The sequence below is a fragment of the Cyprinus carpio genome, chromosome B8, assembly GCF_018340385.1.
Source record: "Cyprinus carpio isolate SPL01 chromosome B8, ASM1834038v1, whole genome shotgun sequence".
In the NCBI taxonomy this organism is placed as follows: domain Eukaryota; kingdom Metazoa; phylum Chordata; class Actinopteri; order Cypriniformes; family Cyprinidae; genus Cyprinus; species Cyprinus carpio.
The window spans coordinates 22,927,413-23,071,591 of NC_056604.1; the positions used below are offsets into that span (position 1 = coordinate 22,927,413).

The following is a 144,179-nucleotide window of genomic DNA, read 5'->3' on the forward strand; positions in this document are numbered from 1 at the left end:
ATATAAAACAGCCTGCATTACCAATAAATAATAATAATAAAATAATAATAAAAGCCAGTTGTGCAAATGAAATGTAGTTTTCCATTGACAACTTTTTGGGGCCAAATGGACATAGTTTGCTAATTAAATTTTATTAGCTGCACTTTCATTGTTTGAATATGTTCAATCATTTGACTTCCACAAAATGATATTGACACAACACTTTTTTTATATATATGTAAAATATTTGGATTTGTGGCGGTTTCATGCATCTTTTTATGTATTTTGTGTTTATGTACTGTATGTTGTGTGATTGCAGTGATCAGTTAAGATCCTCTCAAATGTACTTGCTATTACATCTGCTCATGACATCTGAAAATCTGAAAAAGAAAAAAAAGTTTTATACTCTGTGCTATTCTATATAAAAACACAGCACAGCATTTTAAGGTAAATTGTTGGTGATAAAAATATTTCATTTCTATACCACCTACTTTTAGTGTAAATCAGTTTAAATAACATAACTTAAGCTTTTTTTGCTGAAAAATATAAGTAACTGTAAGCGTCACATAAAAATGTATAAAATTTTAAAAACAGATATTAGGTTTTAGCTTTTGTATAGCTTGCCCTCTCTCTCATATTTGTGTGTGTTGCTCTGCGAGAGGCAGAGATTTTTTTCCAATACAGTGTTATGAGGTCAAAATCTGCTCGTCTTAATAGCTGTGATTTGATTTTTAAGAAAATAAGTCTTGATTTAGGGTAGCGGGTCTGAGCTCATTACCTGTCTGTGCCTCTTCTACATTTGACGTGCATTATTTGTGTTGTTATGGAGGTTGACTGGGTCAAAGACATCAAATCATTTGAAATGGACTCGTCATATGTGTTTGTACAGGAATTCACACTCAAACCGGCATCAGGGTCCACAATTAACTTTGGCAAGAATCAAATGTAAATGAAAATTATCTTTGGTGGATAAGTAAACTGTTTTACAGGCCAGTTAACCTAACTTGTTTAAACAGTGACCCTCGCTGATTATAAGTGAATCAAATCAAAGAGATATTATACAAATAGTCTACAAAAGAAAAAAAATCTGAATCTTCTAACAATTTTAATGTCATTCAAAAATTTAGCTAAGACAAATTAAGCTAGGAGGCCATGTGGCATAACATTTCTGCTGTTTAGCCAGCAAAACAGAAATATGAGAAACAAAGTCATAGAGTCCATTTAAAAGAGTCGACTCTAGTGAAATAATTTATTCTTTTTTGTAAAAACATCGATTCCATGAACTCCTATGGCTGTAATTTCATTTATTTGATCAGAAATACAGTAAAAACAGTAATACTGTGAAATTGTATCACAATTTAAATTTTCCATTTGAATATGTTTTAAAATGTAATTTATTCCTGTGATCAAAGCTGAATTTTCAGTATCCTTACTTATTCACGTGATCCTTCAGAAATCATTCTAATATTATGATTCGCTGTTCAAACATTTAATATTATTATTATTATTAATGTTGAAAACAGTTGTGCTGCTTCTTTTTTTTTTTTTTTTAGAAACCAATATATCTTTAGGATTCTTTGATGTATATAAAGTTCAAAAGAACAGTGTTTATATGAAACAGAAATCTTCTGTAATATAATAAATGTCTTTACTGTTACTTTTTCATCAATTTAATGCACCCTTACTTAATAAAAGTATTGATTTCTTTCCAGAAAAAAAGGACTGTATATAGAGAAAAAGGGGTCTTATTAATAGTCACAGGAACACCAAAACAAAGAAAAACCTGTAAAATAAATTAAAATAAAATCTTTTATGTCCAGAAAATTCCCTCACCATTGAAATGTAGGACAAGAAGTTAATTTTGGACCCTGACTGACACTCTTTTTTAAGTTTATGACAACAGGCAGATGAAATGAATGAAGATATTGAAAAAGCATACATATCCATCATTGTTGAAATGTATGATGTTCCAATGCATTTCTACCAAAGCTGTGCATGTCATACAGCTTTAATGAACCATTTAAAGGCCCATGCTGCTGTCCGCTGTCTAACGCTATGGCTAAAACACTAGACAAATACAGCGAAAGTGCCAGGAAACTGCCTCCATTACTGCTACGAGAACGTATCGGCGTGATCTGCAAAAGATGTGAATGAATAAATCATGTAATGTAGGAGAGCAAACCTGTCCTGTCCTGTCCATTATATCCCCGCCCCCCATTCCCTGTATTTCCTGCTGAGCCTCAGTCGCCCCAGAGCTGCTCCGTCATGAGTTCCAGTTTGCAGAGGAACCAGCGGCGCAGGGGGCAGTAGTACTCGTAGTGGAACTGCTCGAACTCGGGCGTCTGTCGGATGTCATGCAAGAACGAGACGTCCAGGTCCGACTCCAGCAGCACGAGCAGGAGGGGAAGAAGAATCATGAGGAGACCCGTGGCCATCACCACCAGACGGGCGGCACTGCGCAGACACGCCTGCATCTGCTGCCGTCCACTCGACGGGATGCACAGCGACTGACCCAGCGCCTCTCTGGCCACTTCCCTCTCCCTCTCGGCCTGGAGCTCCAGCTGCATCTCTGGGTCGGCGTGCAGCTCCTTCAGCAGGCGGGCGGGACTCTGGAACAGCAGGTCTAGGTCGCCCTGGCTCTCCTCCACCGGCGTGGGCACCATGCTGGCACATGGGCTGTACGCTGTGTCAGATATGGTGAGAGCCGCGCACATTTCATCTTCTTGGTCTACATGTATCTCTCTCCTTTCCTCATCCGCTCTCGTCCTGTTAGCTGCCTCGTCTTCGCCTCTGTCCAGAACGTGGTTTTCCCCCTCCTCCATCTCCTCCTCTTCAGGAGTGACCGAAGGTTTCAGTGGGGACAGATGAACCGATTCTTTCAAAGCTGAGAGTCCTGCGGAGTAAACAACTGGTTGTGTTAATCACTTAAAGTTCACCCTTAAAGGGACAGTTCACCCAAATATGAAAATTCTGTCATCATTTGATCAGAAGATATTTATTCAGTTGCTGGTCCACACAGACTTCCATAGAATGGAAACATACTATGGAAGTCAGTGGGGACCATCAAGTGTTTGGTCACCCACATTCTTTAAAATTCCTTCTGAGTACATGATGACCGGTTTTTTGTTTCTTTTCTTTTTTTTTTTTTTTTGGGGGGGGGGGACTATTCCTTTAAGATTCATTTTTAAGATATTTCAACATTTCCTTGAGCCATTTCTGAAATTAAATCCCAAAACATTTTGAATATAACGGCTTTGGCACAAAACATTTTAGTAGTTTTAGTAGTTTTTATTACTTTTTGGAATTCGTTTTTTTTATTTTTTTTTTTTGTTTTTTTTTTTTTTTTTTTTTTTTTATTTGTTTGTGTTTTTTTGTTTTTTTTATTTTTTTTTTTTTTTTAAATATGCCTATATAGGTTTGTTTCAGTTCATTTTTATTTCTGTTAGTAAAGCAAATAGCTGAAATAAAATAATTCATTTCCAGTTCATTTTAGTTAACTTTTATTTCAAGTTATGAAATGTTTATATATATATATATATATATAGAGAGAGAGAGAGAGAGAGAGAGAGAGAGAGAGAGAGAGAGAAAACAATAAAATACTTTAAAGAACTTATCTAAAGATTTCACATCTATTGCTCTTCTCGTGTATATGTTGTATGTGTGTTTATCCAGCAGTTGAGAGGCACAGCTGTAGCCTGTTCTTTGGACAAGTCCAGTCTAAACATAGACCCAGCTGCCTGACTAGTGTGGATTAAGACGAGTCTCCCGGCTAAGTTGTCAGTGACGTCGATGCTTCTCCATGCAACTATTCTCTAACACACACAGAGCTCTGCAATGTCCTCTGACCTAACCATCCTCTCATTTCACTGTGACATTTAACATACTGTCAAAAAATAATGCACATCTCTTCAGATAAAAACTGGATTGTTGGATGAAAAGCATTAATTAATTGATCCCTCATTGACAGGATGTACCAGATTTCAAGGCATCAGCACTGACAGCCGCTTAACAGTTCCTGAAATGTAATATTAGTCAAACTAATTGGATAATCATGAGTTATCTATTGAACAGCTTCCACAGAAACACACTTAAGTCAGTAGATGCAGACATATGGGCAAATAGAAGATGTCACCATAGCGACACAGAAAGAGCCATTTAACCCAGGAGGAGGAAACAGTCGTCACTAGCAACAGGTCATTATGGCTACCAAGGCAACAGTTAGATGCAACAAAAACTAAATCTGAGGGAGATTCTCCCAAAGAATGTGAAAGACATAAAAGAAAAAGAAAAGAGAAAAATGTCATCTGACACAAAAGTTATCAAAGCAAAGTACAAAGAACTAGATTTTTTTTCTTTTTTTTTTTAGTTGCTGAAAATAGCATTTTAGTTGATTAAAATGTGCAAAAAGATTGCAAATATTAAAACATTTATAAATTAATATGTATCATCATTTAACAAAAATGTAAATCTGTCCTTGTTGTGAAAACCTGACCTCCTGAAATAATAATATATTGACTACAATATTTTACTACAATGTTGAGGTTTAGTAATTAATTAGTAATTAATTTTGTTTCAGTGTTATGGAAAAAACATACTGTAAATGGCTACCGTCAACTGTTATATTCTTCAAAATATCTTCTTTTTTTTCAACAGAAGAGAGAAATTAATATGGGTTTGGAACGACATGAGGGTGAGTAAATGACAGAATTATCATTTTTGAAAATGTATTCTCTTAATGTGTTTATGTAGTGTTTAATTTTGTCAGTCATTTCAATATTGTTACGCTACACCCAGTGGAGTCAAGAGTTTTCTGCTGCCTTATAAGTATAGTTCAACCAAAAATGATACGCCTGTCATCATTTACTCATCCTCATGTCATGACCTACTTATTTCTGCAGCACATAAAAAACATATTTTGAAGAATGTTGGTACAAAAATATAAAAATGCACATAAGACCTTTTTCAAAACATCTCTTTTTTTCCCAACTTTGGAATGATATGAGGTAAGTAAAGGATGACAAAATGTTCATTTTGGGATGCGTTTTCAGATTGACGTAAAATTGCTATTCAATGAAGAAATGAAGTGGAAATTATCCCGCATCTAGTCCGTCTGTACAATCACAATTATCAGATGCAAGCATTGGTAAATCATGATTTCCGCAGGATTTGGGAAGCTTCCGTACCGTTTCCTGAGATGTGGTCTCCGTGGCCGAGCAGCCGCACATAGACGTCTCGTGCCGTGTAGTTGGCCATGCGGAGCTGCAGGTTGTGACATGTGGTGATCTTCACCTGACAGCGCATGGCATCTCCTCGCTCCCCCAAACATTCATCAAGAACCTCGTCTACATCCTCCTCCCGCAGACCTTCCTCAGCAACCTTTTCACAATCCACCACATGCTCCCCCTGCTCTCTGAGAACCTCCATATCAACACCTCCTTCTCAATCCACCTCAAACTCACGGCTCCTGCTGGCTTCAATGATATCAAACACTGTCCCTGGCTCTTCTGGGTGGGTTAAGGCTCATAGGATGGGGTCCTGCTGGCCCTTTTACTTCACCGAAGAGTGGACATGTGAACAAAGTCGGGGCATTAGGGGCCGGATCAGCCCAAATGCAGGATGAGCTATTTATACCGCATCAGTCATAGCACAAGGCTTTGCTAATCACAGCGGCTGATTATGAAGAAAAGATCCAGTCCGGAGTACAGTACAGCCAGCAGACATCACACGTGTCCAGCTTTGAGGCGTCCTGCTGTACACCCAGAACAACTTCTGAGTCCTTTTATTAATACTTCATGATCAGATATTAAAGGGATAACAGAACCGAATAATACTCCCCTCTTCTGGAGCTCAAATCTCATTTTGCCTTCATGTTCAGTTAAAGGAATACTCTGGGTTTAATACAAGTTATGCTCAGTTGATAGTATTTTAGGCAAAATGTTCATTACCCCAAACATTTTTAACTCATCCCTTCTTTTCTTTAAAAAACAAAGTCAAAACTGTGTTTATAATGAGGCACTTCCATGTGAAAAAGAAGTGCAGTTTAGTACTTGTTACAGAAATAATGTACTTCAAAATAATATACTTTAGTGAGAACTCAGTTTAAATGGAAATGTATTATAGTTTATTAAATGCAAGTAGTTGAACTCAGCAGTGTTTTTTTTATACACTTAAGTATGACTTAAGTACATCTTTATAGGTAATTTCATATAATTACTATTATTTTTTAAAAACTATTTACAGTGTAGTGCTGAATGTACTGTCAGGCCTTCATTGTAAACTAAAATATACTTTAATGTCATTGCTATTGAAACTTGTATCATTTATTTACATATGCAATTAGATATTTGTAATGAGGCTGCAATTTAGTACATTTTAAATATATTAACTTTAATTGTAATATTTGAATAACACACTACAATTAAAGTTGTAATTAAGTACTTTACATGTACTTTATTATGTCAGTCAACAAATATAAAAAGTATTCATACTTAAAGCGCAACAGTAGTTTATTAAAACAACACTTTAAAGTGTACTTCTAAAGAAAAACTTTAAATTTGACAATTCAAAGTGCACATTTTTAAGTGTACTTAAGTGTGTAAAGAAACATTCATTAAAGTGTCTCTGTTCAAATACACAGATACAACATTATATTATCTTCAAGTTAAGTTTTTTTTTTTTTTTTTTTTTTTATTTATAATTTTTTTTTTTTTAATTGTTATATTTGAAGCACACCACAAGTGCACATTCCATCCAGTTAAGCACACTTCTTTTTCACCATTGGCTCTCACTAGTGTTAATTTCACGAAAACTATGATGAAAAATTTTCGTCAACAAGGTTTTTTCCCTGACGAAAACGAGACGATGACAAGACGTTAATAAGGTCATTAAACGATAACTGAAACTAAATGAACATGCAATATTGTTGAAGAAAAAATATGAGACTAAAATGCAGTTAAAAGAACAAAAACTTTACCAAAACATTTTTATTTTTGTTGAAAAAAGTGAAGCTGTGAGTGCTGTACAAGACTCTATTATGCGAGCGTTCATGTTTGCGGTTACCAGATATCCAGAGATCAAACCCCCAATCAGGGCGGAAAGAGCAACTTCTGATGAAATGCAAAAATAAATGTCCCAAATGACAACAATGATTGCAATTAAAATTGAGCAAAATAATCTTTTTTTCATCACTTTAACCTTTATACAGTAAGACAAAAATATGACAAAAATGTGTAAGTTCCACTGATTAAACTAGACTAAAATTCTCAGACATTTAGTTGACTAAAACTTGACCAAAACTAAAACAGGACAAGTTGACTAAATATGATTAAAAAAAAAAAGTCAAATGTACATTTGTCACAGGACTAAGACTAAGACTACATTAAAAATAGCTGACAAAATTAACACTAGCTCTCACAAGTAAATGGAAAGTTTATATGGCCACCAATGAGATTTGAGAACTCATGTCTTAAATTTTGTCTGTTCCTCACCCAAAGCTTATTGCATGGATTTATATAATTTATGCATTTATACAATTATTATTTTTATTTATTTATTTATTTGTTTGTTTGTTTGGCAGTATACAAACCCGATTCCAAAAAAGTTGGGACACTGTACAAATTGTGAGTAAAAAAGTGGAATAATTTACAAATCTCATAAACTTATATTTTATTCACAATAGAATATAGATAACATATCAAATGTTGAAAGTGAGACATTTTGAAATGTCATGCCAAATATTTGGCTCATTTTGGATTTCATGAGAGCTACACATTCCAAAAAAGTTGGGACAGGTAGCAATAAGAGCCCAGAAAAGTTAAATGTACATATAAGGAACAGCTGAAGGACCAATTTGCAACTTATTAGGTCAATTGGCAACATGATTGGTTATAAAAAGAGCCTCTCAGAGTGGTAGTGTCTCTCAGAAGTCAAGATGGGCAGAGGATCATCAATTCCCCCAATGCTGCAGTGAAAAATAGTGGAGCAATATCAGAAAGGAGTTTCTCAGAGAAAAATTGCAAAGAGTTTGAAGTTATCATCATCTACAGTGCATAATATCATCCAAAGATTCAGAGAATCTGGAACAATCTCTGTGCGTAAGGGTCAAGGCCGGAAAACCATACCGGATGCCCGTGATCTTCGGGCCCTTAGACATCACTGCATCACATACAAGAATGCTACTGTAATGGAAATCACAACTTGGGCTCAGGAATACTTCCAGAAAACACTGTCGGTGAACACAATCCACCGTGCCATTCGCCGTTGCGGTCTAAAACTCTATAGGTCAAAAAAGAAGCCATGATCCAGAAGCGCAGGCATTTTCTCTGGGCCAAGGCTCATTTAAAATGGACTGTGGCAAAGTGGAAAACTGTTCTGTGGTCAGACAAATCAAAATTTGAAGTTCTTTTTGGAAAACTGGGACGCCTTGTCATCTGGATTAAAGAGGACAAGGACAACCCAAGTTGTTATCAGCGCTCAGTTCAGAAGCCTGCATCTCTGATGGTATGGGGTTGCATGAGTGCGTGTGGCATGGGTAGCTTACACATCTGGAAAGGCACCATCAATGCTGAAAGGTATATCCAAGTTCTAGAACAACATATGCTCCCATCCAGACGTTGTCTCTTTCAGGGAAGACCTTGCATTTTCCAGCATGACAATGCCAGACCACATACTGCATCAATTACAACATCATGGCTGCGTGGAAGAAGGATCTGGGTACTGAAATGGCCAGCCTGCAGTCCAGATCTTTCACCCATAGAAAACATTTGGCGCATCATAAAGAGGAAGATGCGAAAAAGAAGACCTAAGGCAGTTGAGCAACTAGAAGCCTGTATTAGACAAGAATGGGACAACATTCCTATTCCTAAAACTTGAGCAACTTGTCTCCTCAGTCCCCAGACGTTTGCGGACTGTTATAAAAAGAAGAGGGGATGCCACACAGTGGTAAACATGGCCTTGTTCCAACTTTTTTGAGATGTGTTGATGCCATGAAATTTTAACTTATTTTTCCCTTAAAATGATACATTTTCTCAGTTTAAACATTTGATATGTCATCTATGTTGTATTCTGAATAAAATATTGAAATTTGAAACTGTCACATCATTGCATTCTGTTTTTATTCACAATTTGTACAGTGTCCCAACTTTTTTGGAATCGGGTTTGTAAATCACCATTCACTTTCAAGGTATGGAAAACAGTAGCTTGCACATTCTGCTAAACTTCTCTTTTAGTGTTTTTCAGAAGAAAGAAAGCAATATCAGTATGGAAACTAAGCGCACTATTGTGGTGCAAAAAAAACAAAAAAAAAAAAAACAACATGGTGTGAGACTCATAATCAAGTTAAATATTTCTCATGCAAAGCAGATCAGCATTAAAGGGATAGTTCACCCAAAAATGAAAATTTTATGTTTATCTGTTTACCCCCAGGGCATCCAAGATGTAGGTGACTTTGTTTCTTCAGTAGAACACAAATTATGATTTTTAACTTCAGCCGTTGCAGTCTCTCAGTCTACAATGCATGGCAATGGTAACAGAATCTATGAAAGTAAAAAAAAAAGAAACATGCACAGACAAATCCAAATTAAACCCTGCAGCTCGTGTCAATACATTCATGTGTAAAGACACAAAACGATCGGTCTGTGGAAGAAACTGAACAGTATTTATATAATTTTTTTTTACCTCTGATTCACGCAATGTCCGAACTGTTAGAATTCTTGTGAACGCGCTTCACAGCAGCAGGAACCTGAGGCATCATCTTCTTCTTCTTGATTTATCTGTGCATGTTTTTTTTTTACTCTCATGGATTCTGTTACCATTGCCATGCATCGTAGACTGAGAGACTGCAACGGCTGAAGTTAAAAATCATAATTTGTGTTCTACTGAAGAAACAAAGTCGCCTACATCTTGAATGCCCTGGGGGTAAGCAGATAAACATCAAATTTTAATTTTTGGGTGAACTATCCCTTTAAAGCTGTCTAATCTAACAAATCAACTCCCTACAGCAGTTAAGGCATGTCTTCAAAGATCGGAACGAGATGAAGCGATCTAACAGTGTTATTTGGAATGCCACTGTAATATCTAAGAGGGGAGCCAACAAATGGTTCATTTTAATCAAAAGCCATGTTGATATCACCAGCTGGAGTTGTAAATTTCAACTCTAAAAAGCCAGAAGGTTCTTTAGCATTATGCTGAAAGATTTATTGCAGCAAAGACAAGCCTTTAAAGATTTTCAAGTATGAGTCACTGTTCTCCAGGGTGGAAACCGAAACAGAGTTTGACCCTACAGTACAGCTCAATCCCAGCGTTTCGGTGCTTCACAAAAACACCAAAAAGTTTACCAAAACAATGAAATAGAAAGATAAATCAAATTTACATGACAAAGTGCATTTCTCGACTTTTAGCAAGTTTAAAGTTAGCAAAATAAACTAATTGATCAATTATCAATAGTGTACTGTAAACATGATTATATTTTAATGGTAAAATACTAAAAATGTAAAAATGCTACTGTTTTAAGGACCAATTCTCACTATTAACTAGTTGCATATTAGCATGCATATTAATAGCATATTAACTGTTTATTAGTACTTATAAAGCACATAGTAATACCTTATTCTGCGTGACCATATTTTAGATCACTTAATCTCTACCTCATACCTAAATTTAACAACTACAGTACCTTACTAATTATTATTAAGCAGAAAATTAGGAGTTTGTTAATGTTTAATAGTGAATATGTGTTCCCAATTCTAAAAACCTGTTAATGGTTAACAGCAAGTTTCCTTAACATTAAAGTTATTATATATATATATCTATATATATATATATATAGATATATATATATATATATATATATATAAAATGTAAATGTAATTTAGTAAAATACTCAAATTTCTAGAGTTTGGAAATTAACAATAACAAGACATCTTATAATTCATAGAATTTTTTTTTTTTTTCCCAAGGATTCCCTGTTTAAAATTTAATGATTTTTCATTGAAATAACTGTTTCTTCTTAATGTTTATTGTATTAGTTTACTGTCATATGTGCTACCTTAATTGTTTTGTATTTGCTTGAATTACTGTACATGGTGTACATTCTATATATTAGTATTGTGGAGAAGCTACTTGTGATAAACATTTTATTCATCATGTGAGCTTGTCTTTACCAACTGTTTTTAGGTGGTAGTCAGTACAAAGTTAAAAACTGATTGTAGTACTTCAGTAGGTTGGTAGATTACTATTAGATAAGTTAATCAAATATGCATTTTTACTGTAAATTTAAGTCCAGTCTGCCAAACTTAAAATGTTGCTAGCTTATTTTTATGGTAAAGTTCTAGCCTCCACAGCTGCTGGATTTTAACTGTAAATTAAAAAAAAAAAATTATAGTGTAGTAGTGATGTCTGTTTTCAAATAGGATGAACAGGGAACTTCTGAGAAGGGCCAGTGTGACATTCAGTCCTAAAAAGCCTGTCCTGTCCGCTGGTAACTGGATCTGTGGAGGGCTTAGCATTGATGAACCAGCCTCAGATCTCCTCACACGGACACCACGGCTTCATCACATGACTAGACCCCTTCATGAAACGCTCAAATCCACTACACCTGAATGATTCCGGATTAAACAGCTAACTGACTCAGTTTACAGACTTCATTAAACCAGCATCTTCCATCTTCATAATCATGTGTATTGTGTGTGATTGCTTTAACGCACACCTCTGAAAGCTCAAGCCTGGGCAGGCCTTGTATTAATCACTGCTAACATGCCGTCTGCTGGGAGATTCACAAGTATTTTTAAAGCTCTGATTTGAGTCTCCACAGATACCAGCATCTCATCGGCTCAATCCTAACAGATCCCCGGAGAACTGAGGGTGTTATACAGTACCTGGCGAAACTGTCTGTTTTAAAGGTGCACCAGGTCATTTTTTCATGCAAAATATACAAGCGACACAAAGGTGATACTTACAGGGATCACGTTAGAGCAAATGTATTTAGATACTGATACCGTTGTCGAAATATACTAATCACAGGCATATTTGTCACCCAGGAACAATTTAGGCTACGTCCACACGAAGCCAGAGCTTTCCCTATCTGATGCTTTTTTTTCTTAGTCTCAAGAAATATCTGTGTCCACATGAAACCACAAAACCGACACAAAATAATGTAGTATACATGCCAGAGCAGTATGTGGCACTGTAATTCTGCCACAGAGATACACTAAAAACAGAGAAGAAGACTTGGACTATGCGCATAAACCTTGTGCGCGGTATACATACGAACATGGAACAATACATTTATTAATCTGTGTTGATGTTTGTTAATAAAAAGACAATCATTCAGTGTTTGTTTATGTTTTTGTTGCTGTTACGTGACGTGGTGTCTGACTAGGGGCGAGACATGGGCTTATTAGTTTATCGTTTAATATAATATTTAGATTTCGATGTGTAGCATTTTCAGATTTATCCACTCTGGGACCTGATTGCAAAAAAATATCGGTTTCACTCTCCCAAAACGCCGGATCCGTGTGGACGAAATGCCTATACGATACAAAGTTTATGCGTATACAGCTAAATGCGTCTCCGTGTGGACGGGGCCTTATTCTTTCTCATTCTGATGCTCGGTTTGAACTTCAGCAGATCATCCTCACCATGTCTACATGTCTAAATGCATTGAGTTGCTGCTGTGATTGGCTGATTACACATTTGCCTTAACGAGCAGTTGAACGGGTGTACCTAATAAAGTGGCCAGGGAGTGCATAAACAAAATGTATGACAAAAAAAAACTACATTTATCTAGTGAAAATGTTGGACATCATGAGGCATTTCACCTTCTTGTAGTATAAAAACAGTTTGCTAGAAAAAATAATGTGACTAGAGTCTCAAGAGAATGGATCATGATCATATTTGTTAGTATTTTTAGAAGTATTTTTTTATTTGTTTAGGGGTTAAAGATCTTTACAGTGGAGAAAGGTGCACTGTTCAGGTGTGTATGTATGCAGGCATGTTACCGTTGTCTGCAGAGGAGTCTCTGTTTTCTCTGCTGGAGCTCAGTGCTGGTAGAAGAGGCTCCATGTTTATTATCAGCTGTTTATGACTGAGCGAAGTAAAGCTTCTGCTTTGACCAAACTGAGACCTGAAACAGCCGTAGAAACATACAAAAATGTTAAAACATGAACTTCTGAAGTGAAAGTGAAATAATTTGGGGAAAAGAGTAGTTTTTCACAAAAACAATTTGATTGATGTATATTTTTAATGTAGACCATGTAGACATAATATCATGTTCACAATACAAGACTTTAAGGTCCAATTCTCACTATTAACTATTAACAATGACTTTTGTCTCAACAAACTCGTAATTTGCTGGTTATTAATAGTTAGTAAGGTAGTTGTTAAGTTTTGGTATGTGGTCAGATTAAGGGATCTAATACATAGTCATATAGAATAACGCATTAATATTTGCTTTATAAGTACTAATAAACAGCCCGACGCAGTTCTCATTTTCCCGTCCTGCGCCGCGTTGTAATAGCAAATGCATTTGTGCGCCCATGGGCATGCTGGTCTAAAAAAGAGGTGTGTTCAGGCGGATTGTTGGCGCATTGCTATTTTGAGGAACTGAAAATAGACTGCGCCATAGACCAACTCAAACCTGGTCTAAAGTCTGGCGCAATATTTTTTCTTTGTTATTTAAAGAGTGAGTTAGTAATATGCGCCTATAGGAAGGTGCACAACACGCGTACACTTTGCTTACTACACACAGGGATGCGCAGCAGCACACAAATATTTTTAAAAATGGAAAATTACATTCCGCCATGTAAATAGTGAACCCACCATGGTGCGAGCGCAACTGGCTTTTAAAAGGGGATGGGAGATGAGACTCTGATTGGTTTATTGCACGTTACGCCCAAAAAACACCCCTTTTCTCATTAAGAGACAACCCGTTTACACCGTCGTTAAACTAGCAAAAGTGGATTCGGACACGCCTTGAGTGCACCTGCGCCATACGCTTTAGAACATGCACTTAGATCACTAAAATAGGCCCCAAAGTGTTACTGTCTTTGTTTATATTTTTAAAAGTTTATTTTACTTGCAGTCTGTTAGCCCTGATGAAAGTCTGTGTGCTGAAACACGCTGGCAAAATTTAAAAAAGTATTATGCTTGTCAGTTCCACTTTCTGATCATTTTGACTTCTCCATTCCATAAGTTTCGCTGGTATCACTTCGAAATACCTTTATTATTTATTGTTGTCATTGCATACATACATAAGCTTCAAAAACAGAGTCAAAATTAGTTTAATTGCACCGGTGGGAAACAGCCACAAAAAAAAAAAAAAAAAAAAAAAAAAAAAAAAATTTTCCAAAAACATAATTAAAAAAATTACTAAATATATATTGTGGCCTTTTTAAACCATATGAATATCCTTCCACAGACTGAAGTGAGTGAAGTGTGGATTAGACACAGTAGGATATATATAAATGGAGGCTGACCTGTGTACAACAGGAGGGTCTCTCTGAATCTTTGAACTGGCTTCAATCACTTCTTTAGAGACCCGACCACTGAAATCAAACCAGAAGCACTAATATTAAATATCAGCATGTCTGATTTATGGTTTACTTCCACCAGATCACTGCACAACCTCACCTGTAGCGAAATCTGCTTCCCTTGAAAAATATACTGCTACTGGACACAGTCTTGATCTGACTGGACTTTGCACATCTAAATCAGAAAAAAGCAGTTAACCAAACAGTAACCAACAGTTTGCCTCTACTACGTTCATATTCAAACTGGTTGCACTTGCTTTTATTCTGCATCCAAAAAAAGAAAAAAAAGAAAGATGTTCTCATTTCTCACATCTCACATCTACAGTGTGGCCTGACCAATAAAAGCAGCTTGAGATTGACTGACTGATGTGTGTGTGTGAATATGAAGAGAGTGTTGTTGTTTGAAAGAGGCAGGCCTGCTGTCTGGCTGGCATTTAGGCTCTTAATTAAAGGGCTTTCAACAGTAACATGACACCCCTCACACAGAGAAAGACATCGAGGCACTTATATCAGGATCATTCTCAGCAAACCGTGCCATCTGTGTGCTGCGTTTGTCCCCATGACCTCATACTGATATAATTACCGGGATCCACAACGTAGTCACATTATTAGAAAGATGTAAAGATCTAACTGCTAGTGTGGAATGCAAAATCTTTTTTAATAATGTATATTTAAAGCTTTCATGGATATATCTATGATATAATCAGAAATTTTACTTTAACAATAATTATATACCAATACTTCAACTCTGTTAAGTTGAGATCTCCTCTTTTTATGATGAATAACATCACAAAACATTCAAACAAAGGTTTGAGTTACATTCTATATTTTATTATGTTTTAGACTTATATTGGCCTCATTGCTGCAGTAGTCCATCAAATTACAGTTTTAATGGAAAATATGACTGTAAAAATACTGCCTGAAAATAATATGGTGGTGTACTATATTTGCTGTTATTAGACATTTTTGCACTGATCTTAAACACCAAAAACTTTTGTATTTAACAAGGTTTTAAAAAAGTCATTTCGTTTTTGAGGCACAGAAAAATGAACTGATGTCATCAGAAATTCCACACATTTAAACAGATATATTTGAAAATAAATAAATAAGCAAACATAGTCTTAGTACAATTTTCTAATAATGACCTATACACACTAGCATTCAAAAGTTTGGGGTTGGAAAGTTTTTTTTTTTTTTTTTTTTTTTTTTTTCTGAACGAAGTCTCTTCTGTTCACCAAGGCAGCATTTATTTGACTGTAAAATCTGTATTATTTTGATATATTATTACATTTTACAATGATTGTTTTAAATTTAAATATATTTACAAATGTCATTTATTTCTGTGATCAAAGCTGAATTTTCAGCATCATTACTCCAGTTTTTAGTGTCACATGATCCTTCAGAAATCATTCTTATATGCTGATTTGCTCAAGAAACATTTCTAATTATGATATTTTTGTCGAAACCATGATTTTCAGGATACTTTATTGAATAGAAAGTTCAAAAGCAGAGCATTTAATTTCTAAAAAATCGTACTGACCCCAAACTTTTGAAAGGCACTGTATAAAAAGACCAAAAATGCTACTTAGATTTACATTATGAAGAAGAGAGAGAGAGAGAGAGAGAGAGGGAGGGATGAAAGGACGACTCTCACTTGTAAAAAGCCTGGTTTTCCACGGCAACTTTCCACAGGTGCTTGCAGGCTGCTGGTGTGGAGGTGTGGAACGTCAGAACCAGTTTCTTCTGCAGAGAGATGAAAAGAAAGAATGAATAATTGATGTGTGGAACAGCAAAGGTAGATACAATCAACTTAAGTGAACGGGGAGGTCAAAGCGAGTAAGGACATAAAAAATCTATAAATTACACGGAGATGGAATCTGAGCACAATGTCATAAATAATGAGAGACTCAAATCTGTGTGCATGTTAGTGAGAGTGATGTGTGTGCGGGCAGCAGGGCGGCTTTACCGGGAACAGAGCAGGGAATATGAGAGTACGGATCAATATAATGTCATAACGGCACAGTCAGTCAACCGGTTAGAGCCGCTTTGACTGGAACGAACACTACTGTATGTACACCACACTTATTAACCATCATTTACACTATAAATAGCAGTGGGTTTTACAAGGACACACATTAGTGTAATAAATGAGTTAACCATGAGAAGCTGTGAATCCCTGTGATTTGACAAAGATTGTGGAACGTTGTGTCACTCACAACATCCTACTGTATGATGAAAATCTCAAAAGGCCAATAAAAGTTACATTTATTATGATTAACATTCACAATAAACAATTCTCCTGAGTAATGTAGTTATTAGCCAGTTAATTGAAAGTTTAGATCAGTTTAATGGTTCGTAAAAACTCTGCTATCGGTTTTATATTTTATCACTAAGATAACAGATGGTGTTATGCTGGGAATACAACTAGAGGATGTTGTTAAGACCTTTGGATGTGACTATATTCACACACTTTCCAAAAAAAAAAAAAAAAAAAAAGGTACAAAATCTGTCAGTGTGGCAGTACATTTTCAAAAGATACTAATATCTACCATTTAGGTACTAATATGTACATTTAAAGTGGCAATATGAAACTTTAAGGTAATAATAAGCAATCATTAGGGGTAAATAAGGTATAGAAGTGAACCTTTCATCACAGCTTTTGTACCTTTTTTCTGTGAGTGATATAACACAGTTTTATGTGCCTTATTGATTCTGTAAAACAGTTGCTAATATTAAGGATAAAACATTTTCTTCCAAAAGGGTTTCTTCATTTCCAGACAATTTTAAGTTCCAGGGCTTTTATTCAGAGTTTTATTCAAACAAATACATTTCAGCATTTTTAATTGGAACCTTAAAATCCATCACAAATGAATTATTCTATGTTTACATTTTCCATAATCTAATCGAGTGAAATAACTGATTTAAGGGATTTTACCTCCTAAATAAGCTGTTATTGATAAAATGCATTAAATTATTTTTATTTCTTTAATCAGGATATAGTCCTGACCTTTGCTGACATAATATAAACTAAGATGCAGTGATATACAGTAATGTCTGGGTTGCAAAGATATTTTATATTTATATTTTAATATTGTGAAATATTTTTACATTATTACATTTTACCATTTTCTATTGTATTATACTGTTTTTTTTTTCTGTTTTTTTTTTTTTTCTGTGATGCAAAGCTAAACAACTCCGTCATTACTCCAGTATTCAGTGTGACATGATCCTACATGATTTACATTTATTATTATTGCTTTATATTTATTTTTATTGAAGAACGTGAACCTTTTTTTTTAGGATTGTTTGATGAACAGAAAATAAAAAAGAACACAGTTCATATATATAAATAGTTCTGACAAATGATTAATCGCAAATAATCCAAAATAAAAGTTTTTGTTTATATAATTTATGTATGTGTGCTGTGTATATTTATTATGTATATATAAATACACACACATGCATGTATATATTTCTGAATATGATATGTTTATATATATATATATATATATATATATATATATATATATATATATATATATATATATATATATATTATATAATAAATTTATATCATATAAATATAGACATGCAAATACATGCAAATATTTTCAAAATATATACTGTATGTGTGTGTATTTATATATACATCATAAATATACGCAGAACACACACATATGTTATGCAAACAAAAACGTTTATTTTGGATGTGATTAATCATTTCACAGCACTAATATATAACAGTTTAAAGATCTTTATCACTCTTGATTAATTTAATTCACCCTTGCTAAATAAACGTAGGAATTTCTTTCTAACAATAGTGCACGGAGAATCAAACGAAGAAGTGTTTCCACGTTATAAATGTTTGTATATCATGTATTTTATCACCACTCAGGAGAACATGAACTGGTTTATAATGAGTCACATGTTTGATTAATAACCATGCATGAGAGGACAAAAGCTACGTCAGCACTGTAATGAAAATGTATAGTGGGTATTGGTTTTCTGCTGGGTCGATATGCACTGGATTCCCGTTGACGCGTCTGAGATTACAGTGGGGTGAATGTGCTAAACTACCAACCAAACTATGTGACAGCCTGAGCCCAGCAAATATATGTGCTGGATCAAACGTCCCAGGCTGAAGCAGAGGTGAATATGTAAGTGTTAGGCTGATGTGACAGAGATATATATGAGGCCTGATAAAGTGCTGTGAAAAACAGAAGTGTCAGGAGAATAATTCCATTAACCCCATGCATCGTGTAATCTAAGACAGGGATCGATAGATGGAGTACTAAACAGAACAGTGAATCCAGAAAGAAATCAATATAAACCACTTCCAGACCGTTTAGCATCAAAACGGCTGCCCCTGCAATATACTGCTGAACGCTCACACTGAGATTACCGTCACATCATTAAAACAAAGCTAAATGTCAGAGCGCTCACCCAACCTATGACAAGAGATGGTCCACTAATCATCTGGGTTTAGGACGGGTATTTCAAACTAAACTAACTGGGATTACAAACTGTGGTACACAGAGGGACATCAGGTAGTATGTATAGCCCAACCCTAAAAACTTAACCCTGTTAACCAGTGCTGGGTAGTAACTGATTACATGTAATCTTGATTACATAATCAGATTCCAAAAATTTAGTACAAATAACTGGATTATATTACTGTACATTTTATTACTATACAGTTACTTATTATGGATTACATGATTACATATTATTCACACAATGGCTGTAAATTATTCATAATTAATTGATTTGTTAATTCTCCCTTTTCTTTTAAGGTTTCCTTTTATAAAAATCTGTAGATTCTAGAAAAACAAAAATAGGGAAGCCCTAGTGTAATGTAATGTCTAATGCATTTCAAGATGTTAAACAAATAATGTAATATACAGTGTAATATTTTCTTTCTCTTTGCTTTTTATATCAACATGGTACATATTCAATGGTAAGTTTAAAACAAGTTAGGTAAAAAATAATCTAAAACGTAGTCAGAATACATTACCTTAACGCGTTAGTTCAGCCAAAAATGAAAATTATGTCATTAATGACTCACCCTCATGTCGTTCCAAACCCGTAAGACCTCTGTTCATCTTCGGAACACAGTTTAAGATATTTTACATTTAGTCAGCGGCGTCACTGGAGTGTTGTGAACGCGCTCACAACAGACCCGGAAGAAAAGAAAAAGCGGAATAAAGTCATAATTTTTGTTATTTTTGGAGCAAAATGTATTTTCGATGCTTCAATAAATTCCAACGAACCCTCTGATGTCACATAGACTACTTTGATGATGTTTTTATTACCTTTCTGGACGTGGACAGTATACCATACATACATTTTCAATGGAGGGACAGAAAGCTCTCGGACTAAATCTAAAATATCTTAAACTGTGTTCTGAAGTTGAACTGAGGTCTTACAGGTTTGGAAAGACATGAGGGTGAGTCATTAATGACATAATTTTCATTTTTGGCTGAACTAACCCTTTAATTGAGTAACTTAGATTTCATTACTAACTAAAAATGTTATCATGTAATCAGTAATGGAGTGAAATTTGTAAGTAATCTGCCCAGCACTGCTGTTAACTGGTTCAATGCCAAGTTCGGTCATGAAACTCTAGATGGCACAGGCTGATGGGTCATTAACGCAAATTGATGATTGGTTCATTGATGATTGGTTCATGTTGCTTACGCAGCCAATGATCTTACTACTTTACATTTAAATGGCCGATTAGTATATTCACTGAGCATTTTGCAGCACACTTTCAACCCTTCACCCTCCCCAGCTCCACCTCTATAGATCTGCTATGGGTTATTTTAGATGCTATTTGTGCAGCAGCAGTGTGTCTTAAATACTCACAGCACTGTATCGCCGTATGCATTGGCAGCAGCAAGTTCCTGTCCTTGCTTTGCAGCAGCAGCAATAATCTACAACAACAGCTGCAGTAGCGTAGATGATCTATTCGGCCATGATCAAATGCATTAACACTGTCACGTCCATCCCATGATAAAATCTTCCATGAGCTGTCATGATAGAACGTCTCGGTTACATATGGTAACCCTCTTTTCCCTGATGGAGGGAACGGAGACGTTGTGTAGAGTGTACGACACTAGGGGTCGCTCTTGGGAGCCCAAACACCTATGACATCTTTGAGAAAAGGCCAATGAAACTGGATGTGCAGAATTTGCATCTGCTCACTTGTTCTGTTCTGAGGAGTCGAGAAGCGTCTCAACCCACTCAGAGGCAATTCGTAGTTGTGGCATGAAGGACACAACGTCTCCTTTCCCTCCATAAGGAAACGAGGGTTACCATAGGTAACCGAGACGTTCAATTTCTGTGATTCACTTCAACGTTGTGTCGAGTGTACAACACTTGGGGTCCCTATACTAAATGCCACAACTGCCCAACTGCGTCACGAGTCCATGGGAGCACTGATGTTGACAAGCCAGCATGTCACAACCAAATGCACCTCTCCTCTTCATAACCTTCCAACGTCCAAGACTTAAAACCTCATTCTTCAACAGTTGCCAAAGAGGCTGAGGTCCCCTCAGCCAGAGCCTTTTCCCATAATAAAACTCAGCATAATAAAGAGCTGAAAATCTTGGTAGTAAATGTTGGAACAGTGGCTATACCCCCCAGGGGAAAAAGGCACTACGGAGATCACATCCTACCTGATGAGGAGGTAACATGTGAAGATCCACCTATGGACTTACAGAGGAAGTACCATATAGGAAAGGTACTGAGTTGGACTCTGCATAAGGGGAGATCTACCAAAACCCAGAACCTATCGAAAGAATGTCTGTCTAGGGGAACACTGAGCCTCAAGGGCAATACAGTGGAGAATACACACATGGGGCCTCAAGAGAAGCCACTACATGTGGAGCACTAACCCAATACAAGAGTTCACTCAAGGGAACCTACTTCATAATGAGTTCTAATAGCAAGTTCCTCCATCGAACTTCGCTAAGTAAAGTGCTTATGTGATGGAAGGGTAGTCCAGAGTTCATGAAAGGAACCTGAGCTGGACTGAATAAGTGCATAACCACCTTAGGGGGAGCGGCGCTGGTAGCAAGCTCTACACCTTGCCAGTCTCCTGAGTCGAAGAACTAACGTTCAGGACTGTAGAAGAAACTGGTTCCATTCACAGATTATAAAATCTAGCAAATGTATTAAGCGTATTCCAACCTGCAGCTCTACAGATATCTGCTAGAGAGGCCCTATTCGCCAGGGCTGCTGATGCAGCCATGCCCCTGGTAGGGTGAAACCTCCCTCCCAGTGGGCAAGGTAGGCCTCTGGCCTGATAGGCTGTTTGGATCGCATCCACAAGCCAGTGGGAGATCCTCTGTCTGGAGACAGCATTCCCCTTCTGCTGTCCTCTGAAGCAGATAAAAAGCTGTTAAGATTGCCTGAAACTCTCAGTGCGATCTAGGTATGTGCAAATGGCTCGTAATGGGCAAAACAGAGACAGGTCGGGGTCCCCTCTTCTTGGAAGGGGATAGTTCCAATGTTACCACCTGGTCCCTGAATGGAGTGGTGGGAACCTTGGGCACATATCCAGGCCGGGATCTCATGAAAACGTGAGAGTCTGCCAGCCTGAACTCCAGGCATGATTCTTTAACGGAGAGGGCTTGGAGATCCCCCACCCTCTTGACGGAAGTGAGCACAGTCAAGAGGTCCGTCTTCATGGAGAGGGCACTGAACTCAACTGACTGAAAGGCTCAAATAGATCTCTCTGTAAGGCCTGACAACATGAGTTCACCAGCATGCCTCATGTTGGCTGAGTGATAGACCCTTTGCATCTGAACATGAGAAGACAGAGTGTCTGTGTCCAAACAGGTTCTGATGCATGGTTTCAGCATCAGGCGGTGACAAATGAAAGGGCCAAAAAGTCTGTGTGTGTGACCCAGAGAAGAAGGAAATTGTTCTTTTATTGACCAGGTGGTGGCTATCTGCCAGATCAGCTGGAAAAATTCTTCCATGGTGTCGCAAAAGAGACCAACCTGTGAAATGGGAGTGTCAAGAAAGAGTACTTTCTCGGCTTTCAGCATCTCAGCCAGGTAGAGGCACAGGTGGCATTCCTGGACCACTAAAGTGGACATTGCCCTCCCCAGAGCCTGCGCTGTGACCTTTGTAGCATGGAGGGCATAGTCAATCGCTGAAGCAATTCCTTCAGTACCTCTAGGTTGGGACCTCCCTCGTGCAGTTCTTTCAATGCCTTGGTCTGGTAGACCTAGCAGGATGTCCATGGTATGCAGGGCAGATGCAGCTTGTCCAAAAGCCAAATAAGCCTTCGCCACCAGGGACAAAGAGAACTTACAGCATTGGACGAGAGTCTCGGGTGGCCTTGCCAGGTAGCAGCGTTTCGCAGATAAAGATGTACCGCAATCGCTCTCTCCACCTGGGCCTAGTGTGTCTTGGTGTCGCGCTCAGCACCCAGAAACCAATCGTGCAGCTGCGAGTGCTCGGAACAGGGTGTGGTGGGGGGGGGTACTCCAGCTTGATGCTCTTGGCTGCCCGGGCAAGCATGGCTGCCATCTCAGCGTCAGCTTCAGACTGCTTGCTCAGCCGAGTCATCTACTTCCGATGGCTCAAGCATGCCCTCCTATGCTGCGATCGTAGCTTGTCCTGCTCGCGAGCCCCGAATGAGAGATTGAGCCCACCCAGGGACGAGCTTTCAAACTCGTCCGGAAACTCGACCAGTAAACACGAAGCAAGGGAAGAACGGGAAGCTCACGGGGATTGCTCCGGCAAAACTGATCCCGCTTCCCCATGCTCTTCCGTGGTGCACGGGCTCGTACCCGGAGGTAGAAGGACCAGAGTGGCAAGCAGCCGCAGTGACTCTGGGTCTTTTGTAAGCGGGGCACAAACCATCCACAAGCGCTCCCTCAGCGTGAGCACGGCCCAAACACTGAATACAACACTCATGCCGGTCGTCTTTCAAGACGTGCCAACTGCAACCAGAAAAACACGGACAGAAATGCATGATGTAACACACAATTCTATCTGTGTAGCTCTCAGAGAAATTGTACTCTTTAAGAGGAAATTTGCTCTTGTAGAGATCGCCGTTGAAGCACCCAGGGGTACTCTCACAACACTTATATGAGTAGAGAGAGACTGCTGACCGTGCCTTAGATCCAACGACAAGGAATCGAATGGTGAATGATCGCAACTTCTCAATGTGAGGCGCTGCATTCAGCTCTGAAAAACTGAACAAGTGAACAGATACTATGCTCGCCTATTTATACCCCGATGTCTGGGGCATGGCCAGGCATGCAATACTGTCAAATTTGTGGTTTTCATGTAAAATTTATAAATTTCCCTGTTGGTGTTCAAATGGTGTGTGTAAAGTTGGTAATACATCACATAAAATAAATTTTTATATAAATTATTTATTTATTTATTTATTTGTATTTATTTATTTTGTCATCAGTAATGCATATTTTGATTTTCTGTGTTACATTTAATGCTATTTAGATCTGTTTATAGCACTATTTTATTCTCATGTGAGTTAATTAACAATAATGACTTAACTATGAAAATATTTTGTAAAAATACATTTTTAATAAATAAAAGCAATGCCTCATTATTGACACACTGGCATTTTTATTATATTTAATTTTCTAAAATATATTTTATTGCTAAATATACAAATTATGATCATGGAGGGGGGAGAGGGGGGAAGTAAGCAAATTGTTTTTTTTTTTGTCCAGATGCAAAAAAAAAATCCTCAATAAGCCACACAATTTGAGGTATAATTCATGTCAGGAGTGCAAATAGTGCTGGAGTTATGTAAGAAGTCTCTAAGGTCTGTTCAAATGCCTGACTCTAAGTATATGAATAATAATTCAGAAATCATTCTGTGAGATTCGAGTAGGAGAACAGGTCAGCCGTTGCTAAACCTCCGGGGATAGTGAAAAGTCTGCACTTCAACACTTCTGGGCAGAATAGTGTGTATCACAGACAGACATGTGCACTTGTGTGTGAAATACAGTCACATGTCCGGTATAAGTAAACGCACACACATCATTTTCAAGTGTGTGTAAACATGCAGAGAAAGACACTTAAGTGAGAACAGCACACAATGATTCTCCCTGTTCACACATACAGTATCAACCCAGAGACTCTCAGGCTTGCATGGGTGGCGACCCAGACAGGCGATGATATAGTGTACAGAAAGAACCAATCACACACACACAGATCTAGACATACACTTTAGTTTCATACCCATCATATACTATGCATAACTTCACAAGCAACCTAAGAAATATTTCATAGCTTTAAACCAGAGGTTCTCAATCTTTTTGACTCCAAGTCATTTGTGATTTACTGAATAAGGATAAAGTGTACGTAAAGTATAATATTTTAGTTCACACTATTGTAGAAACTGGAATAATTAGAAATATATTGATTTTTTTAAAGCTTGTTTTAATGCTTGTTTTGTCTTATTTTAAATCATTTAAGTCATGTCAATACCCCCTGGTTGAGAACCACTGTTTTAAACAATTTAAATAATTGTATAAGTTTATTATATCTACATAAAGTTTGGCTGCACAATGTCAAGTTGTATATAAATTGAGTTTTCTATTATAACAATGTCAGAAATATAGCAGTGTATATAGATTCATTCCCAAAAAGAAGGCTTTAGGATTTATTTCAATAATTTATTTAAAAATATTTATTCCATATTTTTCAACAATAATTATTTAAATTACTTATAAAATATTTACTAAAACACTCAAAAGCAGAGTAATAAAAAAGTCATGAAGATTACCTTCTATTGTTTAAGTGTATACAGGATAATATGGAAAAAAAAAAAGTTATTCCAATCTAAATCAAAATGAATAATTTTTCATTAGAATATCCAGTAAAATACTGGATATTTTTCATAATTGTGCAGTCCTAACAGACAGTGTTGCCTGTGAAATTCTCATGAATACTCTATGTTGGGCACTACAACTAAAGACTGATTAAAATCAGGACAGATATGTGGGTGAGGAAATGTACTAAGGCTATATAGTCATAATTCATGAGTTCATCAATGGCCATGATGTATATGTTTACTCACCAGAAATGGAAAAGTGCACACAGAGAAAAAAAGACAGAAGCACATGTAAAACTAGATTTAAAGCATGACGCACAAACAAAATGCGGGACGCTGAATAAAGACCTGTTCACACCAAGAACCAACAATAACAATAACTATATGTGACCCTGGACCACAAATCCAGTCTTAAGTGTCAAATTTTCAAAATTGAGATTTATACAACATCTGAAATCTGAATAAATAAGCTTTCCATTGATGTATGGTTTATTAGGATCGGACAATATTTGGACGAGATACAACTATTTGAAAGTCTGGAATCTGAGGGTCCAAAAAAATCTAAATACTGAGAAAATCACCTTTACAATTGTCCAGATGAAGTTCTTAGCAATGCATATTACTAATCAAAAATTAAGTTTTTATAAATTTACAGTAGGAAATTTACAAAATATCTTCACGAAACATGATATTTACTTAATATCCAAATGATTTTTGGCATAAAAGAAAAATCAATAATTTTGACCCATACCAGTGTATTTTTGGCTACTGCTACAAATATAACCCAGTGACTTAAGACTGTTTTTGTGGTCCTGGTTTACATAGTAGTGCCCACACCAATGGACATTTTGTCTATTATAATATGAAGTTTTGTCATCTGCAGCTTTAAATGCTTGAGCTTTTCAAAGTCAGGTGGATTCTCACTGTCAGTAATTGTATCATTCAACAGCTGGGGAAAAAATCATTCTGACAGTGATTCCAACGATATTGTTCCTTGTTATCATTATAGTTGTCATGTGGACGTCTCTATTTTCATAAAATTAGAACAATTATATAAATTTTATACTTGTAGTTATCATTAAAATTATTGCCCTTAGTGTAAACAGGACTTATATCTGTACTGGCAAAACAAAATAATTTCGATATCTGCATTAGAACGGTGTGGTTTAAGTGGCAGTGGATGTAGGGTGACCATATGTGGCTTTCTAAATTGCCTAAAATGTCCGGGTTTCAGCTTTGTTTTTCTGTTGTTTTTCATACTTACTGAGGATTATGACTGAAAAGTAGTTTGACCAATAGTGTGCAGTAGGGCTGTCAAGATTTCTCAATTCAATTAGAGTACTTGATTAAAAAATAAATAAATAAAAAATCCTCAAATGTATTTTGCCTGTGTTGAGTAACCATAAAGTGGTACATTCCATGGATGAGAAACCATTAAACACATTATTAAAACCGTTGTCCAAGGCTGTATGATATATTAAACCCATTTAAAAATGATAATAAAGCATAATGCTATTGTGAATTTACAAATGCTATGATTCAATTAAATAAATATATGCAATGCAGGTTTAATATATGCACTTTAATTATTTACACATGTCTAGGTTCTGTAACGTTACGTGCGTCTCAGAGGGACTCCATCCTCGGTAAATGCTGCTCCACACGAACTGTTATCGTTTTTATGAAGGGAGCGTAACATACTCCATCTCTGCATATGCTGTGTGTTTGAGTTTATTATAACGTTCATCTGGGAACGCAGCGTGCACCATTTTATCAGATTTGTAAATCATTTACTAACCTACGCAAACAATGGAGAATACATCAATATCAAGCGGCAACCTCCCGCTCTCTCTTGTGAAGCCAACAAGGAAGTGACTAAAACTGCAATTCATCAACTGGCCGCTAGAGGCTGGCTCCAAAAGGGATTCAATCCCATAGACTCCCCATGTTAAAATGCCCAACTTTACAGCAGAAAAAAAAACATGTTTACAGCCTGGTACAAAATATTATTTTGGCCTATATTGTTAATTTTGCCCTTCATGAGAGCTGTGAGGGGGTGAATTTTTTTATAACTCATCCGTTTAAATTCTATTAAGCCTTAAAGTTCTGCATAATTAAGTGCATGGCCACTTGAGTGACAGATGGCTTGCCGCTGCTGTCACCACCGTCAAGCTAGGTGGGCGTAGTTTCACCAACCAGCTCCCGCCTTTTTGTCCATTTTCGATGATCGGTGATGCGCTGCCAAGATGGTGACGATCCGCTCCACCCACTTTGAGCTTCAAAAATGCTCTTCAGAAAACTACGGGTGACGTCACAGACACTACGTCCATGTTTTTATACAGTTTATGATCAATATATTTCCCATTATGCAATTCATTGCAACTTCAAAATAAAAGCTCAAACCCTCACTCTCAGGGTTCTCGTTTTGATATCTACATATTCAAGAAATTACAGTAGCTGTAGCATTTCTGCCGTAAAGAAATGGCCAAATATTAAAGATAAAGTGATTACTCGATTACTGAAATAATTGTAAGTGACAGCCCTAGTGTGCAGGCATTATACATAATCAAACAATCGGACAAAGCCAAACCCAGGACATTTAATTTTTAGAAATCCTGGCTAGGACATATGTGGGGAAAAAGAGGATGTATGGTCACCCTGTTTAATATACTTTATTCTTTAAGAATCATTAAAATGAATTTTCAGCAGCTAGTTATAATTATAAGATGAAGAATGGGGCATGGGAATGTTAATAACTATACAGGAAAATGCCAGTGAGTTTACCAAAGCTCTCAAATGAATGTAAGATAACATAAAATTGAGTTTATAATGTCCTCATGATGTAATGTAAAGCATAATGATCATCTAAATGGTTTTAGGTCAGGTTTCATTGGTATTGTATGGTGGATAAATGCATTATGAACCATATGACTAATATGAATAAGAGTTTTAAAAAGATCATGTTTCTTACCTCTCTTTGCACTCCAATCACATAAAACGTTTTCCCTTCAAACTTAAATTTGCTGACATCTGCCCTGCAAGAGTGAGGGATGCAAATGAAAGTTACAAGTGTGAGACGTTCAGTGTAAAAGGTTCATGTCAACAGACACTCTAACGCTATGAGAGGGAAACTCTTCAGAAGCACTCATCTGCTTGTTGACTGTAAGCTGGTGTTAACAACCATACAAAACCTCATATATCATATAGATCAGGAGCACCCACAGACCGCTCACCCATTCGCTGATCGACTGGCCTTACATAATGTCTGTGAGTCACAGAGCACAGGCTTTCAACTGTCTGTAGGAAAACAGTTTTATTTACAAGCTCTCAAGCTGATTTTGAGGAAGAACTGATCCATGTTGCAACTCCATTTGCAAGGTTATTGCATCAGATCTTTAAAAGATATTCAAGACTTTCATTGGAGATGCATAATGGCAAGACATCATATATATATTAAGCTTTGTTCTCAGAGTCTGATTTCAGGTTTAAGGCCTGTTTACATCAAGGAGGATAACTATAATGATAATGATAACTAACATTTTCATTCCACAAGAATAGGGAATTCACACCAGAGCTAACAGTAACAACACAGAAGAACAATGTCGTTGGAATCACTATCAAACCTTTTTTTTTTTCAGCTTATGAACAATTAAAAACACTTGTAGCCAATCAGAATCAACCCAAATTTAAAAGAGCTCTAGCATTTAAAACAGCAGTTGACCAAACTGCACAATGGACTTATCACAAACAGAGCATTATCATCCATTGGTGTGGACACTAACATGGCTATAGTTATTTTTATAGTTATTGGTGTGAAAGGGCCTTTACATACTCCTACACCAAAAATGGCAACTATCAGAATAACTATACACCAATGGAGAGGTAACTTCTGTTAATTATTATTGTCGCTTATAATGCTCCAGCTTGTTTAAAGTTGGGTGGATTCTGATCAGCTGGAAATAATAATTATTTTCTTTGTTTTCTGTGTTGTTGTTGATATTATCACTCACAAAATTAGAACAATTATTATAATTTTACAGTTATAGTTATCATTATAGCTATCATCCATGGTGACAATAAGGACTTAAAGCGATAGTTCACCAAAAAAATTTAAATTCTGTCATTAATTACTCACCCTCATGTCTTCTAAACCCATAAGACAGGGGAAACAAGGCTTGGTCCTGGAGGGCCAGTGTCCTGCAGAGTTTAGCTCCAACCCTAATTAAACACACCTGAAGTACTAATCAAGGTCTTACCAGGTATACTTGAGGCAAGTTGGAGCTAAACTCTGCAAGACACCAGCCCTCCAGGATCAAGTTTGGTGACACCTGACGTAAGACCTTCGTTCATCTTCAGAAAACAAATGAAGACATTTTTGATGAAATCCAGAAAGGTAGTAAGGACATCATTAGAATAGTCCATGTAACATCAATTTTTCAACCGTGATATTATGTAGTGACAAGAATACTTTTGTGCTCAAAGAAAACTGAACTGTTTTACCAATGTCCTTACTACTATTCTGGGTCTGGGAACATTTCAGTTGTATTTCTGTGTATCTATGGGAGAGTCAGAAAGCTCATGGATTTCATCAAAAATATTTTAATTTGTGTTCTAAAGATGAACAAAGGTCTTACGGGTTTGGAACGACATGGGGGTGAGTAATTAATGAGAGAATTTTCATTTTTGGGTAAACTAGCATTTTTTTCCTCAGAATAAGCTACACTAAGCTGGACACTAGACTTATGGTGAGGTCACTTTTACTGTTGTTCACCAAACTTTTGCATACCAAATCCAGTTATTTCAATAAGAATCCATGAAGCCAACAAAATTTTGTGCCAGGTGAAAATATTTCCCTATGGTGATTTCACAGCATGTTCAAGGATTTTACGGATTCATTGCATTGACCAACATAAAGCTGATTGGTTTAAAAGTGACTTTGTTTGAGCTGTGCTTGCTACACTAATGACAACAGACAGTCAGCCTTTTTTTGTCTTTTTTGTCTGTGAAAGTAAGGTAAGGTAGTGATGGCAAGTGAATCTGAGAAAAAGTGAAGATATATAAAAGCAAAAAGATGATTACCATTTTAAAAGGTGGATCCGCTTGTTTCCCTGGAAAACCACAAACCCTCTTGCAGTGAATCCCAGGAAGGCTGTGGATCCTGTGAAATCCTGAAAAGATTTAGATTAATCTTCAGATTCATAATGTTTCAGCTACAACCAAAATTTGTTTTTGCATGACGTCTTTTTCTTTTTCAGCAAATGATGTTCAGCTGCTTTGACAGATATTTTTTTGGTCGAGTCAGTACCTTGCAGGGATGTGGGTCGACTCCATATGTGTCCAGTGTGTGAGCCCTCTGAAGAAGATTTAACTCGGCGAGGGCAGGACACTGTCCCCTACAGAAACAAACAGCTCAATCTTACAATACAATCTACAACTAGGCCACACCAAATCGTTTATACTATATATTCTAAATTATGTGTAGGTTACACATTCAATACTGTTCAAAAGTAAAAAATAATAATATTCAGCAAAGATGTGTTAAACTGATCAAAAGTGACAGTTAAAGGGATAGTTCACCCAAAAATTTTAATTTGATGTTTATCTGTTTACCCCCAGGGCATCCAAGATGTAGGTGATTTTGTTTCTTCAGTAGAACACAAACTGAGATTTTTAACTCAAACCGTTGCAGTCTGTCAGTCATATAATGGAAGTGAATGGGAATCACGGCTTTGAGAGTCATAAAACATACACAAACAACTACTGTGTTCTACTGTGTTCTACTGAAGAAACAAAGTCACCTACATCTTGGATGCCCTGGGGGTAAGCAGATAAACATCAAATTTTAATTTTTGGGTGAACTATCCCTTTAAGACTTAACGGTGCTGTATTTAAGATTTTGACTCTATTAAGGCATAAAAATACCATAATATGTTTGCAGATATTTTGCTAAGTTAACATGTTTATCTGAAAAACAATGCTACAGTTAGTTATTCTCCTTTAAAAAAATGTTAATCTTAGACTTTGTTTTGGTTTGTGAAACCCGCCCACTGCCAGTTTACCCAATTGTATTTCAGCGCCCCGGGTTGCCAGTTGGCAGAAAACACAGCATATTTCATTTCATTCATCGTCAAGTGCGCTTGTTCCTGTTTGTGCCGTCAACTTGCGTGTGTGTCAAGTCTGAGGAGGAGGGGCCGGGTAAAAAAAAACCCCTTTCCAATATTTTGAATTTGGACTGCAATACCTAGTTCAACCACTCGGTGTCAATCCTACATACAGCACCTTTCAATTGATAGAACAAAATATTAAGCACAACTGTTGTCAACATTGATTATATGGCTTACATTTGGTGTTTTGGTTTTTTTTTTTTTGCTCTCACCTCAGCTCATTCTGGTGGATCTCCATGATCTTGCGCTCTAGTTTGAGGGACTGTTTGGGGAAGAGCTTGAAGTCACTGATGTAGTCTGCAGGATGTTCCTCAGGATCGTAGTCCCCAAGTTCAGCTAAAACAAGACAAACAAAAACTCATCAATGACCAGATGTAAAGCTGAAGAGCCAACAAGAGACTTTCATAATTTCTTTCTTCTGGTTCTTGGAGTGAAGAATGACCCGGCCATGTTCTTGACAGGTTTCATGAGACTGCTTACTTTAACATATCAGCCGTTCTGGCTTCAGCTGCAAAGTAAACATGCTCTTTCCAAATGAAACTGGAGTCTGATGTCAAATAGTACTCAAGCTTTGATAACATCAGAAAACGTAATGAAAAGTTTGATTGATTGTAAAAGTCATCTAAAGATGAGATTGTGTTCTTACCCTGAACTATACAGGCTCCAAGATATGCAGCATCAGTGAAAGGACACAACAGCCTACCGTGGTACACGTCTCTCTTCAGCTGCAAGTACAGAAGATACCTGACAACAGAAACAACAGTAGAGGAGATATTTCCAAAGAGTGTTAGTGTTTTTTTTGACATGAAACATTCACCATGGATTCTCTTGCTTTGGCTACATTCACAGTACAAGCCAAAGTGTCAAATTTAAAAAAATCTTCTTTTTTTTTTTTTTTATCCAACCTCAGATTTTGGGTTCAGGCTGTTCACATAACCCTTTAAATATGGCCTACATCAGAGACTCTGAATAAGCACTGAATAAGTTAAATATGCATCTATCCCAACGTGTTTATAATAATATCATATTATCTTCAACAAATACATTTTAAAATAATATAATATTTTGATTATTCCTTATTATTATTTTTAATTTACTTTTAATTTGTTAACCACTTTTGAATTACTTAAGACTAAAAAAAAAAAAAAAAAAAAAACACATTTTTATTTTATAATTGAAATATAGTTAAAGTGCACTTACCAAACATAAGCATTCATAGTATGCTAAAACATTTATATATAATTACATCTCTATAATCTCTAGATGTCATATTGAATAACACAAAACAGTTAGAATTATAGCTGTTTAGTTCTTACAAAAGATTATTAAAACATCATTTAAAATGTAGTTTAAAGGAAAATGTTTAATTTGACATTACAAAGCGCACTTTTAAAAGTGTATTAAATGTGTTAAGAAACAGTCATGAAAGTGTCTCTCTTTAAGTACATTTACAGTAAGTGGCATTTTATTTAATTTATTTTGTTATTATCTAAAAAGTACAGTTAAAATGTTTTAAAGTGCATCCGAGGTTACCTACTAGTGCACATTTAATACTATTAAGTACACTACTTTTTCATAAAAGTCATGTGACATACTTCCAAGTAAAATAGAAAAATCTATTAGGATGGTTTGTGGGACATTTCAAGCCATTTCAGAGGTGAAGCAAGTTATCACATTTGATGAAAAGAGCTAATGTGCACTCCCAAATAGTTCACAATAAGATTAATTGAATTATTTGATTTCATCTTGACTTATGGGGTTTGCACAACAGGATTGCAATGCATTGGCCAAACATTTTTTGTGCACTTGCGCATTTTCTCCATTCTCGCTCTTTCTAACCCACTGCACTCAAATCTAATCTTTATATTAAATATTAAACAGAGAAAGAGCGGTAGGAAAAAAACTATGCAGTAGCTGTTTTCTATGTCAAACTGAGCTTTAACAGAAAAATAAATAAATAAAAACTGGTGCGGAGGAGAAAATAGCTTGACCGTTCACATTAATGCATCTCTTGTCCATCTCAATCCCTTCCTTCCTGTTTCACATGATGTTCCCATTTAACTCAAATAACCCGGGCTCCCCAATACACTCTCACACACATACGCCTTTGCACTATTTCAAGCTTCTGTCTGGCCACAGGAACATCCTGGTTTTGCAGCGCACAGAGAAAGAGTGGAAGATCCAGAAAGAAAATACATTTATCTTCACAGTTCAGATGGTGCACATGCACTGAGCATCATGTTGTGAGAGCAGCACTAATGAGTTAGTCACACTAACAATCTGTGAGTGTGTATGTGTGTGTTTGTGCATCTATGCAGATGTCTGTGCTTGTGTGTGTGTGTTTGAGATGGAATCAAAGCTCGTTTTTGGATCGTTGCTCTCTGATAATGTTAGAGGAATATGTGACACACACTGACACCGACAGTCTATTCAGAATATTTTTGCTTCCTTTTAAAGAAAAAAAAAGGAAAAAAATCCTATTAACATAAAACTGAGGAGTAAACATGTTTCATATTCATTTTTGAAAAAATAAGGATGTCCAAAATTATGAAAAGAAAAATCTAGTTAAAAACAGAAAAGTTTATGCCTAATTAATTATTATTATTATTATTATTATTATTTTTTAATTTTTGTAATCAGGTTGGAATGATAGTATTTTTTAAGTATTATTAATTATGTATACAAACAATATTATGAAATCACACTAACCTTCTCATTGTCAAATTAACTGATATTTTTGTGTGGTTTACAGTTTGGCCTCTGTGTAATATATTTATAGTTTAATTATTTTAAAACTATATATTAAAACATAATATATATAGTTTTTTGTTGTTGTTGTTGTTTTGTTTGTTTGTTTTTTAGCATTTTTGCTTTTATTAAAGAAATGGACCACAAGGCTGTTGGCTCTAACATAATACATTTTCAAGAATTAAAAATAATGATGCCAAATATGGAAACCTCTTTTTTTTTTTTTTTTTTTTTTCAAGGTTATCTTCATTACAAAATGTTCATCTAGACATTTTCCCCACAAAATATTAAATAGATATCTCTGCACTGGAAATTCCGATTTATTCTAATGAATCGTTTCATCCTAAAACACCGCGCTCTCTCTCATATGAAGCACTGGAAAGATTGATTCATTGTAATCAATCATCCGATTCATTCTAATAAATAGTTTCATCCTAAATGCTGCTGTTTCTCAAATGAAAGTTTGATTCAGTGTAATAAATCAATTCATCCTAAACAGACTTTCTTATACGAAGCTTTGGAAAGCCTGATTTATTGCGGCAAATTGATTCGTTCTGTCAGTTCATTGTAAATAAACAGATTCCAGAAAGATTCAGCAATTCGAGTCCCTAAAGCATGCCTTTTTTATTATCTTCAGCTAAAGTGAGTGTGTTTTTTTTATTTTGAGTATAAATACATCCTCTCAAATTGAATGTTGTTTTCCTAACTGGGATTGTTCATTCAAAAACCCACATTGATATATTTATATATATATATATATATATATATATATATATATATATATATATATATATATATATATATATATATATATATATATATATATATATATATATACAGAATAATGATCCACCTATCTCACAAAGATCCACCCACCTAGAGATTTCAGGCCTCATCACTGAATAGAGCGAGGCGAACACAATGAGATTTTGGAAAATGTGCTTAATTATTCTGAAAATATTGTACAAAAAGGTACAAAAATGAGTTTCTCTTTTATTTTGCACTATATATATATATATATATATATATATATATATATATATATATATATATATATATATATATATATATATATATATATATATATATATACATATTTTTTATTTCTTTCTTCTGGTTTTTGGAGTGAAGTATGACCTGGCCATGTTCTTGACAGGTTTCATGAGACTATAATGAGATCACACTGCTTACTTTAACATGAAAGCAGCCGCAGATCAGCCGTTCTGGCTTCAGCTGTGAAGTAAACATGCTCTTTCCAAATGAAACTGGAACAATCTGCCCAGGAGGCGTTTTTTGAAATGCAAATCTCTTCCAGAGGATCCTCCGTCTTGTATACTAGACTTGAGAGATTCAGAGCTGTGTATGCTGTGACTGGCCCGGGTTGTTTTAATGTTATTCTAATGCCATTTGAACATTAGATCACAGTCCTGTTACCTTGTCAGCTCTTCCTTGATCTTGATTGGCTCCTGAGGGTAGAACTTCACCCTGAAGCACATAGTGTACGGCTGCTGACCTAAAAACAATCAGACGAGGGCAGAGAGAGACTCACTTGAGGGTAAGCCAGTAAATGTGAGAGAGATTATGCAGAGAACTGTAACCGAGGGCATGAGGGGAGCTAAAATGATTATATTAATCCATGAGATGAGGGAAACCCCTCTGGTGAAGAATGAAATGAAGTCTTCAAAGATAAACGTAATGAGTCTGAGAAGTTTAGAGCTTGGAGGGAAAGATTGATTTCATTGACGTCACCACGTCACTTTAGAGAATGTCTGTTTCGAAGAGTCATTTCACACTTTGTCTGCGATCTGTCTCTGTTACTTTTCTGATTATGAGTGACGTTTAACCTGAGGAGGGTTGTTGATGTTAGAAATATTTCTGTGACATTTCATAACGTTTTTTCTTAGAATAATTATAGTCATACTTAATTATTACTTATATTGACATATAAAAATTTTTTGTCCAAATTGTGCAGCCATACAAACGAGCACAACAAACTTGCTGTTCATTTTTTGGCCGTTTTGCTAAAAACATTTCTTGATAAGAGTTGGATTTTGTGTGTCCTGCAGAATATGAATGTCTTTTGTCAGTCACATACATGGCCATTTAAGTGATGAACTGCACAAATTGTGGTTGTTTTCAGAGATGGTAACATATGTTTTATTATTTTGTTACAATGTTCTACAAAACTTTCAACCTCTGTAGCACCAGTGCTATGTCCAAAAAGAGCTAACATACAGCCCTGTTAGGGCTACTAAAGTGGTTCAGTCAAAAGCAGTGATCGTTTTCTCTGTTTGTGTGTGTGTGTGTGTGTGTGTGTGTGTGTGTGTGTGTGTTTGTGTGTGTGTGTGTGTGTGTTGTTTAATTAACATTAAGAGCATTTGCAGTAGCAGATATATTAGGCTGTTGTGACAAGATCTAATGCATGGATCCAATACACTGATACACATCTGAAATTCTTCCAACTTTTAGTGTTTAATGTTGTTTCGTTTACTTAAGACATAACCAAGTGTGTTTACGTGAAAACTCAACAAAACACAATTTTGACTTAATTTTGTGTTTATCTGTCCATTCAAGTGCAATAAGAAGTGAAAGAGAAATCCATTCAGTAAGTGTACACTGTCTGAGAGGTGGCTTTCTGTGTGTGTGCTTCATCACCATACTTTTTCAAATTTCTCCTCTCAGATGCTGACATTTTTGAAAAAAAATAATTTGATTTTAGCAGCAAGTGCATGCTAACTTACATCCAGTGGTGTAGCATACAGGCACGCACGCACTGAGAAGATGGGGTGCGTTGAAAGACAATGATCATGTATCGACAATTAAAAGCATTAATTACTGTCATTATTAAGTTGCCATTTCCAGTTAATGAATACCTGTTACATTCTGGCTATTATTATTAGGTTACTTTATTATTAAATTAATATTACAATTAATTTGCTCCACAATAATTTCATATAGCGCAGCACCGCATAACTGACGATAATAAAAGATTATGGCTACTCCTCATTGAAAATGTTTTAAAAATGGATTTTTAAAACAGGTCTATTATGGCCTACAATGAGTTATAGGCCTATAGCCTAAATAAAACTGTTAACAATTCAGTCATCAATGAAACTTAAGTGCAGCTTTATTTTAAGCACCGACATTCAAAAACAACCTGTTCAACACGAAATATGTTTCTTCTCATTATTTTCACTATGTTCAGGCCACAAGAGAAACATTAAGCAAATAAATTAAAGTAGTAATATACCGCATATTAAGTAGGAGATTCATCTCTCATCGTCTCTGAGAGAATATGCGCCATTAACACGAGCGTCGTCAGATGCAGAAAGCATCGTGAGTTTTTACTTTCACTTTCATGGTGAAAGACGTTCACTGGCATAAGTCTTGCACAAAGTTTACACGTTGCTTGTAAGATATACACTGGCTCGCCTTCACTGTTTAAAACTGAAATATTTCTAATATTACGACGCACCCCCACTACCCCCCATTGTACATTGTACGCAATTGTGCGCATCTAACCTTCCTAGCACACAGGATTTTAGTTTTGATTTGATCTCTTCACAAATCGTCCCTCCCATTTTTATCTTGTTTTTATTTGTTGACAAAAACATCAATATTGCCATTATAATTTTTGCTTTATTTAGCTTAGCTCATCACCAAAATTAACACTGTTGAAATTACTGAATTTTGCCTGCAAAAATTTGCCTGAACAACCCCGTATCAGATCTACAGGTGGAGCTGGGGAAGGTGAAGGGTTTCTGATGCACCGTGTAGAGTTTCATGACAGAACTTTGTATTTTTGTTTCTAGATATGACTCTCTCCTTTACTGTAAGACTATGCTATTAGCTGTGGTGTAGTGGTTAGATCATGATCTTCTAAACTTTTGAGCTGTGGTGCAACATTTCCAGTTCCCATTGCATATTCTCTACCATATCTGTGAGCTTCATGGAGCAAAAGCCAAAAACTTAAAGTACGAAATGTCTGAATTTGTGCTACAGTGCAAGTCTCACTATGTTCACAATGTCTACTGATACAGCTGAATCTGCCACACTGAGGGCAAAAACCAAATAAATAACTTACATTTCATCTGTTTCACGACTGGTTTGCTTGGATCCAACCAATGCTGTAAAACAATGACAAGAGACAGAAATAATTGACTGCTGTGCACTGACAGCTAAAGATGGTGACAAATCAACATTTTTATGGTAAGCACTTTGGACAATCATCCTGCTCGGGAAATGATCGTAAACAACATTCCCACTCACTTTTTTCTATAACGGACATTAATATTACAACATAAATGACTGTAAATAATTCACTGCAGTGCTGCTGGGAGGTTTTCTGCTCGACTGAAGAAACATTGTCGTACATACAGTAGGGCAAAACCCCTTGGCCGGTTGTCATGGTAACTTTGTTCTGAATTTAAACCCAGTGTGATACTTAAGGATGAAATATCTACCCTGGTGACAGTGTAGAAACAAGCATGTTTAAGATTTGAGATTTTGTGCTGTAGTTTACATTAAGGTTCAAACGTTTGGGTTCTATTTCCAATAAATTCTGTAATTTTAATTTTCTATTCATCAACAAAATCCTGAAATCTCAGTTTCTATAAGCAGAAGAACTGTTTTCAACATTGATAATAATCAGAAATGTTTACTCAGGAGCAAATCAACATATTCAAATGATTTTTGAAGGATCATGAGACACTGAAGACTGGCGTAATGATGCTGAAAATTCAGCTTTGAATAAATCACAGGAATAAATTACATTTTTAAAATATATTCAAACAGAAAACAGCTGTTTTAAATTGCAACAATATTTCACAATATTACTGTTTTTACTGTGTACCCCACACTTTGCACAGTAGTGTACTTGCTACTCAAGAGACAGGATTTTAAATTATTTACAAATGATGTTTTTACAGTAAGTTTAATTGTGCAGTTGTTATTAATTAGTGTAAAAATTTCTGCAGGAGTTTATTTTCAGCTGTTGATGTGATATTGTCTTACCTAATGCAATTATATTAATTTTAAATAAGGTTTAAAAGCTTAAACAGTGTATCTGTTGAAGTTACCTAAACTTATATGTCAGTATTTGCTTACTGAATATTGAAGCCAAAGAATTGTGAATGTGCAATTACCCTTTGTTTCTCTGGGTCCACATATCTGATGCCAAAGTAATCCTTCTCCAGCAGGCTGTAGTGATTACAGACATGATCCAAGAGAAACTGTCCTTTAGTGTCTCTCTGGAGAGGAAAGAAAAATCAAATGAATACAAATCAAAGCCATAATCAAATCTGAATCAGTTTCAGACAGGTCATTACATCAGAGATTTGGGATAAAATTAAATAGTGAGCCAGTTCTTATAAACATATCATCATATTCACTGTTGCCTATATAATTTCATCAATTTACAACAAGGACGAAATGCAATAACATAAGGGTCAAAATATGACAAAAGTCAATATCTTTTTAATATTGGCTAATTTATTTACTTTTTATTGTGCTGTATTCACTCACGTCACTCAAAACAACCATAAAATGTAACCAGTGTAATCTGATAGATGAAGAAATGTCTTAGGTTATTTTATTGAACAGCACAAAATGACTTACAGACTCACAAGTTATCAATTTGAATCAGTCTGACAAATCATTCACTGAATGAACTCAATTAATACATCTGAGCTGTTACCGAATCAACATCTGGCTCGCTCACTGAACCACAAGTCTTTTGACTCAAAATGAAGTAAGAATGTTTTGTGTTCTTATCAGTGTGTTCTGTCTATATAAGCTGCGAATGCGCCGCATGCCCAGGACGTCTGAGAAAATGAGTTCACAGGCTAATTAATATAAAAATGATTAAATGTTGATCCCTTGACATTTGAGATGTGACTTAAAGCTTAATAAAGTGTTGGGAATAAGTATGTAAAATTATTTATTTGAAAACAACAATCATTTTCTGTTAATTAACGTCAGTGACAGAAGCTTCTGGGTAAGCGGGTTCTCCACAGCTTTGGCACCCCCGCTCTATTACTATGACTCGTCAGGATTGTAGCGCATTCTCAGCGTTTTGTTGGAATGTGTGTGATTTTATGCTTATATTGTGTTTGATGCAAAACTAACTCGATTAAACCATATATATACCATATATGTATATATTTTCATGCTTTCTCAAGCAAAGCAAATTTTGAAAATCCACTAAAAACATATCTGGTCATAGATGTTGAAGACGTTATTGTCAACATGCCTAAGTGGTAAATTAAAAAAAAAAAAAGGTTTATAAAAATGTATATAAAATTTAAAATAACAAACATCAGGAAAAAATAAGAAACGATACCTTTGTTTTCCATATACTTGTGTCGCTTACAATAAAAGTTACTTGGCAATATTTTAAAGATAGTGTCACCCGGGTGGGAGTTTTAACTAAAATAAATGAAAGAAAAAAAAAATTAATTCAGTCAATGCAGAGACATATAGAGCAGGGGAATCCCCCATCTACCCACCCTCTGAATATTACGTATCATAACATTACTACGTGTAAACGTTATTTGGCAGTTTTTACTGGGAAAACCAGCTGTTTTCTAGCATTCAAATAACTATGGATAAACTTGAAACAATATAAGAAGGTTTGGAGATGAATTTCATTTACAAATAAGGTAGGAATGTGCATACTTTTAAATCGACACCTTTGAGTGTGTCCTAAAAGCGAAGAGGAGAGGAGAGGAGAGGAGAGGAGAGGAGAGGAGAGGAGAGGAGAGGAGAGGAGAGGAGAGGAGAGGAGAGGAGAGGAGGGGGATCTTAATCTTTGCACCCAGCATACCCGGTTGGGGAGGGGAGGAATCCAAAGCACATCAACTGGTCACTGGGGTTCCTCAGGGTTCAGTTCTTGGACCCCTACTCTTCTTTATATACACTACATCACTGGGTCCCACCATACAGGCACATGGCTTCTCCTATCATTTCTATGCTGATGACACACAGCTCTATCTCTCATTTCAACCAGATGATCCAACAGTAGCTGCACGGATCTCAGGCTGCCTGGCGGACATCTCTTCATGGATGAAAGAACATCACCGAAAGCTCAACCTGGCAAAACTGAGCTTCTTGTCTTCCCTGCCACTCCAACTCTACAGCATGATTTCACCATCCAGCTAGGTTCTTCTACAATTACCCCATCAACTTAGGTCAGAAATCTTGATGTACTTTTTGATGACCAGCTGACTTTCAAAGACTACAGTCGTGGCCAAAAGTTTTGAGAATTACATAAATATTGGAAATTGGAAAAGTTGCTGCTTAAGTTTTTATAATAGCAATTTGCATATACTCCAGAATGTTATGAAGAGTGATCAGATGAATTGCATAGTCCTTCTTTGCCATGAAAATTAACGTTATCCCAAAAAAACCTTTCCACTGCATTTCATTGCTGTCATTAAAGGACCTGCTGAGATCATTTCCGTAATCATCTTGTTAACTCAGGTGAGAATGTTGACGAGCACAAGGCTGGAGATCATTATGTCAGGCTGATTGGGTTACAATGGCAGACTTGACATGTTAAAAGGAGGGTGATGCTTGAAATCATTGTTCTTCCATTGTTAACCATGGTGACCTGCAAAGAAACGCGTGCAGCCATCATTGCGTTGCATAAAAATGGCTTCACAGGCAAGGATATTGTGGCTACTAAGATTGCACCTAAATCAACAATTTATAGGTTCATCAAGAACTTCAAGGAAAGAGGTTCAATTCTTGTAAAGTAGGCTTCGGGGCGTCCAAGAAAGTCCAGCAAGCGCCAGGATCGTCTCCTAAAGAGGATTCAGCTGTGGGATCGGAGTGCCACCAGTGCAGAGTTGCTCAGGAATGGCAGCAGGCAGGTGTGAGCGCATCTGCACGCACAGTGAGGCGAAGACTTTTGGAGGATGGCCTGGTGTCAAGAAGGGCAGGAAAGAAGCCACTTCTCTCCAAAAAAAAACATCAGGGACAGATTGATCTTCTGCAGAAAGTATAGTGAATGGACTGCTGAGGACTGGGGCAAAGTCATATTCTGAGATGAAGCCCCTTTCCGATTGTTTGGGGCATCTGGAAAAAGGCTTGTCCGGAGAAGAAAAAGTGAACGCTACCATCAGTCCTGTGTCATGCCAACAGTAAAGCATCCTGACACCATTCATGTGTGGGGTTGCTTCTCTTCCAAGGGAGTGGGCTCACTCACAATTCTGCCCAAAAACACAGCCATGAATAAAGAATGGTACCAAAACACCCTCTAACAGCAACTTCTTCCAACAACCGAACGACAGTTTGGTGAAGAACAATGCATTTTCCAGCACGATGGAGCACCGTGCAATAAGGCAAAAGTGATAACTAAGTGGCTCAGGGACCAGAATGTTGAAATTTTGGGTCCATGGCCTGGAAACTCCCCAGATCTTAAACCCATTGAGAACTTGTGGTCAATCCTCAAGAGGCGGGTGGACAAACAAAAACCCACTAATTCTGACAAACTCCAAGAAGTTATTATGAAAGAATGGGTTGCTATCAGTCAGGATTTGGCCCAGAAGTTGATTGAGAGCATGCCCAGTCGAATTGCAGAGGTCCTGAAAAAGAAGGGCCAACACTGCAAATACTGACTCTTTGCATAAATGTCATGTAATTGTCGATAAAAGGCTTTGAAACGTATGAAGTGCTTGTAATTATATTTCAGTATATCACAGAAACAACTGAAACAAAGATCTAAAAGCAGTTTAGCAGCAAACTTTTTGAAAACTAATATTTATGTAATTCTCAAAACTTTTGGCCACGACTGTACATCGCAAAGACTGCTTGATCTTGCAGGTTTGCATTGCACAACATCAGAAAGATCAGGTCCTTTCTAACGGAGCATGAAAGTCAAATTGTCATTAAACCCTTGTCATTTCTAGGCTCGACTAAAAAAAAAAAGTGAAAGTGACGTGATGTGACATACAGCCAAGTATGGTGACCCATACTCACAATACGTGCTCTGCATTTAACCCATCCAAAGTGCACACACACAGCAGTGATCACACACACAGTGAACACAGCCATTTATGCTGCTGCGCCTGGGGAGCAGTTGGGGGTTTGGTGCCTTGCTCAAGGGCACCTCAGTCGTGGTATTGCCGGCCTGAGACTCGAACCCACAGCCTTAGGGTTAGGAGTTAAACTCTCTAACCACTAGGCCACGACTTCCCGAGTATGTCAGGTCACTTTTAACTGCAAAGCTCTTCCGGCTGGACTTCCATTAAGCACAATCAAACCTCTAAAAATGATTCAGAATGCAGCGGCACGACTGGTCTTCAACGAGCCCAAAAGAGCCCATGTTACACCTCTCTTTATTGCCTTGTACTGGCTACCAGTTGCGGCTCGCATCAATTTCAAGACATTGATGCTTGCATATAGAACAGCCACAGGCTCAGCACCCGCACTTACTTCCACTCACTACTACGAATCTACATCCCCTCCAGAAGTCTGAGATCCGCTAGTGAGCTACGTCTCATGGTACCATCACAGAGAGGCTCAAAATCACTTTCCAGAACATTCTTGTTCACCATTCCTGGCTGGTGGAATGATCTTCCCACCCCTATCCGGAATGCTAAATCCCTGACAATTTTCAAGCAACAGCTGAAAACTCATCTCTTTCGACGCAACTTTACTTTGAAATTTTTCTCTTTATTTATTCCTTCCCACTCTAGCTTGTACTTATTTGAACACTGCCTGTAACTTGGTATTACGAGCACTTCCTCTTTCTGTTTGTCTCTTTAAGAAGAATCACTTTATGTATCCCCCAATTGTAAATCGCTTTGGATAAAAACATCTGCAAAATGACTAAATGCAAAAAAAAAAAAAAATCAAATGTTAAAATACAGAAAATTACATCAGTTTTAATGTATGTTAAGGTCATGCAAGGGTGGACAGCCATGATGCTGCACCCTGGTGTTCAGTGAGTGATGATGGCTTTATGGTCTGATACAGGACAGTGTCTCTGCTCCACTGAGTAGCTCCAATGACCATCAGCGTTTTGACCTTGCTGTTATTACATGTGACGCAGGGTGTTATAGCACTCTCCTGATGTGTGAAACACATCTCACTGAGAGTGAGGTTTCAATACCACTACAGAGAGGCTGGGCTAGGTGTTCTGCTCTTACAGTATAAGAAAGAAGAAAGAAAAATATCTACATCATCTTTCTTAAAACTGCAGTTAATGAATACAAAACAAGTTTGTCTCTTTCTGCACATGTGGAATATAGATCAAGCTCTACAGTGGACAGAATTAAGAAGAGATTTCTCATATCTTTGCTTGTCTTTTCTCTTAGCATGACAGAAAAAAAAAATAGAAAGAACTACATTATTCAACTGTATTAGTTATTAGTTTGTTGCCACAATTCTAGGGTGTTATATCTAACAATCTAAATGCCTTAGCAATCACATAGCACTACTCAGAACACCTTAGTGTAATAAACACCTTAGCAACCAATAACAACACCCTAGAAACAACAGATAACACCCTATAATTGTAACAATACACCAACATCCACTCAGAATACCGTAACAACCAAATATCAACATCACAGAAACCACATATAAAACCCAACAATAGTAACCTGTGAGTGTTTGTGTGGTGCTATATGATTGTTGAGGTGTGATTGTTAATTTGTTGCCACTATTGTAGGGTGTTGTTTGTGGTTTCTAGGTTGTTGCTATATGATTGTCAAGGTATTCTGAGCTGTTACTTTGTTGCCACTATTTTACAATGTGGGTCATAGTTTCTAGGGTGTTCCTATGCAATTGCTAAGGTGTACTGAGTGATTGTTGTTTTGTTGCCACTATTGTAGCGTGTTGTTTGTGGTTTCTAGGATGTTGCTATGTGGTTGCTAAGGTGTTGTGAGTGATTGTTGGTGTGTTGTTTGAAGTTTCTAGGGTGTTGCAATGCGGTTGCTAAGGTGTATTGAGTGATTTTTGGTGTGTTGCCACTATTGTAGGGCATTATTTGTGGTTTCTAGGGTGTTGGTACATGATAATTATGATGCTTAGGTTGGTTGTTACGGTGTTGCTAAAATACTAAGGTATTCTGAGCTGTTACTTTGTTGTCACTATTTTACGGTGTTATTTATAGTTTCTAGGGTGTTCCTATGCGGTTGATAAGGTGTTCTGAGTGATTGTTGGTGTGTTTTCACTAATGTAGGGTGTTGTTTGAGGTTTCAAGGGTGTTGCTATGCTGTTGCTAAGGTGTTGTGTGTGATTGTTGGTGTGTTGCCACTAGGGGTGTCACAATATACTGGTATTGATAATAATTGTGATATTCAAAGCATGAAATATTAATTTAGGGTGTGTTGATATACTGTTATTGGCGATAACCACAATATTTCAAATGAACAGTGTTTACAATGTGTTATCTTATGATAACACATTGTAAATACTCCAGCACCAGTACCTTGTTGACCTCCCAGGTGGCAGTACTGCACCTAACACTGACACCTGTCAAACAAGAAGAAGATGCAGTGCAGTAAGTTGTGATTGTTTTACTAGTCGTGGAATGGGAAATGTTTTTTAACCTGTTAACAGCGGTTTTCGGTGTTCATATATTTAAATAGAGGGTGATTCTTTTAATAAGTAATGCGTTTTCTTTGTACCTAATTTTTTTTGTATTTGTATTTGCAATCAAGTCATGGTCAATACGGCCTGTGTGTAGCACTTTATTTCTTTGTTCAAATCTATTACACAATTAAAACTTATCTAGATAAACTGAGGGACCACATTGCTACATTAAACTCTGTAAAAACTTGGTCGCAGTGCCATGCACTTATTCATCTGCAGCCATTCTAAGCACACATAAAACTGAATTAGCAGCGCACTTACTGCATGACTTCATTGGCGCTGGCACAACGATCTAAAGATCTTAAAATATGGGTATGCAAGTTAACAGGTTAAAGTATCAGTTTTGATGTTAATATTTATTCATCATACTGCTGAACTTGACAGTATTTTCTCTCTTGTTATTTCATAAGAAGCTTCAAAGAAGAACAGAGAAAGCCTGAGTCTTGTGCCCTGTGTTTATTATATCCTTATGTCTATTGGGTAAAAAAGAAATCAAAATAAACAATGTAAAAATTTATTTGACTGATAACTTTTTTTACCCAAATGTTTCTATAGATATCGCGAAATATCGTTACCGTGTATTCTTTTGGCCACAATATAACCATGGCGTGAAAAATTTAATATTGTGACAGCCCTAGTTGACACTATTGAGGGTGTTATTTAGTTTCTAGGGTGTTGCTATGAGGTTGCTCTGAGTGGTTGTTAATTTGTTGCCACTAATGTAGGATGTTGTTAGTGGTTTCTAGGGTGTTGTTCATTAGTCAAGACTTTCGCAAAACCTTAGTAACTTTGTCGCACATCTGTTCAATCCACATTGGTTCAACAATATTGAACTGTTGTTATTAGTGTCACGCAGTTGGCGGAATAATAACTTCTGCTTATTAATCCATTTATAGGGTTTTGTTTGGTTTTAGTGTAATTAGTGTCAATTTATTAATGAACATTTTAAGGGAAGACTATGTCACAGTTTTGTTCTCTTTTGTTTTGTTTTATTTACAGAGGCCAATCTTCAGAAACTGTATGTTCTCTTGACAAACTAAAAGAAGTAAAATGAAATCTGTATGAAACTCCAACTGTCACACTAATAAAAAACTCTGCTTCTTACCACAGGTTGACCAAACTTTTTTTGGAACTATGCTTTAGGGAAACACTGAATTGTTACATTTGTTTAGAAATATTAAATGTTATGGTTTGTTTGAATGCTAATTCTATACACCAAATGAGCACTAGTAATGGTGATGCTTGCTTTAACAAACACCTCTAATGAATGAGCGAGCATGCATGCATGATGAAGAGAGAGCCAAGATGGGGAGAGATGATTAATTATTAAGGAGTCTAACAAGATAGCATGGAAGACAAGTTGAAACACAAAGCAACCACACAGCATTGCTGCTCTTTCTTTAACTCTCCACCTTCCAAAATCCCTCCAAGATTCACTTAGCATTAGCAATGCCTCTGTCAGCAGATGAACAGCCTGAACAAACAGAGTTTAGGACCGTGAAAGCTTTGCCCTAGATAAAATGTTCAGTAATTAATACCCATGCCATATCAATTATAAGTGTGTCTCCCTTAGAACTGAACGTCTAATGTTTTCTAATCCAGAGGTCGCAAGGATCTGCTCATATCATTAAGAAGAGGACATGGAACATGAGCAAAGAAGGGAAGAGTGTAAATGAATAAATCAAAGTAACTAAAAAAGAAAATGAAAATAGAAGATAATGGAAAAGACAGATGTTAGCATTTTGCAGCATGCATACTTGTTTTATTTGAGCACCTGACCATGTGTGAAAGACAAACCCTCTATCGATTCCCATTAACCCCTTATTTTCTCAGAATGGTTTAGTCTGTCCTTGGCCCAAATACATAGGAAGGAATGGTCAATGTTAAAGGCTTGGGGGTATGGTGACGCATATACATATCTTACAATCTTACGGGACCTGCCTAATTCAGGATTCATAAAATTTCTGCATTGCAACAAGAATCTCTACATATTTTGCTGGATGCTGTTCAAAAGTCCACACATGGAATAAAGTCTCATAATGTCACATTTTTAAAAATAAAAATGATGTCTGTCTGCCAACGTATCTATAAAGTTAGTGTGTTTAACTTGAAAGAAGAAAAGAAAAAAAAAGAAAATCAATGCAGTTAAATGGATAGCTCGTCCAATAATGAAAATTCTGTCTTTGCTTACCTTTATACTCTCATGAGTATGATCACAAAAGAAGACAGTAGAAGATGCTTTGAGGAATGTTCATGCTGTTTTTATTAATTCAATGAAATGCAATGGGGTCCAAAAGACTCTATAACTCCAAAAATAAAATGGACATAAAAGAAGCGTAAAATTAATCCATGTAACTCCAGTGGTTTAATCCAAGCCCTGGATCACATTGACGAATCATTGGTGATTTTTTTTAAGGTCTATTGTCAATAGTGAAGTATGAAGTGTAGCTCACACAGAAGTCACTTTCACAGCAAGCAGCTTTCATTTGGTCAATAAAGTGAATTAGGCTAGACCAACCCACTGCAAAATGACCTCAGGAAATCATTCACACTCCTGATCACAAAAATTCCTGATCACATTCATATTGCAATGACTGGATTTCATCCAGATTTATCGCAGATTTACTGTAAATGTGATAACACCTTTCTTTAAAGCTCTTTGTATAGGATACATTATAAACAGTTTTGGCTCATTGTCCGCTATTGAGGGGCTCAGAGAGGATATTCTATCTGAGCTCCAATTTATTCCCCGGTCTGCTACACAGGTAATATACAAGGAGGAGAAGGGAAGGAGGAGATACGCCGAAACTACTGACAATGGAAAACAGTAGGAGGCTGCTTTTATATCCTGGTATTAATTAGAAGATTAGATGGACATACTCCTCCCAAAATTCATTCAATCACCAAATATGTAGGCCAAACATCAAACCTCATTGGTTTTTGCATGCCACATGATTTAAAAACTCGTCTTTTTTAGAGCTTGAAACTTCTGGACCCCATTGACTTTTATGGCATGGACAGAAACGGTTGAAAAGTTTGGTAAATATCTTTTTTTATTATTTTATTTTTTTGGATGAACAATTAATTTAATCATGCCCAATAACCCATAAATTCTTTAATAAGGAATTCTCCTACCATCTGAGATATTAAAGTTTGAACTACCACCATGAGCTACTTCTTAATGGACATACTGTCTTTAAAAAATGAGGTGCTCATTGCATGAGATGCTGACGTCAATATCACAGACATTTCACACTGCAGATTCTAAATCCATTTAACAGTCCTCCTGTATTGTTGTGGATCTCACCCTGATGACCTGTGCAACATTTATGGCTATAATGGGAGCAATCTTGAAACTATAGAAGCATTTCTCTGTTCGCCCTCTAATCCCTGAGCACAGGAAAGTGGATTATGCTGACAACAGGTCTGAAGTGAAACAGACCTGGTGCGGTTTGTCCAAGTCTTTCTTCTGTTACTGTCTATATCTCATGCTCCGTTCACAATTAAAAACCTAAACATATTCTAAATATCACATCTTCATTTCATCATCAGCTGCGACACCTGTCTTGTGTTTTGAAGGGCAAAGTGGACTAATGTATTTGATTTTTTTTTTCTCTTTTTTTTCATGATTTATAACTAGATGTACTGTGCAGCATAACACTCTATGTGCAATGATTTACATTACATTCAATTGCCATTTTTGATTATGCATGCAGACCTGCAGTCTGAATATGTCATTGGCTGTATGAATAATTTGTGAGGTGACATTTGCCCCATTTCGCTTGCAACGCATAAAGCAATTCCTGCATCAGAAAAGAGCACAATTATTAGTGCATGCAAATAAGGACAGCATGTGACTGTTTCAAAGGTGTTGTGGTGTCACAACTTCACTAAAAACACCGTCATTAAGGATGTTAATAGTTAAAAATGTCAAGTTGAATACAGAAAATAATTTGTAAAAGAACATTTAGGAGGAAGTACGGATGCCAAAGTGAGTGACTCACTATTTCTAACTGATCCACTGTGATGACGGGATCATTCAAGACAATCTAGTCACATCATGCTAGAAACATAGCCAAAGGATGTTCTATTTTCTGAGAAATGTCATTGGTTATTGATTAAACCTTGCATTTAAGAGCGATTGATCATTAATATTGCTTGTGAAGACAACAGGATGCTGAAGATGGCATATGTGGTACTTTTGTTCTCAAAATGAATGAATCTGTAACAATCACAATGGTTTGTGGCTGCATCATAAAACATTTAATCATTTTACACTGTCTGACAGCTTGAGTGAATTTTCATGTTGTTTTCTGGGTTCCCTCGTGAAAAAGAAGTACACTTTAGCATATACATTTAAAAAGAGGACTTATTATGGAAAATATCATACTTTAAAAAATATATACTTTATAGCCTACTTTTCCGACACATAATTGAATGTTAATGTATAGTTTAAATTTATATGAAATGCAATTAGTTGAACTTTTTGACCCACATCTTTATATTTAATTTAAAAAAACACTTCTATTGTCTATGAAATACAGTTAAAGTACTTATCTGCACTGGAACAATCAAACAACCTTTAAAGTACTGATCTGACAATCATTTATGGTAAACTAATATGTATACATTTAAATCTACGTATATACATTTAAATATATTTGCTATAAATGTAATATCGAATAACACTACAGTTAATAGTTAATTATTAATTACAGTTAATTATACCTGTTAAAATTAAAATTATATATTAAATTGTACAAGAACTTTGTGTACTTTAGTATGCTATTTAACAAATTCAAACATTTCATTTGACATTTTTACAAAGTGCACTACCAATTATTGTTTAAACTTTGATTTTAATGTGAATATTATTTCAATGGCTTTGCAATTTAAGAATCAAAGTTTGTTATACAATAATATAATACTATACACATTCAGGCTAAGAGTGCAAGGATGCAAGAGTGTTCTGTTTGAACAGGAAAAAATTATATTTGATATTATGTGTTTTAGGCATCAGTATATCTGACTGATATATAATCTAATTATAATCTAATCTGTAATCTAAAAGATTCCATTTTGTGTATATATATATATATATATATATATATATATATATATATATATATATATATATATATATATATATATATATATATATATATATATATGAAGAGTTCATTTGCAAAAACAGATAACTCCGTTTTTATTAATTTTCATAAATCATGTTTTTATTGTTATTATGTTTATTGGGTTTTATTGTGTTAGTTAATAATTGTGTACATATTTTTAGGATAATATATATATGATTTTTGAACATTTTTAAAATGAAGTTATCTGCTTTTGCAAATTAACTCTTCATATATAACTTTTTATTCATCAAAAAAAAAGGTATCACAGGTTCCAAAAAAAAAAATATATATATTAAGCAGAAGAATAATAAATCAGCATATCAGAGTGATTTCTGAAGGATCATGTGACACTGAAGACTGCAATAATGATGCTGAAAATTCAGCTTTGCATCGCAGGAATAAATTACATTTTAATGTATATTAAAAAAAAAAAATTATTTTACATCATAATAATATTTCACAATATAATTTTTTTCCCCTGTATATTTGATAAAGTAAATGCAGCCTTGATGAGCAGAAGATACTCCTGTAAAAAACATTAAAAATCGTTCTGATCCCAAACTTTTGAACGGTAGTGTGTGTTTATATATATATATACCAAACTTAAAGCTTGAAATGCAGAACATCAGTTGAATGGGCTGTTCTAGGGAACGTAATATGCTTTCATTCCAGCAGAAGTGCTGTGAGTGACAGATACGAGTGTGTATCAGTGTGTGTTTGTGTGTTTAACGGGTCATATATCCCCAATGGCCAAACATGCTGTTGTCTCTTAAAATATCTATCATCACACACCACACACTGTCACGGCACTGCCTCAGGCTACCAATGTACAAATAGAGCGGGAGGACACTTCAACACACACACACACACGCTTACTATCTAAATAAGGACATATTATAGACATTTTTTTAAATTACTATTTTAAATAAATAAATAAAATTACTATTGACTAAACCTATTTCTACCCCTATTTTTTTTTTTTTACCATATTTTAGAATTAAAAAGTTATACATTTTATGTATTAATCACTTTTTCAATATCCACAAAATAACATATTTGCCAAAAGAAATGTGTCTGAGCAAAAGAACAAGAACAGCTTTACAGAGCACTAAAAAATAAAACACTGTTGCGCTCTAGACACAGACACAGACTGTCTCTGAAGCACAGAGCTTAGTACATATTCACTGCACATCACTGACACATCGTTCACCAGCAGAGCAATGACGTCATTCATTTACACCCCTCTCCTCCTGCTTTATGATCCCTTTTTGCTTCAGTCATTCTTGCAAAAAAATCTTCAAAGGACAAGGAGGAGGAGGATAAGAATAGCATGAGCACTATTTATAGTCTCCACCACAACACAACCTTCTCTCCTTCTTGCTCTCCGGACATTTATTGATGGAATGAGAGAGGATGAGAGATACATTTCTGCAGATGGGGCAATTTGCATTTGGTCTAATACCAAAATAGCAATGTTTAATCAATGATGACACGGCTGCATTTTTAAGAATAGCACGAACAGAATCGTAATAACCCTTAGAAAAAATACTGCGGTGGTACCATGGTACAGGGATGCTATCAGATGGTAAAGCCATGGTACTTTGATATATATAATGAATACTGAATGATTTCTATTTTCATACTCCAAAATCATGATATTTACATAAGACAACATAATACCATGGTACTTTCTTCTTAGTGTATATATTTGGTCTCCTTTTTTTATGGTTTTAATTCTTGTTTGTTTTAAATATGAAAATTTTTAATTTGATTTATATTCTAAGAAATCCTTTCTTTAAACTTTTCTAATGAAGGCTCAAGTACCCAAAATACGCCAGTTGAAGTAAAGTTTAAGTTTTCTAATCAACAAGTGTTTCTGGTTTATACATACAGTATTAAACATGTATTATCAAGAAATGAAAAATAGCTGATAATGCTAAAATTATGTTTTTTTTGTAGTATATTATATATTATTAATATTGTAGTAAGAGAATGTTATATAATTCTAAAGTTACAGACATTCAGTGTTATAAAAAAAATGTTGATTTCATATTTTATGTCCCTAAAGGCAGTGCAAATGTTCTGCGTGGCTTGATTTTGTGGGGTTTTGTCCGTGTGAGGATTGTAAAGGCGGAGGCAGAGCACAGCATCAGTAGCACATGAGTGATGCAACAGCTACACTGAAGAGCATGATCTGCCTTAATAATGCATCAGCGATCTGTCCTTCAGACACACACACATTTACTACTTAGACACTGAAATATGCTGATTTCGTTATCCCGGCACACTGGCTAGAACTTGACACAGTTTCATTCTGTCCAAAGCAGGCAAACACAAGCAAATGTTTTTGATCAAGACCAGTGCATTTCTCCTGACTGATAAATAAAAAACACCACCCCAAAAACTCTACAGTAGAAATCTTTCAAATTGATTTTTTTTAACTGCAAACATATAGTATTTGTATATTTATTTGTTTTTTATTTGTATAATTATATATATATATTTATATATATATATATATGTGTGTGTGTTTGTGTGTGTGTGTGTGTGTGTGTACAGAGAGAGAGAGAGAGTAAGAGAGAGAGAGAGAGAGAGAGAGTTGGTTTTGCAATTTCTAAACTGCAAAAATTTTAAACATTTTTGTAAATCTAAAAATCTGTGCTGTTTTCCTTTGCAAAACTCATTGTGGTTCTAAGGGGGTTGTGAGCGGTTGGTAGAGTTTTCCGTGTGGTGTACTTTAACACGTTTTACTAGGAGTTTGAGTGCAGTTGTAATTTCTATATCACTATAGAAATAGTGATTCTTGGCCTAGCAAACACATAAAAAGACATATTGCAAGGGTCGCTATAATATAAGGACCTTTAATCATCAAAAGTGCCAAATTTTCCAATCCACCTATGTTTTTGTACAGTTCTGAAAGCATAGATCATGCTAAAGGCTACATACAAAAATAATAATAATAATAATAAATAAAATTAAAATTACAAATAGTTACATACAAATGTTCTTTATGTGATCATTTTTTTAATGATGTTCGTGTCATGCTCATTTTCAGGTTACAGAATTTTTGTCTCCAAAATAAGATTTTAGAAAAACATGACAGTCACCCAATGCTGTTTTTTTTTTTTTTCTGTTCTCTAAGGGAGATTATTAAAGAGATTATTAAAAAACATGGTAATGGTAGGAAAATGAGATGAAGGGGGAAATTATATATATAAAATTTAGCTTTTGTATTCATTCACTAAAATTGGACTCCCCTGAAAAACTTTGTTTGCAAAAAGTTTTTATTTATTTATTTTTTTTACATTACATTTCCCTTTTGAGTAGAGCTCCCTAGATTGTATGTCATTCTTATAATTTTGCACTTTTGGTGAAGTTTAAAGTCAAGCAAAGTTATCAAAATAATGTATGTGGTCATTCCATGTTTTGCTCTCATTTAAGCCATATGAAAACAGAAAGAGTTCTGTTGTTCGCCACAGGATCACAGCCCTGCTAATATTCAGACCAGCGGACATTGCTTTCATAGAAACATTTAATAAACAAGAAGTTAATATTGAAAAGTATTCAAAAGTTGTTCCAAACAAAGACAAAACAAAACTGATGGTCACACATCTCAGAACAAGTTATTAGCAGCTTTTCATTCCTAAATGAATCAGTGTAATGAAAGTATCAGTTTAGCGAATAATTCAATGACTCATTCATAAAGAGAGTGTATCGGTGAAATGTGCAAAAAGCAGTGCTGGGTAGGAACTGATTACATGTAATCTGGATTACGTAACCAGAATCCAAAAATTAAATACCTGTAACTAGATTATATTACATTTTAAAATACTCATAATCAGATTACAGTTACTTTTTTATTCATTACATTTTAGTTCATATTCATGGTGTGTCAAAATAGCATTATTATCTTAAGTTTTAATTTCTAAGATACTTTTAGTACAAAATTAGTGCGTGAAAATAGAGCGCTTTAAGTACATTATGGAAGTGCAATTTTTTTTTTTCACCTGAGTGCTTTTATGCATACATTTCTGTACAAATTACATGAATTCATTTAAAATGCCACCTTGTAAATAATTACATAGTAATAATAAACAAAAATAGTTTCTGATGAGATTGGGTTGGACTGACAGTCTATCCGGAATGAGCAAACACAGTGAAAAGTCAAAGGTCTGTATATCAAGCACTCTTCCGGCCAATCAAACTCAAGAACCAGGACTAACTGCTGAGCTAAAATATACTCGGACACAGCACACATAAACTATGAAAAAAGTTAGAACTGAGTGCTTATAACATGTAAAAGTGCACCGACGGAGGTGCAGCCTCTGTCAATGAAGATGGTCATGAAATATGCAGGAGAAAGCCATCACAGAACAAGAAGCCATTAGAGCCTTGTGGCTTTCTGAAATATTCATAAGACCAAACAGCACGTTCCTTCTTTTAGCTCAAAAGTTTATAAACACCACATAGAGACACAATGTATAAAAAAAGACCGGGATACACATCAATCTTCCCGTCACTTCACCTCTTCCACTTTGTTCCCTAAGAAAAGATACTTCAGAAAAGTAGAAAGTATTTTAGCTGCTTTTACTGATCCAAGAGTAGCTTGAACCTGAGATAGAACTGTAATAAGAGGACAATTTCCTGACTTCACCGATCACCATCATAGTGTAGTTTTTTTGAAAATGAAAGGCAGGAAATGGATGCTGCTTCCATTAGACAGTATGTACATTAGTGGCAGCTAGACTACACATCCACATCATCATCAGTTATCATCAAACACTTACCTGTAAGCCTGCATCAGAGCTGAATGACAGTAACTACATTACGGCTGCCTCCTGGCCTTTATAGATTCAGTTCGATTTTTATTAGCAAAGCGACATGCAGATGTGCAGTGGATTGGATGTTTCTATTGTTTCAAAGAATGTTTTGAAGGGAAGTGCATTGTTAAAGAGTCTTTCCCAGAAATGGGTTTGCTTATTTATCTCGACTGGGACATACTGTAGATGGGAAGAAATTCATTGGCTGCGTCTCAAAAGTGTCACTAGTGAGCCGCCTACTCAGACAGGATTTTTGGGGACCATCGGTACATCGAGAGGTTATGCAGTGCTTCAATTGGTTTTCCAAAGGCAGTGCCAAAAGCTTGGTGACTAAATGAGTATGTGATTAGAACTGCATTATTCAAGTCTCAAGTGCAATAACATCATGGGTCGTTTTTTTTTTTTTTTTTTTTTTTCATGCCATAGTTGCCTTTGGTTTGTGAAATATAAGTACACTTGTATTCAAAGTGCACTTATAATGTACTTCAAAATGTAAAAGTAGACTATATTTATAAAAAAAGAAAAGAAAAAAATAGCTACTTGCAGATAATATTAATCTAATATTAAACCAAAAGACCACTTAAGTGTAATTAAAGAGTTTACACTTTCATAATTTCTTAACAGCGCAATATGTAATAATGTCAAATTAAGAGTTTTGCTTCAAAGTATATTTCAAATCAGTTTCAATATTTTTTTTGCTGCACTTTACAGAAGTACACTTATTTTGATATTGACTAACATATTAAATCACATGCAAAGTACTTCATCATCATTTATTTCATATCTTAAGTTCATATATTTTAAATGTACTAAACTGCAACTTCATCATTACAAATATATTGAATGAAATGACACAAGTTTCAACAAAAACGACATTAAAGAATAGTTTAGTTTATAAATGCAGCGGCACACTTTAACCATATTTCAAAGACAATAGAACTAATTACTAAATTACAAATAAAGATGTGCTAAAGTCCTACTTAAGTGAGCAACAAAAAAAAAAAACTTTTAAGTTCAACTAATTGTATTTACCATTAATAAAACATATAATTTTAAATAACATGCAATTAATTGTCCATAAACAGTTAAGAATAATATCACTTAAATCGTACTGTACCTATTATTCCCATAATTAGTATTAAAATTATGCTAAAGTGTAGCTACTTTTTTTTACAAGTGTTAAAACTGCTTTGAAACACTGTTGCTTGATATAAACAAAGGGACTTGACTTTACAAATGAAACTGACAGTTCCCACAGCAAGCTGTTGTCCATCACAGACTTCATCACTTGGAAAAGAAAGAAGATAAATCAGCGCACGAGACACATGGAGGTTTTGCACTCTTAAAAATAAAGGTTCTTCACAGCGAGGCCATAGAGGAACCACTCAGAACCATCTCTTTCTTACCTTTTTATAATCTGAAGAACATTCTTTCGCCACCTTTTGTGAAACAGAAAGGTTCTGCAAGGTGTTAAAGGTTCTTGAACCATTTATACAACAAAAAAGGTTCTTCTATGGCATCGTGAAGCACCTTTATTTTTAAGAGTGTACGTGCTGCCTTGCATCATGTTCTTCTCCGCTCCCAAAACCTCGCAAATTAAACTACACAGCGTTAAAATAGCACAGAGGCTTTCACCAGTTCCATTTTGCGCAATTCCGTTATTTATAAACGAGTGTATGATTCTTTCTTGTGTACAAAGAAAGTCAAGGGCGTAAACTGTTTAACAGGCAATCCAGAGATCCAGGCAATAATGACACGCGCAGACCCCGACGAACGCGTCATCTCTCCCTAAACAGAGCTCAGAGAGGCCAGTCTGCTCGTTTAACACGATGCATGAATAACAAGCGTTATGTCAATTAATCGCAATACAGAAGCGCATCGCATGTCTGAGCGCGCGCTTACCTGGATGCTGCACGCGATCTCGGAGTCGTCGAGCAGGCGAACCGTGCACCGGACCTCCTGCGCGAGGGAGGAGATGCTCGGACTCCGGAACCGAAGCATTTTCATGGCTCTGGGTCCCGCATCGCAAAGCAACAAATCGCCTTTGGTTTGGGAGAGGAGCACGGGGTGTCGGTTGCGCGTCGCTTGTGTCGCCAGCGGAGAGAAGGAAAGAGAGACGTCGCGTTACGACCGGGAGAACGATCCCCCTTTTCGCTTCTCTCCCCTCCCTTTCTCCTGAGCTCCCTCCCTCCCTCCATCCCTCCATCAGATCAATCCCATCAGCGGTGTATCAGCAGCTTCACCTGAACGAGCGTCTACACACAGTGTGTTCACATCACAACGCGAGTTACAGCACGGTTTCTGCCTATTTGTGCTACAACAAAACCGTACTAGATTATAACGGGATCGAGCTTTTAAAGTAAAGTGTTTATTTGTTTGTTTGTTTTCAAGGTGGTATGGAATATAGGAATGTTTAGAATGTTGCTGCATATTAAATAAATAATCAAAACTAATAGCCTAAAAATAAACGATCAGAAAACCTGACATTGTGTGATTTTTAGAACTAAAATAACAAGTACCAAAATAAATAGATCTGAAAACGTCAATGTTTATAATAAATATTAAAAAAAGAAAAAAGAAAGTTTTTTCAAAAAAGGTTTTTAAAATCCTTATCAATTTATCCTGAACATTTCTGGTTTTTAGACAATGCCAGTGTCTGAATTTGTGGGTTAAATGGGAAGAATGTGTTGAATTAATAATTCAATGACTCATTCATAAAGATTCATTCAGAATTGTCGCCACCTACTGGCGCAGCGAAGTAATTTGCAGACAAATCCCCAGCACTGATGCAGATTAACAGACTGTCTGATATTACACGCTACACGAGGAAATTGTGAGAAACACTAATGAACATGAATGCAATATTCTTAAGACGCTTTCTAAATTCCTTTTTTAGGTTAACGTGTGTAATGCATCCACATGTCTTGTATATTGGACATCAAATTTTCACTCTGAAAAAGAAAATAAATCTACGTTTTATTTTTACATTTTAAAATATTCATGTATCATTATATGTACACGTATAAATATATTTCTGATTTAAAAAAAATTAAATATAATTTTTCTTAAAGTAATAAAAAATAGTATTATTATAGTAATATGATTTTAGAAATATATGAAAAAGGATACATATAAATAGAATCCCCTGCATACAGATTCTTTTTAGATTATTTTGTGATTTATCATTTTTATAGTTAACATCAACAATTTTATTGTTGTAACAACTGTTGTAACTGCTAGTTATTCCTTTAACAGAAGAGTTTTACTTAAAGCATATAAGCCCATATTCATGCATTTAAAACATTTACAAATGAATTACAAAAATACATTGTACCTTCAGTGTGCCTTTAAAGGACCAAAAATGTATTTTTATCCCTAGACTGCATACGAGACATCAAGTGTAAAATGTAATTAGATTGAATGTAAAGTGACAAAACAGGTCAACTTCAAGCATAACCTCTAAATTTATTCAGTGCTTTTGTTCTCAAGTACAACCTGCTCCAAGTATCATGGATCTACTGAGTGAAGTAAATGGACTGAACACTGTCAATACATTAATTACCTAAAAACTTAATAATTGGCAAGAATTAAATAACAGTTTGTTTCAAGCATGAACAACCAACACACTTCAAAAAAGTAGATTAGCATCTTTATTGAAAATAACTCAGGATTGTATGCCTTTGATTCACAGTGCAGAGAACAGGATTTATTCTACAGAGTAGAAGCAGACCTTCTGTTCACTGTGATCAGGATAACAGAACTATGCAGTAATAAACGGGAGTGTGTGTGTGACGGTGGTAGTTTGGTTAAGAGAGTGTGTGTGGTGTTTCGAACAGATATTAAAGACATTATCGGCTTGACAAAGGAGCTGAAACATTCAAGCTGTCTGTCCTCTAACATGCATCTTCATACATCCCCGTCTGATGCTTTTTTACCCTTCCGGTTCCCCTGAAAAAAAGGAAATACAAAACAATGAACTGAGATAGTGTCATGCTTGTTTTTCACTGTAGGATTTCTTAAACTTGACCAATATTATCTGCTTTAAAAAAATCTTTATCTGTAAACATTACTGTAAAACTCTGTTTAAAATTAGAAATATCTATTTGATGATTATTTTATATCTTGAAATTATTGCAATGCAAAGAAAAAAAAAAGATTATAAGTGTATCTATTTGTTTATTTATTTATACAACAGTTCTCTCTGGTCCTTGAATATGATTGGCTGATAAGAGTGCAATATTCAAGCGATACTGTAACCATTTCACCGTTTGTAACTGTATCAGTATTTCTCACAGCAAGTGTCATGGCAGACGCTCAAATCCACTATAATTTCAAAAATAATGGGTTTTGTGTCACGGAATGGAGTATTATCGTTTTTGTTTTTTGTTTTTTTTTAGGCGAGAATGTACTTGTTTGGACTTCAAATATGTGGTTTGTTAATAAAGATAACGTCTATTTGAAAATTTGCTTCAACTTTTATTTGTTTCCCACAATACTGTTTTTTTTTTTTTTTTTCACTAAATGTTTGGATTTCTAAAATGATTGTGCACTGATTTTTCTAGAATAACTTTTGCTGCCGAATTATCCACTAACCTAGTTTATGATACATTTTTGTCATAGATTATGAATATATATATATATAGGCCTATATTTTTTTCATATTTATTGTTTATTTTATTTTTCTTTATAATAAAGTAGTCTGTATCTAGTAGATTGTGAAAAAATGATTATAAACTCCACACACAGAGATATATAAATTCTACATTTATTTAAATAGGGAAAAAAAACTTCACTGGTATCATATCGGTATCGGCAAATACTGAACCCTAGGTATCGGAATCGGTATCGGAGGCAAAAAAGGTGGATCGGAGCATCCCTAATATCATATGATGAGCTTTATCACATGAGCAGGGAGAGCAATATTACACAAGTGCTGATTTTGTCCCGAATATCACAAGTTTAAATGTGATTTTATACAACAGTTCAGTAAAGTTGATATTGTGCTATATTTTAAACACAATATTATGTGTTTTTGCACAATTTTGCAGTGCACAGTACCTTTAAAGCCACCACAGAACTGTTGTGCGTCTCCGAGCAACACAGCTGTGTTTAGTTTCTGTTCCTTTAACATTTACATCATGTAAACTACTTCATGTGTGGTGCACTTGGAATAGAATTTCCTTTAACTAGAGGGTTAATAAAGAACAAGTTACTTGAATCTTGTTGTAGTTACATTTTCAAGTTGACTAGTTAAAAATTGTAAAAAAAAAAAAAAAAAAAAAAATTGTGAATCGGTCAAAAATCGAGATTAGAATTTTTTGCCATATCGCCCAGCCCTAACTTATGCTGATTTAAAAATAAATTCTATGTCTCTGTGATTGTCCTAGCAGGGTTGTGTGTATCATACCTGATGTTTCGGTTGCTCTGACTGCAAGCCCTTCACTTTTGACCTCTCTTGCTCCAGAGCTGTGTGTAATTGTGTCACCTGGAAAGGGGAAACACATTTTGGTACGCACAAAATATCACAGCAATACAACTCTATGATTAATGCCAGAGCTACTGTATTACACACCTGTGAGGACAGCTCTTCTTTAATGTTCTGGAGCTCCTCCACCTGCAGCAGAATTTCAGCTTTGTCCTTCACTGAATATGAATAAAGATGAATAACTAACAAGAATGAATGCTGGACTGCAGTATGTCAGACTTGTATGATATTCTGCACTCACTCTCTCCCTGCTGAAGCATTTTAAGCAGCTGAGCGTTTCTGGCCTTCACTTCCTTATATCTTATCTGAAAAAAGACAATAATAATTAGTAAACACAAATATACTCTTAATCACACCAAAGCCTGAACTCTTAAATCACAGTGAGTTGTTGATTTAGTCAAAAACACATTCCAGCAGAACATCAAAACCATCACAACAGTTATTTATCACCTTAATTAACTTGATGGCTGCTCTGTCAATTCTTCGTCATCAGTTAGGAACCTAGGTGTGCTATTTGATAGCAATCTTTCCTGAGAAAGCCACGTTCCTAGCATTTGTAAAACTGCATTTTTCAATCTCAAAAATATATCTAAATTACGACCTATGCTCTCAATGTCAAATGCAGAAATGTTAATCCATGCGTTTATGACCTCAAGGTTAGACTATTGTAATGCTCTATTGGGTGGTTGTTCTGCACACTTAATAAACAAACTCCAGTTAGTCCAAAATGCAGCAGCTAGAGTTCTTACTAGAACCAGGAAGTATGATCATATTAGCCCGGTCCTGTCAACACTGCACTGGCTCCCTATCAAACATCGTATAGATTTTAAAATCTTGCTTATTACTTATAAAGCCCTGAATGGTTTAGCACCTCAGTATTTGAACGAGCTCTTGTTGCATTATAGTCCTCCACATCCGCTTCGTTCTCAAAACTCTGGCAATTTGATAATACCTAGAATATCAAAATCAACTGCGGGCAGCAGATCCTTTTCCTATTTAGCGTTCAAACACTGGAATAACCTACCTAACATTGTTCAGGAGGCAGACACACACTTGCAGTTTAAATCTAGATTAAAGACCCATCTCTTTAACCTGGCTTACACATAACACACTAATACGCTTCTAATATCCAAATCCGTTAAAGGATTTTTAAACTGGAACCAGGAACACTTCCCATAACACCCGATGTACTTGCTACATCGTTAGAGGAATGGCCTCTACGCTAATATTAGTCTGTTTCTCTCTTATTCCGAGGTCACCGTAGCCACCAGATCCAGTCTGTATCCAGGTCAGAGGGTCACTGCAGTCACCCGGATCCAGTACGTATCCAGCCCAGATGGTGGATTAGCATCTAGAAAGGACCTCTACAGCCCTGAAAGTCAGTGGAGACCAGGACAACTAGATGAGCCTCAGATACAGATCCCCTGTAAAGACCTTGTCTCAGACGACCACCGGGACAAGACCACAGGAACCAGTTGAGTCCTCTGCACAATGTGACTTTGCTGCAGCCTGGAATTGAACTGCTGGTTTCGTCTGGTCAGAGGAGAACTGGCCCCCCGACTGAGTCTGGTTTCTCCCAAGGTTTTTTTCTCCATTCTGTCACCGATGGAGTTTTGTTTCCTTGCTGCTGTCGCCTCTGGCTTGCTTAGTTGGGGAAACTTCATTTACAGCGATATCGTTGACTTGATTGCAAATTATTGCACAGATATTATTTAAACTGAACTGAGCTGCATGATGACATCACTGAATTCAATGATGAACTGCCTTTAACTGTCATTTTGCATTATTGACACTGTTTTCCATAATTAATGTTGTTCAGTTGCTTTGACACAATCTGTTTTGTTTAAAGTGCTATATAAATAAAGGTGACTTGACTTGACTTAATAATCCAAAATTAGCTAAAATGTATTTCCTTATGAATCAGCACCTAATTGATAGTTTTCATGAATAGTTCATCACTGCAGTTGTAAATGTAAACACAGTTGTTTTTCAGTTAATTGTGCAGCCATGTGACAGTTCAATGAAAAATATGCATTCATAAAAAATAAATAAATAAATAATAATAATAATAAATTAATAAAAAAATCTGATTTCTATTGCATATGCAAATGTTCTTTAGAACTCTCATAAGAAACAATCTCTCCACATCATTGCATCTTACCTCCCATTGTGAAATAGTCTTTTTCAACTTTATAATTTCCTGGTCTTTCTTTTCCAGTTCATATTTTAACTGCTCAGTTCTCACATCCTGGGAGTTTTAAGAAAGAAAACAAAAATAACAGTTGTGGTGTTACACTGATTCTACATTGCGGTACAACAGATTTGTACAATTTCTGCACCTTTTTTAGGTAGTTTTTCTTGTATCTGGCTCAAGAAGAGTGAATGAGTGAGTTTTCTGACCTGCTCCTGCTCTGAGGAGGTGTTGACCTCGTGGCTGGCGCTGTTGCTGTACTGCTCTCTGCGCTTGTCACGCTGGACGATCTGGCTCACATCATCCTCCAGCTGGTTGAAAAACTTGTCGTCACGCAACGCTGGATTCACAGGCTTCGAAAGAAAAAACAGAAAGATGAAACTGCAAATCGAATGGTTCACTGCACTTTCAGTCAGTATAACATCACTGCCGTATCATCAGCATGTGACACACTGTATGATGCTTTATCACAAGTGGAAATCATGAAGGGTTTTCAGATATTTTGATGCCAAGAGACCCCCCTTCCTAAAATGTACAGAAAACTGTATTTTTCCATGTATAAATGCATGAATATCAGTCTTGTTTTGTTAATTAAAGCTAAAATATTACATCTACATGTATTCATTTAGCAGATGCTTTAATCCAAAGCAACTAACAAATGAGGAACACAAGAAGTGATTTATCATAAGGTATGCTAGCAATACAAAGTTTCAAACATTGTCCAAAATAGAACAAGTTAGAAAAAGGAGGGAAATGATTACAGTAAAAGTGCAGAAAAAGAAGGTTTTTCATGGAAGGGTTGTGCCGACAGTATTATGTCAGAGATATCGCTAGTGACTGATGCCTTTGACAATAGCAAGATGATTATTATTATTAATATTAGGCTAATAATAAATAATATTAGGGATTATTTGTTCCATTATATTTCTTTTTCCACATTTTTACAGTGTTGCACTTTATGACCAATCACACACAATTATGTTGAGCTTATGAATGCAATGGCCAATCAGAGGCATTCAAATGAGTCATCGCTGAAACTGCAGAGTTTTGTTGTTCAGTGCGCGTGCTCAATGACTGAATACAGCTCTCTCGTGAATTCTCTTATCATAAACTACAAAGGGCAGATGTACGTGCAAAGTAATAATAAATCATAATACAGTGTAGACAGCTTCACTGATTGTAATGGGAGTGTTTTTTAAAGCGCATGTGCACGCGCTAGACTAAAGTCAATGTTCTTTGGTAATGTAAATATTCTTTACTCGTTTTCTGTAGCTGCTTTTTGAATAACCAAGGAAACTTAAGCATTATAATTAATAACTTACAATGTTTATATTAAATTGTTATCATTTTAAATACAAATTCAGTCATTAGGCTGCTTTTAGCCTTGCGCTGGAGTTGTTTCACTTTCTGGCAATGAAATTAAGTAAATAATTAAATAAATTAGCACAATAATATTGTGTACTGGCAATCTCACCGGCTGATGATAGGACGATATGAAAATGGAGCATATTGCCCAACGCTAGCTCACGGAAGATTAAAAATCTAATTCTAATCTAAAATTTGTATTAACAAAAAGTTTAAATAAGATAAAACAAATAACACATGAAACGCTTGATTAGTACAATAATAACAGTAACAGCAATTAGAAATGTTGCCTTGGCAAGTAAGAGAAATAAAGATAGTATTAGTTTAAGCTAAGTTTAAATCCTACTTCTAAATTACTAAACCTAAAACTTAAACATTAATTTAATAAAAAAAAAAAAAAAAAACATGACAAAAGCACAAAATAAATAAAAATTAAATAAAAATATACAAATAAAACCTCATTCTAAATATTAAAATAGTATATAAAGTTGGGCTGACTCCTAATAGTCGACTAATCGTTAGTTGAGCAGAAGAGGCTTGGTCGACCAAAATTTTATTAGTCGCAGAAAAAAGTGATCTGCAGTCCATGAATTACAGATCGTTAACGGCTAGTCTATGGTAATACAGTACATTGGGCAGGACATCCAAATGCTCGCCTATCATTCATCGACCTCGAATATGGCTTGTCATTTGAAATATGGAAGTATTAGCAACTTTACATGCCTGCTCAATCTAATGTTATCCTAGAGAAATGTTTGTGCGGAGAGAGGAAACTGAACAGTAGCTCACTGCAGGACAAATGGAGGCACCGGTGCGCTCACTTGCTCTTAAAACACTCCGTCATTTTTGATCATAAGATAAGAGTAATAAATTTTCAAATCTGTGAAGACTACGTTTATTTGTGTGCACTCACAATACCGCGCTTTTGTAAAGTAATGAAAGCAAACAGGATGCGCTTTCTGCCGTCTCGGTCTCTGTTTACCTTACCTGAGTGACAAAGTTATTATTATTTTTTTTTTAAATAATGTTTTCATGATATTCTAATTTTTTGAGATGCACCTGTAAGTTACTATACGATATTATATAATTATATTATAAATACTTTATTTAAAAATCATAAATAATTTATAACATCATTGTGCCAAAGACAAAGAAAGTTAATTAATAATTAAAATATTATCAGGAGAACATTTATTTTGTATTAAATTTGCAGCATCCTTTATAACTCACAATTAGAATAATATAAGATGTATAAACGTTTATATAAACTTTTTAGCCTGTGCTTGTATGTTCATATTAATCACTCACCTCTCTGTCAGGCTTCTTGTTCAGCTGATCTGTAATAGAGCCAGTCAGTTAGAATGGCAGTACAGTAACAGTGATTTGTCTCTAACGATAAGAAAGCAGCATTCTCACCCACGCCACCCTCCTGCTGGAAGTCTTTAAGAGACACAGTCACTTGTTTGTCCTTCCCCTGCTGATTCTTTTTCCTGTCCTTCTTTCCTCCTGCTTTTGCTTTTGGTGACGCCGTCTCTGTTCTTTCAGCATCCTTGAGAGATTATAACATTACACATTAAAGAGCATGTACTTCCTAGTTGAAAATGATACGAAAAAAAAAAAAACACGAAAATGTAAAGCAAGCACTGAAAATAGCTGATATGGTAATTACACAATCAACTGCAATCATTATATTACACAAGTATTACATACAGACCTCTTGACTAACATCTCACTGTAACCACAAGAGGGAGTAGTTACATTTGTCACTACATTTTAAAGAGCTAGAAATGAACCTCCACAAGTATGAACATGAGGCACATTGATGCTTTGACAGTGTGGAGATATGAACAGCAGGCAGAAGCTCACTTAAAGCAATTGAACACCTATAATTTAAATTTAATTCTGTTCCTCAAACTATTGTATGGCCTTAAGAAGAACTGAACTTAACTTATAGTAATTTATGTAATGTATTAATGTGTAATGTATTATAAGGAACGTAATTTTAGCATGTCCACCCCCACTCACTTTCATTGTATGCAGTTGCATTTCTGAGTTACTATTACCCAGTTCATTTAAACTATGCTATGTACACTACCATTCAAAAGTTTGAGGTCAGTGAGATTTTTACTTTAAAAGATGTATTTTATGCTCCTAAAGGTTGTACTGATAAATACAAACATACACAATCAATTGTGTAATTGAACCATTTAAAACACACAGTACAGGTCAAAAGTTTGGAAACATTACTATTTTTAGACGTTTTAAAGTTTGTTTTTTGTGCTCATCAAGGCTGCATTTATTTGATCAAAAATACAGAAAAAACAGCAGTATTGTGAAATATTATTGCAATTTTAAATAGTTGTTTTCTATGTGAATATATTACAAAATATAATTTCTTCCTGTGATGCATATCTGAATTTTTAGCATCATTACTCCAGTCTTCAGTGTCACATGTAACATCCAGTCTATCACATGATCATTTAGAAATCATTCTAATATTCTGATTTATTATGAGTGTTGGAAACAGTTCTGCTGTCTAATATATTTGATGAATCAAAGGTTAAAAAGAACTGCATTTATTCAAAATAAAAAACAAATTCTAATAATATATATTCTAATAATATTTTTTCTTTACTATCACTTTTTATCAATTTAACACATCCTTGCTGAATAAAAGTATTGATTTTATTTAAAAAAAAAAAAAAAGAGAAAAAAAATTACTGACCCCAAATTACTGACCAGTAGTGTATATTGTTATTACAAAATATTTATATTTTAAAAACATAGCTTCTTTTTTTTTATTTTTTACTTTTTATTCATCAAAGTATCCTAAAAAAAAAGTATCACATGTTCTGAAAAAAATATTAAGCAGCAGAATTGTTTCCAACTTTTTTAATGAATCATCATATTAGAATGATTTCTAAAGGATCATGTGATAATGATCCTAAAAATTCAGCTTTGCATCACAGAAATAAATGATCATTTATAGTATATTACATTTAAAAACTATTATTTTAAATTGTAATAATATATCACAATATAATTTATTTTTTGTTTTTTTGATAAATTTTTTTTTGACTTGATGAGCAGAAGAAACTTCTGTCAAAAACATTAAAAATAGTAATGTTTCCAAACTTTTGACCTGTACTGTATATATATATACACACATACAGGGGTTGGAAAATGAAAATGAACCACATGGTTTTAGACCAGAATAATTTATTAGTATGGTGTAGAGCCTCCTTTTGCGGCCAATACAAAATCAATTCGTCTTCGGAATGACAGATACAAGTCCTGCACAGTGACCAGAGGAATTTTAAGCCATTCCTCTTGCAGAATAGTGGCCAGGTCACTATGTGATGCTGGTGGAGGAAAATGTTTCCTGACTTGCTCTTCCAAAACCCCCCAAACTGGGTCAATAATATTCAAAACTGGTGACTGTGCAGGCCATGGGAGATGTTCAACTTCACTTTCATGTTCATCAAACCACTCTGTCACCAGTCTTGCTGTTTGTATTGGTGCATTATCATCTTGATACAAGGCACCATCTTCAGGGTACAATGCTTGAACCACTGGGTGCACGCGGTCTTCCAGAATGGTTTGGTAGTCCTTGGCAGTGATGCACCCATCAAGCACAAGTATTGGGCCCAGGGAATGCCATGATATTGCAGCTCAAACCATCACTGATCCACCCCCATGCTGCACTCATGCTGTGCATGCAACAGTCCGGGTGGTAAGCTTCTTTGGGTCTTCTCCACACCATAGTGAAGGTGGTCCACAACCCAAGATTTTCACTGCTGGCATCATTGAAACCGATGTTTGGCATTGGCACGAGTGACCAAAGGTTTGGTTATAGCAGCCCGACCATGTATATTGGCCCTGCGGAGCTCCCAATGAATAGCTTTGGTGGAAACAGGAGAGCTGAGGTGCACGTTTAATTCTGCAGTGAGCTTCATGGTGGTATGCTGACATCACCCTGGATACTGTGGCAGTCGATACACCACAGAGACTTGCTGTTCTGGTCACAGATACGCCAGCAAGAAGCGCACCAATAATTTGTCCACTTTTTAACTCTGATATGTCTCTCATTACGTTGTGTGCATTGCAATATTTTATGTACAGCTGTGCTATTGCTCTGCTAATTCAACCTTCACACTCTGCTCTTACTGGTGGAACATGCAATCATTGAATATTGGCCACCAGGATGTGCAAATATAGCCATGAAACTGTCCAACACTATTTTGGCCAGTGTTTATATATATATATATATATATATATATATATATATATATATATATATATATATATATTACACATATATATATATACATACACATATATATATATACATACACATATATATATATATATATACAGTACATATACATATATATACATATATATATATATATATACATACATATACATATATATACATACATATACATACATATACATATATATACATATATATACATATATATATGCAATTTCTGCATCACAGTTGTACTGCTTAATATTTTTGTGGAAACCCTGATACTTTTTTTTTTCAGGATTCTTGGATGAATAGAAAGTAAAAAAATAAAATAAAATAAGAACATTTCAAAAATTTAAATAAAAATAAAAACTTTCTTTAAAATAATAATGTTCATAATGTTACAAAAATGTCAATTTTGTTAAATGTTATGTGTCCTGTGGAATAAAAGTATCACACACAAAAAAAATAAAAAAAAATAAAAAAACATTTTCAACTTCAAATAGCCATTTGTCATTTTTTACAATTTAAACAATAAACCTTTCATCAACATCAACAGGTTTGCATATACACACTCTACTAACATGCTTAATTTTAGGAAGACCTACATAGCCCCATGTATAATCATGTGGTAGAACATGAAACAAATTATTATATCAGGAAAATTAGGATATCATTTCAGAATGAGGTAACTAGAATCTAAATGAAGCTCTTGATAGCAACCTGTGTGTTTGCAGCATAAAGCAAGCAAATATACTAGACATTTGTGATGCACTTCACGTTATTTCTATATCTCTTCAACTAGTTTCACATTAGTTTTTTTCATCCTATCTATATTACATATTAATTTATACTTATCACTTTATTTTAAATTGTTTTCTGTTAGAGTTTAATCTATGCTGTATCATTATTGCAGTTTAGAGAGAAGGAGTTGGTCTCCACTTTAAGCTCAAAGGATATTGTGGTATTGTAAAGGTATAGTGCCCTTTTTTCATTTAAAAGTACTACTATATGAACAACAGTGCAATAGTATTTGGTTTGCAAACACTTTAAACAAATAAAGCGCTTTGTTCGTTTAGCCATCCCTGGCTCGGTTGGAAGAGGTGGTCCAGAGCGCGGTTCAGTTATATATAGATCAGTGAGTGTGAGCGCTAACCGAACTTATGATACATGCAGCATGACTGAATGAGCATTCCTGAGCGGCAAGAGTGATAGATCTGCAAAGTAATATATTGTGAGAGGGCCACGTGTTACCGCGTCCCAAACGACTCAAAATAATAAACCACAAAGTTAACAAAACGATGCAATGCACTGTGCTGAGCGAGAACGCTTCTCTGCTGTCTTCACGAGCTTTCGGAAACTCCCTATTTCCACTTATGAAGTCCTGATTACGAGCACGTTGCATTCTTTTCTGTTAAAAATAACAGTGAACAGTGGTTTGTGAATGTTGATGCTTAGCCTAAATAATTTTATCGGGAGCGTTCATGTGAGTGCTGTTGCAGTCTTACGCCGGTTTCACACTGCAAGCGCAGACCTGCCAGCCTTGGAATTTTTTTTTGAGTACCATCAACTATTACGTGCAAAAAAGGGTTAAAATCACATTAAATTGTAACACTGCAATCTAAAAACAAACAAATTATTTTTAAAGCAGAAGTTAAAGTTACTAACTAAAAATGAAAACAATAACAAGCACAGACTAATTGAGTAAAAAGGCTTTTTTGATTACCCCTTTACACTTTACAGTTAGTGCTATCACACAAATACACATATTTGTAGGGTTAAAATTCTACATGTCACATTTATTGTCCAACTACAAATATTTCAACAAAATGTATGTTTTAGTCAGAGTTAAGGCTGATTTATACTTCTGCGTCGGACCTACGCCGTAGGCTATGCGTCAGTTTTCATTTATACTTCTGCGTCGTTGTCCGCGTCGACGTGCAGACACAGAAACACACACCAAACTCAAGTACATACGGAGGAAGGGGTTCTAGCAGAACAATCACAGCACTTGCGGTCCGCGTAGAATTGACACGCTGTTAGATTTTTGGAGAGGTGCACGTCAGGCTACGGCATTGAGTGTGCGTCTATGTGTAGTCTATGGCGTAGGTCTGACGCAGAAGCATAAATCAGCCTTTATTGCTCTCCCATTTCATTGAGCTCTGTCTGTTTGGCGCGCGGCGGCGCTTGTTCTAAATGAAGTCTATGGAGTTTAGCTCATGCACTTCTGACAGCAAAATGGAAATATTTGCATGACTTTCTTAACATTTACAGATGGAGAATATATCTGTGAAATATGAGTTATGCATTAAGGAAAACAGCACACCTCAAACACATTAAACAGCGCATCTCTGTCAGCCTCACGCAGCCTTTCTGTCAGAGCACCTGAAGGGGCGAGCACGAGCCGCTTTGACATGAAACTATACACTATAGGCTACTAGGAGAGAAATAAAACGCAGAAATTATTTAAATGCAAAAAAAAATTATAATTATTATTATTGCGTAGTTTAGAGTGACAAACCGTACCAGCGTACTTTCAGGTCAGAATGCGTACAGGTTGGCAGGTCTGAAAATGCGATTGAGCTAGTTTTGAGTAGCAATTGGGTGGGTTTTGTTGTGAAAACCTGGCAACCCTCTTATTACTTTTAACTTGATGGTTACACTACATGGCATTTTAGAGTCGTTAAATTTAATCTTCTCTTAGTATGGTACCTTTTTATGCTGCTCAAATTCCAGTTTACTGAGCATCAAGGCCTTCTCCAGATCCGCCTCATACAAGTCACTGGTCAGCTGGGACAGACACAAGCATGAAGACGTTTGCATAAAGCCGGAGAGAAAAGGGCCATGAGAAAGTCCATTCTGAGGTTTAGTGAGAAGCTTACCTGTTCATCTCTCTGTTTCCACTCCTGCCAGCTCTCCTGGGGCTTGGAGCCGCGCTGGACCGCCGCCGGGGGGATCAGATCATTGGCCGAATCCTGCAGCGTCAGCGTGGAGGGAGGTGCTGTTGACTTCTGAGGGATCTTCTTAAAAGCAAGACTTCTGAGCTGCAGTGTGTAACAACAAACACTCGGTGTTAGTCATTCAGCTGATGCTTTACCCAAAACAGACCAACTACAACACACCACACCACCCTCTGTGCCTGAAAGGATGTTATAAACATCAACACTCATTCAGATACAGAACACAGACGGACAGACCGATAAGATCGATAGATAGATAGATAGATAGATAGATAGATAGATAGATAGATAGATAGATATTTTCACCTCATTGGCTTCACTCTGCTGCTGCTCCTTCTTTCGTCTTCTCTTCTCTTTCTTTTTGTCATTATTTTGGTTGGTCTTCCCGCTGGGAGATTTCCCCGAGCGGGGCTTCCCTGCTCCACGACCCGCCTTCGGTTTCCCCGCATCCGAATCAGACTCCGAATCCGAGTCGACCTGCAGCAGAGCGAAGCGGGACGCCGTGGTGGGCACCGAGATCATCGCCGATGCCATCCTGAACCTGCCGAGCACACGATCAACAAACACATCACACAAGCAGTCACTGCATCAGTCTTTCTCAGACAGCACACACACGTCTGCTAAAGATCGCTTGATCTGGGAAGCATCTGCTGTGTACAAACCTCTGACAGGTCTCTGTTTTACATTCATTCTAAATCATAAACATCTTCAAGACATCTAATAAACGTCTAATTAACAGCTGATAGGAAACGTCCTATAGATGTATGGCAGATGAGCAAACACTAAAAAATAGGTCTTGCAGATGTCAAATAGACGTCTCTGTAATGTCCGTGTGGTTTAATGGTCAGTGCTGGTGTAAACACTGATTCATATCAATCAAAAATCAGTGCTGGGAAAACATAGACATATCTGGTAATATAAAGAACTGACAGAAACAAATAAAACCGGCTTGAATTCGCATTGAAAAATCCCAAATCTGTTTGCTGTAGAATTATAAGCACTTCACAAAATAAAAAGATGTAACGTTAGTAAATGACCGACTGTTGCTGTATTTGTAAGAACAGCTCCGATGTATCTGTCGTTATATTTTAGGCCTTTTTTAAAAAAAAAAAAAACTACAAACTGCAGTTCTAGTTATCGCATCATTTGATAGCTAAAATGTCGCTAGCTAGGACTTTTTTTTTTTTAGCTCGTCAGTGCTGAACACAAGTAACAAACGCGTGCTATCGATGTCATTTTTCCTGAACATGTTTTCTAGTCAGAAGGTCTCGTGTACATTTGAGCGCAGGCGCGATTAAAACGAACTAACTTAAACAAACTTTCACCTGGTTTGGGACTGTCGGTATCCTCGGCTCCGGGGCAAGTACAAACACAGGCGAGAGTATGGCGGCCTGAACGGACACAAAGCTTCGAGGGTGTCAATGTTGCTGGTGTTCACTCCAGGTGGCGCTCTGACGCTCAGGAAGCTCAATCTCAGTTCAGCTGCATCAACCACAAGAACGGTTTTTGTGTCACTTAAGACGTGTGTATCCTAAAACTTATAATTATTTAATTCTATAAATGTATATACACTGCAGTACCTGACCCTGGAGCACAAAACCAGTCATAAGTAGCATGGGTGTATTTGTAGCAATAGACAACAATACATTGTATTGTTTTCAGATTTTCAAATAGTTGTATCTCTGCCAAATATTGTCTTATCCTATCAAACCACACATTAATGGAAAGATTATTTATTCATCTTTCAGATGATGTAAAAATGAGCCTTCACTGAATGTGAACCTTGACTGGTTTCAAAGGATGTCTATAGTCTTTGCTGGTTTTGTGGTCCAGGGTCACATATAAACCTATTAAATTAATGTTTTATCCAGTAATCACAAATGACTGATTAATCTATCCTAATCAACAATTAGATACCACGTGACAACATCAACGTATAATTCAGCTGCGGTCTGGAAAATAATTTACATCTGAATAATTGCAATGAGAAACATCATTATGCATCCAAATTAAATGTCAAAAATAAATAAATAAATAAAACAGCCAAAGACAAATTCAATTAACCAATTAGAAACGTTGTTTAAGACTAAGCCCCGCCCATTCAGGTGAAGTTTCATGCCTAGCATCTTTCTGTTCACTTATTTTATAGGTCTGTATGTAAATGGTCAAAAACGTTTTAAAAAGATGTACGAGTACGAGCTCTATTGTATATATCAGTACCTTTTAACACTAGTTTAACACCCTAGTGTTAAAAGATATTTAAAAAATTGAGCCCACTACAGTTTAAACCTTCAAACCTTAAATGCTGTCTCTGTACCTCCCTCATGTATGTTACGTATGCATGTTTTCAGTCTTTCTGTGTCGTTCTAGAGCTTTGCACTATAGTTTTCTTCCGTCCTCTCAGAGAAAGTCACTCCCTCGTTATAATTAAATGATACATAAATAAGTTGGAATTAAGATCGCTCTTAAAATCTATGATCTATGAACCTATTGAGGATCTCGTCCCAGAGCTCCTCCTTCATATCCTCTCACCAAAGAGCCCTACTAGACAAAGACTATGGATCTGGGTGTAAATTTGTAAGGTAGACCTTTCACTGTGTAAACCAGAGTGAAAACTGGGGAAACCTGGAAATGCAGCCCAAGCAATATCTATAGATCTATTCCCCCATACTGTGGAAGTCCATGTCTTCTGTCTTCTGTTTGGTTACCAACATTCTCCTGATGATCTTTTGGGTGTGTGTGTGTGTGTGTGTGTGTGTGTGTGTGTGTGTGTGTGTGTGTGTGTGTGTGTGTGTGTGTGTGTGTGTGTGTGTGTGTGTGTGTGTGTGTGTGTGTGTGTGTGTGTGTGTGTTGGTTCAACAGAAAACAGAAACTTATACAGGTTTGGAAAGACATGCTGGTGAGTAAATGATGACAGTATTGTCTTTTTTTTTGGGGGGGGGGGGTGGTATGCCTTTAAGAGAGGTTTTGAACTGTCAGCTTCTTGTTGAAAGGTGGAGTAGTAGAAGACAGAATGGGAGAGTGTAGTAAGACATTCACTGAAGCGGGTTTAGTGGAATTTCTTACAGTTATGAGGGCATAAATATGCAAATGATGCTTTCAGAAACATAGCACAATAATTTCCATGACTTAAGCGTGTCTGCTACCCTCATGTGGTTGTGAGAGGAAACATAACCAATAAACATCTAATGGCCAAATAGCAACATTTCATTGAACTTCATTGAGAAAAAAACATAAAACAAAAAAATAATTAAATAAAACATTTTATTGAAAACCAAGAGAGAGAGAGAATAAGGAATAGGGAGATCTGTAATATGATTACATACCATTAATTATTTGGACAAACACATGTATACACTTCAGTTCAGCAGGTTTGTATAGCCTTTCACAGACGTAATCAACTGAATTTTACACAGATTCACTCCAGTCAAGGTGTTGAAACTTCTCAAACGTGATCTAGAGACACTGAATGCACCTGACTTACATTTTAATATCTATGTTAATGTGATATTTCTTTTTGATAAATTTGCAAAGTTATCAGAAATCAATTCAAATCAAATAAAATGCATGAGGGTAATATCTCACTAACTGATATGAGACAAAAAGTCAGATTACACAAATTTCTTGTTTTAGTAGCTTTGCAAGTTGGTATCAACCATCAAATCTGTCCTAAATTCCGGGGCCAGTTGTTCAAAATGTTTAATCTGGATCGGATTTGGAAATCCCATGTTTTGCTATTCAGGACCAGGTAACCCATCTTACTTTTGTGCCGGTTTTTCAAAGCAAAATTGGATTGGATCACCCTGATCCAGATCCACACTTTTTCAGAATTCCAGATCTGGATTACTAGTGCTTTACGGAGCCCCTAAAGGGACATGGTGATGGGGAGAAAAATTGAGATGGGGGGGGGTCCAAAATCGCCACTCAGTTGAAAGTCCTTGTAAATGTAATTAAACAGTCTTGCTTTAATTTAGTGTACGCTTATACCAGCAGAAGTAAGAAGAGAGCAGGAGGTCTCTGTGCGGATTCTTTAAGTAGTCATATTATACACATAGACACGTAAAAAGTAACGTTAAAAACTTGATTTTCACCACAGGGGGTCTTAGATTCTACAAAATGAATGTATATGCATGCTACAATAACAACTGTGGCAGACAATATTTGGACTTTTGTTTATCATAAGGTGTGAAGTCATAAAGATTAGCCTACTGTCGGCCAAAGTGCAAAAATATCAAAAGCAAATCCAACTTTTCACATTTTGCATTGCATGTTTGAGCAAACAGAGGAGGACAGGACAAAATTTACTGCAATAGGTCAAAGTATATATATATATATATGCAGGTGCTGGTCACACAATTAGAATATCATCTAAAACTTTATTTATTTCACTAATTCCATTCAAAAATTGAAACTTGTATACAGGTCCTTCTCAAAAAATTAGCATATTGTGAAAAAGTTCATTATTTTCCATAATGTAATGACAAAAAATTAAACTTTCATATGTTTTAGATTCATTGCACACCAACTGAAATATTTCAGGTCTTTTATTGTTTTAATACTGATGATTCTGGCATACAGCTCATGAAAACCCAAAATTCCTATCTCAAAAAATTAGCATATTTCATCCGACCAATAAAAAAGAAAAGTGTTTTTAATACAAAAACAAAGTCAACCTTCAAATAATTATGTTCATTTATGCTCTCAATACTTGGTCGGGAATCCTTTTTGCAGAAATGAACTGCTTCAATGCGGCGTGGCATGGAGGCAATCAGCCTGTGGCACTGCTGAGGTGTTATGGAGGCCCAGGATGCTTCAATAGCGGCCTTAAGCTCATCCAGAGTGTTGGGTCTTGCGTCTCTCAACTTTCTCTTCACAATATCCCACAGATTCTCTATGGGGTTCAGGTCAGGAGAGTTGGCAGGCCAATTGAGCACAGTAATACCATGGTCAGTAAACCATTTACCAGTGGTTTTGGCACTGTGAGCAGGTGCCAGGTCGTGCTGAAAAACGAAATCTTGATCTCCATAAAGCTTTTCAGCAGATGGAAGCATGAAGTGCTCCAAAATCTCCTGATAGCTAGCTGCATTGACCCTGCCCTTGATAAAACACAGTGGACCAAAACACCAGCAGCTGACATGGCACCCCAGACCATCACTGACTGTGGGTACTTGACACTGGACTTCAGGCATTTTGGCATTTCCTTCTCCCCAGTCTTCCTCCAGACTCTGGCACCTTGATTTCTGAATGACATGCAAAATTTGCTTTCATCCAAAAAAAGGTACTTTGGACCACTGAGCAACAGTCCAGTGCTGCTTCTCCGTAGCCCAGGTCAGGCGCTTCTGCCGCTGTTTCTGGTTCAAAAGCACACAGCTGTGCACGGTGGCTCTGGATGTTTCTACTCCAGACTCAGTCCACTGCTTCCGCAGGTCCCCCAAGGTCTGGAATCGGTCCTTCTCCACAATCTTCCTCAGGGTCCGGTCACCTCTTCTCTTTGCCACACTTTTTCCTTCCCACAGACTTCCAACTGAGGTGCCTTGATACAGCACTCTGGGAACAGCCTATTCGTTCAGAAATTTCTTTCTGTGTCTTACCCTCTCGCTTGAGGGTGTCAATGATGGCCTTCTGGACAGCAGTCAGGTCGGCAGTCTTACCCATGATTGCGGTTTTGAGTAATGAACCAGGCTGAGAGTTTTTTAAAAGCCTCAGGAATCTTTTGCAGGTGTTTAGAGTTAATTAGTTGATTCAGATGATTAGGTTAATAGCTCGTTTAGAGAACCTTTTCATGATATGCTAATTTTTTGAGATAGGAATTTTGGGTTTTTCATGAGCTGTATGCCAAAATCATCAGTATTAAAACAATAAAAGACCTGAAATATTTCAGTTGGTGTGCAATGAATCTAAAATATATGAAAGTTTAATTTTTATCATTACATTATGGAAAATAATGAACTTTTTCACAATATGCTAATTTTTTGAGAAGGACCTGTATTATATTCATTCATTACACACAGACTGATACAAGTTTACAAGTATGTATGTATATATATATATATATATATATATATATATATATATATATATATGTCTGCAATCTTTAATCCCTTCTTATTATTTAGATTGGCAATTGATGATACACAATACAATAACATTCTATAGAATTAGAATTATTCAATCTCACACGAAAGTGAAACAGATCTGGACAGTATGTCACCCTATAATCAAAATCAGAAAATTATATTTTGCATATAGAAAATTAAGCCTGTTTTATTGGGCCATGGAGACTCTGGTTACATTATTTTCACAATAATTCAGCACATCCCACCATAACCAGTAGTTTAGTGTAATGCAAAGTCTCATTCAGATGAAAGCACAAAAACATCAGTTAAATACATTTGTGAAGGAGGCCTATACTGTTGGTATGTTTTTAATTATTAATTAATTAGTTTGTCCAGACATGCTGATTTTCATTATATAGTACTGACACGATTTAAAAATAATACCACGCTGGGGAAAACAAAATGACAATTCCTTTATTATTTCAGACAAATGACAAACTCTACAAATGTGCCTGGTTGAAGAACTTTAGAGACAATTTGAGTAAAAAAATAAAACAAAGAATAGGAGCGTGAGAATTATTGTCCTGCTCTGACACAAATATAGTTTAAAACTTCAAATCCACTGTTTTCTTCTATTCTTAAAAAAAAAAAAAAAAAAAAAAAACATACAATGATTGTGGGCCTTCTTTTAGGATGGCAGACCTACAAATAAATTCCAGAGGTAGAGCAATTTTTTTTTTCCAACACTAGATTTAAAAAACCCAGCAACAAACAGGAGAAAAGAGATACAAAAAAAAGTACTGCAAGCCTTCAGTACCTGGTGAAAATATTATCTGTATTTCTGAGGATAAAACATTACACGCATGGAACAGAGAGAGTAAAGGGTATATTCATACGTCCATAGTAATCATTTTCCATAGTATCATTGGATATTTACATTTCATTCTCTATCTAATGCCATTTTAGAACACTCAGAGAAACAAGATGTAAAAAAAAAAAAAAAAAAAACAATTGTTGTGTGACTGTACATTCTGGATCAAGAGAGTCAGAACTCACTAAACATTCACTCCAAAATGGAAAACAACAACTTCCTGTTGAACAGCAGTTATCAGCTCATCCAGGATTTCTGTGAAGTGAGAGTTGGCCCATATAAAATTAATATTTATAAAACAAAGCAAAAAAAAAAAACCAAACAAAAAAAAAAACAATCCCACAAAATCCACAATCACGGTCAACCAGAGGGCTCGGGCTCGTACGATTCTATGATTCATTCCTATGAAGGTGATGTGTCAGGCCATCACGTGGTGACAGGACTTGAGCTGCAGCTGGATGGACATCCTGAGAAAGGTGGGCTGGTTAGTTCTGCCGTCCCAAGAGGTGCAGAGCACTGGAGAACAAAACACGTGAGAGAAACGATCAGTCAGCAGCAATGCTGTAGCTCTCATTGTGATTAGAGAACCAACTTTTCAGCAGTCTGTATACAACACCAGTAAAGTTCTACGGCTCTACCACAGCAAAAACTATCCTCATTTATTTCTTTGTTTTTTGTTCAGCTGGTAATACTTTATTTTAAGGATCAATTCTCACTGTTAACCAGTTGCTTATTAGCATGCATATTACTAGCATATTGGCTGATTATTAGTACTTATAAAGCACATACTAATGCCTTCTTCTGCATGACCTTTTTAAGGTCCTTTAATCTGCCCAATACCTAAACTTACAATTACCTCACTAACTATTAATAAGAGGGATTTATTGAGGGAAAACTCTTGATAGTGAATGTGTTCCCTAATCTAAAGTGTTACCATTTAACTTTTTGAAAATAAAAATATTAAATGAGTTAGTTATTAATGCTACAAAACATGAAAACTTTAGTATGCAGCCTTCAAATATTGTTCAATACTTGACGGAAAGATGAGATTTTTGTCACGTCTGTTGCTATGCTCGATGTTGTGATAACCATCACAATTTCAGATTCACCTTACGGTCATCACTTCTGAAACTCTGCAGTGTAAAAAAGGAAAACTTATTTAAATTATGAATAGGTTGTATACAGAAAGAGAAAATTATCCAAATGAAGTGAGCGACAAGAAAATCAACAAGTCAAAGGGAAAACAAGTTTTCATTCCCCAATGTTTTTTTTTTCTTCTTCTGGTTTTAAGCATAAACTCACTTAATTTTGTACAATTTACATTTGAATTTCAAGTAAATGCTGATTGATTGATAAATAAATGAATAAAATAAATGTTTTTTTTTCATAGATATGAATTTAAGGGTTTCTGCTCTGCTTTAAGACCTTTTTAAGACCCACAGAAACCCTGTTTATAATCAATGAAGCTGATTTGACTTCGGTTCAACCACAGCACAAGCTTAATGACTGAGTAAAAAAAAAAAGAAGTCTGCAGTCTGTCTATACTGCATAATAAATCTCTTATTTACGTTGTGTTTATACTTTGTTAGTTATAATGAAACAACTTGCAAACGCTCATAATGAGGGGATTCTGACTTAAAATCCTCTGATTGGCCATTGTGCTCAACAAACATGTCTGTAATTGGCTACAAAACACATTAGCTGCATCCAATTCTGTCCGTGTCACCGCAGCACGTCAGGGGCTGTCCCAATTCGAAGGCTCCTTCAAAAGCGGCCTCCTTCATTTCTCAGGGTATAAAGGATACAACTGATGGATCCTTCATTGCACAGGCTACCAAGATTCATTATGCGCCGATGACAACAGGATTTGTTCAGAGAAAATGCTGGATTACACTTTTAAATGCAAGTGTTGTGTTTAAGCTTACTCTGCGTAAGGGCTGGCACTGTTATATCTTTGAAAGTGTAGTATCGACTTTGTACTGAACTCCCGGTATGTTTCACAACTCTAACTGGGCTGTGAACTGCTGAAGTCGTTGAATGCGTCACACACCTGTTCTGTAACAGATACTGAGCGTTCTGGATCTGGTCTTGGGTTCCGGTGATGGTGATGATGCGGTCCTCAGAACCCTGCAGGGGCTCGTCGATTTTGATTGAGGCTCCGGACTCATGACGAATCTGCTTGATCCTCTGACCGCCTTTACCGATGATGGATCCCGCCAGCTGACAATCACAGCAGAGGGAGGTAAACACACGTTTCATGTGTAAAGTGCATCGGATTTCGAGTGATTTACTCACATCTTTAGGAATTGTCACTTGTGTGGTGATCACAGGACTTTCACTGTAACTGCTCCTTCCACCTGAGCACAAAAAGAGAGGGAAATCATCAGAATGGGAGATTTACAATTACTGGAGAATTTTTAAAAAGTCAGCTGGCCTTCTTTATAATAGGACGGAATACGTACCAGACTGATAAGAGGAATCCCAAGATGAACTGTTGTCTGATTTGAGAAAAACAAAAAGAAATGGTAAATAATCTTTTGTAAAGGTGAAGACGACTTGTGTACACTGGGCCACTCTTTTGATAGACTTTTCAATGTCAAAAAGTGTCTCAATTTAGTTGAATTCACTCAGTAAATATTTAAATTACAATCATTGTGTGTAAAATCTGCAAAACACTTATTTTTGGACAAACAATTAAAAATTTTTTTTTTTAGATTCATTCCCCCTTAAATAGCATGTAAAAAGTAAATAAATAAAACGTTTGCTTCACATGTTGTTCTAATGATGTGTAAGTAGCTGATGGGGCTAAACATGACTTAAAGGTAAAAAAAAAAAAAAAAAAAAAAAAAACGCACACACAAAAAAAAACACCTGAGCCAGATAGCATTAATTTATTTTAGCATGTATTTAAAGACAAACTCACCATATCCATCATTCTGCAAAATAAGAGAGAAGAGAATAGAAATGTGAGAATCAAAAACCTCAAACAAATGTTTAAAATTTTTAAAAGTAGATAAGTTTTGTGAGTTTTGTGAGATTAATTTTTTTTTTTATTATTATTCATTCTGTGGCAGAAATAGGCTTCTGTATAAAATGGCTTCTCAAATAATAATAATAAAAAATTAGGGCAGTACTTAATTTTGGCCACTGAGAATTAATTGTGTGGTTGTGGTTTACTGTGATTGTTTCATGTGACTGCTGGTCAGCTGGTTGTTGGAGCACTGAAACTCATATTGCCCAGGTACACACATCACCAAAGAGATGTAGTAGCAACATTTGGGCATGTTAATGATTTTAAATAAACATTACAATTTTGTTTTTTGTTTTTTTTAATGATGTGCACATAATCATTCATAATGAACATTCCAACATTAACAGATCTAGTTTTGTGAGAAATGTCTTGAAGCTGAACTAAATGTAATAAAATTACAGAAAGACTGAATACTGACCATGCTGCCACCATAGCGATCATTGCGCCCCCGTCTTTCCCCACTGGAGGGAAAAAAAGCAAAGCGCCAATAAGCTAACTTCACATCCTACTATAACAAATACTGTTTCACAACACGAAGCCGACATGAGAAAACAAACAACTCAGATCCAGATAAAGAACTTACTGCCGCCGTTCATCCATGTGGCCACGCTGGGAGCTGTAGGAGTAATGATCATCACTGTCAAAACACAGAGACATACAACATTCATAAACTGTCAGTCAACACAAATCAATACTTGATGATAAACCAAAATTAAAATTAAACCGAAAATAGATGACATAAGTTTGTGTCTCACCCTCTCCTGTGGTGTGAAGGTCCCATGGGCATGTTTCGTGGAGGACGACTCCCTCCCCTTCCCCCTCTCTGGGAAGCAGGGGGACCCCTGCGTGGGCTCATGTCATCATAGTCTCTCCTGCTTTGCATGTGGTGGCCGCCACGGCCTCCGCTGGGGGGCATCCGATCAAAGCCACCGCCGCTGCCACGCCCCCTCGAGGAGAAGCCTCCCATTGGCCGCCGGCCCCGATCTTCATACATCATACTGAAGCCACCGTAGTCATACGTTTCATCATAAAAGTTAGGGTCATACTGCTGAGCTCGACCTTTGATGGGAGCCTGGAGAGACAGAGAGAGCTCATGAGAAACATGTCTGATGACACCTGGACAAACTAGGGGTGGGCGATATGGCAAAAATATCACGATTCTTTGTCATGTTGGTTTTACTATTTTGTAAGTTGTCTGAGCATTACAGCCAAACTATTTTCCCATTTATAAAGAAAAAGCCTTTCAATATAACAAGCTATTAAAAAAAGAATCACGGATACTTTATCGTCCACGATCAAAAATCGCCATATTGCACACCCCTGTGTCAAACTGTCTGAATCAGACCTCCACAATGAGCTCCAGCATGGTCTTAATGCACTCCACCACCCGCTCCGCCTTGCCCCCCACGAGCACCACGCGGTCTGTGGACTGAGGACAGCACTCCTGAAAGAGCTTGATGGTGGTCTGGGTGCTCTGGAAGAGAGAAAGAGTTTCGATCAGCACAGGAAATTCATAATTTGTAGTTTAAATTGACTTCTCAGTGTCTCACTTCACGAAGTTCCTTAATCTTGGCACCCTTCACTCCAATGATGCTCCCAGCTAGACTCTGATGGATGAGCAGCCTCAGTTCACAGTCAAAGTCCACACCATTATGATGTTGATACTGTCCAACCAATCAGAGAGGAGAATGAAATATGTCATACAAATATGATGTAACATACACACATATAGTGTATATATATATATATATATATATATATATATATATATATATATATTATATATATATATATATATATATATATATAATCTATATAGTGTATATGTGCTATATATATATATATATATATATATATATAATATATATATATATACACACACACACACACACACACACAGTGGTTGAATTTTATTTTTTTTATGGGAAAAAATAAACTCACCTCTTCCAGAGTAGGTATGACCTTCAGTAATATCTCAGCTACTGTGGGAATATCGGCACTGATGCTCAGGATTCTGTCAAAGTAATGAAATGCATTCCACGAGAAGAGAGAAGAGAACCGATATTAGCAATACATACAGCCCAAAGAGTACCATCAGTGCTTTTGTTAGTGCATTTAACAGTGAGGAGAGGAGACAGACCCCAAAGAGTCATGCACTCCTTTGTGGAGAACACAGGAAAACAAAGAAAAACAAACTGAAGCTCCTTTCCCGTTGCTGAAATGTCAAGATACAGGTCAGATATGCAGTGTGACAGAGGGAGATTAAAACTGATAGAGGGGTGACAAAGTGACAATGGCAGAGATGAACATGAATGAAGCAGGAGCTCCAGATCCAGCAGAGAAGAGCAGAGACAGATGAACAGACCGGGACTGGAGTATAGTTCAAAAGTCAAACACAACAATGAAATAATACAACAGACAAAACAGTTCAATAATTTCAGCCTTGTATTAGCAAGAAACTTTTCAAATTAGAACATTTCCCAAAAGTACAAAAAAGCTACTTCAGAGAATGTTTCTGTCGTTGGAGAGGGAAACAGGGTGGGAAAGGGCTTCCTTACATGACAGAAAAGGCATTTGAACATAGTAAAACAGTTTATAATGATACTGATCTTTCATGGCAGTAAGGGAGTAGTTTGTACATTAAGGATGTTAAAACAGTTTTGATATTGGCAGTAACAGAGCTGATATGACTTGGAGGTTGGAGTATCTGAGTGGCACGTACCGCTCGGGCCCACTGCTGTCTGGGACTGACACAGTGGCATTGTACTGCAGGGGGCGGGGCCAAGCCCCCCGAGCAATCAAGCACACGGATGTCAATCAAGTAAGCCGCCCAATAGGAAGGGCGCGATTTTGGGTGTGGCCCACCAGGGAGTCAGGAGGTCAGGCGCGTAGGCGGCAACGCAGGTGGGCGGTACGAGTCGATCCGGAATATGGGAATTGGCCAAAAATGAACAGAAAAATAAAAACAAAAAAAACAAGGAAAAGGGGAGAGGGAGTGGAAGAGGAATACATTTTTAATTTGGAAACACTTATGGTGTGACTTTAAAATTCTCATAATGTTGGAGGAGAATGGAGAACAGGAGAATATGTACTAGGCCAGTATCAAAGATGCATATACTCTTCAATTTACTAAAGAGTGCAGTAGAATGTGTGGCATTTACCATACAAAGCACAACTGCCTTGGTTCCACAAAATCTTTTTTTTTTTTTTTTCTTGGACTGAGATGATGATGATTTTTAAGTGTTCTGTTGGCTTTAATACATATTCTAAAATATAACCCAGTTCTACAGACATGTGAGCGCCACCTACCATAGTTTTGGAAAGAGTGCGAATGTGCAAACTAAACACAAGAGTACTCACATCTGTGCGCAGAGCTTTAATATACTTCCCACCCTTTCCGATCACCGCTCCGGCATTCTGGAGAGAAGAGTCGATCAGCATCAAGGGACACCAAGAGAAACTAAACTCAAAAGTGATGGGAAAACCAGCGAATTACTTTGCTCTGTAGCAGAATTCGAAGCTCCACCATGTCGTCAGAACTTCGGGACCGCTTATGAGGCTTGTCCTCCTCCATATCCTCAGCGGAACGCTTGCCTGAAATCCATTTTACATGGAAAAGTGACAGTGAAACACAAGTATGACATTTTGATCCAAAATGACGAGGTCAAAAAATACGTCAGGCTTTACAGGGTTAAACAAGATACTACATGAGAAAAGTAGGATGGGATTTTATCCAAGGGATTTATTTTTTTATTATGCATAATACCATTCATTACATTGGCTCCGTTTAGATTTTATGTTGCCTTTAAAATGTAAAAAAAACCTGGACCTTACCATTACTCTCTTTGCTGCTGAAAGTTTCCTCTTCCTGTGGGTCATTTTCTGGATCCATTATCTATCTACAAGCGGAGATGAACAGCCCTCTCTGTCCAAACGGATGCCTAAGAGAAAATACACAGTGCATGAATGATAATATTATATGAAAATACTCTGTCTGCTGAGCATTGGGGCAAAACACAGGAGCAGGGAGAATTAAAAGCAACTATATAATGAGTTACACAAAACTAAAACTACATGTTCTGGTAGGTGTTCTCCAACAATGTACTGAAATGCAACTACAATAAATATTCAACTCAACTATTTAGTATTGGAAAACAAACATACACGTGGGATGTGTCTCAAACCCTATTAGGCTGCCTAGCTAGACAGCACTGCGTGCACCACAAGGGCATTTGAATGTTCAACCTCGCCTGCACAAAGTATTCGCCAAATGTTTTCTAACGATGTTGTCTAGATACGAAGCTCGCTGTGTTTGATTACTGTAAAATGATTTTGTTAGTCGCCATCTTCCTGTGCTGGATCAGCTGCCTGAGGGCTAATCAACAATAGAGTTTCAGGAAGCTAACGAGCTAGCTAACTACCATAAAGTAGCTTTTATCATCAAGAATACTCGTATTTATTTCGCCTCGTGGTAAAAAAAAAATATATAGTAAAATAAGTAGAAAACACACTGCTTATAGCAACTGTGGAAATTACAGTAACGTTAAATGATTATGTTTGCTAGTTTCCTTTAGCTAACAGAGATGAAGCTAACTGAGCTATCGCAAGAAAACATCATGCAAATCGCGACCGTGTGCACGAAAAAGCACCTCAATAATTTAGGATTGTGAAACTGTTTGACACAAGAACATAATGTTTACTTGAATAAAAACAATGATAAGGTGATTTTTGTATCAGGAAACGTATCCACCGACCTGTTCCTGTCGTACTCCCCCTTCGCAACAACAGTGACGCACTAAATCTTTCTAACGCCGCTGTAGTGCGGACCAATGAAAGCGCCTCCCTCCTCAAAAGATACGCGCTCTGATTGGTCCAATCTGCAGCATAACCGAAACTCCAGAACTGTCACGGACAATTATTGGTCAAAAGAAACGTCAATCTTTTAAGAACGCTTTTTATGATTGGCTAGCACGACAGCTTGGCATTTCGCAAAAAGCGCTGTTTTTTTAGCAAGTTACTCAGTGAAGTATTAAAAAAGTAGTCGCTGTTAAGGAATCACACGAAGACCTGTAGTGTGTGGGTTATGGCACCAGTACACTCACTAGAACGAATTCAAGCGGCGTACTCAAATTAGACACCATGCAGCCTGTATATGGAGTGATTGTCTGGTAAGGTGCCTGCTTTATCTAATTATAAAAATAATATCACTATCTATCTGTCTATCTGTCTATCTGTCTATCTATCTATCTATCTATCTGTCTATCTATCTATCTATCTATCATTGATTAATTACCATTGGTAAATTATTGTTGCTATGTGGTTGCTAGGGTACTCAGGGTGGTTGCATGAACATGCTAGAAACATGCTAATCATGATAGAATCATGCTACCAACATGCTAGTAACATGCTAATCATGATAACAACACGTTAGTAACTTGCTAATCATGCTGGAAACATGCTAGTAACACCCTAGCAATCACCCTGAGTACCCTACAATTGAGTACCATAGCAACCACCTAGCATCACCATAGCAACAACCTCGGATACCGTAGCAACCACATAGCAGCATCCTATCAACCGCCTAGCAACACCTTTGCAACCACCCTGGGTACCATAGCAACCACCTAGCAACACCTTAGCAACCACCCCAGGTAGCCTAACAAAACCCTAGCAACCACTCTGGGTGTCTTAACAACCGCAAAGTAACGCCCTAGCAATGGCCCTGGGTACCTTAGCAACTGCATAGCAACACCTTACCAACCACTCCGGGTACCCTAGCAACCACATAGCAACACCCTAGAAACTGTCTGTGTACCATAGCAATCACATAGCAACACCCTAGCAACCGCATAGTAACACATTAGAAACCACCCTAAGTACCTAAGCAACCGCATAGCAACACCCTAGCAACAGCCCTGGGTACCTTAGCAACCGCCTAGTAACACCCCAGCAACCACCTAGCAACACCTCAGCTACCCTAGCAACCGCATGGTAACATCCTAGCAACCACCCTAAGTACCTTAGCAAACGCCTTGCAACACCTTAGCAGCAAACCCAGCAACCACCCCGGCTACCCTAGTAACCACATAGCAACACCCTATCAACCAACAAGAATACCCTAGCAACTGCATAGCAACCTCTTAACAACCACCCTTAATACCCTAGCAACCACATGTCAGTACCCTACAACTAACCCATGCACCTAAGCATCTGCAGAGCAACAGCGTAGCACCCACCCCAAGGACCCTCGCAATACCTTAGCAATTACCCCAGGTACCCTAGCAACCACCTTAGCAACCACCTTGAGTACCCTAGCAACCACTCTAGAAGCCACCCCAGGTACCCTAGCGATCTGTTTTTCTGATGGACTGTATTGCCTTCAAAACATTCAAACTTTAATCTTTAAAATTATTTAAAGTATTTCAAACTACTTCAAACTGAAAACCTTCAAACTTCAAGCTTTTAAAACTTTTACTAACTTTCTGGGATTTTTTTTTTTGTAAACCTACTTAAAGTTGGTCTACGAACTTTACTATCTAGTTACACTGTTAAAGATGTAATTAGTAGCTAGTAATTCATTACTTTTTGAGCATAATTTACCCAACAATGCTAAACAGTATTGTGTAGTGTAATACAATGTAATAAGCTACAAATTGTATGGTATGCTTTTTATATGTGTATGTATGTAGGTATTTATATATGTGTGTGTGTGTGTGTGTGTGTGTGTGTGTGTGTGTGTGTGTGTATTTATATGTATATGTGTGTGTAAAATGTAAAACTTACAAACTACAAGCATTCATTTAAAAAGTCTTTATTGAATTCTTAAATCATTAATAATACACATTTGCCTCTTTCTGTGTATAATAGTTGAAGCTGTAGTGTTCGGGACGGTGAGGGGATGTCAGTGGGGGAAGTCCAGGTTACCCAGGCATGGCTGCGTTCTCAATGGCACATCCAGGTCCCTCGTGCCTGGCTGGACGCTTGCATGAACTGGATAAAGGAGGAAGCGGATCGCGAACCCGTGCCTCAGTCGCTGCTGAATCAGTGCGTCCTGGAGCAATGGCTGCTGACTGATCTGCGAGATCTGTCCCATCCGGTGCTCCCCCAAAGAATATCCGAAGCACAGAACACGGAACTAAACAGCTGTTTCTGTCTTCAGATGGACTCCCTGCTAGACGTCAGCCAGCCTGCCTACACGCAGCTGCAGAGTATTCGGGGCAACAACTGCTCCAATGATCAAGTCTCGGCGGTTACGCCAGAAACGCAGCAGCCGTGGGAGGCCAAGCCCACGCGTATGTTGATGTTGCAGCTCACGGATGGAGTGCAGAGTCTGGAGGGTATGGAATACCGGCCCATCCCGACCTTAAGCACCAACCTGCCACCCGGGACGAAGCTACAGCTAGTCGGTCCTATCGTCGTCCGTCTCGGGGTGTTGCTCTTGAAAGCAGAGAATGTGAAGGTGTTGGGTGGGGAGGTGGAACAGCTCTTGGAGATTTACTCTCAGAGCAGAGTGCTTAGCGGGACACTCGGTTTGCCTGAGGAGAACCATCCACAAGGTGAGGAACCGGATGACCAGGAGCTCCTGGCCGGCGTAGAGGCTCCAGAAGATCATCAGGTAGCTGACAGCGGCTACGACAGCATGGCTTCAGTAGCCTCCTTCAGACCACCTCAGTCGCAACCCCGTCCTCAAGCAGCGCCCATTTCCAGAGAAGACGACTGGGATATGGATGAAATTCCAGATGATGACTTCAGAAGCATTCCAGACAATTTTGACGATGTTCCACAAAATGTGGTGGACGATGTTCCTGAGGACTTCGATGACATCCCATTAGAAGAGCTGGAGAGTGTGATGTGCCCGATCGATTCAGAATGCAAACCTGATGCAATCCAGCCCAAAACTGAAGAACCAAGCCTTTTAAGTTTTCGCTCTAGAGCTACTCTTAACAGCAGAAACTTTAATGAAGTTCCTGACACATCTGTTCCCAGTTCCTCTACAAACGCAGCTGAGGAACCTAAAGCAAACTTACCCAACCGACCCAAAACTGAAGAACCAAGTCAGACATTTCGCTCTAAAACTCTGCTTGGGACCACCAACCAAAGCAGAATCTTTGATGAAGTTCTTCATACATCTATTACAAGCTCCTCTACAAACACAGCTGGATCTTCTGGTTGCGAACGAGAGGCACCTACTCCACCGTACCTCTGCATGCTACAGGCTGGCCACTGGCCGCCTGCCAAAGTTCAGATTTTACGACTACAAGCTTTCATTGTTACCCTCAAAGGAAATTTGCGCAGTAGTAGTGGCGAGTGGAAACTCGGGGCCACCATATCTGACGGAACCGGGTACTTGGATGTGGATCTGTCTGACGCCATGCTCACCAAACTCATCGGCTACACGGCGCCAGAGGCTCGAGTGCTGCGGAAAGACCCGGCGAGACGCGGTGAGGTGGACAGAGGGATTCAGCACTGTCAAAGAGAGCTGGTGGATATGTGCTGTATGATGAGCATGCAGGTGGATCAGACGGGCAGAGGAGTCGTGTTGTGTGTCAGTCCGCTCTCTGACAGAGAGAGCTCCGAGATACAGAAAAGAGTGAAAGAGAGGAGGAACTAAGCTCTCTTTTAACCTAATCTGACAGTGTTTGTGCTGCTTCAGTCAGTGGTTTCTTTGATTATTTTAGTAGAGTAACTCGTTTTGGTTCTCTCAGAAAACAGCTTCTAATGCACTTCACTCATATCTGTTACATTTCAGAATCCACTGTGTTCTATTTTTGTAAATAGTTTTATTTTGTTTGATTTTTGTTGTTTTTATATTTGCATGTCTTTGAATGTGATTTAATAATTTAAAAAAGACCATTAAACATCATTAGATTTTTGTTTTTCCTTGGAACAATTTTCATTTTTACAGTTTCTGAAGAAAATGTGGGTGATTTCTGATGTGTTCTGAGAAGTAAAAAAAAAAATATATATATATATATATATATATATATATATATATATATATATATATATATATATATATATATATATATATATATATATATAATAAAAATAATACTTCTCAGTACGCCGTATTATTTGAGGTAGTACTTTAGCAAGTACAGTTGTAAGATGATGCAGTTGGAAATTTTTATGACTTGTTTAATTAGATCATTACATAAAAGTTTTTGAATTTTTAAATGTAAAACATCTTGTGTAATTTTAATCTATTGTTTATGTGTTTATATTTGTTGTTATATACACATACAGTGTATATAACAAAATGATTAGAACACTAGTATTTTCAGCAACTAAAAATGGTTTAAAGTCAGTTATTTCTATATTTTACTGTAGTGTCAGTAGGAAATATCAGTTTACATTTCCAAACATTCATTTAGCCATTAATTGTAATAATCCAGTGAGATGTTTGTTTGCACTAGAAGTCTACAGTAGTTTTTCAGGGAGCTTTGCAGGTAGGTTTCTTGAAGCCACAGTTCTTTTGGATTTGGTCTGTGGTCAGACTCCTTGTGCAAACAAAAATCTCACTGGATTATAACAATTAATGGCAAATAGTTTGGAAATGTAAACTGATATTTCCTACTGACAGAGACTATATATATATATATATATATATATATATATATATATATATATATATATCAAAATCATCGCGTTAATGCAGGTGATTAGTTTTTTTTTAGTTAAACGCGTTAAAAATATTTAACGCAATTAATGCAGGGGCGGGGCTAGGGTTGGCCACCCCCCTCACAACTGCTGCTTCTGTCACATTTTCTCTTGACAAAAAGTGCATTTATTCAGTCACAGAACAACTGAAGACCTGAAGTGGGTCATTAAAATTATTTAAAAAACAATCAGGGTATAAAATGTTTTCAGTATATGTTACTTAAATGTAGGCCTATACCTCATTTAGCAAATTATAAATGTTTGTTACTGTGCCGGGTAGTATCTATTATTTTAATTGTTAATTGTGTAAAAGAGGTCTTGTATATGTTGGTTGATGACTTTTTTTTTTTTTCTTTTTTTTTTTGTAGATTGTAGATTTAATAAGAAAAAAATATACTGGTCAGGCTTTTGTGCAGTATGTTACTGTACTTTACACCGTCATTCGTGGTGAGATTTAATACTAAGGGCTGTGGGTTTGCAAATCATCATCCTAAATATAAGAAACAATAACAGTTTTGTTTACTTGGGCAAGCAGCATCACATACACAGAAGTCTTAAAACAAATAACAACGGGCACCAATAGATGGCAGCAGTGGAATGTAATTGCTGTGTAAAATGCAAACCATCAATTGTAAGCCAACAACATGCCAAACAGACCCTTTAATGAACTAGCTAATTCCCATATAAGCTATTCTTCTTGCTGTGTACATGAAGATATAAAAGAAAAAAAAATGCACAAGAAAAGCACCTGAACACTTCCAGACCAGAATGCAAAATGTTGACTAGGCAGGCTTTCATTATGAAGCCTTGTCTTTTGTAATCTCATACTCCATCAGTTAAATTCAAGCATATAGTGTCCTAGTCTTGGCCTTAATCATATAGATTCTACAGCTTTATCTTTATGGTTCATGGTCCTGGTCTAAAAATACATGAGTGTCATTAACTGAGTTCGCAGTAAATTGCCCCTTCACGAGACTCCGACTGCGCGCGCACGCTCATCTAATTCACCACTGATTTATATTCCTGCGTCGTGCGTCAGTCCTGACGTCATCAGAACGATTCGTGACCCCGGTAACGGGTTGCGAGAGCTGCTATGTAGTGACTCGTTTTATTGACAAGAATTGCTTCAATAAAAGGAGTCCCTCACTCACCCTAGGTGCCGACAAGAAGTGAGTGGCCTTTTGTGTTGTGAGAGAGACTGATGATACACAGGGCAACTTTTTTAACAATGTTGGCGTCATAAGGCAACCAGGTGAGACACAGGGCCCACGACCGACATAAGTATGCAGATAGAAACTTGTTTCCCATTTTCAATGGGAAAGTCCAAGCAACTCAAAAAAGTTGCCTGGCAAAATTGCTCAAAAGGTTGCCCCGTGTATCAGCAGCCTAAAAGTCATCATTCGATTCTTTGCCGGTCTACGAATAAACTAGCCCTGATTTTCTGCTCACCTACAGTTAAACTGAGAGTTCACCCAAGAATAAGGTTATATCATGGAAGTCACTGTCTACCAGCAACTATCTGGAACAACATGAGGATGAGTAATTGATGACAACATTTTCATTTTTTGGGTGAACTTTAACTATATCCCATTTAAACTAAATAAATAGCCTACCCTTTTTTCAATAAGAATCCATCCTGCTTTAAAGAGCTCAATCGTTTAAAATAGCAGACAACAGAGCTCGCTCTTTTCATACACATAGCCTAATGTTATCGTGCGTTGGTGTGAGGCGCTTACAGTTATCGTAGTTATCTTTTAGTAATTGTTCTTGGTGTGAAGAGGCCTAAATGGCTGACAAAGCCCAAAGTCGTAGGCAATTCGGTGTTGATGTTCACGTGACTGACGATCTCTATGTTTATCAAACACGCGGTTTGGAGTGCCGATGTGTCCGCTGATGCCCGATATCTAACCGATCTCACAGCAATTCATACATATTTTACGAGGTGCCTAATTCGTCACTCGACCTCACTTGTACGAATTGGTACGATTTTTGCTACATTTTATGTATTTGGCGAAATCCCCAATTCGTATAAATTCGTACCAATGACCAACACCGCCGCCATGGGGTCTAGACGAATGAGTGCGGTGCTTCAAATTAGCCACCTCATAAAATATGTGCAAATTGGTCGTGAGATAGGTATCTAGACCTGCTGTCTTATCAGTTCTGTAGGCCTATGTGACTTTTATCAAGCTATATAAAAAATAATAATGATCTTCTTCTTCTTCTTCTTCTTCTTCTTATTATTATTATTAATAGTATTAGTAGTAATAGGCCTAATAAAACATTAGCCTAACTAAAATCCATTATGAATTCCAGTAAAGCTCTTGCACCATTTTAATTGTTTATTGTCGTTTTTAACACATAATTCTTCCACCCCTTTTTATGTTTTTTTTTTTTCCTTGTTGTGAATCAGACTGAAGGCTATAGACTCGCTCGTGCTTCAGAAGACGCGCACTAAGGAGAAAGAGAACTATGAGTGGATGCACAGAAGACACGAGAACAATTCGTTCATTTACAGATTCATTAAAACGATTCATCCACGAACGTAACACAACTAGTGCTGTGCGTAAACTACATCTGTCTAGCGCTTCGTTCATTAGGGACTGACATCACGATTCACGCTGATAACGAAACCACAACATGCGAATTATCCATAATATTAAGATCTTAAGTCTTGATGGGTTGTAAGGATGAATGATAATCAATAAAGCGTTTGAATGATCTGCTCTCCTCGTCTCCTCCCCTCAGACGCGCTGCGCATCATCCAGCGATCGCGCTCCCTCACTCCAGCACTCGCGCTTCCCAAGAGCGCGTCTTATCTGAGCTCAGCGGGCGCGTCATTTAACGCCAGCATCTCGGTCATTCATCCTAGGCAGAGCGAGGCAAACGCAGACGAGAGGAGGAGAGCAATACAGACGCTTCAGGCAGACAGAAACGCGAGACAAGGTCGACGCGGGCGCGTGTGTTTTGCGCTCTCTCCGCGAGTTGGATTGCAGGGGTCTTTAAATCTGGAGGTGAGGACCCAGGGATGAGCCTGCTGTCTGGGGGCTTCGGCATGGCGCGCTGGGGCTTCGGTTGGGCTCTGCTGCTGCTGCTGCTGCTGCTGCTCGCGCTCTGGAGGCCCGGTGCCGCTTGTCCGGAGCTCTGCACGTGCACCGGTGCGCGGATCTCCTGCGTGGATGCGAAGCACAGCATTATGGCTTTCCCCATGCTACAGTCCGAGGCAGAGATGGAGAACATCACAGACATGTAAGTTGTGAAGAAGAGGTCACAAAAGATGATGCATGTTGTGTCATTCAATTAACTGCTTTTGTGCTTGTTTTGTTTTCTATGATGTATTATGTTATTTTAATTGGGTTAGTGTAGTGTAGTCTTATGTGACCCTGGAGCACAAAACCAGTCACAAGTAGCACGCATATATTTGTAGCAATGGCACGATTTTTCTTTTGTGCCAAAAATCATTAGGATATTAAGTAAAGATCATGTTAAGATGTTTTGTAAATTTCCCTACGTAAATAAATCAATACTTATTTTTTATTAGCAATATGTATCGCTGAGGACTGCATTTGGACAACGTTAAAGGCGATTTTCTCGATATTTAGCAGGTTTTTTTTTTTTTTTTTTTGCTTGCACCCTCAGATTCCAGATTTGCAAATAGCTGTATCTCAGCCGAAAATTGTTATATCCTAACAAACCATACATCAATGTATCACAAAAAAAAAAAAAAAAAAAAAAAAAAACCCTGACCATTATGGCTAGTTGTGTGGTCCAGGGTCACATTTATAAGTACACTTAATTATTACTCAATTATAACTGCAGTGCTGCTTCTCTTATGTTAACTGTTTTACACAAAGGCTATGAATCAGACTGTCATTTTGATTGACTTTAATTAAGTATTTTGAAATCAGCTGCTGTTTAAATCACACTAGAGCTTAAGTGCATTTGTTAAAATTTATACTTCGATCTTTAAAAAAAATACTTAATGTATTAAACATAATGTTCATAAGTTAATATTAGTTAGCTGCTTTAGTTCATTTATTAATCTTAGTTAATGTTAGTTTCAGCATTTAATACATTGTTAAAATCGAGAGTTGTGCTTGTTAACATTAGTTAATGTTCTGTGAATTAGCATGAACTAACAGTGAACGACTGTTTTCTTTAACTAACATTAGCAAAGATGAATAAATACTGTAATAAATGTATTGTTCATTGTTCATTCATGTTAGTTAATACATGAACTAACATTAACTTAAATGATTTAGATTGTTTACTACACACCATGGATCAATTAATGAATTAATTCAATTAAAAGATGAAGTGTTTTTTTGTTGTTGGATTGGAATTAACCCTTGACGACTCTTTTAGTGAGATTGTTCTTGTTGCTGTTTACAGATACATTGCAAATCAAAGCAGCTTCAAATCCATTAATGAAAAAGATCTCGACTCGTATCGCAACCTCAGAAACTTGTGAGTATAAAATGTGGAACAGCTTTTACGTTCTTTACGTCGTGAGATGGAAGTTTCTGACATCCGTGTTGTCCTGCAGAACTGTAACAAACACCAGGCTGGCATATATTTCCAGGCAGGCCTTCCAGAGCAACCCGAAACTACAATATCTGTGAGTGCTTCGGTTTTGGCGAAGCTGGATTAATATTAACTGTATTACTAAAAGTGATGTCAAATTGAATATGTTTTGTTACATGCTTTCGTCAGCGCTGATCGTTGTGTTCTTTTACAGGAATCTCAAAGAGAATATTCTGTCCAATCTATCCTGGAGGACGTTTCGCCATTTAAACATTTCATACCTGTGAGTCTCTTTTATTGAAGATATATTGGTTATTTTTTTTTTTTTTTTTTTTTTTTTTGATAGTAGAAAAAATGATGTGTGGAGAATATTGTTTTTGCACAAAATTTTTTTTTTATATAGAGAGTTTTTTAGTAGTAGAAAATGTGCTGATTGCATTTACCAGTTTGTTGATAAATTTGGAAGTTTTTGCAATCAATTGTACTGGTTGCCAGTCAGTGCTGACATTCTCAAAAATATCGTCTGATAAACCCAAATATATTCATGCACACTGTAATGACATATGCTGATGGTAATGTTGTCTTATCCAGCCGGATCTCACGGCAATTCGTACATATTTTACGAGGTGGCTAATTGTATGACTGAGGTCGTACAAATTCATACGATTTGTGCTAAATCGTACGTATTTTACAAGTTACTCAAATTCGTATCAATTTGTATGAATGATCTACACCTAAACCTACCCGTCACTGGGGTCTAGACAAACTGTACAAAATCGTACGAGTGAAGTTGTACGAATCTGAACGAATTAGCCACCTCGTAAATTGGTCGTGATTTAACGTTGTCCAATCGGGTTGCATGTAGAGTTATTTGTGCTCTTGGTGAGTGTTTTTGTATGTCATGCTAAACGTGTGTCTTTGTGTGTTGCAGGTTGCTGGCAGGCAATCCTTTGCAGTGCATATGTGAAAACGTGTGGCTGAAGCAGTGGAGAGGAGAGGAGGCTGAGGACCTGCTGTGTGTGGAGGAGGGAGGAAAGAGGACAGCGCTGTCTACACTCACACTGCCAAACTGTGGTAAGAATTAGATGATTAAGAAAAGATGAGGATAGAGGCCTGTTAACTAAAGATAAATGATTAATATGAGCGAATGTTGTGTCAAACCTTGTGCTGTTGCTCTGTATATAGTTCTGAAGGATCCTGACGTTCAGATCGTTTAACAGTGTTTACGGCAAATTTCACCACAGATTGTTTTGTGAACCTGTTACAAAGTTCTGTAGATATTGTAACCAACATTACTGGAAGCAGCATTAACCCATAGCTTGTAAACAAGTGCTGCACAGTGTTGTATCCTATTTCACAGTGAAGTGCATTGCATGCAAATGCTGTGTTTCATTAGAAAGAACCAAAAATAGTCAGGAAAAATTCAATTGTGTCTGTTTTGGTGAAAAACAAACAAACAATCACACTTGAAATAGACCTAAGGGAAAGAGTTAAATAATAATAATAATAAACATATTTATGCATCTCTTACATATTTATGAGGGTTTCATGTGTGTTTTTTTAATATTAATTTTATTGGTGACACTTTATTTTAAGTGCCAATTCTCGCTATTAGCAAACCAATAACTACAACTTTTGTCTCAATAAACTACTAATTTGCTGCTTATTAATAGTCAGTAAGGTAGTTATTAAGTGTAGGTATTGGGTAAGATTAGGGATGTAGAATATGGTCATGTAGAATATGTGCTTTATAAACAGCCCATATGTTAATAATAGGCATGCTAATAAGCAACTATAATAGTGAGAATTGGTCCCTGTACTAAAGTGTTACCATTTTATTTAAATAATATTATATTATTTAGGTTTTGTATGTGCTTTGTCAGTTGTGTTATTTAAAAAATATTTATTTATTTATTTTAGATTTGGTTTTATTTATTTGAAGTTTTTTTTTTTTTTTTTTTTTTTTTAATTATTTAAACTTATATAATATATATTATATATTTATATGTATTTATATATATATTATTTATATAATATAATTATTTAAAATTTTATTTCAGTAAGATGCCAAGGCAACATTTCTAACTTTTTTTTTTTTTTCATCTAATATTTAAATATTTTTCAACTTTATTTCAGTTAATAAAAACGTTTTTAATGTTGGTTTTGGTTAGTACGTTTTAGTTTAGTTAATAATACCAACACCGTTCTTCATTACAAGCTATACAATGAATTTAATCTGTCAAAACTAGATGCATTTCGGTGATGAAGCAACTGACTAGAAAGACTTAACAGAACAATGTACTATGGCTTGGATTACTAAGAATCAGCATATTTTGCTCAGAGCAGTGGTCATCTAATATTTGAGACTGAAGTGTAGGTTTGTTTGTTTGGTAGGATGTGATTTGTCCAGGCTGTAGTTTTATGACTGCGGCTTGAGGATAGTTATTGATCCAAAGATCAGCCTCCAGCCGGGCCTATTTTAAGCAATACCACAGCAGAAGGCCCTCGAGGGAGGAAGAGAGGACAAGAGAGTGAGGGAGGAAAAGGGAAAAATAGAGACAGACGGGGGGGATCCCCAGAATGCAAAAACACTGAGACATTTAGCACTGAGCGTCTGCTGGCCTGTGGCCAAACGCTGTCTTTCTTTTCTTTTTTTTTTTGTGCCGTAAAAGAAAATGAGCTGCTCCAGTGAATCGTTTCAATTTACCATGTAAAGGGACTAAATGAGAGATGTTTTGCCAGTGCGGTTTAAACAAGAAAAAAAGTTGGTGGGAACTATCCCTTTAAAGGAGTATTTCACCCAACAATGAAAATGTGTTCAAAATGTACTCACCCTAAGGCCTGCCAATATGTACATGACTTTGTTTCCTTATTGGACCAGATTTGGAGAAATGTAGCATTGCATCACTTGCTCACCAATGGATCCTCTGCAGTGAATGGGTGCCATCAGAATGAGAGTCCAAACAGCTGAGAAAAACATCACAATGATCCACAAGTAATCCACACCACTCCAGTCCATCAGTTAACATCTTTAGAAGCCAAAAGATGTGTGTTTGTAAGAAATAATCTAGCATTACGGGGTTTTAACTTAAAATTGTTGCTGCCTACAGCTAATAAAAAGTGCTTAATCCAAAATCGTCTCGTCTGAATCAAGAGAGAAAACAGGTTAAGCTCTGTTTTCAAGCAAAAACAACCCAAAACAGTTTTAAACAAATATGTGGGTGGATTTTGATGTAACAGGACAAGAAGATGGACCTTTTGACCGGAGGAAGCATGGATTATGGATTTATGGATTTTGGCCAGAAACGAAAGTTAAAACATCTTAATGATGGATTGGTTTCTTTCACACAAGCACCTTTTCACTTCACGATCTTAATTGATGGACTTGAGTCAAGTCAATTACTTGTGGGTTATTGTGATGCTTTTATCAGCTGTTTGGACTCTCATTCTGACGGCACCCATTCACTGCAGAGCATCCATTGGTGAGCAAGTGATGGATTGCTACATTTCTCCAAATCTGTTCCAATAAAGTCACATCCTCATCTACACCTTGGATTGCCTGGTGATAAAGGTTTGAAGTTGTAAATAAAACAAGGATTATTGGAATATATATATATATATATATTATATATATATATATATATATATATATATATATATATATATATATATATATATATAATTATTGAATTATTGAATATATGAATTATTTTTAGGGTATATTTTTAGCAGATTTTCGCTTTTGGGTGAACTATTCCTATAGGATAAAGAGTTGCTGAGTAAAAACAGTTTGTCTGGTCAGAACAGGTTGAAGGTCTGCGCTGTGTCAAAAAATCGCTCCAAGATTAAGAGCATAAGAAACCATACATGATTCTTATGAAATGATCAAAGCTGCATGACCTGCAGTTTCCTGCAAAAGCAAGTGATGCCATGGGACGCGGTGATAAGGATGTCAATTGCCGCAGCCTGCGAGCAGCTAGAGATAGAGATCTGATCTGGCTGTCTGTTCATGACAGAGCCGGTCAGAGCTGTCTGCACTCTTTGGCCTTGAATTTAGCAGGAGCGCCCGCGAGAACAGCATTCCTGTGATGCACAAGTGATCTGACTTCTGAGCTAAAATATGAAACATGTTGTACACTTCAGTGTCAGTCTAAATAACAAATAAAATTAAAACACAATTTAAAAGTCTTTTACTTCAATAATATAATATAATATAATATAATATAATATAATATAATATAATATAATATAATATAATATAATATAATATAATATAATATAATATAATATAATTCTGAATATAAATCACAAAAATATTTTTTTTAACAGTTTGTAAAATAATTAGCAAAATGAATTTACTTTCATTAGATTTCTTTAAAAGTGATTAAATTTTTGAACTAAAATATCAAATGCCAGTGTCACTTTAAATATACCCTGAAAATTAGAAATAAAATTAGAGACTTCTGTAATTCTTTCAAAACAATATAATATAATGAAATATAATACAAGTAGATTCTGAATATACATAGATCACAAAAATGATGTAAAATGTTTAAAGTGTATTAATGTAAAAAAAATACTCTTTTATTTTTGTTTTTTACATTTATTTAAAGCAATTCAGTTTCTGAGCTAAAATATCAAATACATATCCATATGTATTGAGGACCTTTAGATATTTTTAAAATAAAACCAACGAGACATCAAGATTTTTTTTTTTTCAACAGTAATTCTTGATTGTTAATTAGTGTATAAACTGGTTTGTGGTGTGTTTTCTTTCTAGTTCTCCCCACTGTGACTCTGAAACCCACTAAAGTGACCATGCAGAAAGGGTTAAATGTGACGCTGATGTGCAACTGCTAAGGAATGAGGAAAGCAAATATGAACTGGTGAACTTGAAAATTCTGATTATTAAATTTGAGGTATTTGTTAATTCTAAGCCTAAGTTTTTTTTTTCTATTAAATTCAAAAAATGAGGTAATTCTAACAAATTTACAAAGTTTCAAATTTACAATTAAGTTGTAATTTTAAGTGGCTCTTGCAGTTTCCTTTCATTCTGATCCTCCTGTTTTCAATTCTGAGAAGAAAAAAAATCTAAATTGTGAGATATAAACTTGCAATTGCACGGGGAAAAAAATCTTAATTGTGAGAGAAAAAGTTGCAGTTCAAACTTTCATTTTTGATTCCACCGAAAAAAAAAAAAACAATTGCGAGATGTCAATTCAGAATTCAGAGGAAAAAGTCAGAATTGCTGGGAAAAAAAGAAATTCTGAGTTTATATCTGTCAGTTCTGCCTTTTTTATCCAAACTGGGAGTTTATATCGCACAATTCAGAATTTCTTCTTGCGATTCTGTATTTATATCTCAAAATTCTGACCTATTTTCTTATAATTACAATATTTTCTTTAGAATTTCTCACAATTCTGAGCAATAAAGGCAGAACTGTGAGATATAAATGCAAATGTTGCAACTATCTTTTTAATTTCATGGCAGAAGCAAAAAAAATAAATAAAAAAAATTGTGAAATATAGACTACGGAGCTCCGTACATGGCATGCAGGAAAAAATCGAGGGAATGAAATAGTAATCATGTGCATGTTTTCATACATCAAAGGAACGAATTAGTTAATCGAGGGAATGAAATAGTAATCCTGTGCACATTTTCGTACAACGAAGGAACAAATTAGTAAATCGAGGGAATGAAATAGTAATCATGTGCACGTTTTAGTACATCGAATTGATGAAGAATTAGTAAATCGAGGGAATGAAATAGTAATCATATGCACGTTTTAGTACATCGAAGGAACGAATTAGTAAATCGAGAGAATGAAATAGTAATCATATGCACGTTTTAGTGCATCGAAGGAACGAATTAGTAAATCGAGGGAATGAAATAGTAATCCTGTGCACATTTTAGAACATTGAAGGAACGAATTAGTAAATCGAGGGAATGAAATAGTAATCATGTGCACATTTTAGTACATCGAAGGAACGAATTAGTAAATCGAGGGAATGAAATAGTAATCCTGTGCACGTTTTAGTACATCGAAGGAACGAATTAGTAAATCGAGGGAATGAAATAGTAATCCTGTGCACGTTTTAGTACATCGAAGGAACGAATTAGTAAATCGAGGGAATGAAATAGTAATCATATGCACGTTTTAGTACATCGAAGGAACGAATTAGTAAATCGAGGGAATGAAATAGTAATCATATGCACGTTTTAGTACATCGAAGGAACGAATTAGTAAATCGAGGGAATGAAATAGTAATCATGTGCACGTTTTCATACAACGAAGGAACGAATTATTAAATCAAGGGAATGACATAGTAATCGTGTGCATGTTTTAGTACATCGAGGGAATGAATTAGTATATCTTGTGCACATTTTATTAATTTTTTTCTTGCATGTCATTTGTGGGTCTCCGTAATAAACTTAGAGCTCTGAAGAAAAAAAAAGCCTGATTTGCGAGATTTAGATTTAAATTGCAAGAAATTTCAAAATTTCTAGAAGTCTGAATTGTGCGGTAAAAGGGCAGAAACAAGCTTCCATACAGACCGTGGATAGCCACACAATTTATTTTCTCTACATGAATATAGCAGAAATAAGTTTGCCAGATTTGAAAAGATTTGTTTTGCAAGGTAGTCAACATACCTGTAACGACTTTTTGAGTTTTTGAGTGTATTATTAAGGCACTAGCTTTTTTCAGCCCTTAGGCATTTTGATGATTCATTGTGAAAGTTATGCATTGTTAATGCCTTTCTTTTTATGTGACATTTGCTTTAGAGTTTTACTAAGAAGATTGCTTGTTTTATCACATTTATAATATGTGAAATATGCCATTTTTGTTGATTTTAACAGATTTTAAGGCTTTGATTTATGGAACAGGGCACAGAAACCTTAAAGTTAATATAAACAGTCATTTGCAAACAATTTTCTTAATGTGGCGTAACAGGATATTCACAAAAGCAACAATACACGAATAGCTGTTGGTTAACTTTATCCAAATGGTCATCCGCCTAAGTGACGCCAACGGAAAAAGAACGTCATTTCAGAGGAGTAGCAAATGATTGCATTTTGATTAAAGAAAAGTTTTTTTTTTCTTTGGAATAGCATGCAAAATTTAGTTGCGCAGAATAAGGCTATAAGAATTCTGTAAATAGGAAGGAGTTGAATTGCATGTAGGCTTTAAATAGAAATGACATTGACATTGCTGTAACTCACACCTGCAGCACGAGCACTCAGGTCAGATGTCAGAGCTCAGACTCGTGAATGTCTCTTCCCTGGACAACGGATGCAAAATCACCTGCAGGTCTGAAAACATGGTGGGAGAGGCTGAGGCCTCTGTGGATCTGGACATACTGTGTAAGTTAACATGAGAATTATTGCATAAGACTGACATAAATATTAATTTATACTGGAAATCACATTTATACATTTGATATTTTTTTTTATACACACTTATTGTTTTTGAAAGAAGTCTCTTATGTTCACCAAGGCTGCATTTATTTGATTAAAAATACAGTAAAAACAGGAATATCATGAAATATTATTGCGATTTAAAATAATTGTCTTCCATATGAGTATTATTGTAAAATGAAATTTATTCCTGTGATCAAAGCTGAGTTTTCAGCATCATAACCCCAGTCTTCAGTGTCACATGATCCTTCAGAAATCTTTCTAATATACTGATTTGCTGCTCACGAAACATGATTGTTCTCAGTGAAAACAGTTTAATATTTATGTGGAAACCGTGATATGTTTTTTTCAGGATTCCTTGATAAATAGATAGATAAAAAGAACAGCATTTATTTGAAATAAAAAAACTTTTTACAACATTATAAATGTCTTTACTGTCACTTTTGATCAATTAAATGCATCCTTGATTAGTATTAATTTCGTTTAAATTAATAAATACTTAAATAAATCAGTACAGTAGTGTAAATCCACATAAATCCAATGTTTCATTAAGCAAAAATGCTGAATTTTGTTAGGACAATTTGATGATATGTAAAATTGTGCAGTCTTCTTTGGGCAATTTTGCTGCTTATTTTCAGTTAATGTTCTGAGTGGACGTTTTTTTTATTTTATATTATATATTTATTTTATATATTATTTTATTATTTATTTATTTTAAGCAATTTCCCCCTGGGATTAATAAAGTTCTTTGACTTGACTTGACTTTACTTTAATAGAGCCAAAAATCCAGTTTTCTGTTATATTAATTTTAATCAATTCGTTAGCAACAAGAAGTTCCTCAAATGTATTCTTTAATCAGCTAATAATGCCTTTCAGGTATTCAAGTTGAATACTTCTTATTGAAATGCATTATTGTTTTATTATTATTAATGCATGTGTTTATCTGTGCCATTTATTTGGGATGCCAGTTCCACCTGTAATCAGCAAGCTGATGGATGCAGTCTCAGACCACCACTGGTGCATTCCCTTCAGCATGTCGGGCAACCCAGAGCCTAAACTGAGCTGGTTATTAAACGGCAAACCAGTGGAGGAGGGCCCCTTTATCCGCACCATGATCCACGATTACTCAGAGGGCGAATACCACGGCTGCTTACACCTGGACAGCCCCACACACATCAACAATGGAAAATACACACTGCTGGCCAGTAATAAATACGGAGAGGACCGTAAGGCAGTATTTGCGCATTTCATGCACGAACCTTGGAACGGTGAGCGAAAATTTGCATGCAACCAAATCAAAACAGTGACAGTAAATGTGACTGTAACAGTGTCTGAAAAGTTGCTTTGTTTTCTTTTCTATGTTTATCCATCAGAATCAGTTACTGATCCACTGTATTATGGTGAGTCTCTTTTAAGAGTTCATCATCAAATTATAATATAATGTCAACAAACATGGTCATAGTTCACTTTATTGGCCATTTTTCAACGCATAAGATTTATTTCTTGTGTTCCACACACACACACACACACACACACACACACACACACACACACACACACACACACACACACACACACACACACACACACACACACACACACACACACACACACACAAAGTCAAATGGGTTTTGATCAAGTTAGGTATTGTTAACAAAATGTTCATTTTTGGGTTAGCCGTCCATGGTTAGTCATTTATTAAGTAATACATGTATTATTATAATGTTATTAAGTCTTACAAGAAAAAGTCATTAAAAAGTTTCTTCTTCTTCTGTTTGTCTTTCTGTGTGTGAGATCCCACTACAGGTATGAACAAAAAACACACATGAACATGCACATTATAGATCTGTAGTCTAAAAGCACATGTATCTTATTGTTTCCTCTCTTTCTAACAGATGACACTCCTATTGGACAAACTGAGGACAAAGTCGCTGTGAGTAAAATTCAGTTATTTGTTTAGTTTCTGCTGAGTTTTTCCTGCGTCAAAATAATAATAATAATAATAATTAAAAAAACACATCTGTTACGGTTGTATGTAGTATGATTTTACACACAGTGCAAAGTGGAGTGCCTAAAACCCATAAACTGGGGTAAAATCATTATTACACACACCCTCAAGTAGCTCATTCCTCTTATAAAATGACAGCAATATGACAAATGACACTGATGTTTTTAAATAGTTACGTTTATTAATATTAATAATTGGATTAAAGTCCATTAGGCTGTTTGTGTTTGGCAAACAATGGAGCATCTAGCCACATTGATGTAAAATGTGTGTTCAATTGTGTATGTTTATCATCATTTTACAACAGCTTGTATTTCAAATGTATTTCATCAAAATTCACAATCTAAGCTTTTAATAAATTTCATTACATCACACTGTTAAAAATGGATCATAAAATTAAAAAGCAAGGCAACATGACGCATTCAGATTTTTAAGTCTTCTCAATGTTGTCTTAATGATTATACTAAACAACCCTAATTTGTTTTGCCAATTAGAATTTTTTTCATTCACAAATTTTCAATTAGTGACACAGTATGTTGATTTATTGTTTTAATGTGTGTGTGTGTGTGTGTGTGTGTGTATATAAATAGTCACACAAACCTCGAGAATGGTGACAGTCAACAAATGTTGACAGATAAGCTCTTTACAACTCAACGAATAACTAACAATAATTACAAAACAAGATGGTTAAACAAAGTCAGCAAACAGCATTTATTCTTAATAGCATTAGCATTTCACTCATGCTGCAGTGCATTCTGGGAACTCACAAACCTTTAACATTTCAGCAGTATGGAATTCTTTCTTCAGAAACTTGTTTTTGACTATTTGGGGGAATTTTGTTGGTCTGACATGGGTTTTAATGTAGAAAATTACGTTTCTTATAGTATTTGGTAAACTGAAAAATACGTTGCTTTTTTTACAACGTAGAAAGAGATTTCTGTCATGACAACTCTCTGCGAGTTTTACACGGGTCTTGGAGAAATAGATCTGCTTCGAGACTTGCTACTGCCAATACATCCTCAGACATGCTGCTGTGAGCATGTAGAAATATTGCTGCTGCACATGAAATAACTCCCATATATAACATACATGAAATCACCCATATCAGATCTATACAGGTGGAGCTGGGGAGGTGGAGGGGCCTGAAGCACACTGCAACTGCTACAGCAAGCATTAGTTGAGTATTTGAATGCTGAGCAGCTCATTGACTGCTGATGCGAAAGAAACCAAACAGCTGCTCCATGTGAATAGACATGTGATTATATCAGACTGAGTTAGAACCTATTGGCCAGCGCCATCTAGACTTTCATAACAAAACTTTGTATTTATTAAGCCATATGTTTGTGACCTTTAGATGCCCAATCAGCTTTTAGCACAGTAAACTCTGAAAACCCATAAACTAAATGACTTGTGTAAGAGAAAATTGTCACAAAAACCTTAAGGAAAAGTTCTTTTACTCTCAGAGTGCATGTTTTTCACCCAACTGTGCTTAAAGCTTTGAATGCTGGTTGAAGACTCTTCATTCTTCTCGTAGGTGTACTTGGTCGTGGGAATTGCGGCGGTCACATTCACAGGCTTCATCTTGATGCTCGTCATTCTGAAGTTTGGACGCAACTCAAAGTTTGGAATCAAAGGTAAGCACCTCTCAGCTCTATGCGGCTCTGCCAAAGCTTCATTAAGGACTGTAGCTCTGGAAAGACGCATTGTTCTGGGCGGAATAAGTGGGTTTTCTTTTGTGATAAAGAGGAATGCTAAAGGAAGGCTGTGCTTCGACTCTAATGAGCTCTACTAATTACTAATGCACACCTAATCTACTATAACATGTGTTTCTCATATAGAGAATATTAAAGTGCACACTAATATTGAATCATCTTTATTGACTATCGATGACTACTAAAGTGTTTTCATTCATTCTCATTTGTCTCGGCCAATGGTTTGCGCCATGCGTCTTGACTAAATTACTTCTTATAGGGAATTGTGTTAAAGAGGGGTGACTGTTTCATTGAGTATTTTTGTTTAGAAGATATGAACATTTTCTTGAGAAAATTATGAAAGTGAATTATGAAAGTGCAGTTGTTGCTGTCATAATGCTAATTGCCAAACCATTGCTGTACAGTGCTGAAGGTGCTCTGAGAAGTTTCTGTTCTATCTCTATGTGGTTGCTAGGTTGTTTTGAGTGGTTGCTAGGTGATTACTTACTAGCCCGAGACAAAACAACTCAATCACAAGTCACTGTGATATTCTGGTAACTAGATATGGCTTGGGTCGCTCGTTTAATAGAAACCTTAGAATTATTATTTATTTTTTTTGCCCATGGCAGAAATTTTAAATTTAATCGCTAAAAGTAATTGCACTGTAATTGCACTTGAATTGCTTACAGTATTTGCACTTGAAAAGTAATTGCACTTTATCTTCAACAAATTCCACAGTTATTTGTATCTGTGATGCATGAAGATTTACACACCAAAGTTTAATACTGTTAAGTGCAGTCACATGAAATGTTATTGTCTATGGTCAATAGTGTAGCAATGTATAAAGCACAGCTCACACAAATCTCACTTTCTGCTGGTCAACACAGCGAATCCACACAAAATTCCCTGATTGCATGGATTCCTAATGAAATGACTAGCTTGACTGGTAGAGCGTTATGTTACAGCAGCGCAACCATCATGGGTTCGATCTCAGGAAACACACATGCTGATAAAATGTATAGCTTGAATGTACTGTAAATCGCTTTCCAAAACATCTGCCAAATGCATTAACGTACATGTAAATTTTGTAAATTTGAAATAGGAATAATGGTGGGTAAGGGACGGTGTAAAAAGTCCACACATTTATACAAATCCACATTTTGATGACAGCAATGACAGTCACACTTCGTTTTGTGACGACACACAATACGACACTGCCGTTGTTTTTACAGCAGTGTAAGTATAGCTCATAATAAGCTGTCTGCACATACAAGTTGTTTTTTGGAGGAGGGCATTCTGGGATTTCGCCGAACATCATTAAATGTGACCACATCTTTAGGGATTTGTTCAAATCTCTAACCCTGAGCAGTAGTAATAGTACTGCTTGCTATAGCAAATAATCTCCGCACATTCTCTGTAATTTACTAATTAACCTCTACAGCAGATTTTCATTTTGACGCTTGAACGTTAAGCCGGCTTGGTCTTTTTTTTTTTTTTTCACTTGAATGAGTGTTTGCGTTTGTCTTGGCTTCTGACAGCTTTGATAGTCAGTTGGTTTGAGTGAGAGCGTGTGATTGTTTTTGTGGTTTCTCTGAGAGGAAGTGTCGAGTTAGACGTCCTGAGGGGCTTATTTTCGCACAGTGGTCTTGAGTGTGTGAAAGTGCCTCCTTGGTTGTCCACAAGGATGAAATACACAATTACTTACCTATATGAAGGTTTTGTGCTAAATGTCTATATTGTTTTGGTTCTAATCGTGCTTTCAGTGCTCCTATTTAGCATTTTTCTACTTAAAAATTATATCATAAGAATCACAATTCGAGTGAAAACTTTCTAGATTTTTGATCCCAGATTTCCAGTGTGTTTCCACTGTAGATGCACACACAAATGCAGTGTTTCACAGTAGTGTATAGAAAAGAGAGAGGAGAGGAAGTGGAGTGGGAATGGAAGGAGGTGAAATTGTAGCCCTCAGGTTCAGGAAGTGAGGCTGTCTGCAAAGACGCAGCGCTCCATCTGCCTGACACACACACACACACACACACACACACACCGAGAGAGAGAGAGAGAGAGAGAGAGAGAGAGAGAGAGAGAGAGAGAGAGAAAGTCAGCAACCTTCTGCTTATCAATGATTCAAAGGGCAGGTATCAGTTTTCTCTGGTTTGGACGAATAAAAAAAAATCAATAAAGCTTGTCAAGGTCAGAAGTATCATCAGTCCTGGACTCGTGGCCTTTGGTTAACAAACTAAAGGTGCATCTCAACCACTATCCCACAGTTCTCCTCTCTCCACCATCAGACGAGAAGCTTTTTATAGGAATGTTCCTGCAGGTGCTTCCTTCAAATTACTTTGAACTCAACTTTAACTGACCAAGAACGTTATAATATGCTATAATAATGTATTTACTGTATAATAGAATTCTTTAGGACAAGGCTTTGTATCGGGAAAAAAGGTTAAAACACACTGTTTTTCACATATAGCCATGCAGCCACATTTAAAGCGTTGCCGGCATTAATTTTATTGGTAACCTAAACTAGCAAGTCCAACCTTTCCCACTGGAAAGTCTGCCACAAAACATAACCTTTACTAGGGCGTGAGTAGATTATTTGAAAACATAAAAATGAAATGCTAATTGTTGAAATGTAAAATAGTAATTGTCATGAGATTGTGTTGGGATGTACAGCACTACAATATGAATTTACAGCTAAACTAACACATTTTTATACAGAAGTAATTTAAGTGCTTTAACCAAAAAACTAAAAACAAGCTACATAATTCTGCGTTTAAAGCATCTCATAAACTTGCCTTATAGACTTCCATTGTTAGAGCTTTTCTGTAAAATCTGTTTTTTTCTTGCTTTTACAAACTGAAGCATGAGTCAAAATGAGTTTGTGTGATAGTTTCTATAGACAGAGCTTACCTTCTTTTGAGTGCAGAACATTGCTTTAAGAAACACAAAATACTAGATCACTAATCTTGTAACTGTAAAACAAATAGAATATTTAGGTTCTAAATAAATAAGCTCACATTATTTTAAACTACCATGACTCAGTGTCACTGATCTATATGAGGCAGTGGATGTTGGATTTATTGAGTGCAGTAGCAGTTCAAGGTCACATTACAGTGTTTCTGAGCGCATTGATGCTTCGTTATTGTGAAGAGAGCATTCAATATTCAAGTGCATTCAAGCATTGAAGCGCATGACCGTTATTGGATGAGCAAGGTGGCAATGGCCTTTATAATGTCAATATACATTCAATAACACAATTTAATGATGATAAATGAGATGCACACTATAGTTTATATCAAAAAGATGTTATAATGAGACATTTACAATTAAAGCAATTTCTGCCAAGGTTTTAGCAGTACCATGTACTTTATTATTTTATTTCTTTGTAAAGTTATATCCAATTTTACAAAATGACCATAATATAAAATATTAAAAGCAGTGTTATTTTAGTATTATGGTTATATGATTAAATATTTAATTTTATGTAATATATAATAATTTCCTTTGCATAAATGTTTTTTAGTTTCCATTACAATATTAGCTTAAATATTTTGTGTGTGTGCTTTTGTAATTTTTATTAGTTTGTTTTAATATTTCTGTTTAGCTTTCATTTTTATTTCAGTTGTAGTTTTAGTACTTTTAATTCTTCAGCTTATTTGTTAATATTAATTCTCTTTTTTTTTTTTAAGATTTAAGTTTTTCATCTCATATTTATATTTAGTTTTTATTTCAGATTTATTTCAATTGCATAAATAAATACATTTTGTTAACAACAACAACAACACTGAAGTAAAAGTGCCTGAACATAACATAACATAATTATTATTAAAACAAGCAGTGAGTCATAATTATTTTTGAGTAATCAACATTATGCCACAATTGCTGTCGATTGATTATAACATATTTAGTTTGTCTGTAATTATTCTTCTACATGTTACATTATCAAAACATTCCCCTAGTATTCATATTACTATGTTATTACATGGTAATTACTAAGTTATTACAACATATAACTAAAGTTACATTTGTGGATCTGGTTGTAATTATACATTTTAATAATGACTATATTAATAACAAGTATTATGTGTAACAGGCACTGTAAAATAAAGGTATGCCTTTTTTCATTATTTTTAATTAATTTCATATAAAATCAGTTTGAATGTAATTATATTGCTAGTGGTATGTTGGTCAGGAAAGGGTTAAACGGCTCGTTTGCCCTGATTGAGCGCTATAAAAACTGTCATTACTGAACAACAACTTCCGTCTGTCATTCAGAGTGCATCGGCTCTTCAAGCGTGTGTGTGTGTGTGTGTGTGTGTGTGTGTGTGTGTGTGTGTGTATGTGTGTGTGTGTGAAGAGCTTGGGGGTGGACCTGCCTTCCCACCACATGCACTGTTGCCATAGTTACAAGCGTCATAGTTACTCTGTTCCAACGATGAATCATTCTCACAGAGCATGAATCACCATTAGCTGAGATCACACACACACACACACACACACATTCACTTGCGTAACATGCACATCATGCATAAATGTACGTGTTACAGTTTTATATTTGTACCAGTAAATGCAGGTACATAAAAGGGTTGTTTGGTGAAAACGCAACACTATGAATATGAATATGCTTCACATACATGCAAGTGTATTCTGTAAACCCTTGTCTGCTTCAGGATGTCTTTATTACTGAGAGATCCTGTGATGTCTTCTCTCCGGTTAGACATCATTGGAGTAGTACAACCAAAATACATTAATAAAGCATCAAATTGTTTTTATGAAGTTAACACATGAGGTGAAATCTGAAAACTAGCTGGGAAAAAGATGTACCTTTCAGCACAGATCAGTTTGTTCAGTTTCAGTTTTTGTATATCCAAAATACATTATATATATATATATATATATATATATATATATATATATATAAGTTTCAGTTTTTTTTTCTGGTTTTAACTGGCTCATGGAGCATTTTGTTATTAATGTTAAGTGTTTGCTCCATGAAATTTTAACCATTAACTCCCTCCAGGGACAATTATGTCTGTTTCAACATGGTAAGCGTACTGTAGCTAGTGGGCACTTAAATGTCATAAATGTTATGTGACGTAATTAATATTTATGTGCTCTTCCCCAACACACAGTTTTAAGATTTCAATCTGTCAACCACAAGCAACTGTATTTTACATTTTTGTTCACTAAAACAGTAATACTTTACAATAAGTATGTTCCAGTTGTTAAGATTAGTTAACTACAGTAGTTAACATGAACTAACAATGAAAATGACTAGCAATGGAAAAATTATTAAAATCAAAAGTGTTATTTAATCTAAAATGTTATTTAATGGTCTTGAGCTAACATGAGTAGTAGCAATGAGTAGTACTTTTATTAATTAACGTTAACAAAGATGAATAAATCCTGTAACAAATGTACTGCACATTGTTAAAATTAGTTAATGCATTAATTAACGTTAACTAATGAACCTTATTGTAAAGTGTTACCACTAAAACTTATATTATAACTGTTAAAAAAAAAATTTGTTAACTGAAATAAAATAATTATAAAAAATGAATAAACTATTATTACATAAATGAAATAAGCTTTTAAAAACTTAAAGAATTAAACATTAGAAATGGTGCCTTGGCAAGTAACTGAAATAAAATTAGTTGAAGTACTAAAATTACTAAAATTAAAACTGAAATAAAATAAATTAAAACTAAATAGAAATGTAAAAACAACAGAAATTTAAAAAAATAAATAAAAACAGACCCACTTTATTTTAAGGGCCAGTTTTCGCTATTAACAAACCATTAACTATGACTTTTGCCTCAATAAACTCCTAATTTGCTGCTTATTAATAGTTAGTAAGGTAGTTGTTAAGTTTAGGTATTGGGTAGGATATATGGTCATGCATACTAAAGTGTTACCATAAAAACTAATAAAAATTACTAAAATGTAAACAAAGCAAATAAATTGATTAAAAATAAGCTAGTTCAAAATAATTAACACCATAATAATAAAATAATAATTCTAAATTATCAATGCCTGTTGCATTATAGTTGTTTTGATGTTTTGATTGATAGCGTTGTGAAAATTTTGTCATTAATCACTTACCCCCATGTTGTTCCAAACCCGTAAAAGCTTTGTTCGTCTTCAGAACACAATTTAAGATATTTTGGATGAAAACCGGTAGGCTTGTGACTGTCCCATAGACTGCCAAGTAAATAACAGTGTCAAGGTCAAGGAAAGTATGAAAAGCATCGTCAGAATACTCCATCTGCCATCAGTGATTCAATCGTAACGTTATGAAGCGACGAGAATACTTTTTGTACACGAAAAACCAAACATAAATACACGTAAAAAACGTATCCTTGTGGCGCGGCTGATACAGAAGAGCGTAAGCCGTCTGCGTATTGCTCAAAATTGTCAAAATGGCGCTACGCTGATTTGGAGAGACCCAGAGAAGAGGAATTGTTGAATAAAGTCATTATTTTTGTTTTCAGCTAAAAGTTTAACAGCTTTTTGGCTCATGACTTCATTGTTTCGTACTAAAGCAGTAGGTCGAACTATATCCCTCATCTGTATGTCTGCCACACTGCCTCTGCCTTTAACCTCTGCATACTAATAACATTCCAGCAGTTTGATTATTATGACGCATTCCAAAAATCTGGAACAGTTTGAAATAATCTTTTTAAATGTTATCCGCTTTTTTTTTATTAATTAATTTATTAGTATACATTTCAGTTTTAGATGTTTTCTTGATTCTTTTTTATTGTGTTGTTCTGTCTTATTTGTTATTGGTTTCATTATGTTAATGGTGTGTTGTGTTTTTTATGTTCTGTTGTGTTTTGGCTTCTTTTTAGGTTTTGTTTTATTTCACAATGTCCCCGTCGAGATTGTGGCGAGATAAGAATGACTCTGGTCACACCAGACTGAACTGGACCAAGAATTTGAGGCCGACCCCACCTGCAGCTGCCAAGCCATCTAGCCAATCATACGATAGCTCGTTTTAGACAGGCCGGATTCTTATTGGTTGCTGCAGAAGAATGGTTCTCTATCTAACCCAGTCTGCATTGGGGAGCGGTGTGACCTGGTCTCGTGATTTTGCTGAGTGGAATAGTTGAGTGAATCCATCAGTGGGTTTATAAGCTGCTAGAATCTGTGTCAGTGGGCAAATGAACCTGCGATGCTTTAAGACAGAAGCACAGATCGCACCCAAATGGAGTTGCTCATAAATGAATCATGCCAGATGGGCCTTTTTTCACCCTGTTCACACATTTAATGACCAGATAGCAAAGTGACAGCTGAACCATAAAGATTCGCATGCACTGAAAACACACACGCATATGTGCGAAACGAGACAGTTTGCTCATTTTAACAAAACACTGCTATGTACGGGACACAGCGTCTTCTACCTTTCATATTTGTTAATGGTAAAAATGCAGATAAAACACTTTTAATATATATTTTTTTGACTGTGCACATTTGTTAGCCCATTATTTTACACACTATTACTAAAATAATATCAGATGACACTCTGGTTATGCATTTCATTTGAGGCAGGAAATCTGATTTACCAATTAAATATTCTTAAAGGGATAGTACACCCAAAAATGAAATTTGCTCAAAATTGACTCTGAAGGCATTCAAGCTATAGATGAGTTTGTTACTTCATCGGATTTAAAGAAATTTAGCATTACATCACATGTTCAGAAATGGATTCTCTTCCGTGAAGGGGTGCCATCAGAATGAGAGTCCAAACAGCAGATAAAAATATCACAATAATCCACAAGTGATCCACACCACTTAGAACTTCAAATCAGTCATCTATCTATAAAATTGCTTTCTTCAGTGAAGAGAAATCTGCACAGATCAAGCATAGTTTATAAGTGAAAACAGTCAAATGCTCTAAACAAACATGTTGGTGGATTTTGACATGAGAGGAAAACAGAGGATTGACTTTTTCATTGGATAAAGCGTTATTATGGTTTATCGATTCATATTTTGGCCAGAAGTGACTGATGGAAGTAATGATGGATATGTTTCTTACAAACACGCAGATTTTTGCTTCACTAAACATTAATTGATGGACTAGACTGGAGTGGTGTGGATAACTTGTGGATTATTGTGATGTTTTTATCAGCTGTTTGGACTCTCATTCTGACGGCACCCATTCACTGCAGAGCATCCATTGCTGAGCAAGGGATGTAATGCTACATTTCTCCAAATCTGTTCTGATGAAGAAACAAACTCATTTAGATATTGGAAGGCCTTAGGGTGACTACATTTTCTGCATTTTTTTTTTTTCTTTTTTGGGGGGTCAACTATTCTTTTAAAGTCAATATGAAATCACTGTTGCTTTCATTTACTTTAATAATACATTTTCGTCGTCTTACTGTAAACAATTTATCAGTCAAGAAAAAAAAATGTCCATGACCAAATCCTTTCACATTTCATATGGAAACTTTTTCACAGTCAAATATCATTTAATGCAGAAATGCATCACATTATGGAAGTAAAATGGGAACAAATAACGTTTCATGTTGATTTTAAATGAAAAGAACTGTATTTGCATTTTGCATAACTGTTTCATCATTGTGCTTCACTAAAATTGTATATATTGTTTATCAGTACAAACAAAAGTTTAGACTCACTAACTTAAGTGTAAACTGTAGTAAATTTTACCTGGACATGCACAGCTGCTTTGATGTAGTCATAATTTTCTACTTAAAATGATTTTCTGTTTGTCTTTGTTTGATTTACAGTGTTTCGTACATTGAATTGTTAGATTATAGATATAACAACTCCAAGTTCATCAGGATTGGAAAGTATGGTATATTGTTATTTCTTCAAAAAGAGATTGAAAATCAAATTTAAAGTGTCTGTTTTATCAAGATCTCATGAAAACGAACAAGAGATGGTGCTGCATTTAATAAAATGTGTTATTTCACATAACACTGCTGCTGCTGCTGCTCTTATAATGGCTTTACTCGGCCAGACAGAAATGCTATTCAACACGCATAAAAAACAACCCGTCTCATGTCCCAAAGTGAGGTGGAAGAATTTCCTCTTTTGCCCCCTCTCTGTCTCTCTCCATGTGTGTCTCTCACACAAACACAGATGTGAAGAATGGGAGGAGTGATGCAGCATGATATCTCATACATCCGAGCACAGAAGCAGTGATTGGCTTAAACGCAGAAACTGGAAGGTAAAGTTGGCAGCATTTCTGCAAAGACCTTTAGGCATCTTTGAATGTTCGAGTTCCCTCAGAAAAGCGAAAAGCTCTTTTGAAATGAGCTTTTTGTCCTATTCAGTTCATTGTGAGTGGAAATTTGTACAAGGCTTGACAATAACACAACCAGCATCACCACAGTAGGGCAGTTAAAGCCATATTTATCGTTTTGTCAGGAAAAGAGATCGGTGCTATAGATCTGGGCAATTCATCAGTGTATATGTTATAAGTTCGAAGGCAGAAAATCACTGTTGCTCATGTTTAGGCTAAATGTATTAAACAGTAGGTCCTGTGCTTGTTGGCTCTAGAGACGATATGACTTGTGGAGGAAAGTATTGCTTTGAAAGTGTATTTTTTAGGGAAAAGGTACTTACAAAATATGTCTACACTACACTGACAAGACCTAAGGGGCGATATCTTTTCAAATGCATAACTAGCAATGATATAGGTTATAAAATATTCAGACCCTTTTTTATAAGCGCTTCTCATTACAAGTTTGAGAAGGTGGTTTGTGCACGTTGCGGTTCTAAGTGCACATTATAAATGGCCCAAACTCAGATCAGATTGAGTTACTGAAAACAGGGGATCATGAGCTGCTCGCGTATAAAAGAACACAATGCCATGCTGTGCTCTGAAACAGGCAGTGCGTATGTTTACATGGAGCCTGATCTCATGATGAAAACGTACCTGTAGAAACTTTTTTACAAGACGTGAAATATGTAAAGCCATGTACATTTCGTGACATATTCGATGTGAAATGTCCACTGAGTGGCGCTAAAAGAGTATTTAGTTTTTCCCCCAGAACAGATGAACATACATATGGTACCATTTATGTGACGTTTTGTACGCGTCACAGCAGTTCTGACTTGAAATGTCAGATGAGTGGTGCTATAAATCTAATGCTCTGTGATGTTTTAAAGGTGTCATATGATGCAGCTAAAAAGAACATTATTTAGTGTATTTGGTGTAATGAAATGTGTTTATGCAGTTTAAAAACACATTATTTTCCACATACTGTACGTTATTATTTCTCCTCTATTCCCCACCTTTCTGAAACGCGCCGATTTTTACAAGGCTCATCGTTCTGAAAAGCGAGGTGTGCTGTGATCAGCTAGCTATCCAGCGCATTGTGATTGGCTGAATACCTCAAGCGTGTTAAGGGAAATGTTATGCCTCTTAACATATTGTGATGCCTTGTGAAAGTAGTTTTGCTTTCTCAATGAAACAGCATCACACACCGTAGCCTTGAGTGAGCAGAGGCCAGAGGCCTAGAGTGAGCCGCAGCCGGATTGAGTGAGCAGAGGCGGGCGGCTTGAGAAAGGTGCGGCAATTGGATTCTACGAAGGAGCGTAGCTTGGTCTTGCAGCAACCACATGTGACGACCCCGGGCTGGATGTCACTTCGTCCACGGTGAAAGCCGATTCAGCGATCCACAGCGCAAAGTTGATGTATTTCCTCAGCGACCAGCATGGATCAGCCCCAGGCATGACGAAGCGGATATCGTCCTCTTTTGGAAGGACAAACAAAGTAGTTTTGCTTTCACAGTGAAACACACAGTGTCTATACGACATGGTGGCGGCGGCAACAATACTACAACGAGAATAAAAGTTACGCCTTCTTTCTTTGCGTGAACATCTGGGCGGTGTTATGCAAATCTTCCCACACACTGACGTAGAGATGTGGGGGCGTGTTAGAACGAGCCATTTTAGGGGGACGTGGACGAGTGTTAACTTTGATAAAGAATATCTTTTTGGATTTGAGACTTTTGTCTTTGCAACTTCACAGATCTTCTTTATTCACCAAGAGCTTGAAATACTCCAAAGAGAAAGGAACATTTTAAATCGCATCATATGACCCCTTTAAAATAACGTACCATATGCACTACACTTAAAGCTACCCATAATATGAACAAAAGCAAATGTTCATGGTGAGTCATGTTTTTCACGGGATTCGTACCCGAGGACTCCACATCCTGAGTCCAGTTCTGTGCCAGCTGAGCTACAACACAGCGAAACATATGGAGCTGTTATCATAACTGTGTACGAAAACAATTACAAGTGCTCACTGTTTTACCGCCTCTAGTGTTCATTTCTGTTGGAAACTGCAGTGATATGTACTTATTGTTACATATTCTGAGTCGTGCGAAAAAGTTCCCACGGCTACGTTTTCATCATGAGATCAAGTTGTTTATTTGATAAAAACGGTTTTGGTTTTATTTCATGCTATTTTAAAGCCTTACTTTAAATCATTGGAAAATAGCTAGTTACTGCAACGTTTCCTTGGCAACTAGCTGAATTAAAATGTAATTTATTTTATTCAAGTTTTTTTTTTTTTTTTTTAGTTATTTTATTTCAGTTAATATTTATTGTTTGTCAAGAAGGGATGGAACGGTTTGCGGAAAAACAATCGAACTGTGCGGTTCTCCACACACGGTTCGGCACGGTTTAACTTAAATCTGACAACGCATCTGTAAAATGGTTTGCTAACAGCAACAACAAAGAAATCACTCACTGCTCTTGACTGAATAGCTTTTGTAACTTTAATAAAGATTCATCTTTAATTTATACAGTCAAATATGCAATGCTGTTTTACATTTCATTACTTTATTCAATTTCTGTACATAAAAACTAATGTTAGACCTATCTAAAAAATACTGAAAATACTCTATTGTATTTATTTGTGCTGTTGCTTGTAGTTAGATTATTCTTATTTTCTTTATTTTTATTTGACAGTATAGTTTTTCCACATAGCCCATACCGAATCGTACCGAAACCGTGACTCTCAAACCATGATACAAGCCGAACCATGAGTAAGATGAACCGTTCCACCCCTAATTTCAAGTAACCAAATGTTTGTTTCGGTGTAGTTTTAGATTTTGTTAACTATTATAACTGCTTTAGACCTGCAGCTTCACACCGAAGAGCCAGAAAAATATGGATGTTGAAATGAGTGAGAATTGTGACAGCAGATTTTTGAAGTGTGTTTATGGGAAGTTTATCTTTTGATCCAATCTCCTGTATTCGGATTTCAGTCGTATAATGTGTTGTATTATGTATAAACCTGTTAGGCAGCCTATTAGCCAATCCCTGATGTCATGCATGGCAGTGTTATTTAGGTGGTTGCCATCCTCCCTTCTGTTCACAACATCTGTTCTCTCAATATGATTTCCTGAGAGCCACAGTCCCTCCACTGACACTGTGAAAACACCCATCTTATGACAAATGTTTTCTTTTCTTTACCCTGAAAATATCTAAGGGGTCTCGTGTTGATTTAGAAGTTGAGACAAATCTCTCAACAGCTCTGAAAAGAGGAGATGTGATGTGAAAGAGTCTCTTTTCACCTTTGGACTACGCGGTTACCTTCGACACGGTGAAGACGCTGAGTGATGCGCTCCAGTTTAAACAACACTCAAGGTGAAGACACATGCCTAGAAAAGAAAATCATTAGTACTGTCACTTTAACAAGCTTGGCGTAGGGATTCTCCTGCAAGATTTCTGTTCGGACAGAAGGATTGTTGATGATTTTAGCAAAGTTTGCTTTCAGATTACCCTGTTGAGTTTCTGACCATCTGTGTTTTCATTGGACGTGTTCTTTCAAAGCGAAATGCTCATGAGGGAATGCTGGGCTATGTTTGGAAAAGCATACTAGCATACGTCGCTTGCTATTTACTCTCTACTATGTATACTGCTTATAGTTTTATGGATGGGTTTAGGGTTAGTAAGAATTTTTGTTTTCATTTTTATTTGAATACGTTTTAAGCTTTACAGTCATCCTGAAAAAAAAAGTATCACGGTTTCCACAAAAATTAACTGTTCAACATTGATAATAATCAGAAATGTTTCTTGAGCAGCAAATCAGTATATTAAAATGATTTCTGAAGGATCATGTGACACTGAAGACTGGAGTAATGATGCTGAAAATATATATCACAGCAATAAACTACATTTTAAAATGTATTGCAATGGAAAACAACTATTTAGATTGTAATAATATTTCACAATATTACAGATTTTACTGTATTTTTCACAGCCTTGGTAAGCATAAGAGACAAAAACGTTTAAAAATCATACCGATCTCAAATATTTGAATGGTAGTGTACATTTGCACAATGCAATGCATCCAGTGCCAATGCTTTCCAGTGTAACAAATTAACCAGACGTAATATCAGCAACATATCAGTATCACTTGCTGTATTAAACACGGAGTGTGGAAAGGTCATGTGACAGCGCATGTACTTCATAATGTTTTTTTTTTTTTTTTTTTTAACACATGCGGTATATACTATGCAGTATTTAGTCTGCTAGTATTTCATTGTGAACACAGTCCAGGTGTTAAATATGAGTAAAATCTAATAGCAGTATATATTTTTAGCTTTCTTATTTTAGTTGAATGCGGTTTTAGGATAGATTTTCACCTCAGACCAGTGAAAAATGTGAATGCAGCACATGAGAAAAAAAGAAAGAAAGAAGGAAAGAGAGAGTGTTTTCTATTGTCACTTGAACTTCCTGTGCCCTTGGGGTCTTCAGAAGGAAGAGGAGCTGGAGTTTTACTGTCACACGAGAGGGTGAGAGCGTTTTCAGTCTTTAAAAATAGCAGCAGGCATTAAAAGCGAGAAAAACAATCAATCTCTGTTATTTTTGGGAATATGATATTTTCTTCCATGTTCTGGCCTGAATGAGTCCCTGAGATCGTTCGGTGCTGGGGTCCCAGTCAGGACTGCTGTGTAACCGAAATCCAATACATTAGTTGGTGCTGCTGTCCTCTCTCAACACTATTTCCTCCCCCCCTCATCCATCATCCATCCATCCATCCATCCATCCATCCGTCTATCTCTTCTCATTAACTCCTCTGATCGATAGATCACTTCCTCTCTGCTAGCTAGAAGAAAATACGAGTTTAAGAGTGTGCATTGGCCGGGTTCCTTGCCGGATACACACACACACACACACACACACACACACACACACACACACACACACACACACACACACACACACACACACACACACACACACACACACACACACACAGAGAGCTCTCGATTCAGTCTGAGATGTTCTGTGTGTATTTTGGTCCATCCTCTGAATGTCTGTCTGAACCTCCTTATTCAAAACGGTTTCACCTGTGCCTGGTGCATGTTGGCATTTTATGTAGGTACTATATATTTTTAAATGTTCAATGCAAATATTTCATAGTTAATATTAATGTAAAATTGTAAATAATCATTAGCAACTTTAGCAAAATGTCTGCATACTTTCGCTGGTAAAAACGTATAAGAAAGGTTAATAAAAAAGATTAGTAGTGATATTTAAGGGGCGTTTATACAATGCCATTTTCACTATTGATCAACTTTTAAAAATAGGTTTCAAAGTGCAAGTTTTTGGAAATGATACCATTATTGATCTGCAAATAAGCAAACTTATTATTTTATTACCAAAAATGATTACACATTATCAAAACACTGAACTTTAATACACTACAAATATCAATTTTAGTGATAATTCAAGTATGAAAACAGACACACATTCAAGCTGAAATGATATCCTGGTTCTTGGCTTATTTTGACAGAATCTTTGAATCATTGAGTTGTCGACTTAAAGGGAAAGTTCACCCAAAAATGAAAATTACCCCATGATGTACTCACCCTCAAGCCATTCTGGGTGTATATGACTTTTTTCTTTCAGCTGAAAACAATTGGAGTGATATTAAAAAATGTCCTGGCTCTTCCAAACTTTATAATGGCAGTGAATGAGATTTAGGTGCATCTATCCATCATAAAAAGTGCTCCACACAGATCTGGGGTTAATAAAGGCCTTTCTGAAGTGAATCAATTTGTGGGTGTAAAAATATCCAAATTAAAACTGTTTAAACTTTAATCTGTAGCTTCTGATAACTTGCGTGTTCACTAAGAGTAGCGTAAGCTTAAGTGAGAAGTGATGAACGTGGAAGTGCAGAGGAGAGAGCAAAACAAAACTCAGATCATGAATTAGAAGTATAAATAAGGATTTATAAAGAAAAATGTCAGAGGATTTCGATATATGCCAAGAGGAGACTTGGCATAGGAAGAGCCAGCACATTTTTTAATATACCTCTGATTGTATTCGTTTGATAGAAAAAGGTCATATACCTAGGATGGCTTGAGGGTGAGTAAATCATGGGGTACATGTCATTTTTGGGTGAACTATTCCTTTAAGGAGCTAAGAGAAGAGCGATATGTTTTTATGAAATGATCAAACCAAGCAGCGTTCTGTTGTTTCAGTATTCTATCGCAGCACATTCACATAAAAATCTCAATGCAAAATGTTTCTTCAGTGCAGATTCTTACTGAAATGAGAGTTTGACTCAAAAATACATAGAGCAACCTTTAAGCAAACAATAAATCGTATTTATGACTGAATCAGTCAGTGTGGACAGATTTAGCACTTCCTTCACAAAAAAAAAACAAAACATCCCCAGTCACTTATGGGAAGTAGATGGCTTTACTGGACAACAACATAAAGGGTTTGTATCCCAAATAGTTTCCTTTCGCTTATTCCACATTGACTGACAGTCTGGAGGTTTAGTCACAGTGAACAAAAGTGAAAAAAGATGTTTTGATGCCTCATGTTTTGGGAGAAAACAACATGTAAAGGCCTTGTACCACAGGCTCGTAGGCCTCATTGTATCCAATAGCATCAACATTTTGTTTGTGTTTATTAGTTTTGAGGTAATCTATATGCTACTGTATGTCTTCTATATTCCTAGCATGAATGTGTTTTCATGACTTTTGTCCAAAATAGAGCACTGCAGGGACAAAACCCGAAAGACTAATTCACCATGGGTTCCCTCAAGATTGAAATTAGTGCTGTCAAATGATTAATCGTGATTAATCACATCCAAAATAAAAGTTTTTGTTTACATAACATATATGAGTGTACTGTTTATATTTATTATGGATATATTAATACACACATGCATGTATATATTTAAGAAAAAAGTGTTATGTTTTCATATATATATATATATATATATAATATTATATATATATATATATATATATATATATATATATAATATATTTAAGAAAAAAGTGTTATGTTACAATATATAAATATATACAATATAAATAAAATATATACTGTATGTGTGTGTATTTATATATACATAATAAATATATTATACTGTATGTGTGTGTATTTATATATACATAATAAATATATTATAATATTATAATATTTACATAATACACAGTATAATATACACACATGCATGTATATATTTAAGAAAAAAGTGTTATGTTATATATATATATATATATAATATATATATATATATATATAATATATTTAAGAAAAAAGTGTTATGATACAATATATAAATATATACAATATAAATAAAATATATACTGTATGTGTGTGTATTTATATATACATAATAAATATACACAGTACACATACATATATTATTAGAATTACCGTTTGACAGCACTAATTTATATTGAAATATATTGTTTCTCTATATACAATCAACAGCTATAATTTGTAGGTTTTTTATTTCTCCAACATTTTTGATTCGATTCATTTGCAGTGCTTCATGGGATTGTAGTTCTTTCTCTCACTAAAGCCAGTAAGTACCTTCGTCTTTTTTTTTTTTTTTTGACTTTCAAATACTTTTTTACTTCAAATAAAAGTTTGTAGTGTTGTGATTCACCTCATGTTTGGTTGGTTTGGTTTATGGCTTATAATGCTTTAACAAAGACTTTTTTTAAATCCTTATGGGAAAAATGAATGGGAAAAATACTTCATGCACTTATGCATACAAACTAAAGTATACTTTGCGCTAAAGGCTATTTTATTTTAAAAAGAGACAACTCCTGCAATAAGTCTTGTCTCAAGGTTTCAGTAAATCATCTCAGTAAAGAAAACTTTGTCAAGCCATTTCATGGGGTATTTACAGTAATAACGTAAGTGCATATTTCTTATAAGAACTGAAGCAGTGTTCTCTTTAACCCTGTGTAATTATATTAGATGTATCATCATGTTTGAATAGGACAATTGTGAGTTTAGCTTCAAAGACAGCATCATGTAAATCAATGAGTGTCATGTACCTCAAGAGACCTTCAACATTCAATTAGCCCTTGAGCAGCAGAGAGGATCAATAGCTCGGCCTGAGAGTCGTCCGGCCTCGGGCTCATGCGCTGTAATGTCAGGACCCCGGTCACTTGGTCACTCCTGATCGTCTCGTCTTTCGTCTGCTGCATCTCTCTCATTATTTTGCCCTCTTCACCCTCACCAGACTGACCCCTGTCGCTTAACTCCATTTGCAATGACTTTTGCAATGAAACAAGTACTTAAACCAAAGGTCAATCAATCAAACGCATGTAATGCCTCTGTGTGTCGATAAAAAATATAAATATAGGCATTAAAATTAGTTCAATTATATAAATGTGTGGTTTAATGTAATATTTAATGCATTTAATGATGTTGATGTAAAATTAAAAAAAAGGAATATATTTTCTTTCTCTTTGCATCTTTATATAAATATGGTATGTTTAAAACAAGTTAGATAAAAAAAGTAATCTAAAGGTAATTAAAAAAAATAATAGAAGAATAAATTACCTAAAATGAGTAACCTAGATTATGTTACTGACTAATTTACATTTAATACATGTTCAAATAGAAAACAGTTATTTTAAATTGTAGTAATATTTCAAAGTAGTACTGATTACATAAATGTAGCATTAAAGACATTAACTTATGAACAATAGTATTTTTATTTAATAGAAAAAAAAAGAAAAAACACAAAACAAAACAAAATCAATGAAAAGTCCCATTGCCATTGGACTGTATAAGCCCCGTTGAAACGCCGCTCACCCAATCAAATTCAAGAACCAGAACTGTCTTGTTGGCAATGGGTCCATCATTTGCTCCATTACTACAGCTATCAGTATCTTCTCCAGCTCAGATGATGTCATAATGGCTATAAAAATGGTGTTGACGTCCTCGAAAAATTGGTCATTATTTTCACAGACACTTTTGCCAGTAACAAGACGCTTGGGTTTTCTAGTAAATGCTTTAAGCTGTCTCGCGCCATCAGAGGGGTCATCGCAATATGGCCGATCTCCAATTTCCTGTTTTATTCTCTCAGATATCTCTGAGGCTAATGCACCTACTGCTGTTATATCATTCAACAAGCCGCTGGCTGTTTCAACCAAACGTTCAGCATCCTGACAACCTCCGTCTTTTACTCGCTGATGAATAACGCAGTTGAAGAAGTGCAGCTGGCAATCTAAGAGGGTTTTCAAGGTTCATGTGATTTACTCAAGTAAGACAGCTTCCTGGAAGAACAATCAGCTTTGCGGTCTTGGGCTGGAATTAGTGGCTTCAATAATATTTTTATCAACCAGTAAGTATTTTCTCTGATTTAGGGGCTTGATTATAATCAGGATTAAGGATGGATATACTTGGTCATGTGTTTTTGCTTACAAAATAGTCACCCGTTCATGCAAAGAACAAGTGTAAATGGCAACCAAGATGCATTCGACATGAGTAGCAATCAAACTCAGGTGGTGGTCTGAGAAGCATACAAAACGTGACTCAATCTATCCAGTTATTCAGGCTGTTTCTTCTGCAGAATACAAATTAAGATATTTTGAAGAAATATTATTGCCCATACAATTAAGAGTCCATCATGAGGCCTGAAACAACATTGACTTACATTGTATGTACACAAATCACCAGAGACATCTTCTTTAGTGTTTTACAGAAGAACTAAAGTCAACTAGGATCATCACGAGGGTGAATAAATGATGAAAGAATTGAATTTTCTGATGAACTTATCATTTTAGGAGAGCAGAACCCTTCTGTATGTCTGTTCCTCTGCCTTGTTTTCATTTGCTTCAGATTGAATGTGGCATCTGACACCTGAGGTACACGGGGGTAAGATATTAGAGCTTGATCAGATTTTGTGGCAGTATGATCTCCTTTTTTTGTTCATTTAATTTGGGTTACTGTTGTGCAACTTAACATGTACAAGTAGATGTTCCAAAATCAACATCCTGTGTTGTTCCTGGAACAGCATTCCTATAAACCAAGCACTGGTTTTATGGATGAGGTTGTGATTGGTAGATGTCCTGTTTGTGTACAAAGACGGCCAAACCACTGAACCTAAGGCACGACACCACAGACAAAACCATTGTTTTTTCAGGCACTGGTCAGTTTTGACAGTTTCAGCTTTGCTTTCATAACTTGTCTTCTTTTCTTTTAGACTAGTGGAGAGAAAACATCCAAAATACACATTTAAGTGTTTATTTTATTACACTTTGTCTATTTTTGTCAAATTTTGTCAAAAAATTCTATCTGGTGTCTGAATAACTTTTGGTTTCTCTCTCTCTCTCTCTCTCTCTCTCTCTATCTCTCTCTCTCTCTATATATATATATATATATATATATATATTATTTTTTTTTCCCGATCAAAAAAAAAAAAAATCCAAAATCCCCTTTTTAAAAACCTTTAGCTCTAAAATGTCAACAAATGAAACAAGGATTTTGAATCTGGTTTAATTAAATGTTCAATTTTCTGTTCTGGAAATGTATGCAAATGAGTGCTTATTTAATTACAGTAGATAATGCCTCACTTAAATATGTAAACGTAGTTTTGGAAAGCTTGTTATATGAAACAATTTGTCTTATTGTCTTAATGGTCTTAATGTAATGATTAATCAACCCTATTCTTGGGATGTTCTGTCCGTCAGAGATGATGTTACACTAGAGTAGGATATATGTCAACATAAGTAGGATATATTGCAGTGATCTATCAATAAATAAATAAATACAAATTAAAAAGAAAAGAAAATCAATACACAACACTAATGTACAATATTTTAATATACTAATGCACAGGTTTGGAAAAAAAAAAAGAATTACAGTCTCAATAAAAATATTTTTTAAATCTAAAACTTAAAAATGTATTTATGTAAAACTGTATGACCAGCTAAAAATACTTTTTTCCCCTCAAGTATATTTTCCTGGGAATAATTCATGATAGATGTGTTGTTAAACATTCCGTACTTCATGTAAATGGAATAACTACACCCTTGATGGCAATTCTGTTGAACCTTTCTGATGTTTCTTTGGCACTTCAAGATGTTTTAATGTGCACTACTTGTTTCTTTTAGTTGGTTCCCTGTGTTTTATTCCAGTTACAACAGAAAACAGACTGGCTGAACACTTTTTGTCATTCTGAAGCTCTTGTCTGTAGTATTTATTAGTGTGTATGTTGCCTTTTGCTTTAATGACAGCAGCATTTGAGCTCCATGGACTTTGTGTTAACCTTGATGATGGTGTTCTCCAGCCTGAGCATCTTGTGCTTTAAAGGAATCAAAAACATCTAACCATCTGTACAAAAGGGTTCACATTACTTCAGTGTCTCACATTTACGTATTTGATTAGCGACCAAGAAAATTGCACAGAATTTTAAATGTCATATTCTTTCTATGTCTTGAAGTTTACTTGTTTAAATTAAGTGTTCAGAATCCTAAACCGTTCTATTTATGTCCAGTCCCACATTTGCAGTGTGTTTTCAGACTTTGGACCGCACTGTACAAATATCCTGTCTGACAGGAAGCCCCCCACTGTTTCCCTTAATGTATAAACATGTCCTTTCTGATTCTGCCAAATCATTTGACTTTAAACTGGAACAGTGTCAGTCTTTTCAAATCGGCATGCTGTTCCCAAGAGACCATGTTCATGATTTTTACTGATAATTTTTTGTTGGGATTGTTTATTATGGCACTGGATATTACATTTTCCTTGCAAAACATGGTGACAGGATGGGGTGAAAATGCTGATATGGATACAAATAGCATTTTAATAGCAGTATACTCTTGCCAGAGAAGAAATGTTTTATAAAAAGCCTTTAAATACAGTGGTTCTGAGTGCAAGTCTTTGTCTTTGACACAGGTCCTTCCTCAGTCATCAGTAATGATGATGACTCTGCCAGTCCTCTTCATCATGTGTCCAACGGCTCTAACACACCCTCGTCCTCTGACATGAACGCGGACGCCGTCATCATCGGCATGACTAAGATTCCCGTCATAGAGAACCCGCAGTACTTCCGCTGCACCAGTATGCTCAAATCTGATACATGTGAGTCTGTCTCTCTATGTTTCTCCGTTTGTGTATTATGAAACTATATGTTATCCTAATGACTACAAAAAGTTTAAGAAATGTTTGTCTAGAATATGTTCCAGTAAATAATAATAATAATAATAATAATAATAAATAATATAAATGATATATAATATATATATATACACACACATGTATATGTATGTATATATATATATATATATATATATATATTAGTGTTGTCAAACAATTAATCGCATCCAAAATAAAAGTTTTTGTTTGCATAATATGTGTGTTCTGTGTATATTTATTGTGTATACATAAATACACACATACAGTATACATTTTGAAAATATTTACATGTATTTGCATCTCTATATTTATATTCATTTAATTTAGATTATAAATAAATGTTTAATATAGAAACAACCTATTTTTCTGAAATATATGAGTGTGAACATTTTTCTGAAATATATACTTATATAAGCATAAAAATTTTTTATATTAAGTAAATAAACACTTTTATTTTGGATGCGATTAATCGTTTGAGAAGTGAAATCTTTAGAATAATTAGAGTTTTTTTAATTAGGCAAAATACAGGGGGGAAAAATCAGTATGCCTAATATTGTGAAATATTACTACAATTTAAAATATGTCTATGTGAAAATATTTTATAATGTAATTTATTCCTGTGATGGAAAAGCTGAAATTACAGCATAATTACTCCAGTCTTCAGTGTCACATGATCCTTCAGAAATTATAATAATGTGCTGATTTGCTGCTCTGCTTAACACTGATATTTTCACTTCAAAAGTTTGGGGTAATTAAATCAGCATATTAGAATGATTTCTGAATCAGCATATTAGAAAGATCACATGACACTGAAGTAATGATTGTGACAGCATGAAGGCATTAAAGTCAATAAATAATTTACAATTTAAATAATATACTTATTTATTTTTACATTGTAGCAATGAGCAAGACACTTTTTCACATCCTGCTAATGGGAAGTTGGGTAGAAAATGTGCTAGGCATAATTTTCTTCCAGCAAAATATAATTTCTAATTTATTTATTTTAAAACTGGGAGTGATATATTCAGACATTTATTTGACAGGTTTATTCATTTGTGAACACATCTGCATATACAAACACACAGCATCTTGAATGTTTATTTTATAGCACTCTTCACTTGCCTCTCATTTTTCCGTTCACTGCGTGCTTTCCTCCTCACTCTGGTTACTTTTAATATAGGGTTATGGTGTACAGTGAGTTACTGTAGATCGATGCAGCCTCATCATCTAGCTCTCGCTAATGTAATCAGCTGACTGGCTAGTTTTTCTTCAAAAGCATTTCTTAATCACATTAAGGGTAAATCTCTAAGAGTGCAGTGAATGTTCAAAATCTTCTCTCTCACTCTCTCTCTTTATCTCTCTCTCCTCCAGCACACTAAGCGCCTGATTAATTTCGTCTTATCTCTGTACTGTCCTCACTCTCTTAAGGGACGCCTGGGATGAAAAACATCTCTTTTCCACCATATCCGAAATAATCTCTAATACACGTTTTATTAAATTTTGTCCAGTGTCTGGAATTACATGTGTCTTGTGTATCTCATAAATGAAACTTGCAGACACCCATTGTGTAGTAAAAACATTGGGGTGTCTATAGAACACAACACAAGATATTTAGGAGAATGTTTGAGCTGTCCATGCAATGAAAGTCAATGGGGTCCAAAAGTTTTAACCACAAAAAAAGATCCTAAAAGTAGTGTAAAAGTAACAATATCCAGCAGTTAAATCCAAGAGTTTGGAAGTGTTACGATCACTTTGTATCACCTTTGACTCAGATATGGTGACACGTTAATAATGTCCACGTTTGATGTCATTATAGTGTCGCTATATTTGATTTGAGCTATGAGTTGATTGATTTGATTTGAGTTAAATTTTCTTAAATTCCAAATGAATGATGAGTCTCTACTTAACAAGCTGATGAGTTAAATCAGGTGTGTTTGATTAGGTAGACCAGTGGTTCCAAATCCTGGTCCTGGAGAACCTCTAGCACTGCACATTTTAAGCTGCGTTCCAGTTCACTTTTAGACAAGCACTCGCAAACTTCCCTAAGCACTTACCTTCGGGGAATCCCCGCCGCCATTTTGAAGCGATTCCACTTCGTCAAGTGGACGAGGGAAGTTTACATGGACATACCCTCGACCCCTCGATTTTGACCGAGGGAGTGAGTCTGCTTCATATGCACACTTCAGGCTGCTCTGTAGACCACAATGCAACACGATTATGATGTCATCGCAGATCCCTCGAATTTATCCCCACCCCAAACATCTCTATAATATATAAATTATTTTTTTTACATTTATAACAGCCCAAGCATACATACATACATATAGAATGCTGCACCAAACAAATTTGTTAGGGGAAATAGCGGTTTCTAAGTGATCAAGGGCTTAGGACGTTCCAATTCACCCCATTCCAAGGGTTACGGCAGTAGTGGGCACTCATGCAACGTAATCAATGACATACATCCGAGTAAACGAGATGGAGGGAAGTTAACGAGTGAAAGGCATAAAAAAAGTGAACTGGAACGCAGCCTTAGATTTCTTCTTAAACAAACACACCTGATTCAACTCGTCAGAGTAAAGACTTGCCCAGGACCTCAAATGTGTGTCAAATAAGAGAGACATAAAAAATGTGTAATGTTGATGGTTCTCCAGAAGCAGGATTGGGATCCACTGAGGTAGACAACTCAGGCCCCGTCCACATGGAGATGCTTTTAGCTGTATACGCATACATTTTCTATCATATAGGCATTTCATCCACATGAATCCGGCATTTTGGGAGAGTGAAACCGATATTTTTTTAAACCGGGTCCCAGAGTGGATAAATCTGAAAATGCCACCCTTGCGTTTTCATGTGGACAGTGAATCCGTATATTTTCTGAAACGATGATGTCACCAGCCCACGTCTTGCCCCTAGTCAGACACCACGTCACGTGACAGGAACAAAAACATAAACAAACACTGAGCGATTGTCTTTTTATTAACTAACATTAACACAGATTAATAAATATTCAGCATCGCGTTAGTTCAGTCAGGCCACGTTAGTCACGCTTGCATCAGCCAATAGTCAGCTGTTCCTGACGTGTACCAATCCAGTTTTGAGACCTATCACATGCGGCCTATTTAAATTCCCATTCTTCAGAGTCTCTTCTGTCGCATTGCTGCTTGGAATTAACTCCCTCCTCCAACCCCAACTCCACCAACTGAACCTGTAATCCAATCTAACTTTGTTCTTCCTTTACAGTCTCTTCATTGGAAGCAGTCTCTATCACATTTCGTTTACAACTCATGTAATTGTGAATTGTAATTATGTATGCATATAATGTTTCTGTACCCCAGGAGGGTTTGTCTTGCTGCTCTCCCCGCTCTGTCCAAGCAAGTCTGCATGGACAGGCGTGTGGAGTCTTACCCAGAACATAACCATACCGCCTACACTAACTGTATGCAATATAATTGTCATAAATATACTTGACTGAAGTGGTCCTGATTGAAGTATTGTTCCAGTATGCGTGGAAAGGGGTTTGTGGGCATAGTCCAAGTCTTCTTCTCCATTTTTAGTGTATCTCTGTGGCAGAATTACAGCACCACATAGTGGTTTGTGGTGTATAATGTATTTTTTTGTTTTTTTTTTTTGGTTTCGTGTTTTCGTGTGTATTTATTTAGTTATGGGGAAAACAAGATCGGATAGAGAAACTTCTGGACGTAGCCTCAGTTTTATCTCCCATGCTTTGAAAAAGAAACCTCAAACCCTGCTCCTGAAGAGCTATAGTTCTGCAGACTTCAGTTCCAACCCTGCTTAAACATACCTGCCTGTAATTATCAAGAACCCTGAACACCTTGATTAGCTGCTTCAGTTGTCCTTGATTGGAGCTGAAATGTTCTGGATGGTAACTCTTGGGAGCAAGGTTGGAAAACCATGCTCTAAACAATATCATTCTTCATTGGGTTCTCACAAGAACAGCATACTCAATCCCTACATATCAGGCTTAAAACTTGCCACTCATGAGAAATTGCAGAGTTTACCATAACTAAAGAACTAACATCTGTCAGAGTGTCTGTACTTAGCTGTCCAGTTGCATAGCATCTCTTATTGCTGTAATCCTGACAATACCAATCCTACATACTCACCCTGTCTAGATTCCAAACAAAAGAGTCAGTTTCTTCAATTACTTATCTTTAATGTTGATTCATTCTGGTAAGTTACAAAATTAAACACTATTGAGGTGCTGGGCTTGAGTCCACCTTATCATGTCAGAGTCAAATCCTAGTCTTTAACCGGTTGAGTTTGTGTGGCAGATGCTTTCTTTTTATCTTAAAGGTGTTAGATGCAAAATTCACTTTTACATGATGTTTGAACATAAATGTGTGTTGGCATTGCGTGCACACACCCACCCTATAATGATAAAAATCCACCCAGTGCTTTTATTTTTAAATCCCCCAAAATAATAACCCCTTTCTCAGATCATGCCATTCACAGATTCTGGCAAATACTGGTCACTGTGAACAGAGCTGTTTTTGACAAGGTAAAAAGGGTGTTGTTTTACACTACCATTGGGAAATTTTAAATTGAAAGTTAAAGGTACAGGTTGTAGGACCTGCCACTAGAGGGTGCACTACCAAAACAATAACAATCACGTGGTTTGATGACACTAAGAAGGAGCGTGGAATGATGGGATTTGTTGTCTTCTACCCAACCGCTGACGGCCATCAATCAGATGGAAAGATAAATCATGGATTTAACGGATGAGGTAAAGTTTTATAAATGTTGTGTTTGATGTTATAAAACAACTCACCTGTCGAGTAAAACACAAGTGAGATTGGCATCTCTTTCTAGTTGAAGTTTGTCGTGAAGCTCTCTCCATCTAGAAAATGCAACACCGATACTGATCCTCGTTCTTTCTCTCCTCTTGTCCCAAACTCTTCTTGGGTCGTTTGGTTGGCCCGTACGCTTACGGGAGCTGTCCGTGTTGACAGAACCAGCGGCAGATGGTAAACAGTAATTATGTTCCATAAATAAGTAACACAATCCACCATAAAATGTGCAGGAAGAAGTAAATAAGGAACTAGTTGAAGCAAGCTAGTGGTTTGCTGGATGCTAGACACTACTTCCGCATTTGTCCACGACACTGTTGTCATGTGGTTTCTACGTCAGTAAAGGCGGTAACAAATGTTAAGTAACGTGATTGACTTGATTATGTGGTGAATTTTCTCATGATTTACAAGTAGTTGAAAAAATTAGAGATATTTTTGGTAATCAGCTGAACACAATATATAACACTAGCCTAGTGGTTTTTGGATATTTTACTGCAAATATCTTACAAATTATACCTTCAAAGTAAAGTGAAGTGTGGCCAAGTGTAGTGACTCATACTTGGAATTTTTGCTATGTATTCATCCATTCACTCCCCCCAGCTACAATCCCTGCCGGACCTGAGACTCAAACCCACAACTTTCAGGTTACAAGTCCGACTCTCTAACCATTAGACCACAAGCTTTTTGACCCTCCATGGACAGCAACGCAACTGACACGTTCAAGGCCCAGAAACATAGTAAGTACATCAATAAAATAGTCCATGTGACATCAGTCATGAGACTAAGGCTACGTCCACACGAAGCTGGAGCTTACCCCAGTCCGATCTTTTTTTTTCCTCGTCTCAAGAAATATCCGCATCCACACGAAACCACAAAATGATGTAGTATACATGCCAGACCAGCATGTGGCACTGTAATTCTGCCACAGAGATACACTAAAACGGAGAAGAAGACATGGACTATGCGCATAAACCTAGCGTGTGGTACACAAACGAACATGGAACAATACATTTATTAATCTGTGTTAATGTTAGTTAATAAAAAGACAATCGTTCAGTGTGTGTTCATGTTTTTGTTGCTTTTACATGACGTAGAGGTGTCTGACTAGGGGCGAGACATGGGCTGATGATGTCATCGTTTCAGAAAATATACGGATTCGCTGTCCACACGAAAACACAAAGACGGCGTTTTCAGATTTATCCACTCTGGGACCCGGTTTAAAAAAATATCTGTTTCACCTTCCGAAAATGCCAGATCCATGTGGACGAAACGCCTATCCGATAAAAAAATTGTGCGTATTCACAGAAACGCGTCTCCGTGTGGACGGGGCCTTACATTACAGAAGATCCTTCAAGCTGTGACTCGAACATCTATTTTGTTCTGTACTCTGCCATATCCAATTTGGATTACTCATGTATTTATGAAATAGAAAGTCCTCTGAACTGTCTTAAATCCATCTGGATTTATGCAAAATATTTTTTATGATTGTGGATTTACATGAAAAGAGAAAACTCACATTGATGGAATACATCCACATCACTCCGCAGAGTTTGTTAATGTCGTTTCAACAGAAGCACACCAGAGCAGTCCAGTGCCCGAGGCTGCTCATATCCCTGAGTTTCCTTTGCTGAGTCATATCATTGAGGCTGCTCTACTCTGTGGGATTCCTGCATCGGCCATCCCAGAATTACCTGTACCTGAGGACCTTGTTCAAGTTTCCTATTTTAAAAAAATGTTCCTGATTCTTCTGTTACTGAGATCTTTACTGAGTTTCATATTTTTTCAGGCATCTTAAAGTTATGTTCCTTATGTTTCCTCACTTCAACTTCAGCCTACAAAGTCTTCAAGACTTGTGTCTCCAGCCTGTGACACACAATTTCAAGATCCACAGTGACCTAGATCCACCATGTTTGGCTTCAATCCCATTACACTATTTTGGGATTGAAGGTTACAGAGTTAAAGGGCAGTGCAAAATGACCCTAAAGGGATAGTTCATTCCACAGTTTTGTCATCGTTTAACCCACTTTCATGCGCTTATTTTAACTGTGTAACATAAAAGTAAAAATAAGAACCAAGTGCTCTCCAAACGATGCTGGGTTAAAAACAATCCAATCTGGGTAAATTTGGCAACCCAACGATGAGTCAAAAAGAGATGAACTCAGCACTGGGTTGTACTGATCCAGCTGCATTGGGTTAAATGTTTGACCCTGCACACTAGCTGTTTTTTTTTTTTTTTTGGAATCAGTTTTTGTTTAAAATATATTAAACTGCTGGGTTCAAATGAACCAAAAAAAAAAAGTTGGAAATTAAAGTCACTTTAACACACTCTATAGTAACAGCAAAGGAATTAAAATGTATTGATAAGCAAGAGCACCCAGAAATTAGCAAAAATATAGACATAAGTAAAAACAATGTGTAAAAAAATGCAGAGATGAATGGCAAATCAACAGTTATACAGCTCATGCAGTTAAATGAAATTGCCTTTTAAAGATTACATTGATAAAGAAAAATTTAACTTATGTTTAAGACCATATTTGACCAGTTATTTCATTTTTTTTCTTACGTCAATGGAAAAACTATAAAATTCCTTTTTTACCCTCTCGTTTTAAAGCATTTTTAGTCACTTTTCTCAAAAGCCATTACGGCTCACCACTCAAGTGATTCTGGTTTGAGAGAAAACACTCCATTTTAAAAAGAACACGATTCTCGCTGCAGACATTTTAAAAGTTCTCTCTCCTCTCTGTCTCAATTCGTCAACTCTTGCTTGGTTTGTATTTTAGAGTGTAGTCAATTTTTTTTGTTTGACAGCTGGTCCTATTGCACTACACTGAGGAATTCAAACCAGCATGGGAGCCCTTTTGTGGACAGAGGTCTGAGGTTTACCTGTGCAACACTTAGCAGCTGGCCTCAGTAACACTCGCTCCAATCCGGGTCATGGCACCAATGCGGGTCACTGCACCAAATTAACTGCTACTACTCACACAACTCAGAGCAGAATCAAAACCAATGTCAACCAGCATTGGAGGCAGGTTTACTAACAAGTACTTGTAAAGACCACAACGTCTAGTGTCAGTTCCTAGTGATTCTCTTGAGGACAGTGGAGTGAGGTTTACCTGTGCAGCTCTTACTAACTGGCCTCGGTAACACTCACTCCCACCCAGGTCATGGCACCAACACGGGTCATGGCACCAATGTCTTACAAATGACTAATTAGAGTATCCTATTCAATATATAGCTCCAGAGAATGACTAATATATGCCAAAATATGTTCTTTCTTGTGAATCATTTTCATAAGAATAACAGAAATGTGTAATTGTATTGCATTCTGTCAACAGTTGTTCAGCACATTAAGAGGCACAACATTGTACTGAAGAGAGAACTTGGAGAAGGAGCGTTTGGGAAAGTGTTTCTGGCTGAATGCTACAACCTGTCCACAGACCAGGAGAAGATCTTAGTGGCTGTCAAGGTTGGCTGTTGAATTAAGTGTTGAGGTTGGCATAATAAACTTTAGGTTGTCAGTATACTCAGTGTATTTGTACATTTTTTGTGTTTTTAGACTTTGAAAGAGGCCAGTGAGAATGCCAGGAAGGACTTCCATCGTGAGGCGGAGTTGTTGACCAATCTGCAGCATGAACACATTGTCACATTCTACGGCGTGTGTGTTGAGAGCGATCCCCTTATCATGGTGTTTGAGTACATGAAACACGGCGACCTCAACAAGTTCCTTAGGTACAGTTGCCTGAACTTGTCTGTATGTATGTTTGTATTGGAATCCAATAGTGCTTAGTCACATCTTCTCTATAATTGCTTTGTCCTATAAGTCAATAATTACACATAATTTTTCATATATAAAAATATAATACAAAGGAAATCAGCCAGTCAAATCATTGGAATTTCATTCCTGCTAGTTAAACAAGTTTGAACTTGTAATTGGTAAACACATTCTCTCTGAAACTGATCTACCAGGGTGCTTATGGCCAGTGTCTTACTCCAAGATGAATGTTTGTGAATTGCATCTGGTTGAGGTCATTACTTTTTGTCTGTCCACCCGTAGGGCTCATGGTCCTGATGCAGTCCTGATGGCTGATGGACAGGTGCAGCAACAGGCAGAGCTCACTCAGTCTCAGATGCTGCATATTGCGCAGCAGATCGCCGCAGGCATGGTGTATCTGGCTTCCCAGCACTTTGTTCACAGAGACCTGGCCACACGAAATTGCCTAGTCGGAGAAAATCTCCTGGTGAAGATCGGAGACTTTGGGATGTCCCGAGACGTCTACAGTACAGATTACTATCGGGTAAGATTTGCTTTCTAGTTTGTTTTTGACCCCAAAATGTTTTTGGATTCTTAAATTACACTTGATAAATATACATTTAAATTCCATTTATTTTTTACATTAGTAATTATGTTAATTTTTTTGCAGCCAATACTCATATCACTCCAGTCATCCTTCAGAAATAAATGTAAAATGTGGGTATATATATATATATATATATATATATATATATATATATATATATATATATATATATATGCAGGATTATATCAGTATTAGGATACTTTTCGCTGCCCACAGATTCAGATTTATTAATCCATTCTGTTACAGTTTCTTTAGTTGGAAATTAATGCTGACTTCACAAGGACACTCAAAGGCGGTATTCAAGTCTATTTTCCAGTATATGTATAAATCGATATGCTTCTCATGTTCTCTGCTAGACACTGTCTACTGATCACTAAATACCAGCTATTCAAACACCTTGACCCTACCAGCTTTCTTCCTGTATGATGTCAGCAGAATCTTTCTCTCTCTGTGTGTGTGTGTGTCCTGATTCACTACCGTCAGTAAGTCTCTCCCAGATTTGGAGTCAGGGAGGAAAGTGGCGTGGGAACAGGAAAGAGGGGTTACTATGGCAACAGCAAAGAAAAAGAATAGAGCACTTGCACTGTCAGACAGAAACTGAAAAAGTCATTACAGATCTCTCATTAGTATTCACCCCCATATTCAGCATGAGGGCCTACCGAGAAGGAGAGGGGCCTAAGTTAGGGATAAAAAGTAAAAACTAACCGAAAGATACAGAAGTATAATGGCTAGAGAGAACAGAATCAAGAAACAAAACCATGCACTTTGGAATATAAAGCATTTAAAGAGAGACTGACAACTTAATTTATTCTTTGACAGCATGATGTTCTGTTATTGTGTTTCATTTATGCATTCAGCATGAATCATCTATCCAGTGACTGAATATGGGTTGAATGATGTTTAAAAATGTAGAGATGTGCGATTAGATAACTCTCTTCACCAAAGTTCATTTGAGTTCATTTGAGTTCATTTATCTCTGAATACTGATGAATATCATGACACATCTCCATTATATGAGCCTCCATTGAGATTCAAATGCAGGTCAGTGGATTTGTGTGTGTGTGTGTGTGTGTGTGTGTGTGTGTGTGTGTGTGTGTGTTTGCACTATGTGTACGCCATTGATTAGGCCTATAGAACATCAGTTTCCATAGAAACAGCTGGTCAGGCAGAGGCTGATGGGTGGAGTTCTGTTGTGAGAGCATGTTGTATAACCACAGAACTTCTTATGAAGCCACTTTAGTGCATTATAACCCATATTCAGAACTTCATAAACATAGTTGATGATCCTCATAAAGTCTTTTCCAACTATGTCATCCTTCTTTGTCTGCATATACTGCAATAAGGTCACACATTAGTTTGGGGACCAATCCTCACTATTAACTCTCTTATCTCATTTCAGGTAATATAATCAGACTACTTTTTGATTAGTTTTAGATTACTTTTAAAAGATAGAAAAATAGGAATTAGGGAGAATGTTAATAATCATATGTTATCGTGAAATCGATAAAAAGTAACTATAGTCTGAATACCAGTATTTTAAAATGTAATTTTATCTAATTTCAAATACTTAATTTTTGGATTCTCATTATGTAATCCAGATTACATGTAATCAGTTACTACCCAGCTCTGTTAATATGTGCGTTATAAGTACTAATAAACATCCAATATGCTAGTAATATGTATGCTAATAAGCAACTAATTAATAGTGAGAATTGGTCCTACTTACCAGTTCTTTAATAGAGGATCAATATTTGATCTTTTAATTTTAGCATGAAATCAGAATTAACTCAATTTACTTTCTTAATACACATTCTTGGACATATTGTGCACCATTTATCACTACACATTATTCCATTATTTAAGGAAAAACATGACTTTCTAATGTTTCATCCAAATGTTAATGTGCAACAGTCTTCTTATGAACCAATCAGTACTGCTTTTCATTTTGACTTTAGCAAAGTGTTATATGATGATAATTATTCAGCTCTATTCTCTTGTACTTAATAGTGTACATACATACATACTCTTTGGAAGGCTGTTAAAACCAAACCTACAGCCTTGAACTGGCCTGCAACAATATCCGGCTTTGCCAGTAATTGTCAACCTAAAACTGGTTAAGAGAAATTTAAACTGGTCTGAGCTTTTTAGCAGGATGTTGTTGTGTGGATGAGCATGTGTGTGTGTGTGTGTGTGTTCGATTGCAGGGGAAAAAGGTTTCTAATAGCGCTTGTGCGATAGACCATTTTTAAGTGACCCTTCCAGTCTGTAGCTCCACTATGGGACCAGTGAAAAGCCTAAAAGCTTTTGACCTTAATATTTGATGAGTCCAGTATGTTAAACCAATTAATCTGAGACTAATCCACATACTGGACCACAATCTCATAATTAATATTTCAGAGGCAGCGCATTATAGAGAAAGCTAATAAATGAAATGATTGGTTTTGGGGTTGAGCTCCAGGCCAGACCAACTCCCCAAGCTTACAACATCCAAATCCTGAGAGGCGCAACTTAAGGCACCATCTGAGGTCCTGAACTGGAAATACTGTCAGCATTTGCCTGAGAGCTTTTTGGACTGAACAGTGCTCCGACTGCAACAAACTGTTGACTGTCTACTCTTGCTCTAAAAGTCTGTATGGATCTTATCCCTTAACATCTGTCAGATGCAGGGAGTTTTGTTAGAGTAGCTTGGTTTTATGTGACTTCTGTTTTGTCGATTTGAGCACACCTGGACATCTTAATGTCAAACCGCAGTTAAACATATACAATATTCAGTGCCGTTTGTTTTTATAATTAATTACATTGTTTGGCCATTTATTGATTTGACAGATTCAAACTCACGTCACCTTCATCCGCATCATAACTTTATATGTTGGATGACTCAATGTGCACTTACTGTTTTACATGTATAGGTTGGAGGTCATACCATGCTGCCAATCCGCTGGATGCCACCAGAAAGTATCATGTACAGGAAGTTCACCACAGAGAGTGATGTCTGGAGTTTGGGAGTGGTGTTGTGGGAGATCTTTACCTACGGGAAACAGCCCTGGTATCAGCTGTCAAATAATGAGGTACTGACACATAAATACATCTTCACACCAACACCGCTTTTTTTGGGAGGAAGCCCCCTCTGCAACACATTTTTTTTTTTTTTAATTCAAGAGCCAACAAGTTTGATCCAACTACTTAATTTGATACATCCTGCAGAGTTCAGCTACAACACTAATCAAACTGGGGCCAGTTGCATAAACACAGCCACTATGGTAAGACTGCCTTAAGAAGTCATTTGACCAGCTAGCAGTTAGCTGAGGGGTAATCAGTCTAATTTTTCAGATACAAATAAGACCAATATACCTTTTTGGAACTGAAATTAAAGTTATAACCAGTCTTGAAGAAAACAAAAAGACTACCTTTTTAAGACTAGTCTAAGCAGTTTATTCAACTGGCCCCTGAACCAGCTAATCAATGTCTCCAGGATCACTTGAAAATCACAGGCAGGTCTGTTGGAGCAGGTTGGAACTGAAGTCTGCAGAAAGGTAGACTTCCAGGAAAAAGGTTGTCTACCACTGCCCTAGAGACCACCCAGAACACCTAAACAAACTACTTAAACACATTATCAACCATAGAGAACACCAGAGCAACCACACAGAATACATTAACAACTAACTAGGAGACCACAGAGCAAGGTTTCCCAACCCTATTCCTAAAGTCCAACAGTACACGATTTTGAACTGTTCCTAAAGGCTGGTGTCCACAGAATAGCAAAGGATTCATAGATAATTGGCCAAGTTCTTGGGATAGAACTAACCCGCTAAAGAGAGACATTCATCCCTCCAGGAAGGGTGCTACTTGTCTTTCTAGAAATCTGGCGTATTGCCTTTTGTAGAGTTAGTGTTAGTTAGTTAGTTACTGCCTTGCGTTGCCACAAAGCTCATATAAATGACAATATTGTCCTATAAATGTGCCCCTAGGAACAGGGATAGGAAGCCATGCCCTCTAGACCATCCTGAACACCCTTCACTCTCAAAAATACAGGTACAAAAACTGTCACTGTGTGGTATCTTTTCAAAAGATACATATTTTTGTACCTAAAGGGTTCATGATGGTACTTTAAATGCACAAATTGCACACCTAATGTGTACATATTAGTACCTAAAGGTTACAAAACAGTACCTTTTGAAAAGGTACTACCCCAGTGACAACTTTTGTACCTTTTTTTTCTGAGAATGTAGCAACCACATTGAATACATTAGCAACCAACTAGAAGATGCCAGAAACCACCCAGAAAGCCCTATGACAGGGGTGACCAGACATACTTCTGGAGGACAACTATCCTGGAGTTTAGCTCCAACTCCAGTTAAACACACCTAAACCAGCTATTGGAGGTCGACAGAATTACTAGACACTTCCAGGCAGATGTATTGGAGCAAGTTGGAGCTAAACTCAATAGGACTCTAAACCTCTGACCTGGGACCACAACACCATAACCAACCAGAAGAACCTTAGAAACCACTTAGAACACCTAAGCAACCACTTAACAAGTCCTTATTCAAATTTTAGATTTCTCATCAAATAGTCCATGTATTCAATGTCCAATGCAGGGGTGTCCAATCCTTTTCCTGGAGGGCCAACGTCTTGCAGATTTAAGTTTCATCCAGCTCCAACTCCCTTGACTGGAAGTTGTTAGTAAATCTGATGACCTTGATTAGCTGGATCAGGTGTGCTTAATTAGGGATGAAGCTAAACTCTGCAAGACAGTGGCACTGCAGGAACAAGTTTGGACACTCCTGACAAGTGTACACTATAAAAACTTCAAACTGCTTGAACTTTGTCACACTTTGCCTCTTGGTTTGTCTTTACAAACAATCCTCACACATTTCTGGACATTTATTTTGTTTGACCTTTCACTTCTTACTCTTTGTAGGTGATTGAGTGTATCACCCAAGGTCGTGTCCTGCAGCGACCCCGAACCTGTCCAAAGGAGGTGTATGACTTGATGCTGGGATGCTGGCAGAGAGAACCACACACCCGACTCAACATTAAAGAGATCCATAACCTGCTCCTCAACCTGGCCAAGGCATCACCAGTCTATCTGGATATCCTGGGATAGGAGAGCTTGTGCCGTGTGTGGGACTGCGAGTGGATTCCTGAAACTGCCCCCTCCTCTATCCCACCCAAAATCTCTACAGCCTTAACATCTCCTTCCTTGTCCACCTCCTTGTCACCTGCACCTCTTCTCAGTATAAAATGGAAATGGGATCTTGTCCATGTACAATGACTACGAATGATGTATTTCTAAACAAAAATGGATTGAATGGAAAGAGCCACATTGAAGTGACTATAGTTTAGTTACCAAGAACCAAATTTTCAACCATCTTCAACATCTGGAGCAAGTTCACACCTATAAATTCCAGTTTTGGAAAAATGCATTCTGGACTTGAGGAAGGTAGTCTCTCTTAACAACATAGTGGAAACAGCAGCTCCATAAACAATGACTATTTACACATGAACAACTTTTCTGCCCATCAGATGGATTTGGTCTTGTTGGCTCCCACCGGTTTCATTCTAAATCCGATACAAAGCACAGAACCTGAAATTAGCATGGTGATCAACAGTGAGAAACTACAGCTGGTCGATATAGCATATTCATGAGTATTTATAGAACTGGATGTTATTGATGTAGTTATACGGTTGAGCGACTGCTGACAGGATGTTGTTGCTGCCGAGCTTGTCTGAAATGGAGAAGAAACTCACTAAATCGTGTCTGGATCATAGGCGATATTTATAGTGGGACACGTCCCCACCACTTTTGCCATGGCCAATTTTGTCCCTCCATTTCCACCAGTTTTGTCCCACCACTTTTTGAAATTGCTCGCAGCAGCGGGGTCATGACAAGTGCAGTGGACTCCAATCGTCAAGCAAGGGTTTTCGATCTGGTGATTGAATTAGTTATGATGTATTATTTTTGGACATTTCTACCCATAATGTCACATTTGACTTTTGACTTGAGCAAAAACTCTACTGCTGACCCAATTTCAATATCAATGCTTCAAATTTCTTTCTAAGATCATGTTCAATTATTTGTGCATAACCTTATTAATATATATTTGTAAGCTAAGCCTTCACGATTTTGTGACGTCACAACCGGCGTTTCTGCACCTGTGTCCACCACAGAATCGCCACCCATAGCCTCCAGGTTGTTGACGCCGTTCGCTATTGAGGGCTAGATGGAATCATTTGAGACGATGCTGTGCCTCAGTACCATCAGCTTGCATTTCTTACAGGAGCTTAATTACGCAGAGTGGCCGAT

General features: G+C 36.3%; 5 protein-coding genes across 9 annotated transcripts in view; 2 read left to right on the forward strand and 3 right to left on the reverse strand.

Moving 5' to 3' along the window:
* Positions 1-1,595: 1,595 nt before the first annotated feature.
* LOC109054378 (FERM domain-containing protein 3-like) lies at positions 1,596-58,346 on the reverse strand. Of its 2 annotated transcripts, none has more exons than XM_042730160.1 (14): positions 57,697-58,346; positions 39,386-39,490; positions 38,326-38,368; positions 35,676-35,754; positions 32,140-32,237; positions 31,706-31,829; positions 30,635-30,722; positions 30,409-30,497; positions 28,301-28,364; positions 16,159-16,244; positions 14,605-14,679; positions 14,451-14,519; positions 12,975-13,099; positions 1,596-2,872 (listed from the first exon to the last, which is right to left on the reverse strand). In XM_042730160.1, exons 1-14 carry the CDS (start codon positions 57,799-57,801, stop codon positions 2,220-2,222), a joined length of 1,803 nt encoding a protein of 600 aa, XP_042586094.1. In that variant the 5' UTR covers positions 57,802-58,346; the 3' UTR covers positions 1,596-2,219. The 2 variants fall into 2 exon arrangements, with proteins under 2 accessions (XP_042586094.1, XP_042586093.1); XM_042730159.1 differs by having other exon boundaries at positions 1,597-2,872; positions 16,159-16,247; positions 57,697-58,334.
* Positions 58,347-59,426: 1,080 nt separating this feature from the next.
* LOC109054360 (G kinase-anchoring protein 1-like) lies at positions 59,427-73,532 on the reverse strand. Of its 2 annotated transcripts, none has more exons than XM_042730161.1 (12): positions 73,376-73,532; positions 72,357-72,591; positions 71,973-72,134; positions 71,803-71,880; positions 66,252-66,384; positions 66,144-66,172; positions 63,680-63,823; positions 63,441-63,527; positions 61,521-61,584; positions 61,367-61,437; positions 61,202-61,279; positions 59,427-59,742 (listed from the first exon to the last, which is right to left on the reverse strand). In XM_042730161.1, the coding sequence occupies exons 2-12, from the start codon at positions 72,582-72,584 to the stop codon at positions 59,701-59,703; spliced, it is 1,116 nt and encodes a 371-aa protein (XP_042586095.1). In that variant the 5' UTR covers positions 72,585-72,591; positions 73,376-73,532; the 3' UTR covers positions 59,427-59,700. The 2 variants fall into 2 exon arrangements, with proteins under 2 accessions (XP_042586095.1, XP_042586096.1); XM_042730162.1 differs by lacking the exon at positions 73,376-73,532 and adding an exon at positions 72,713-73,312.
* Positions 73,533-78,559: 5,027 nt separating this feature from the next.
* LOC109105130 (heterogeneous nuclear ribonucleoprotein K-like) lies at positions 78,560-86,853 on the reverse strand. Of its 2 annotated transcripts, none has more exons than XM_019118475.2 (16): positions 86,763-86,853; positions 85,843-85,949; positions 85,505-85,602; positions 85,369-85,425; positions 84,731-84,774; positions 83,950-84,022; positions 83,559-83,672; positions 83,354-83,482; positions 82,764-83,080; positions 82,592-82,645; positions 82,427-82,469; positions 81,901-81,913; positions 81,440-81,475; positions 81,273-81,334; positions 81,028-81,197; positions 78,560-79,493 (listed from the first exon to the last, which is right to left on the reverse strand). In XM_019118475.2, exons 2-16 carry the CDS (start codon positions 85,898-85,900, stop codon positions 79,463-79,465), a joined length of 1,299 nt encoding a protein of 432 aa, XP_018974020.1. In that variant the 5' UTR covers positions 85,901-85,949; positions 86,763-86,853; the 3' UTR covers positions 78,560-79,462. The 2 variants fall into 2 exon arrangements, with proteins under 2 accessions (XP_018974020.1, XP_042586099.1); XM_042730165.1 differs by lacking the exon at positions 86,763-86,853 and adding an exon at positions 86,173-86,436.
* A 155-nt stretch (positions 86,854-87,008) lies between these two features.
* LOC109105132 (recQ-mediated genome instability protein 1-like) lies at positions 87,009-90,886 on the forward strand. 2 transcript variants are annotated; one of them, XM_042730164.1, is made up of 2 exons: positions 87,009-87,176; positions 88,873-90,886. In XM_042730164.1, the coding sequence occupies exon 2, from the start codon at positions 88,907-88,909 to the stop codon at positions 90,617-90,619; it is 1,713 nt and encodes a 570-aa protein (XP_042586098.1). In that variant the 5' UTR covers positions 87,009-87,176; positions 88,873-88,906; the 3' UTR covers positions 90,620-90,886. The 2 variants fall into 2 exon arrangements, with proteins under 2 accessions (XP_042586098.1, XP_042586097.1); XM_042730163.1 differs by having other exon boundaries at positions 88,876-90,885.
* Positions 90,887-94,141: 3,255 nt separating this feature from the next.
* The window catches only part of LOC109100514 (BDNF/NT-3 growth factors receptor-like), a 51,708-nt gene continuing 1,670 nt past the window's right edge, over positions 94,142-144,179 (forward strand). Inside the window, 18 exon segments of the mRNA XM_042729104.1 lie at positions 94,142-94,917; positions 96,061-96,135; positions 96,215-96,286; positions 96,407-96,475; positions 97,124-97,266; positions 100,973-101,078; positions 101,130-101,166; positions 103,422-103,554; positions 104,577-104,876; positions 104,982-105,008; positions 105,504-105,541; positions 107,148-107,247; positions 128,467-128,652; positions 136,850-136,980; positions 137,071-137,243; positions 137,569-137,809; positions 140,782-140,940; positions 142,794-144,179. The exon segment at positions 142,794-144,179 is cut by the window's right edge and continues 1,670 nt beyond it. Of these exon segments, the coding sequence (XP_042585038.1) occupies positions 94,697-94,917; positions 96,061-96,135; positions 96,215-96,286; positions 96,407-96,475; positions 97,124-97,266; positions 100,973-101,078; positions 101,130-101,166; positions 103,422-103,554; positions 104,577-104,876; positions 104,982-105,008; positions 105,504-105,541; positions 107,148-107,247; positions 128,467-128,652; positions 136,850-136,980; positions 137,071-137,243; positions 137,569-137,809; positions 140,782-140,940; positions 142,794-142,979 (2,397 nt within the window). The 5' untranslated portion in view covers positions 94,142-94,696 and the 3' untranslated portion in view covers positions 142,980-144,179.

Excerpts from the sequence above, each read along its gene's own strand:
- LOC109105132 (XM_042730164.1), top strand. The coding sequence starts at position 88,907 with ATGTCAGTGGGGGAAGTCCAGGTTACCCAGGCATGGCTGCGTTCTCAA.
- LOC109054360 (XM_042730161.1), bottom strand. The coding sequence starts at position 72,584 with ATGGCATCGGCGATGATCTCGGTGCCCACCACGGCGTCCCGCTTCGCT. Across the intron at positions 66,173-66,251 it reads CCAGCAGGAGGGTGGCGTGG|ATCAGCTGAACAAGAAGCCT; the intron begins GTGAGAATGCTG and ends GCTCTATTACAG. Across the intron at positions 63,528-63,679 it reads CCTCCTCAGAGCAGGAGCAG|GATGTGAGAACTGAGCAGTT; the intron begins GTCAGAAAACTC and ends TAAAACTCCCAG.
- LOC109054378 (XM_042730159.1), bottom strand. The coding sequence starts at position 57,801 with ATGAAAATGCTTCGGTTCCGGAGTCCGAGCATCTCCTCCCTCGCGCAG. Across the intron at positions 16,248-28,300 it reads TGATTGGAGTGCAAAGAGAG|AAGAAACTGGTTCTGACGTT; the intron begins GTAAGAAACATG and ends ATCTCTCTGCAG. Across the intron at positions 13,100-14,450 it reads GACCCTCCTGTTGTACACAG|GTCTCAGTTTGGTCAAAGCA; the intron begins GTCAGCCTCCAT and ends CGGCTGTTTCAG.
- LOC109105130 (XM_019118475.2), bottom strand. The coding sequence starts at position 85,900 with ATGGATCCAGAAAATGACCCACAGGAAGAGGAAACTTTCAGCAGCAAA. Across the intron at positions 83,483-83,558 it reads AGATTAAGGAACTTCGTGAA|AGCACCCAGACCACCATCAA; the intron begins GTGAGACACTGA and ends TCTCTCTTCCAG. Across the intron at positions 79,494-81,027 it reads CAGTATCTGTTACAGAACAG|TGCTCTGCACCTCTTGGGAC; the intron begins GTGTGTGACGCA and ends TTTGTTCTCCAG.